This window comes from Rhipicephalus sanguineus, chromosome 4, assembly GCF_013339695.2.
Source record: "Rhipicephalus sanguineus isolate Rsan-2018 chromosome 4, BIME_Rsan_1.4, whole genome shotgun sequence".
Taxonomy (NCBI): Eukaryota; Metazoa; Arthropoda; class Arachnida; order Ixodida; family Ixodidae; genus Rhipicephalus; species Rhipicephalus sanguineus.
In genome coordinates, this window is record NC_051179.1 from 61,442,477 (window position 1) to 61,585,087 (window position 142,611).

Consider the following 142,611-nt stretch of genomic DNA (forward strand, 5'->3'; position numbering starts at 1 on the left):
GCTCCCTTACTGGCCTGGGATTCAGTTCCATGTGCCTCACATCCATTCTGCCTTTCCACAAGCAGTGCAAGGAAATCAACATAAACATGTCATACGGAACAGTGTCCTCACTTAATGTTGGCAGAAAACGAATACCGAGCGGTGTGATCGGCAGGTCCTTCTTTAGAGTCCTTTGTAAAATATCCCAATGAAAAACTGCGTCCCAGCATTCTATGAATGCATGTTCGACTGTCTCAGGCTTATTGCATAATGAACAGTTCACAGACCATGGTATGGAAATACCTCTTTCCTCAAGCCAAGTCTCTACAGGTAATGTGTTCGTGTGCAGCTCGAAAAAGAAGGACTTAACCGATGCACGCACAGGCGTTCGCTTCACTCTTTTAGGCACATTCCTCTCTGGTCCTATGGAATACATGGATCGATACAACGGCATGGGTAGCATAACGTCTCGTAAATCCTTGTACAGACGCTTCCGCGGAATATTACTCAGGTATTCCATAGAAAACCGCACCATCAAGAATTGAACAGCCCCGACAATTTCTTTTAGGAACCCTCGCACTCTGCCATCAACACACCGTCGCGACGACACAATGAATTCTGGTAGTTCATCGCAGAGCCTTACTTGAAGCACTGTCAACAGAAATGGGTCCTTTTGGTCCCGTAAGTAAACAAATCTTGACACAATCTGCCGTATAAACAAATGTGCTAAACCTAGCCCACCATTTTTGACAGACCGAAACAAGATAGTGCGGCTTGTTTGCTCCCAACTCGATGCCCACACAAAAACAGCGAGCACTCTGTGTAATTTCTGTATGTTAGCTCTTGACATACACAAAGCATGAAGCACGTAAAATATTTTTGCAACGACAAACAAATTGCAGACCATCGCGCGGCCAAACATGGAAAGATTACGACCTCCCCAATTCAGTGTGTTCTCGCGGACCCTTCCAGTTTCTGCATTCCAGTAATCCGCGGCATTTCGATAGTGTTCAAGTGGAACTTCTAGGTATTTTGCTGGCGTGACGGTCCACTGTACATTTACAAACCTACTGGGGGGGTCTTTCCATCTTCCGATCCAGAAACCCGAAGATTTATCAAAGTTGACAGCACTTCCTGTCCTCTTACGATATAAAAGCGCCTCGTCGACCGCGGTTTTCACACTTTATCGCGACAAAACAGCGCGATGTCGTCGGCGTATATGCAAGTATTTTCACTTCTGCGGACTGAAGTGTAAAACCAGTTACCCTGCTATTGCTGTTTATCTTTCTACAAAGTGGTTCCAAGTATATGGCGAATAAAAGGGGGAGGGGGGTATAAACAACATCCCTGTCTCACAGATGACCGCACGTTAAAGGCTCTCGTGACCTCCTTGTTTATTATGAGGTGAGCAGTGCATTCCTCATAACACATCTTTACAGCATCTGTGATTAGGTGCCCTACATTTACGTGTTCTAGTATGCAAAAAAAGAATCTCGTGAGCAACCCGGTCGAAAGCCTTTTGCAAGTCCAGCTGCAACATGGCTCCACATTCGCCCAGTTCTTCAAAGCATTCTAATATGCTTCAGGCAGTATGGATGTTGGTGTATATTGACCTCCCTTTGATGCCGCATGTTTGATGCGGTCCTACAATACTTGTTACCATCCCCTGCAGTCTCCTTCCAAGCACCCTGGTGAATATATTGTAATCGACGTTCATCAGTGATATCGGACGGTAAGCGTCGACATTTAACAATTTGTCTGGATCCTCTGTTTTCGGTACAAAAACCACGTGGGATGTCCGAAAAGACGGAGGAACCTGCTTCTGCGTGTAGGCCTCACTTTCAACAGCGCCTGGCTGATGTCGCTTTTGAAGACTTTACAAAACTTGCCCCGAGTCCGTCAGGGCCCGGTGACTTGCCTCGAGCTAAACATTCAATTGCTGCTTCTACTTCACCAATGGTTAAAGGCCACTCCAGGCGCTCTTGCACGCTGTCTTCTAATCGAGGCATGTTTAGTAGAAATTCTGTTTTAAACTCTTCCTTAACGTGTTCTACCGTACCGAATATTTCTCCATAATGCTCAAGGAATGCCTGCTCTATTAGTTGAGGTTCTTTCGTAATTTCGTTCGCGTACCTAATCATCCTGGTTTCATTCCGCCTCGCATACGCCTTTTCGTCTGATAGAGCACGTTTAGACGGCGTTTCGTCCAGCCACACCCTTTCGGCTCGTGCGGTTATGACTGCGCCTTTGAACTTATCTTCATCGATGAGCTCCAGCTGACTCTTCAGTTCTTTTATTTCTTTGGTTTTACTTCCTGGGCTTTCCATCTCGACTGAGTACAAAAAATTCAGCTCGCGGTGTATTTCTTTTTTTTCCCTTTTGTTATACGTAGCTAAACTGGCTTCCTCTATTGCTCTGATCTTACCTTCTGTTTGAAAATTTCCCACATTTCCAGCACGTTGCCTTCGTCAGTGCCAGTCAATTTATGCAGCTTTTCTTTCATATACTCACAGAATGATTCATTCTGCAGTATCTCATCGTTAAATTTCCACGTCTTCCAGTTGAATTTCGACTTGGGTTGCCTTTTACCTTTACTGAACATTACGAGACTATCATCGCTGAACGACACATATTTCACACCATAATCGCCACACTTTTGTACAAGGTCTAATGATACATATGCTCTGTCAAGCCTAGCGTGCCCCTGAAAGTGCGTGAAGGCAGCCACGTCATCACTCGAAAGAAGGTGACCAACGTCTTCGAGATTAGCTTCTTGCACAAGGGTACTTGTGCAAGAAGCTAATCCGTCACGCCACGCGTGACGGATTGATAGGTTCGTCTATTGCACGGGCATGCGCAGATTTTTCTTTTTTTTCGCCGTTGTGCGCCTTTGCAGTTGTCAGTCGGCGTCTGTGGTGTCTTGACTTCTTGTTCGTGTCCGTGTTTGCACGCCCTGTCTTTTAGAATTATGCTGGTATTCATGTTATGTCTGTTGATCTCTACGATATCTGTAGGTATCGAATTACTTCAATCTGGCCATGCACATTTCACTACATACAATCTCGCGCCATATCTGATCTTGTATATATTAAATTCGATCTGAATCGATGATCTTAATTCGGACCAGAATGTTTTTTTACATGAGTATATACCTCCGTGGCCATGTTAAGCACGTAAGAACAAGGAAGGTACTTACCATCGTGCTTACACTGTTGGTTGACATTAGTCAAGACGATGGAAAGTCGAAGTACGTAGAAAACTGCAGGCCATGTAGCGATTCACCAAGGACAGTATAAACATTTTTTATTGACTTTTCAAGCAATGTACGCACAGTCATTTCAGCTAATGGTCATGGAAATTTAATATCGGCTAATATAATCTACGCAATAATTATACATCGTTGGTGATTATGATTCGTGGGTTACAGTGGCGCGAGGGCCAGATGTGGCCAAAGAGCACACTGTCTGGTGTTAGCAGTGACCGATGGTTACAATGAGAGGATGTAAAGAGGCCTAAAATCACGCGAATAGTTACACGTCTTTAAATTGCTCAACTTAACCATTGAGTCCTTGAGACAATGGACAAAGAGCCACAGCGGAGAAACAGTCTGAGGTACAAACATAAAAGTTACACAGGACAAAGATCCATATGGCCCACTTCGACAAAGCAGCATGCTGATACGATGCCCGACTGTTTGTGGAGACTGATAGCAACAATTTCTGTAAGGATGCATGGTCCAACGACCTTCGATGTTTTAGTGCGCGTGTTTACCTTGCACAAACAGCGGAAGCAATACACAGATTGAGAAGCACGGCACTTGAAAGTGGATGCTTGCATTCATCGAAACAAAATGATTCAGACTGGACAAATTACGAGCATGGTGGGCTAGCCACCACGAACCAGCTTTATTGCGAGTCTCAAAACATAGAAGCCTTTGCATAGGCCAGAGTGTTTGTTGGTGAGGGTAAACACCCAGCCCTTTCCCACTCATTCACGCTGTGCACTTTTGCAGCGGCGGGTTGAAGTTCTAAATTTGTGATGAGCGACATGCAAAGGAACAGAGGCCATGTATGAAACTCTCGCGTCCTACAAGAGAGTATACATGAAAGACATATGTCAGATTAACAGGCAACACCAAACGAGCGCTTCAAACTTTCCCATACCAGCATCATTATACAACAGATCCACTCAATGTGTGAAGCAATCAATCCAAGATCAGACCATCCGTCAAAGCCAAGTAAAGTGCACTAAGAGACTTTAAAGGGGCCCTGCAACACTTTTCGAGCATGCTCAAAAAGCGCTGCCGATCGGTAGTCGAGGCTCTCGAGAACACGCGAGCCAAATATTATAGCGATGCGCACGGCCTGGAATTTACAATAAATTCTCAAAGTCAGCTGAAAATCGCTCCCTCTTCTCTCGACAAATGATGTATTAGTCCGCAAAATATGACGCGATTGTCGACAGTTCCACCATTGGCTGATGTTATAATCACGATAACACCCTCATTATTACTTTCGTTGTTAATTTTGAGTTCAATAAGTAGATAATATGTACGTTTATATTATGTTATCGCGTTAAAAACACCGAACAAACATTAATATTAGCACTTCCGGTCTCGCCGACAGCTCGTCTGCTCGTAGTTGCGTGGTTCCGTTTTCTTCGCCATGCGCAGTGCCGAAAACGTGAATATTTCTGTGCTTTTGACCATCGCCGGTTGCCGTTGAGAGTGGCAGCCGTTCGAGTGTTGCCTCGTCAGCTGAGAACTGCATCGTCGGCACGTTCTCACGACCGACCGAGGCACGGGCGCAGCGTGTCTCCGATAACAATGCTGGCGTCCGGTAATGGCGGCGCTTCGGGGTCGTCTGCCAGTGCCGTCTTACGAGGCGGTGTATCGGAGTATGGGCCGAAACCGATCTCAGCTGTCATTCGTTCCAAACGAGCGCGCACGTTTGCTTCCATGGTTGGCAGAGTGATGAAAACACTACGGCGTTCGAGGTGCACACCCAACATTACCAAACCGACGCGCAGTTTTCAAGCACGCGCGATACACAGCGCGATCGACTCCGCTCGACGAGAACGACGCAAGCCGACCGGAAGTGGCGGCACAGACCACGTGGTTGCGCCGAGACGCCAGAGAGAAAAAATGAAAAAAATGCCGCCGGCGCTGACGTCGCCTCCTCGCACCTCCGCCCTCCCTCTCTCCCCTCACGCCGCGCGCAGCTTTCCGCGCGCTCGCTGCGTTGAGTTGAGAGAGAAAGCTGCGGAACGTGATCTCTATAATTTGGTAACACCACTTAGACTTGACGGATTCGAAAAATTTTTGCGGCATATGACTCGTGAAGAGTCATACGTCAATAATGAGACTATTCCAATATAATTAAGAAAGGTGTTGCAGGGCCCCTTTAAGGGAGGATGTCAAAGTGGCGATCACTCCGGAAACCAAACCGCCGTGATGGCGAACAAAAAAATGTGGGAGTTTCACAACCAGAGCCATCATGACCTGTCACTTAAAACATTTTGACGGACGCAGTCAGCAATGTGAGAGGACCGAGAACTTGTACGAAACCCTTGTTTGTGACAAGGAAAGTGTTTTACAACAATTTCGTTGAAATGACGAAACAACCGCACTGCAGCACACCCTGAAGCCAAAGCCAAAGAGGTGCTTCGAATGCTAAAAACACGATGACTTTGCACGAAATATAGGTGCAATGGTCGAAATAACCACCACGAAATCAAACCTCGGGACAAAGCCAAACGGGCTTCTACCGATGCGACGCGACGAATTCTGTGCAAATAAGTTCAATGAATCAAAGGCCGGAGTTCTAACCTCGGGACAAAGCCAAGCGGGCTTCTACCAATTAGAAACGACAAATACTGTGCAAATAAGTTCAATGAATGAAATTCCCGAGTTCTAACCTCAGGACAAAGCCAAGAGGGCTTCTACCGATGCAACACGACGAGTTCTGTGCAAATAAGTTCAATGAATCAAAGGCCCGAGTTCTAACCTCGAGACAAAGCCAAGCGGGCTTCTACCGATGCAACAGGACGAGTTCTGTGCAAATAAGTCCAATGATTCAAAGGCCCGAGTTCTAACCTCGGGGCAAAGCCAAACGGGCTTCTACCGATGCAACACGACGAGTTCTGTGCAAATAAGTTCAATGAATCAAAGGCCCGAGTTCTAACCTCGAGACAAAGCCAAGCGGGCTTCTACCGATGCAACACGACGAGTTCTGTGCAAATAAGTTCAATGAATCAAAGGCCCGAGTTCTAATCTCGAGAAAAAGCCAAGCGGGCTTCTACCGATGCAAGACGACGAGTTCTGTGCAAATAAGTTCAATGAATGAAATGCCCGAGTTCTAACCTCAGGACGAAGCCAAGCGGCCGCTTCTACCGATGCAACACGACGAATTCTGTGTAAATAAGTTCAATGAATCAAAGGCGCGAGTTCTAACCTCCAAACAAAGCCAAGCGGGCTTCTACCGATGCAACATGACGAGGTCTGTGCAAATAATTCCAGTGATTCAAAGGCCCGAGTTCCAACCTCGGGGCAAAGCCAAACGGGCTTCTACCGATGCAACACGACGAATCCTGTGTAAATAAGTTCAATGAATCAAAGGCGCGAGTTCTAACCTCGACACAAAGCCAAGCGGGCTTCTACCAATGCAACACGACGAGTTCTGTGTAAATAAGTTCAATGAATCAAAGGCCCGAGTTCTAACCTCGGGGCAAAACCAAACTAGCTTCTACAGATGCAACACGAGCAATTCTGTGTAAGTTCAATCAATCAAAGGCGCGAGTTCTAACCTCGAGACAAAGCCAAGCGGGCTTCTACCGATGCAACACGATGAGTTCTGTGCAAATAAGTTCAATGAATCAAAGGCCCGAGTTCTAATCTCGAGACAAAGCCAAGCGGGCTTCTACCGATGCAATATGATGAGTTCTGTGCAAATAAGTCCAATGATTCAAAGGCCCGAGTTCTAACCTCGGGGCAAAGCCAAACGGGATTCTACCGAAGCAAGACGACGAGTTCTGTGCAGATAAGTTCAATGAATGAAATGCCCGAGTTCTAACCTCAGGACGAAGCCAAGCGGCCGCTTCTACCGATGCAACACGACGAATTCTGTGTAAATAAGTTCAATGAATCAAAGGCCCGAGTTCTAACCTCGAGACAAAGCCAAGCGGGCTTCTACCGATGCAACACGACGAATTCTGTGTAAATAACTTCAATGAATCAAAGGCGCGAGTTCTAATCTCGAGACAAAGCCAAGCGGGCTTCTACCGATGCAATATGATGAGTTCTGTGCAAATAAGTCCAATGATTCAAAGGCCCGAGTTCTAACCTCGGGGCAAAGCAAAACGGGCTTCTACTGATGCAAGACGACGAGTTCTGTGCAAATAAGTTCAATGAATGAAATGACCGAGTTCTAACCTCAGGACGAAGCCAAGCGGCCGCTTCTACCGATGCAACACGACCAATTCTGTGTAAATAAGTTCAATGAATCAAAGGCGCGAGTTCTAACCTCGAGACAAAGCCAAGCGGGCTTCTACCGATGCAACATGACGAGGTCTGTGCAAATAAGTCCAATGATTCAAAGGCCCGAGTTCTAACCTCGGGGCAAAGCCAAACTGGCTTCTACCGATGCAACACGAGGGGTTCTTTGCAAATAAGTTCAATGAATCAAAGGCGCGAGTTCTAACCTCGAGACAAAGCCAAGCGGGCTTCTACCGATGCAACATGATGAGTTCTGTGCAAATAAGTCCAGTGATTCAAAGGCCCAAGTTCAAACTTCTGGGCAAATCCAAACGGGCTTCTACCGATGCAACACGACGGGTTCTGTGAGATAAGTTCAATGAATCAAAGGTCCGAGTTCTAACCTCAGGACAAGGCCAAGCGGGCTTCTACCGATGCAACACGACGAGTTCTGTGTAAATAAGTTCAATGAATCAAAGGCCCGAGTTCTAACCTCGGGGCAAAACCAAACTGGCTTCTACAGATGCAACACGAGGAATTCTGTGTAAGTTCAATGAATCAAAGGCGCGAGTTCTAACCTCGAGACAAAGCCAAGCGGGCTTCTACCGATTAGACACGACGAATACCCTGGAAATAAGTTCAATGAATCAATGGTCCGAGTTCTAACCTCGGGGCCAAGCTAAACGGGCTTCTACCGATGCAACACGGTGAATTCTGTGCAAATAAGTTCAATGAATGAAATGTCCGAGTTCTAACCTCGGGACGAAGCCAAACGGGCTTCTACCGATGCAACACGACGAGTTCTGTGCAAGTTCAATGAATCAAAGGTCCGAGTTCTAACTTCGAGGCAAAACCAAAGGGCTTCTACAGATGCAACACGAGGAATTCTGTGTAAATAAGTTCAATGAATCAAAGGCGCGAGTTCTAAGCTCGAGACAAAGCCAAGCGGGCTTCTATCGATGCAACATGATGAGTTCTGTGCAAATAAGTCCAATGATTCAAAGGCCCGAGTTCTAACCTCGGGGCAAAGCCAAACGGGCTTCTACCGATGCAACACGACGAGTTCTTTGCAAATAAGTTCAATGAATCAAAGGCGCGAGTTCTAACCTCGAGACAAAGCCTAGCGGGCTTCTACCGATGCAACATGATGAGTTCTGTGCAAATCAGTCCAATGATTCAAAGGCCCGAGTTCCAACCTCGGGCAAAGCCAAACGATGTTCAACCGATGCAACACGACGGGTTCTGTGCAATTAAGTTCAATGAATCAAAGGCCCGAGTTCTAACCTCAGGACAAGGCCAAGCGGGCTTCTACCGATGCAACACGACGAGTTCTGTGTAATTAAGTTCAATGAATCAAATGCCCGAGTTCTAACCTCGGGGCAAAGCCAAACGGGCTTCTACCGACGCAACACGACGAGTTCTGGGCAAATAAGTTCAATGAATCAAAGGCCCGAGTTCTAGCCTCGTGACAAAGCCAAACGGGCTTCTACCGATTCGACACGAGGAATTCTGTGTAAATATAATCAATGAATCAAAGGCCCGAGTTCTAACCTCGGGACAAAGCCAAACGGGCTTCTACCGATGCGACGAGACGAATTCTGTGCAAATAAGTTCAATGAATCAAAGGCCGGTGTTCTGACCTCGGGACAAAGCCAAGCGTGCTTCTACCGATTAGACACGACGAATAATGTGCAAATAAGTTAAATGAATCAAAGGTCGTAGTTATAACATCGGGACAAAGCCAAGCCGGCATTTACCGATTCCACACGACGATTTCTGTGTCAAATATGTGCGATAAATGAAGGGCCCGAGTTCTAACCTCGGGAGAAAGCCAAACGGGCTTCTGCCGATGCGACGCGACGAATTCTGTGCAAATAAGTTCAATGAATCAAAGGTCCGAGTTCTAACCTCGGGGCAAAGCCAAACGGGCTTCTACCGATGCAACACGACGAATTCTGTGGAAATAAGTTCAATGAATGAAATGCCCGAGTTCTAACCTCGGGACGAAGCCAAACGGACTTCTACCGATGCAACACGACGGGTTCTGTGCAAATAAGCTCAATGAATAAAAGGCCCGAGTTCTAGCCTCGTGCAAAGCCATACGGGCTTCTACCGATTCGACACGACGAATTCGGTGCAGGTAAGTTCAATGAATCAAAGGTCCGAGTTCTAACATCGGGACAAAGCCAAGCGGGCTGCTACAGATATAAATAATCATTTTGAACAAGTCAATTCAATGAATGAAAACGCCCCGTGATCAACCATATGGAGGACTGAAGCCAAACATGTGAAGGGCGAGGAAGAAGTAGATGGGAAGACAGGGAGGCTAGCCAAATGCTTGCACTGTTTGCAAAGTGGATGTCCATGAACGATAGCGAACGATCACTTCGGCGCCGTATACACAATCAGTATGGCCGGAAGCAAAATCTATCAACGGGTTATGGTCGTTACCAGCGACAATGACAAGTGTGAAAACCACAATGTGCACCGAACCCTGTTGAAACAACGTTCTATTCACGTTCTATTCACAGTTCTATTCACGACCCACGAAGACTATCAGAGATGATGTGAGCAAATGAAAATGCACATGAACAGGCACCATCTATGCCTTGCTGCAAAAGCGCACAATGTAAATGTCCTTACCCTCACCGCCAAACATTCACAGATGAGCTCATATGTGAGAAATCAGTTTTTTGGGTTCGTATTGCTGTAACTGCTAGATGCCCCAGCCGTTGGCTTAGCGAAGCGCAGCTCTCAAGATAGAGTGGGTTGCTACACTGAGCTGTTGACATTAGTGCAACACGGGATCTGGTAGGTGGTTGAGCGACGGCGACTGCAGTCTACGGAGAATACCCACACGCAGCAAAGGCAGTGCGGGACACCAACGAAGTCTTAGAAACGTAGGAAGACTTGTCTGGTCCAGAGTCCCCGGTAGAACGGTCAGGCCGGACACAGTCGCTCTTGAGGAAATGCCACGGATGTTTCGGATGCCAGTGAGCGGGCTGGACCAATCTTCTATAGTGCGCCACACGCCAGTACACGCTGGGAGCCTGAAACGACAGGCGAGATGCGTGTTAGTGTAATTCGAGGAATTCGAAAACACAGCCGTACTATGATTCCTGCGCACAGATGAAAAAAAGTCTTAGCAGGGAATGCGGCTGTAGCCAGCGTTTCTGCAAAAGGATTTGTCTTCGTCAAAGCAGCAAATAAACGAGGTCTCCTTGTAGAAACGTTGGCTCCGCCGATATTACCTGTTAGTTTGCCAGTTCCGCTTATAATAAGCGGATTTAGGCTTTTTCACCGAGTCGTTTCGGATTTTACCGTATCTGGTCACGTTATTTTGCACAGCGGAGCCGTTTAAGCGTGGCAAAACTCCGTTGTCCTCCCGAATTAACTGGTTGAGCGAGGTACAGCCACGTTAAGAGAAGACTGGGAACTCAGCCTGGCTATGCCAAGGCACCCAAAGCGGACAGATGAGCACAGTAGTGTAGCAAGGGGGTGGGAAAATGAAGTGAGGATGAGTAAATGAGAAGGTGAAGGGGAAGGAAATGAGAAGGGGAGAGGTTGAAGGATAACACATTCATGTAGAGTATAGTATAGCGAGGGATCAGAAAAGGAAGTGAGGCTGAAGAGCAGGGAAAAGAGAAGGGGTATGCCACTAACTCCGCAGCTTCCTCAGTCTTAGCAACACTAGCGTAGAGCTTCCTCATTTTTTCGGGGTGGGGGGGTGGGGTGGAGGGCTTATTTGCGCTTTTCTTGCAAATAGTTATTTTAGTGCTTTTGTGACCCCTACCCAAAATTTTTAAATTTGGCATTGATACGCATGCACACATACATACAAAACATGCATGAACTTACACAAAAGGTGGTTTAATGAAGCTTTAAAAAGTAATTTGAGTGTTGCAGGTCATTTCTCACGGCTGTACATAAAATTAATTCATGTAATCAGATAGTGCAGCACAGATTCAATTCCGCTAACAAAAAAGGCAAGTAATAAACGATATACGTAATAAAGTTAGCCGGAATGACCAAATAGCAGGACTGTGTAATGCAGAATTATGTGGAAACAGTTCGCAAAAAAAATTGAACACATTTCTGTGCACAAACACGTTTAACGTTTGGACCGTGTTTATGACGGAACGACCTAGTTGAGAGTAAGGGTATAGCCCTCCGCACGAATGCCTAATATTGAAAAATAAATGGAATGGAAGAATTTTGCCCTGGCAGCCTCGCAAAACTCCAAGCAGCGTTCCATATTTGCCAATTAGAGCACAGGTGAAGGAATCTAGGTGCGTACAATAAATATGTACAAACGGAGCTGATAGTCTTCGCGCTTGAATTTCATCGACATCGGCTGCTGGGTGCGGACTCCAAGGCGAGGAGGAGAGCAAAGTTGCGAGCCTCGCGTGTCAGGGTGGAGGACGATACAAATAATGAAGTCTTTTCCTACCGTCTGCAAAGGTAGTGACCATGTCCCGTCTCCCTGGATGTCGCCGTCAGCAAAGCAATGCAAATGTGGCCATAAGTTCGGACATACGACGAGTGGTGCCCCGAGGACCTCAGGAACGTAGGCATTGTAACCAGTCTGCTGGAGCCAGCTTCATGTCTTTGTCACGGGTAGCGATGGACTCTGGGAAGCTGTACCGAGAAGTGACGGAATTGTTAAGCACATGTAAACACAGGCACAGTAAGAGTTCTGTGAACGTGACACCTACCAACGGAATTCCTCGAGTAGCAGCAATGTGCAGTCTCCCTCCATGACGCCATCAGCGAAGCAGTGAGAAGGTGGCAGTAAGTTCGGTCATGTGACGTGTGTTGCCCAGGAGACCTCAAGGACGTATACATTGGAACCAATCTGCAGAAGCCAGCTCCATCTCCTTGTCACGGGTATCAAAGGAAGACAGGCGCGGTGAGGCTGCAATGAAAGGCGGCGGAATTTTTAAGCACATGTAAACAACGCTGAAGAAAGTTGTGTGAATGTGAAACCTACCAACAGAATTCCACGAGTAGAAGCAATGTGCAGTCTCCCTCGATGACGCCATCAGCGAAGCAGTGCGAAGGTGGCAGCAAGTTCGGTCATGTGGCGTGCGTTGCCCAGGAGACCAAGAATGTATACATTGGAACCAATCTGCAGGAGCCAGCTCCATCTCCTTGTCACGGGTAGCAGTGGAAGACAGACGCGGAAAAGCTGAAAAGACACACGACGGAATCGTTAAGCACATGTAAACACAGCTGCAGTAAGTTTTGCGTACGTGATATTTACCATATGGCGCTTATTGAAGTCCCTCCTACTGACAGGAGTATCGGCGGTTGAATGTGGAAGTGCTGCCGACACGGCGACAGGACGGGTGGTGTTCAACGCCATCTCCACCGTGGGCTCGGGCTAGACAATCTTCGATGCACAGCTCGTTCAGGAGCGGGACATCCGCCGGCCCTGATATACACGAATAGGTGCAAAAGCTGCTTCTTAAAAAAATGGAAATGAAAAATACGCGCTTACACACGATGTCCAGAATAAAGTGCGGTGCTCCATGGACTCCTCCTGGAAGGTCGGCGGGACTTGAAGAAAAGGCTGAAAGTAAACCTCAAAACTGCATGGTAAGCATAGCACCGTGAATAAGCGGGACCGTGAATAAGCAGGATCATGAGAAACACAGCGACCAGGAAAAGCAGCAATAACTGGAATGAAACCGCGCTGTAAGGTGAACAGCATGTTCTACAGTACGGTTAATAAAAAGCTGGCGAGGCGGTTCCGAATGCCGTTTGCTTCCGCGAAACCACATTTCGCTCGAGCGCACTATCGCGCGCGGGCTACTCGACACGAAATAGCGGTCGCTTCACAAAAGACGTTCGGAACGGGTTCAATGTCCTCGGCGAAATCGAAAGAGAACACCTGTCATATCCTGCCTATCGTGTTCGCTAAGGCTGAAGCTGTATGCGGCACGCCCCCACCCGTACCCCGTCCTCTTCGTTTTCGTCAAGGAGAAGACCCGATATGGCTGCAACAGCCGGCCACCAAAACTGGGGGCTCTGATTAGACACTAAAACTAACTGCAACTTCGCCAGTCTGGAATACCTCTGTCATCTCATTTGCAATGTTGGGATGATACTCGCCGCAACGATGGATTCACGTGCTGGTGCTCAGATGACTGCCGTGGACACACGTCGATGTATGGCAGCCCAAAGGTATGTACAAGGCATCTGAAACGTTCAACAAACTCTCTTTAGAAATACGAACGTTGGAATAACTGGTATATATACTCACCGTGACGAGGTTCGCACGCGTGCGCGGGCCGTGTTCCAAGAACTCGACCAAAGCGAGCGGCGCGTTCAACCAAGTGTGCGAGGTTCGCACCACAGTAATGGGCAAACAGACTGCCCGCACACGCACATGAAGTGCAACAAGGTTGACGGCCACTCACATTGGCTGCAGCAGGAAGCGCTGACCTGCAGCCCGAAGAAGTTCAGCAGCACTAATAAAGCTATCGAGCTAACGAGGAAATGCCGCATGTCGTTTGCTTCCTCGAAGCCACATTTCGCTTAACAGAAAACCACACCTCACTTCAACTCTTATCGCGCGCGAAGGACCTAATCACGAAATAGTGGTCGAGGTCGCAACGTCATTCGGAACGGGCAACTGTCCCTGACGAAACCGAGAGAGGACGGCTATCAAGCTACCCTGCCTAGTGTCAGCTACCCTGCCTAACTGTGAGCTATGCCTGAAGCTATATGCATCGCCACACCAGCGACGCCAGGGGCGTAGGTAGAAATTTTTTTGGGGGGAGGGGGCACCTCCATGATCTGAAGTGCGGGCTGGACAGGCAAATGTGGTCGAGTGACCTTTTCTGCTTTGTGCCATGGCAAAAGAAAAAAAAAATCTTAGGGGGGTGGGGCATGGGTCCCCGGTCTGTCACCCCCTGGCTACGCCACTGAGCGACGCGCTCCGTCCGCTCAAATTCCGTCACGGCGAATACCCGATACGTGGCCGCAGCTCGCCCAGAAAAGATTCGGGCTTAATTTTATGACGCGACTAACCTCACGTAACTTTTTGCGAGCGTAACCAAGACGCTTGGCGCGTACCAATTCGAGAAACTCAACTGACACACTATCTAAGCTGCGTACCACCCTCGCGAGCTCGGGGACTCCCTATCTTGTTGACCGATGACAACGCACTCCGTGAAGAGGGGTGGTTCCACTGGTCCTCGGAGGAATGTCCACCATGAATCAAAGTTCTCTGTCGAGGCGACGCCGACGGTTGGTGAACGCGCACAACAAAAAATGAGTCCACGGCAGGCATGACTTGCGACTTCTCCGGCTTCCCCGGAGGGAGCCATAAGCCTTAGGCCTACTATGGTAACGTCGTGCATTTGCCGAGGTTTGGAGTATTCGCCGAGCGTCACATGTATTCCAGAAGCTCGCTTGAAGGGCGATAATTGTCGTGCGGGAGGAACTTGACAGTCGAAATAAATGTCCGTGGCAAGTTGACAGTCACTATTGCACATGTTGAGCAGCGAGCAGTCTCTGGTAGCAACCGAAACGCACCGGCGGTGTCAGAAGGCTTGTCAGGCACGAAGTTTTTCGAAACGTTCCTCACATTTTCAATGTTCGGAGGTTGAAGGCAGTTCTTTCTGAGTCCGTGTAGAAGACGCACGGTAACACGAGCGCGAATTCGTCGAGCGCAGCCTGTCAGTGCGTGAGTACGACAGCAGTGCGACGCAGAGCTCAGCAGACAGACAAAGCAACCACCACGGTCGAAGGAAGAAAGCAAAATGGGGGGTCCAAAACCACGGAAAGACGCTCCCGGACGACGAAGATCAAGATCACGTGATGCTTGGCCGACGACGGTCGGCGGTCGACGTGCCTGCGCATTGGTCAATCTTGTGTTTACGTCACTGTCGCAATGCGCCACGACGCCGTTGTTATCACAGCGATCAACGCGACTGGCAAAGTAGAAAAGAAAACCTAAAGAAAAAAAAGTCGCGTCATCGTGGTCCAGCCGAACATGGAATGTTCTAGAAGCTGCTCCCGTGTTCCTTGACAGCAACTGCGTAGTTAGCGCTGTCGCCATCGTTTTATCGATGTAATACGCAATAAATCCGCGAAAGCGCTACATTAACGCGTTTAAAAAATGCAATGTGGACGTTACCTTTATTTTCGGTACTTGCGTGCAAAAAGTCTGCTTCTGGTACCCGATAAAAAGAATATATTATGGAATGTATTGCTGCAGTGCAGGCTTCGGATTCGAAATGGCGCTCCGACGACGAGCTTTGCCACACGTTCCGAATTATAAGCTATTTTACGTGTTCACAATCCGCTTATGAGGCACACGGAAAGTGGCTGCACCCGGAAAAATTTCGTGAGCGTAAATCTAAGTGTACTAGCGTACTCAAAGAGAAGTGCAGCGCTAGTAACCAAGACCGAGACGAAGGCAGGAGGGCACATACGAGGCGCTCACTAACAAACAAGTTTTATTGTGTTTTCACGTGAATAGTTACTCGGGAACAGTCAGTAAAAAAAAAAAGTAGGCACTTTTCTACGCTCGTAGACTCGGGTTCAACTCCCGGCAAAGGCGGCTGCATTTCGATAGGGGCCAAATGCAAGAACGCCCGTGTATTTTGGTTTACGTGCTCGCTAAAGAACGTTGGGCGGCCAGCATTAAACCATAGTATACCCAGTACGTCGTGCTTCAAAAACACACCGGGGTTTTCATCCGCAAAAGCTCAGAATGACATCGAAAAAAAAATAGGGATTCGCGATATCATAGTAATTGTTCTGTCGCATGCTGTACAAGATTTCATTTGGTGTAGCTAATGTGACGGCACTCTGATACAATTATATCCTTTTTGGTACGGAAATCCTGCGAAGATCTCCTGCTGGCGTTGTTCTAGGTATTTGCCTAACGCTGTGCAGTCAAGCAAGGGTTCGCAGTTACGCTTCTTGCAGTGTTCAGTTCTTCCAGTTTAGTAATTTACCGAGACCAATTCAACACGCTAGTGAAATACACCAGGATTTTAGTTTAATTCCTTCATACATTGAGCACGTTAGGGGGGTTACACGTATGCGAACATGTAGTTGTAAATAATCCATTATGAAAACTTGACCACGCAAACAAACGAGACACAGAAGGAGCAGGACAAAAACTTGTGTGCTGCTCCTTATGCGTCTCGTTTTTCCTCGCTGCCAAGTTTTCATAATGAATCTATACCAACTAGCCCCGGCTATCTACCATTCTGCAATAATAACAATATCTGGAGTTTTATGTGCCAAAACCACGATACGATTGTGAGGCACGTCGAAGTGCACGGCTTCGGGAATTTCGACCATCTGGTGTTTCTTTAACCTGCACTGACACCACACAGTACACGGGCCTCTGGCATTTCGCCTCCATCGAAATGCGGCCACCGCGGCTGGCATTCGATCCCGCGACATTCGGGTCAGCGGTCAAGTACTTGCTAATTCATCGAAATTACGAGGAAGCGCCCGAAATGAGCGAAATGAAAGGGTTGTCAGTAGGCGGTCGTATTGTCTGTTACTTGCCTTTCGTCGACTCGCTTCTTCATTTTTCGAAAGCAAAGCTGTTTAAACCAGCCGTAAAAACTTTGGTGCGTACAAAAACTGTCATCATCATGAACAGGGTATGAGCCGCGTAAATTGGGCAAATCCCACCACTCACCGCTACGCACCACTGAATTAACCCAGTGATAAACACATTGGCCGCACGTTTCAGCTGCGCTGATAAGCATCTGTGCGGAGTGCTTCAGCGGTACGTACTACAACAAGAGAATAGGGAACGGGAAGAGCAACGGCGGCTGCGAGAAGACCCCGAAGCGATGGAAGCCCTACGCGAACGACGAGGTGCCCGTACATCTATGGGAGGTGCGAACGCTCGATTTCAGCGCGAGTTTCTGTCTCTGGAGTTTGGACATCCGTGCCGTGTCTGTGACTGTCCGTGGTTTAACTCGAACGTCTCTGCGCCGAGAAGCAACCAAGAAACAACCTAGCATCACCCAGCTGAAGCCTAGCAACGACCTAGAAGCAAACAAAGTAGACTTCAGAATCATTCGCTGTTTCGAGCATTGCGCGACTTATTGCAAGCTTCGCAATTTCTTTTTTCTTTCAAGGAGGCATAGATAAACCGAGTGCGTCGTCTTGTCTACGTTTAACGTGTAATTGCCCGCTGGCGCTGAGATGATTCGCAATTAAAGGATGTTTCTTCTCATTGTGAAGGAGTCAGCGGAAAGACATCGTTAACACATCTCACGAATATTTCACAGCCCGATCAGGACACGCACCGAGTGCCTACTGCAGCTCGGAGTACACAATACGTTGGAGGAGATTGCCGAAGCGCAGGAGCGAGCCCAGATCGCGCGCCTTTCGACCTCCCAGGCCGGTAGGCATATACTGCGAGAGCTCGGCCACTCCCCGGCCGAAGTGAAGGAGAAGATGAGGCAGCTGCCCCGCGAGATTCGCGACCTCATTACCGTGGCACCGATCCCGAGGAATGTCCATCCCGAGCACAACCGCGGTAGGCGACGGGCCAGAGCCGCTGCTATTCTCAAGCAGATCCGCAGCGAGGAACGCAGCGTCAGCTTCGTCGACGCGGCAGCCTACCGCGGGAGCCGCGCCTTTTCCGCGGTTGTCGTCGACTCCAAACAGCAAATCACCAACTGCGCATCGGTCCGCACCGACGACCCGGCAATTGCCGAGCAAGTGGCCATCGCCCTGGCTATCCTGGACGGCGAAAGGGATGTCATCTATAGCGACTCGAGGTCGGCTATCAGAGCTTTTGAGAGCGGCGTCGTCTCCGAGAAAGCCCTGCGCGTGCTCCGGAGTGGCCGCCGAGACGGTATAAAGGACCACGTACTTATATGGTTTCCCGCACACGTTGGACAGGTCAAGGGTGCTCCCCCCAACCTCAACGAGTCGGCCCACGAGACCGCGCGCGCGCTAACCGACCGCGCCGGTTCCGGGCAACGGCTTGGTAACAACGAGGTTGCGGAGAACAGGGACGCGCCTGCCACATACAACGAAATAACGAAACATTTTTACCTCGCGCGAAGAGTGTACCCACTCCCTCACCCCAAACTTAATAGGCCTCAGGCCCTTACGCTCAGACTACTGCAGACGGAGACGTACCCTAATCCGAGCTCCTTACACGCCATTTATCCCGAGGTATTCCCCAGTGACGCTTGCCCCGCATGCGGAGACGTAGCCACGCTAGCGCATATGCTCTGGGAGTGCAAGGCAACGCACACTAACCCCGATACTGCTTCGGCCAGGTGGGAGGCGGCCCTCCGCAGCTCCCTCCTGGCTGACCAGCTCTGGGCCGTCCAGCAGGCCCGCGGAGCGGCCGGCAGGCTTGGTCTGACGGTCCCGACGTGGGAGTCGCCCGCTGCGCGCTGACGCGCGCCTTGCAGGACCCAAATAAAGTTTTTTCAACCAACCAACCAACTAGAGACGTCAATTATCCGACATTCATTCTGTAATTCACCTGAATCTCAATCAACTCTCTTATGCGTATTTATAATGCCGCGTTCTAAACATTCAAATATGGACGCGTCTTATCACGGCTCCCGCTTGCGCCCTGGCGAATGAAAGCATATTTTTGTTTTGAATGTTTGTGTAGTGTGTAACGTAATAATAATAGTTGGGTAGTGGAGAGGTGCGGAAATTTTGACCACCTGGGATTCTTGAACGTGCACCTAAATCTAACTACACGGGTCTCTCGCATCTTGCTTGCATCGAAATGCGGCCACGGCGGCCGGGAATCGATCCCACGACCTTCAGGTTAATGTTGTAGCGGACGACCTCGTCAAACACAGCCTCTTGACATTGCGTCAGCAGCTGCACGTGGCCTCTGATACACGACGCACAGTTCAATTCCTTCAACAAACGCAACGCGCGGCGAGGTCCGCTTAAAGTACAATATGGCGGTCCTGAGCCCCGGGTGTTGGCTCCTTGACCGGGAAGCCGAGCTGCTTGCCGCACGCATCGATACGACCGGACATCTTTTTTTATTCGTGCGTATCGCTCGCACGCCGCCACGAGGCAGTTATCACCGAGATCAGCACGCTGGTTGCTGTCTAAAAACAGAAACACACGTGCAGCTTTGGAAGTCTGAGTGAAGATTATTTCGCGTACTTTGTGAACCATGGCGTTAGCGCGGTCGCCGTCGTTTTAGTTTTAACGGCATAGGACACGCCAACGGAACATCTCGCATTCGCGGTAGCAGCGAGTTATATATGGCCGCTGTTCAGGCCACGAGCCTGACTTGCAACTCGCGAGCGCGCGTCAGCACGTTCACAGTTAATTAGATGGCGATGTTCTACGTGTGAAAAGTGCGAACTCATTAGACAGTTTTAGAATAGGGTTGGTAGGTTTAGCTTTCGTTGGATACGACACGCTATTTTCGTAACTTAACGTGGGTACCCAGGAGGATAGCGTATTGCGCTTGCGCAGTGGCGACAAACGCTATAACGCAAAGCTTTGCGTGCCAAAATTCTCTATTATGAGGCACGCCGTAAGTGGATGCGTCCGAATTAATTTCGGCGATATATCAATCCAAGTACACACTAGCGTTTTTGCATATCGCGTCCATCGAACACTTGGCGGTGGCGATCTTGCTCCAGGGTGCCTTATCGACAAGGGTCTGCCGTCCATTAACCATGCATTTAGACTGCTTTTCTCTCTCCGCTGCTTGCACTTTTCGCTTATGTCTGCACGTCAAAACGCCAGTGAACTGTGGCTCACGTCAGGTCTATAGACCTTGTTCAAGCACACGAGTGCCACCAACGGGCGCGCAAGCGCTCATGGGAAACGTGTGTACGCAGCACTCGCCGCACCGAGTGCGCGGGCCTCACGCTTTAGCTTTCCGCTTACGCCGTGCCAGCACCTGTCAGATCAAGTGAATGCGACAAGGTGTAACGTATTACTGCGTAAATCAGCCGTGAACTTCTTCTGTGTTTAACTACGACGGCCTCTCTACGATTCCCATCTGTGTTCCCGCGTGCCACTGTCGGACCACCTGAGCGGTTCCGAAGCGTCATTATTATTATTTATTTTTTTTTGGCGCCAGCATGCCCTACGGCATAAATTAAACAAAAAGATACAACTCGGTTTCTTAGACGAATTCCGCGAGCGGTCATTACAATTCGTTAATCGTGGATCCATACGAAATCAACGCCCACCGACACTGTTGGCGAGCACAAGGACAGACTGTAATATTTAAAGATTGCGCGAAATCGTGGATCCATACGAAATCAACGCCCACCGACACTGTTGGCGAGCACAAGGACAGACTGTAATATTTAAAGATTGCGCGAGACAGTATGCACTTACATTGGCTTAGCAAAGTCAGATACATTGATTAGACAGCGTGCGCGTCACTCGTACCGCAGGTAACAAAAGATACGCTTTTATCACCATTCGCTCACGCTTACGGCAAATGTTATATTTTACAAAGGCCGGTTGTGTTTCCGCGTGTTGCCTCACATGTGACCACACTGTGGATACGTATGGGGAACCCAAGCTCAAGTTCGGGCGCGGCGCTCGTGCGGCTGAGCTATTCGTTACTGGGGGCAGACACTGCTCGCGAAGGCGGGTTGTCACCGGCTTTTCCAGCGGCAGGGACACGTGCGCGCATTCGTCCCCGAGCACTAGTGCTAGTCAGCAATAGTTACATTGGGACGCACCACAGATGCAATCCGAGAGCTCTGCGCGTGCGCGGAAACGGGGGTGGTAATGTTGTGGCCGTGGATGCCCCCAGTTGCGATAAGAGCAGTGGCGTCGCTCGACGTTGCGTTGAAAGCCTATTCGCCGCGAGATCGGACTATAGGTGGCAACACCGTCGCCGCGTTTGTGTGGATAGGCCCTTGGATAGGCGGTCGGTGGCTCGTATACAAATGTACGCAGCGACGCTTCGCCGTATGCGGTTTGAGTCGATTGTTGGCGAGTAAAGCGCGTTGACTGCAGCCTAGTGGTAATGTATGTGCCCTCTATTGCCACATCAATTCACGCAACCATCCTAACGTACCTATTAATTGTGAGAGAAGTGCAATCTGCCAATCAATGGGGTACTGGCCTTCAGTCACATTCGTGTTTTGCCCCGTGCTCGATGTTTTAGGGGCGAAGCTCCTTATAGCATCACCTGGTCGGTCGTCGGTCCATGCGGCGTCTCCCCGCCGTCGCGTCTCCCGTATCATTCAATAGATGGCGCTGTCCCATAGAGATGCATGCAAACTGCAGTTGGGTGACGATATACTAGATGGTGCTGTCCCATAGAAATAGAAAAATAAAAATAAAAAAGAAATAAATAAATAAAAGAAAAACAAAAAAAGCAAAAAAAGAAAAATAAATAAAAATATAAAAAATAAAAATAAAAGAAAGAAGAAAAAAAGGAAAAGTAATCAAAGCGGCGTATCGCTTTGATTACTGCTGGGCGAAACCGCTGAACATTTCACGGTGTAACCATGATTGCTCAGGAGCTTCGCCCAAGCTCTTCATCATTTACCCGTGGATATGCTGTAATTTTTTTTCTTGATTTATTTGCACGTGTTTAAATTGTGTTTTGCCTATACCACAACATAAACTGTGTTGCGCGACTGAGCCATTGGAGTATTTACTTATTGCTCTAGCGGCTACAAAGAAAGAGAACCTGTATTTCTGCGTACTTAGATCAAGTAGAACTTTGTGCACTCTGCTTTTCTGTTTGCATGAATACGCGTATTGCTGTAGAAATGCGTGGCTTCAGGTCATTTTTACCGCTTACCATCCTTCTGCAGACGATAGTTCATGCTTTGCGGTATCACAAGGATTTCCAAATCGCCAACACATCACGAGATGGTGTCACTAAAATTCTGCATTCACACCTCGACCTTTAGTACTTTTTTTTCGTTTAGGATGACGACGAATGAACTATGTGACGTGCTTGAACGAGAAAGCGGTACCCACATTGAAAGGATTTTGGCGAATGAACGGTACGATGGTTAGACCTAGCGCCATACCGACACGGGCGTGTACTCACTTAGAGTGCATACAAGTCTCGTAAGGCGAGATGCTTATGTATATCGTGTAGGCATACGTACAAGCATTTGATACTGTGCTAGCACAACGGAATAAGCTGTGATTTGAGGACGCGCATGACGTACTACGCACACATGCGAACACGGTGTGGCTAGCAGACGACGCAAGGAGCCATCCACACCGCGGGGTTTCGTCCGGTCGCTGCTAGGTGCCGACTCTGCTCGATCTCGCCGCCAAAAGTCGTGCTCGGGACCAATACGAAATTACCTTTTTAAGGCCATAGCGACTAAGTGCAGTCGGCAAGCGCAAAAGTGTTCATAAATGCTCAAGCGAAAGACTGTCTCTGGCAATACGATGCGTCTCGCTGATATCAGTACATTACAAGTAATATTTGAATAAACATGGCTTAGGCTAGATGGCCGAAATCTACATCTTTAACCTACATCTGCGTCTTTTAGATGTAGGTTATCCTCGCGTTGCAGTGGCCATTGTCGCTGAACGTTTAAAGAAGTCGGGTTTGTTAAGTACGAGCATGGTTTTAGAAATTCGATAGGAAGAAACGTGTCGTATAAGTATTCCTTACATTCATTGCGTATCCCACAGGCTATGTAAGATTTGTGCCGCTTTGCAGAGAAAGAATGAGCGAGTAATAGGCAAGACGCGGACGGAAATTTGTGTCGTAAAACACACCAACAAATTCACTGATTTCCGTACATTTGTGGTGTATAAGGTTCCTTTTAGCTGCGGCCGCTTCCACGTACACAGACGGGCCGCTGTGTTAAGAGATTATTGGAACATAAGAGGCCGCTAACCGGAGGCTCACCTCCTAATCTTTCTTTACATTGCCGATAATGTAAGTGAATGTCGAAGTTCGATGAATGCGCAGTTTTGTACCGGCACAGGAATGAAGAAAACGCGTTCAATGATTGAGGCATGGCATATCGATAGCAGTGATAGCGCATGCGTGAGTTTATTTGGTGGGGAAGAAGAAACCAAATGCCTAAACAGTTATCTGTCATGTAGACCTCCACACGTGCCGGATTGGTAGGTTCGCCTATTGCACGGGCATACGCATATACGTTTTCGTTTCCATTCTTTTTTTCGCCGTTGTGCGCCTTTGCAGTTGTTAGTCAGCGTCTCTGGTGTCTCCACTTCTTCCCTGTGTCCGTGTTTGCACGCCCTGTCTTTTAGAATGAATTCGATGTTCCAGCTAATATTTAATACATCTTGATGATATCGACACGCGATAATACGCATGCTGCTTAACTGCTACATCCGATGCATATCTGCTCGGTTAACACCGACACTGCACTGTGTTAATACTTTCGCATTTCATGCGTTGAGATACGTGCAGATGCGTCCGGATGTGTGCAGTATTTACAGCGTAAGAAGAGTCAAGAAGCGGCGACGTGTTCTTTTCGTTTCGTGGTCCCACCGATATCGCGGCGCTAACGAGCAGCAGGCGAGCGAACAGCCGGCTCGCTCGGCGTACACACTTTTCCCATAGTGCTCCGCGCGCCCGCGGGGCGCTCTGGGATCGCTTGAAAAAGGTCTATTTTTTTCCTTTACCTTTTTTTTTATAAAATCAGAGCAAAACAGAGGAGGTAGCCTATACTTCTATTTCGGCAACTTGGTGTGATATACCGAAAACGTTAACCAGAGCGAATGAGGAAACTAAGAAAAACACGAACGTACAAGACAAGTATTGAATTGAAGGAGCGGAATGTTGAGGGCTCGTTTCTTTTCGTTTGACACAACCTTAATGAAAACCAGCAAAAAATGAAGCCAATTGGGAAGGTATAGGGGGCGTTAATTGTAATGTTCTAGCCGTATTCTAGTAATTGTGATATATATCCCAAGAAAGCAGACTGGACGAAAAGACAACTTACCGCCGGCAGGGAACGAACCTCCAACCTTCGAATAACGCCTCCGATGCTCAACCAGTTGAGTTACGGCGGTTTTTAGGGGCGTAGCTCCTCTTAGTCTAACCTTGTCACGTCTCCGTTGTCCGGCGTATCTCCCGGCAGCCGGCAGTAAACGGCAGTATCTGTCCGGTGGTGGTGGTGGTGTGCGGCGTGACCACCCTTACTGCGCATGCGCATACCCTCTCCACACACCTCCTCTCCACTCCCCTTACCATTCCACATGTCCTCTACCCCTCTCCCTCTCCACTCACCATCTCCCCTTCCCCTCTCCACTTCCCCTCCCCCTCCCCCTCTCCCATACCCCTCTCCACTTCCCCTCTCCCCTCTCCCATAACCAGTCTTAAAAAATTGGCCGCGTATCTGCGTGCTTCGCTGCAAATGTCGCCGAAAGACGATAGTCGTCTGCCTGCCGTACTACATGTGTCCTCCTCCTCTATGTTGAATCGCCGCATCTGGCTCATAGCGTCGCATTTGCAGCGCAGCCCGGAAAATACTAGCATTTTCCACGCAGCCTAAGAAACACTGCGGTCTTTAGAATTACGTATCGATGTATTTTCAAGTAAAGGAACACACAATCTAATACTTATATATTGATGTAGCGCCTCAGATATGCGTAACATTTGCTTTTTGATCGACTATGTTCCCAAGTATGAACGGCGGTACCAGTTCAAGATGGCTGGGCATTCCGCAAGTGGTTAAACTTTGGCCGGGTAGAAAAAGTAGCAGACATAGGTCATTAGTACAAAGAAAACTATAAACAAAAACCTGCTGTGCCAAAACAAATAACAGGAAGTAAGGCATTTCATTGAAACAACGCAATGAGGGCCATATTACACAGCCTGTTAGCGTGTCCGTAGATGCATTTCTGTTTATTTTCTTTCTGTCTTTCTTTCTATCTATCTTTCTTTCTTCTTCTTCTTCTTTTTTTTTTTTTGAATGCCGAAACAAGAAAGACACGGACGTATGAATGCATGTCAGCAGTAGCGCTTCCGGTCGCAACATGTGATCTGTTTAATCACAAGGGCATCTAGACAAAGTTCATGCGCTTTATGATGGTCTGAAGCAGAAAAAGAAACGAGCCAGCATGCACTCACAATTACGCTGATGACGACATTTTTATGCAAGAAGATGATTCACAAAGAGGCCGTCCTGACAACAGTATATAGGTAATTTTCACTATTGCTGGACTCAACCGCACAGGAAGCAGCAGAGCGCCGCTATCAGTGCCGATGTTGACGTCTACGACTTCGGTTTCCTGTTTGCTAATTGTAAAAGGGACACCTTGGAACGTAACGCATTCATCTATCTATCTATCTATCTATCTATCTATCTATCTATCTATCTATCTATCTATCTATCTATCTATCTATCTATCTATCTATCTATCTATCTATCTATCTATCTATCTATCTATCTATCTATCTATCTATCTTCAAGGTATCGCGAGGTGTGCAGTGACCATGCAATGCTTCTGCTAAATGCGTATGCACTACATACACCATACAAATACCCGTTAAGAGAAGGCGGAAACAATGCCCGGCTAGCTCAGTCGGTAGAGCATGAGACTCTTAATCTCAGGGTCGTGGGTTCGAGCCCCACGTTGGGCGTTCTTTTTTTTTTGCTAAAGTTTTTTTGTTATTGTGGAGAGGAGCACGCACAAAGTGTCCGGTGCCCTTTTCAAACCAGGATTGACACTTACCAGCCATTGACCTATTTTGAATGCGATAACCATCACACGAACGTCGTAGAAAGGAGTTCTGCTTCTTGGTTTGGTTGGCCTAGCATACTGTATTTTTGGACGCGTTGGAAAAACAAGGTCACACTGAGGCACGCAGAAAACCACAAACGTAAGCGCTCTGGCAACTGAACGGTATTGGAGCATTCTGCCTACATTTATATCGCCAACATGCATCATGTAGCATTTGCTATCGCACCATCGACCTAAAAGAAACTACAATTCCTTTTGCGACAGAGCAACCGCCGATGAGCTGACACAAGTGGTCCCTTTTTTGATTATAGCTTGTGCCTCTATAATCTCTCTCCTGCTTCTATCTTTATCGTGGCTGATTATGCGGCAAATCAAAGATACGGATAAGAAACCACAGTCATTGCAGTAAATAGATAGGTCCCTCTACCGTGCGACGTTTTGTCTGGCACGAAGCATTTATCGTTTTTTGGTGAACTATTCAGTTCTACGTTGTCAAAGCTGAGATAGGAAGGGAGCAGAGGTACTCCATCACTTCGAGCCATTTGTTTTCTTTTCTTTTCGTAATTGCTTCGTCTTGTGCCTCGCTCAATGATCTACATCACGGAGCTGGTTTTTTTTACGGCTCCAAGTCCGCTTCGGTTTTTGCTGTGCTGGCGACCGTCCAACCGGGCAGCCGTGATCGTATAGTGGTTAGTACCTTGCGTTGTGGCCGCAATAACCCAGGTTCGAATCCTGGTCACGGCAATTTTTTTTCTTTGTCATGTAGAATTTCTTGCAGACAGTATAGCGAGGTGTTCTTATTAAATTTTTTTCGTTTCGTGTGGGATCTGTCAGGGCTTGCCTCTACATCCCAATAAATTTATCTCATATTGGTCGCGGGAGGCCGGTCTCTCCGAACTGGACATAAGAAGCCAATTTCGAGCAAATTATTGGCTACTTTCCAATTACGTTTGACTAATATATGTTATGCCGGCTTCCCTTATGCTGCAACGAATTGGCCAAAACAAAAAAGAAAAAGAAGGCTAACAAAGACAAGTTAAAGGGGCCATGACACGGTCACACAACAATTTGCGGTTTTCATCGAAAAAAAAATGCACGCAGAGGGTCTATTGTTCCCAGTGTTGGCGGTAACGCGTTACAAGTAACGGCGTTACCGGTAACGCGTTACTTTTTTGAGTAACATAGTAACGTACTCGTTACTATTTCGGAACGGTAACGGGTAACGTACTTTCGTAACGATTTTTCGGTAACGTCAGGTGTCCCGTTACTGGTTACTTTGAATTCCAATTATCCTCGCAGTCTTACACAAAATTCAGTCGTCTTGTAGGAGCGCCTTTCTCAGACCTCGTCCAGACATTATTTTTTCGCTGCAGCAGACTGCTGTCGGCCCGCCTGCGTTGGCAAAGCGACCCCGCACGAGGTCCTTTATAGTGCGGGCGAAATTGCAATAGGGAGCAAATTGCCAAAGCTTAATAAATGGATAGTTTCGGCTACCTTGCTATCGAAGTTCGAGTTCCTCGTAACCGTCAAAAGCGAGCTGTCCAGACCTGCTCGGCTTGTGGACACCAAGACTCGGTGTGAGCTCCAGCGCAAAGGAGGATGACTTCTTCGGAAATGCCTTCTGAACGTAATCGACAACTGAAGATGAGCGACTGTCTCGGTACCTCTGATGCCGCATGGAATCGCCATGAGCGGGCTCAAGGAAAGTGCGTCCGTTGAGCTCCTATTTAGCGCAGGTGCGGACGTATTCGCTAATAAGCGAGTCAGGCTGTCCGATTAAATATTTGAAACACAGCTGTTGCTTATATTCAGCGGTTTGTAGTTACATTACCTGTCCCTGCCATAGTCTAGCACTCTTTATAAACTTCGTATTCAAAATTATTTTTGCGTCTTGCTATTTGCAACTGTGCCTACGTTTCTGGTTGCTGAGCTCCTGAGCAAGCGAGGCTGACCTTGAACACTTTCACGTATGCTATCGCAATATTTGTGGCAATTAGGCACGTCAAATTGTAAACAAAAAAAAACTTGTTTATGTGCGCAAGTAATTTTCCCCAGATTTATGCCATTTAAGCATTCCTTTGTTGCTGCCAAAATTTCCGCATTTATTTTGGTAGTAGAAGCACGCCGTCATAATTACTGCAAGTTTGTTCAGGGATGTTTTCATTGCAGAGAGCGTTGATAATGAAATCGGTCACTTTGTGTTTGATGACCCATTTTGAAAGATAGCTTTCCCATGTGCGACAGAGTTGGAAGCCATCACATGCAACTATACGGGCAATCTTACGCGACTATAGTACTGCGAAGATGCGGCAGATTTTTGCAAATTGCTCTCGTTTAATCGGTATTTCGGGTAAAATTTTTGTTTGGGCGCCAACTTTAATGTGACATACAAATATGAGGTTTATAATGTTGCTTTTGTAGGTTCTTGAAGCTAGGACGCCCTGATTAAGATTTATGACTATGGGGTAACGGCAGAAGTAACGTCCGTTACTTTTTTTCGGTAACGGTAACGCGTTCCTCTTTCTTTAGCGTAACGAGTAACGTATTTAGTTACTTTTTTTTGGTAACGCATACAACACTGATTGTGTATATATATATATATATATATATATATATATATATATATATATATATATATATATATATATATATATATATATATACAGGCAGAATAAATAGACCCTCTACTTGTATATTTCGCTGAATAAAGCCGCAAATTCTTGTGACCGTGTCAAGGATTAAGTGCATTTCTGCTACCGGCAGAAATGCACCGTTGATAACGCATACCTCCGCAAGCAGAGCAAAGGAAGAGAGAAAACAAAGCAGCAAAAAAAAATATTATGGCAGCGGTGGGATTCGAACCCCCGCCTCCGAAGAGACTGGTGCCTAAAACCAGCGCCTTAGACCGCTCGGCCACGCTACCGACAGGTGTCCTCGACGCTCACGTACGTCTGGTTAAGGAGAGTAAGTTAACTGTAACTCAGGCGCGCAAGCGGGCATTTCATGTGGTAAATTTTTGTATTTCGCGGGCATCTGGAGAAAAGCGCGAATATTTAATAGATAGAAAGCTAGAAACTGTCAATTCGGACGTTTTGCAAACAGATCTACAACTTTCTCATTGGAATTGTTTTTCCAGCTTCGTTGTTTAAAAAGTCAGTTAATTAAACATGCCTAATTAAGCGATTAACAAGAACACAAAAACATGGTTGATCCCTCCGTCATAGGAATCGGAATAACACGAAAGTAAAGCGTGCCCTTACAGAAGTAACTGAATGCTTACTGTACATTGGTATAAGAGAGTTTGCACAATGTATATTGATGTCTGGCAGCTAATGGCACCGTTTAACGTGTATGCACCCACTTTGATGATTGGTGGTACATCTCCATCCCGACGACTAACGTCCGTGTTAAATGATTAAACAAACCCTTGTGGTAGCTGTAGTAGTTAACGATGAAAGCATAATCAGAGAACGAGGTGGGATAGCCCGAAGAGCGTCGCATATTGGACGCAGAACTTGGTCGCCATCGCGCGGCATGTTAAAATGTGATTGAACACCGTGGCCGTACTAGAGGGAAACGCAAAGCGCGTCGTGCCGCCTCGGTACCCCGGCAGCGATCTTTCTCGGGGCGAGCGCGTGAGCGTGGAACGTGGTGTTACAGCCAGGTGAGGCAGGCGCGCGTGCAGAGCTATTTTTGGTTTGTATTACCGTGATGCTATGAGCGAGGCCGACGCTTTTACTACGCTTGGGCAAAGGTCGCCACCTCGCGGTATGTTAAGACATTGACAAATTTAAACTTCTATTGAAAACGCTCCGAACGGGACGGACGTGTAACGCGTTGCAGGTGCTAATCGCGGATGCCATAGAAATGACGAATTACTTTACCTTACCACTCCCAGAGGTCGACACCACCTAGCCGACCGGGAGAGTGGTAGATATAAAAGGCGCGTTTGTAAAGCCTCCAGAGTCTGTGATTGTGGCGCAGTGGATAGCGTGCCCGGCATCTGTTGTTGCGGACCGAGCGGTCGTGGGTTCGATGCCCGTTGACGGTACCTTTTTTTCTTTGCCATCTGATCGCGTATATTTTTTCGACGTCATTTCCGTGACGGAAATACGTCACTGAAGTCTTGGTGGACCCCGGCATAAAACACTTTCGTGTTAAAAATACTATGACTTACTCCGTGCAGTAGTCAACCACATGCATTTAGTCCCGTCGTCATAGAGTGCGTCGGCGTATTTTTAGTCTGGCTAGAGTTGGCTGGAGCACCCTGCAGATATTTGTTTGTAAAGCAGGCCATACAAACTGTCATACTATAAATTGCAATCATGCGAGATATACACTGAAACATTAGTAATTCAGTGGGGAGTAGTGGGATTTCAGTGGGAACCAGTGGGGAGTAGTGGGATTTACCCAACTTCTGTGGCACATACGCGTTTATGATGATGACAGTTTTTTGGTTCGTCGGACAAGGAACGATTTGCTAAACAGCTTCGCTGTTAAAACATGCAGAACGTAAACTGAAGGCTCGGAAAATAGATTTCCTTTTTCGTCTCTATCTTTCCCTGTGTGTGCGTGTGTGCGTGTGTGTGTGTGTGTGTGTGTGTGCGCGTGTGTGCGTGTGTGCGTGTGCGTGTGTGTGTGTGTGGGGGGGGGGGTGTCCTTAGGGCACGACCAAGTCGTACTCACTGAACTGATGTCCTGGCGCATTACAATACCACTCATAACGCTTTGCATTAACCAGTTTGTATCAGCCATTAACAAGGTAAGTACGGTATACTAAATCATGATCGCCATAAATAATATGCCCTTAAGGGACCTCAGTGAGGTATTACACTAAAGGAGGAGGGGGGACAACAAAAAATAAAAGCATATGTCATTAATTGAAAAAGAAACTAAGAAAAATATGTTGTACCAAAAACAAACAGGAAGTCTGATTGTAACAAGGCAATCAGGGCCATATTACACAGCCTGTTAGCGTGTCGGTAGACGCATTGCCGTATATTTTCTTTTGCAATACCAGAACAAAAATGATATGGACGTAAGGATGCATATCAGCCGTAGCGCTCCAGCGAAAAAGTGTTGTCTGATTAATCATAAGACCATGTAGATAAGGTTCATGTGCGTTATGATGGAGAAAGCAGAAAAACAAGTGAGCCAGTATGCCAGTGGAGTAGCCAGGGGGGCACACCGGGCTCGTGCCCCCCCCCCCTCCCCTAAGAAATTTTTTTTTTGCTATGGCATACAAAGCCCAAAATGACACTTGACCACATCTGCCTGCCCGGCCCCCACTTCAAATCGAGGAGGTGCCCCCCCCCCCCCCCCACCGAAGAAAAAACTAACAAAACAAACAACGGGAAGTAACATTGAAACAACGTCATCAGGGTCATATATACAAAGCCTGTTAGCATGTTGGTAGACGCATTGCGGTTTCTTTTTTTGCAATACCAGAACCAAAATATATGGACGCAAGGATGCATATCAGCAGTAGCACTCCAGCGAAAATTGTTTATCTGATTAATCATAAGAGCATGTAGATAAGGTTCATGTGCGTTATGGCGCAGAAAGCAGAAAAAGAAGTGACAAAGCATGCGCTCACCGTGATGATGATCACGACCTTGTTATGCCGGAAAATAATTTACAAATATGCCGTCGTGACAACAATAGGTAATTTTCGCTATTTCGTAACTCAGTGGCACAAGAAGCAGCATGGCGCCGCTATCTGTGCCGCTGGAGACACGTTATGACCTTGGTTTTCTGTTAATTGTAATCTGTAAAAGAGAAACCTAGGGATGTGCCATGCTAATATCTATCTATCTATCTATCTATCTATCTATCTATCTATCTATCTATCTATCTATCTATCTATCTATCTATCTATCTATCTATCTATCTATCTATCTATCTATCTATCTATCTATCTATCTATCTAATCTCAGGTAATCGCGAAGTGTGCAATGACCATGCGATGCGTCTGGCAAATGCGTATGCACTTTACAGACACCATAGATATAACAGTGAGGAGACGCCTGACGCACAGCCCGGCTAGCTCAGTCGGTAGAGCATGAGACTCTTAATCTCAGGGTCGTGGGTTCGAGCCCCACGTTGGGCGTATTTTTTTTACCTCCCCCCTTTTTTGAGAGGGGAGCCCCGACATGGTAACCGGTGCCCTTTTCTAACAAGAATTCAAAATTACGAGAAATTTACCGATTTTGAATGCGATAGCAATCACACGAACTTCATAGGAAGGAGTTCTGTTTCTTGGTGTAGTTGGACTAGCATAATGTATTTTTGGACGCGCTGCAAAAACAAGGACACACTGAGGCTCGCAGAAAACTACAAACGTAACCGATTTAGCAACTGAAGGGTATTGGGGCATTTTGCCTACATTTATATTGCCAACTTGCATCATGTGACGATTGCTATCGCACCATCGACCTAAAAGAAACCACCATTCCTTTTGCGACAAAGCAACCGACGATGAGCTGACACAAGTGGTCCCCTTTTTGATTATAGCTTGTGCCTCTATAATCTCTCTCCTGCTTCTATCTTTATCGTGGCTGATTATGCGGCAAATTAAAGATACGGATAAGCAACCACTGTTATTGCAGTACATCGATAGGTCCCCATACCGTGCAAAGATTTGTCTCGGACGAAGCATTTACCGTTTTTTAGTGAACCATTCAGTTCTAAGTTGTCAAAGCTGAGATAGGAAGGGAGCAGAAGTACTCCGTCGCTTCGAGCCCCCTTTTTTCTTTATAATTGCTTCGTCTTGTGCCTCGCTCAATGGTCTACATTATGGAGCCGGTTTTTTTACTGCTCCGAGTCCGCTTCGGTTTTTGCTGCGCTGGCGACCGTCCAACCGGGCAGCCGTGATCGTATAGTGGTTAGTACCTTGCGTTGTGGCCGCAATAACCCAGGTTCGAATCCTGGTCACGGCAATTTTTTTTTCTTGCAGAAAGTATAGCGAAGTGTTCTTATTAAATTTTTTCGTGGCGTGTGGAATCTCTAAGGTCTTGCCTCTACGTCTCCAATAAATTTATCACATCTAGGTCGTGGGATGTGCGACTCTCCGAACTGGACATAAGAAGCCAATTTCAAGTAAAGTAGTGGCTACATTCCAATTAAGTTCCACGAATATATATTATTTCCGCTTCCCTTGTGGTATAAAGGTATGACAAAAAAAAGAAAAAAATGAAAGAAAGCTAACAAAGACAAGTGAATGTTAAAGGTGCCATGACATGGTCACCTAACAATTTGCGGTTTTCAGCGAAAAATAGTAGAGCGTCTATAGTGCGCATATATATATATATATATATATATATATATATATATATATATATATATATATACTGACGTCACCTGCTGCATGGAGCGGAGCATTCGTCTTCTACCCAAGTTTCAATTTCAATGCCACGTTGAACAAAGCTGAAATACCTCGACCGCAAGCTCGGCTGATCACGGAACAAAATTGTCCGCCAGAATGCGGACCCTCGTACCGCAAGCAGCTTCTTACGTCACGGCTCGCGACTGTGTCAGTGTTGCCCGACTCTCAGCTGCTCGCATGTTTATAAAAATATTCGTTTATAAATTATTTACTTCACCAAATGCGCAAAAATCTCGCCATCTGGTTTGGAAACGCACAAGGATTAACCCGCATAACACAGATTATGCTCGAAATGTGGGTGTCAAGGCCCCTTTATTCTGGGGGCCAAACCTCAAGCGTAGGTGCCAGCTTCGTCCTGCATGTTTCTTAAAGGCGTTGTATATTTCTTAAGAATAATAATAATATCTGGGGTTTAACGTCCCAAAACCGCGATATGATTATGAGAGACGCCGTAGTGGTGGGCTCCGGAAATTTCGACCACCTGGGGTTCTTTAACGTGCACCTAAATCTAAGTAAACGGGCCTCAGACTATTTCTTAAGAACAAAAAGAGGTTAACAACCTGGCGCAAAAAGAGGTGTGTCGATCCCAAACCCCCTCTTCGCACTCGCAGGAACAGATTAGACTGACTTGTACGTTCCTACGTGGATTTTCACATAAACACAGTGAGAACAGAGGGAAATTTCTGCGTGTTAACTCCGGAACAGCGATGATCCTGCTGTTTACGTTCCAAATTTTGTGACTCAACTCATGGTACAGGTAGTCGATCTGGAAAAACATTCTATCTGCTCGTCCTATCGCGCAATTCACCAGTCTGTAATTTTTTGTTTTTTTTTAAGTGCGGTTCACTGCCCTTGCATGGGTGCTCAGAGATATTTCAACGCTGTGTGAACAAAATGGACGATAGCAAAAGTGTCAGGCATTCCAGGGCAGTCACCATGTCAGAATGCGGTGAATGGCGGCCGCCCTACTGACAGACCGCTGAAGCTGACAACGCAGAGATAGGTAAGCAGAGCAAGCGAGCAGGCACAGAGACAAAAACATATTGGCAGCGGTGGGATTCGAACCCACGCCCCCGAAGAGACTGGTGCCTAAAACCAGCGCCTTAGACCGCTCGGCCACGCTACCGGCAGAAATGTACCGTTGATAACGCATATCTTCGCAAGCACAGCAAATGAAGAGACAAAACATTGTAGCAGAAAAACTAACATTATGGCAGCGGTGGGATTCGAACCCACGCCTCTGAAGAGACCGGTGCCTAAAACCAGCGCCTTAGACCGCTCGGCCACGCTACCGGCAGAAAGGCACCGTTGATAACGCATATCTGCGCAGGCAGAGCAAATGAAGAGACAAAAAATACAAGCAAAAACAAATATTATGGCAGCGGTGGGATTCGTACTCACGCCCCCGAAGAGACTGGTGCCTTCAACGAACGCCTTAGACCACTCGGCTTTTTTTGTCTTCTTCATTGCCACTTTTGCGCACAACAGAAATATACAAGCACTTCATAACGAGGCTAAAAAGCACCTGCCTGGCTGCGACTGGTTTCAAGAAGGACTGGATCAAGATGGTGCGCCTTATGACATGCTTATGTCGCTTGTGCTTCAAGAATGGCTGTGCGTCACGTAGATAAAAATGCCCGATCTGCGCAGGAATATTTCAGAGAAAGGATTGTATACATAAGAGATATGTACAATTCTAGGGAAGAACGACACGAATGTGTGTCGTTATTAAACGAGTTGGCTGCGATGAAACGTTTATAAATAAAACGAGCCTTAGACCACTCGGCCGCGCTATTTTTTCCTTTATTTAAAACTTTTTCATAGTGGCCACGCTACCGACATGCGTCGTTAGTGATCACGTACGTCTTGTTATGGAGAAATGTTGACTGTTAAAGGAGCACTGAAAGAAATTTTAAATATTTTCGGATACTTGCTCTAAATAAGTACACTGGTGTACACTGGTGTAGAGAACCCTAAAATGAGCATTGTGGTGCCTGGAAATGCATCGATTATATTTTGATACCGCTACATTAAAAAAAACACTTTCGGTTTCAATATCGAGGGGGCAGCTTCTCAGCGACGTGTCATCGCAGTGTGACGTCACAGGGAGACTGCAACACGTGACGTACAGAGGGCAGATCTGTCATCTGCTCGTGGTGCACGTAAACAATGATGAGTGAATTGTCGTCCAGCAGCCCCGACAGTGATTTCTTTGATTTAGCCTGCATGCAGGACGCAGAGTTCGCGAACTCAGTGGAACTGTGTTGACTCGACGGGATAATGTCCATTGCGGTGGGGCTGGCTTGCAGATGCTCAGCGACGAAACCTTAAAATCAAAGTGAAATGTTTTGTACGCGTTGTCTGACTCCGGTACGTGGAGAGCGTTAACACTGCATACCAAGGAAACGAAAAATGTGTCAAAATGCATGTCAATACTCCTTTAAGCAAAAATTGCATGACAGCGGTTCATTTCTAACCCACACCTCCAAAGAAATATGTACCTAAAACCAGTGGCTTAGACCGCTCGGCCACGCTACCGTACTTCTCCTCTATTTCCTGATTTGGCCCAAATACACGTTAAAATTAATTCGTATCTCTGAACTCAACATCGCCACACAGTTATATGTACATTCCAGAAATAGGACCGACAGCTTGGTTCATGTGGCTTGCTTAGGAAGTCTTTAGTGTCAACTTTTCAATCATGAGTAATCAGTCAAGCGACTTGCTAAGTATATAGGTACCCGTCATACACCACATGTAATCTACGAAATTCGCGTACATTCAGCAAAATATATCTTGACAGGTTAGGCATCATCATGTCTCTTGGTGATATTCATTCTTGTCTTCCAAACGCTATACATGGTTATCATATTCATTATCATATTACGTGGCGTGTCACTTGTTTCTTCGGAAGAGAGGCGAATTCTGAAGCGGAAAGGCTCTCGTAAGCGTGTCTCTCAGGATGCGCCACAAGATAACTTAAATCGATTTAGGACAATGTGTTCACTTGTTTCATACCTCTTATAATTCATACGTTATTCAAGCCTAAGGAAAACAAATACCTCTGTCTACAAGTTGCCACTGTGCAACAAGAAAAATGTTTTACTTGTTGCTATAATACTCATTATGTTTACGACATCTAATGGACTTCTTTCCTAGTTCTAATACAATTTCATTGAGTAGGCACAGGGTATACCTGGTGTGGCGCGTAAAAGATTGAAGGATTTAAAAAAAAAATTGTTAACCCTAACTGAATCAAACCGATGACATGTGGTTTGCCGCCACGCGGCGCTCGTTAATGTATTTTTATATTGCACCAAATTATTTGATTAACTGAGATCAAGTATGCTAAATTTATGATTTTCACTCTAAGGCGAAGTACGTTTCCTTACGTTGTAGAGGGCATTGCCATACAACCGATCCAATTTTTTCTTTGTGCCAGCGTACATGTGCCGCTGTCATTTCCGTCGTTTAAAAAAAGCCCGCGAAATATGAAACACAACCGCGTGACCTCGCTCATGCGCTACCATGTTGCAGCGCTCTCAACCGTGCTTCGAGCGAAAGAACTGTGCAAGGTAGTAACCACTATACGAGCATTCCTTCCCGGACGGCATAGGAAAGTGGCCACCTTTATCAAAGCTATCAATGGGAGATCAAATCAGGCGCCGCAGTGCAAGGGACACACGGTGTACGTGAGTGGAAAATGAAGGAAACAGTGGTGGTTCGAACCAGCTGCAGATTCCACGCGCATGTGTGAGAACTATAACCTGGAACCCGTCACCTGTCAAAGCGGCTTCGTGTGATGCATCATGCAGAATGCGGAACTAGACGTGCCTTTTTCGTTCATTCACTATCGACGACGATCTTAGAGACGGCAGTAAGCATCGTCACCGAGTCATTTCGAGGGCATGTTCTTATCTTCGGCATCAGAGTTGCCTGTCGGGAAGAAGGATAAAAACGAGCAAATCCGGTTACGTAGCACCGCAGCTTGACTTACAGAGAATTGTCAAGAAACAGACAGCCCCCGCCCACTCCGCCGCTATGATCAATGAAATAATTTGGATGAACGAGTATCACCGGTACTTTGGCTATAATGAGCTCATTAGATATGAAGTAGACCTAAGTTTAATGTGGAGGTCTAAGATATGTAACGTTGCTTTATCGATATCTAAGAGTCAAGTCTCTACGTGGCATCAAGTGTTGCGCATGAATGTCTGGAAGGAACGCTGAGGGCATGTGAAATGGCAAAACCCGACTTGCCAGCCAACCCAAGATCACTACTATCGAGCTATCCCGGCACGCTCCTGTTTCGCTTCTCTCTCGCTCTCTGTCTTGCGCGCCGTTCACGGTGGTCCTGCTGTTCCGCCCGTCGGAGGCGTTGTTCCGAGGTCCGCTCCAGTATTTTTCTCGTTGGCACTCGTCCAGCCGGGCAGCCGTGATCGTATAGTGGTTAGTACCTTGCGTTGTGGCCGCAATAACCCAGGTTCGAATCCTGGTCACGGCACATTTTTTTTCCGCTTACTTATATACTTTCCCGAAATAGCACCTTGAACCACGCGAAGCAGCACTGACAAATAACCGGTTTATTCTCGGCTGCACTTCTCACACAGGTGGGTGAAATCTTCGTTCGAATCGTCACATTCAATATATTTTACTCTCGGGTAATCCAGTCCCCCCCCCCTCCCCGACTTCGGTGGCGTTGTTTCGAGATCCACCCCAGATTGTTTTCACTGTGGCACCCGTCCAGCCGGGCAGCCGTGATCGTATAGTGGTTAGTACCTTGCGTTGTGGCCGCAATAACCCAGGTTCGAATCCTGGTCACGGCATGTTTTTTTTTTTTTTTACTTTCGCTTACTTATATTCGCCCAAAACACACTCTGCGTCACGCGAGGCAGCACAACCGGTTCTTGTTTGAAGTTCCCAAACGGGTGTTTGCAACCTGCTACTCATTCAAACCACCACCACTTACTTTTTTTTTTATTCTACGGTGTGTGCCTTCCGTGCCGCACCTCACGCGAGCTCCCATTGAAAGCATCCATGACAGTGATTACGGAATCAGTCACTTTCGTCCCAGCGGACAGGCGTGATCGTATAGTGGTTAGTACCTTGCGTTGTGGCCGCAATAACCCAGGTTCGAATCCTGGTCACGGCATATTGTATTTGTTTTCAATTTGGGGTAGTAACTTTGTTCACCGAGCTCGTGTACTGGAAGAATCTTTTCTATGGATGCAAGGGTGCATAGACAGTTTGAAAAAAGTTATGGCAGTTTCGCAATAGTGGTGCCAAGCTTGAGGGAAAGGGCGGAGCTTGATGGCCTTCCTTGCTTCCCTTCACTTTCTTTCTTTCTTTCTTTTTTTCTTTCTCGATCTTTCGGTGTTTATTGCTTTTTCTTCGCTCTCTTTCTCTCTCTCTTTTCTTTGTTTCTCTATATTTCTCTCTTTCTTTCTCTTTCGATCTTGCCCTTTGTTTCTTCTATCTCTTTTTGGTGTGTGTTTCTTTCTCTTTCGCTCTCTTTCTATGCCTTTATCTGTCATTCTATCGTTTTATTCCCTTTATGTCTCTCTATTTTTCTCTTTCTTTCTACCGTTTCCTCTCTTTCTCTCTCCCTCTATTTCTATCTCTCTCTGTCTCTCTTTCACTTGCTTCACGTGCTCCACTTCGCCGAGCGGAGTTTTCACTTAACGCTCGCACCTGCTGTACTCAGTAGTGGGGCTTGCCCAGTTCCTGTGGCGCATACCCACCTGCGGTTTACACCAAAGCTTTTACGGCCGGCTTAGACATCTCCGCTGTTGATATATTGCTCCGTTATATTACCTGATGGCATAACAAAAATTTCGCGGGAAAAAAAAGGATTGACAAGGCCAGATGTAAGTACAGAAAAGCAACGTGCCTTTAATTACATGCACGTATCGTAAGTGTGCGTACAATCGACCGTCGACGAAAGTGTCCGAATTGAAAGCCGGAAACCTCAGTAACATTCATGTAACTTGCTAAAGGGTAGCGCATGTACCTCCATTACACTGGTTACTCGCATTGATGGTTTCTCGGAACTAGAGAGGGGGTGCTTGTCGTACACGAAGTTTGTCGTGTTGCAGAAACCTGTCGTCGATCACCTCTCTATATCTAGTTTCGTAACTATTGAAACGCAAGTTCTAGCATTTCGACCCCCTTGTTTCTGCAGTTTAAAGATGGCACGTCACACAAATTTGCCCTGTTTCAATAACTTCTATTCGACGGGCATAAAACATTGATCACATAAATGTGCATGTGGTTGCAGTTAGTTTTGCTTCAGCAACCTGGCTACTTTTGCAACTCTATATATTGTTAACAAGGGCAGTACGGTATCATAAATCATCATCGTCACAACTGATATGTCCTTAAGGGACTCCAGCGTGGTATTACACTTAAGGGGGAGGGGCGACAATCAAAAATAAATACATAGGTCATTAATACAAAAAAAAGTAACAAAAATATGTTTGACCCAGACAAATAACTGGAAGTAACATTGAAACAACGCAATCAGGGCCATATATACACAGCCTACTAGCATGTCGGTAGACGCATTGCGGTTGTCTGATTAATCATTAATCAGCGAAAACTGGTTGTCTGATTAATCATAAGAGCATGTAGAAAAGGCTCATGTGCGTTATGACCCAGAAAGCAGAAAAATAAGTGAGCCAGCATGCGCTCACCATTATGATGATCACTACATTTTTGTGCCGGAAGATAATTTACAAAGTGGCCGTCGTGACAACACTAGGTGATTTTCGCAATTTCGTAACTCAACGACACAGGAAGCAGCATGGCGCCGCTATCTGTGCCGCTGGAGACACGTTATGACCTTGGTTTTCTGTTGATTGTAATTTGTAAAAGAAAAACCTAGGCGCGTGCCGCTCTAATATCTATCTATCTATCTATCTATCTATCTATCTATCTATCTATCTATCTATCTATCTATCTATCTATCTATCTATCTATCTATCTATCTATCTATCTATCTATCTATCTATCTATCTATCTATCTATCTATCTATCTATCTATCTATCTATCTATCTATCTATCTATCTATCTATCTATCTATCTATCTATCCATCTATCTATCTATCTATCTCAGGTTATCGCGAAGTGTTCAATGACCCCGCACTGCGTCTCGCAACTGACACAATTTCTTTTTTTTCCACGCGTAAGCTACAGAAACTAAAAGTATCAAAGTAAGACTGAAGTCCGAGTCGCCCGGCTAGCTCAGTCGGTAGAGCATGAGACTCTTAATCTCAGGGTCGTGGGTTCGAGCCCCACGTTGGGCGTTTTTTTTTTCTTCTTTTTTTTTGTTATGGAGAGGAGGCCCTTTTCTAGCCACAATTCTAGATTACTAGAAATTGGCCTATATTGAATGATGTAGCCGTGTATGTAGTAATCACACAGAGTCATGTTCGCGCCGTCAGCTCTGCTGCCATCGTTCTGTTCTTGTATCTGCGGCGCGCGTTTAGAAAAGTTTCCAGGGATGCAAGAGACGCGCAGTGCGTTCGTTTGGTTTCGAGAACGACGACGCCCAACTAGCGTGGCCTGCGCGATCGGTCGTAACCTCGATCGCTGTCCTTTCTCATGACGGAGCATTTAACTTTTTTTTACTAAACTATTTGGTTGCACAGTACATAGCGTTGTCAAAGCTCAGTTCACGAAGGAAGAGACCATAGACACTCCGTCACGTAAAGACTTCTTCGTTTTTTTTTTTGTTTTTTTTTTTTGCTTCGTAATTATTTGTCTTGCTCCTCGTTCGCAATGATCTGTTTTAGCAAGCCGGGTTTTCTTTTGTAGCGTTGCCTACACTGGCTGAACCAGAGCGATTTCGCGTGCGCGTACGAGAGCCGTGCTACGCATGCGCGAGGAGCAGTGATGTCACAAAGCTGGCGCACCAGAACGCTGGAACACGCTAACGCTATGAGCCCGTGGCTGCGGGCGGGCTGATCGCGTCCCTGTCGCGCGTGCAGCGTCGACTGACCGAGTGCGTCCTCTGCGGCCACTGCATCAACGCCAAAACTGCGCCACGGGCGATAGCGTCCCTCTCAGTCGGGCAAGGTCTGTGACGTGTTGACTGGGCACGACACAATGCCGTCTCTATGGCCCCAACGCCGGTGCTGCGCCGGGCGCTAGGGCCATAGAGACGGCAGTGTGTTACTACATTGACCACCGAGCCGTCTTTGTGGCAATAGAGAAATGGCGTTGAGCAAAAAATAAATATGCATGTGTAACATAATACATACCGTGTGTGTGTCATTGGAGCAGCAGTAAGCATGACAATCAAGTTATTATTCTCTCTTTCTTATTCTTATTCTTAATCTTATTCTTAATCTTATTCTTCTCTTTCTTACTTTTATGTCTCCCCTTACCCCTTCCCCAGTGCAGGGTAGCAAACCAGATATGTTTTATGGTTAACCTCCCTGCCTTTCCGCATTACATTTCTCTCTCTCTTTAGACCACTCGGCCACGCTACCGACAGAGCGTTGAAATTGATAACGCATAGTTCCGCAAGCAGATCAAATGAACAGACAAAAATAAAAGCGAAATATTCTGACCATGGGTGTGGTGTATGAGGCCCCCCCTGTCCTGTGGTCGAACTTACATCGGCCGTACGGGGAGGTGCCTCAACACGCGACTAAGAGAACATTCAAGTAATCCGAAATACAAGCAGGGAAGCAATTTGGCCCTACACTGTGGAAAAGGCGGATGTTCACCGGACTTTCCTTCGTGCAAGGTGCTTAAACGAGGGGCAAAGAGAAGAGGTACAAGGAGGTCGCTGTACTAACAACTGAAATTTTATTTCTATGCGCGCGGCTCAATAAATTACTAAACACGCATATAGTCACCAACATATCTAGCAGTCATTGGCACCGGTTGTCATTTTCAAGAACTGATTTTTTTTTACATGCTAGAGAGATCTTTTATTGTCAGAACCACTGACGCTGCACTCACGCACGTGCTAGCTTCCTTCTTCATCTCTATGGCTTCTTTTATTTCCTGGTTGAGTTTCTTGGCTTCTTTTGCTATAACGGAGGCTTGCTCGAGGTATGCCTGGCATGCGCAGTACCTGCAGTGAGCTGCTAGGTGTCCACAAGGCGCTGTTGTCTTCAGTGAGGCAGCGTATTCCCTTGTTCATACATTAAGGCATCGACCAGTTTTTCCAATACAAACCTGGCCGCATGATAAAGGAATGCGATGCAGGACAGCTCGTTGGCACGGCACGTATTTCGTACGGTGCCTCCGTAAGAAATACGCGGTGCGTCATAATTATACCGTAGTTTTGGCGCGTAAAACCCTTGAACATAATTCTATGTAATTTGAACTATAGGAGGTAGGTCGCATCGTTTTTCAAAATTTCATAATCTTTTGCTTCTCATATACATGTGCTACGACACGAGCGGCCGAGTAGCACACAAACGACGTACGGCTTTAATCAATATCCAGCGACTCAATTTATTTTGACGAAAATTGAGTTCAGCCACAAGCTGGCTAACATAATTGACGCCGAATTGTCGTGCCCTGTACTATTTTACCGAGCATTGGAGACAAATGGCTTCATGTAAAACACAAAGCTATTTCAACTACGGCTCTTGAAGACAGTACAATTAATAACAGTACACTGGCTCTCGGAGACAATACACTGGACCTATCGGTAAGCGACGGAGTTTCGTCTGTTGAATGAAATCTTGAATATGCATAATGAACTCCCCTTTAATTTGATTGTCGGAAATTGACTGTAGCGTATGTAGTGCTGTTGCTAACATCAGTCTTCTTGTACCAGCGGAGGTCGTAAGATGCATTAATGCGGCATTGACATCTTTTTTAGATCGGATCGAGATGGTTTGATGACGAAAGCGTTCGTGTCGCGTCGAATGTTGAACTACGACCGTCTAAGGTGAACCCACGCAAGAAAAGAAAAAAACACACCCTCGCCTGTAATGCAAATTAGAAGTGCCAATGTTTTCGACATTTCCTTAGTCGACAATATTCGGCCTGGCCTTTAATCGACAATATTCGGAACTGGTCAGCCGTTTCACAAACAAAGCGGCTCTCCTGTCCGGAAAGGAGTGGTCTCGCTGCCGAGCGCAGGGCCAACGATGAACAAGCTGCATGCATTCATCGGTGCACTGTGCTCAGCGTGCTTCCTGTACCAGTGTTACAGCGTGCTGGGAGTTTATCTCGAGTTCAATTTCAGCGTCACCATGGACGAGAGACAACGGAGCGATTACATCGTTTTCCCCGCGGTCACAGTGTGTGTCGATGGCTGGTGAGATGATCGCCCTTTCTACGGTACTTACGACACATAACAGTGGAAAACGTATGCACTAGCAACAAGACGGCTAAATCTGGCAAATGACGTCGATGCCTCGCTGTTGTGCTTGCATCGAACTTTTTTCTTCTTGTGTATGCGTATGCGTGAAAGCCTAATTAACCAAACGCGGGACCTAACCCAACCTAGCCGAAACAGCACCTCTGAGGGCATTTTTGAACATGCCGTCGCAAGGTCCTAAAAACCGCAAAGCCAGATTTACTGTTGTGACTTGCTGCTGGCGTATACCAATAAACTAATCATACACGTGAGTTAGATTATGCAAGCCGTACTTTAGCAAGTACCGCAACTCTCAATCAGAAACCAAGCTTTACGAGGTTTATCCGTGTGAGCAGAAAGGCACTGTGAAACGATGCCACCGAAAGAAAATGAAAAGACTGGAGGGGGCGCCGCTCATTTGTGAGCAGTTATCACGGATAAGTTCCAATTCGCACGGTTCGCGATCCTTGCGATTTTTCAGTAAGTAAAGTGTATACAGAGAAAATGACAGTACTAGTACCACTACTCGTTCCTTTCTGCAAAAACACCTTGACTGTAAACCAGATCGCTTTAAATTGCGCTTGCCAAACCCAAATGTCCTATCCTGGAGCGCCAGGTAATGAAATGCTATCGCATTAGGACAGACCCCAACCGACGGCGTAGTCTCGAATTAAAAACCAGAACGTATAAGCTTGCGTATATCTGACAGAAGTTTAATTACTGTCGTCTTTTTTTATTGAATTATGGCTTTTTTGACATATGTCCAGAGCACGTTATGGCGAGCACGCCTTTTTTCTGCGTAATGTTTAGCTGGCACAGTGGTCAGAGAGTTAATGATTCTTGCCTAACTTGTTTCTCATTCACAGGCTTAGCACGGAAAGGTTGTGCGAATACAGACCTAACAAGTGTCAAAAGCATGACATGGTGAGCAATTTGTGGTATCTTGATGAGTGTTAGTTTGGGAGGCGAAAATTCATTAACGAAAACAATTTCTTGCATGTATATTTTTATCTTGTCATTTATGCAATTATTTCAATAAAGTGTGTCTCCCGACACACTGTGTGCAGCGGATTTTAGAGACAGATAACTCATAGCGTATGTATCGGGATTTCTGCTGTGCAACGTGACTTCAGCACTACGGTAAAATATTTGTGCAGACATATGGACTCATATGCATGCCGCTTATATACGATTGCTAATTGTTTATTGGTCAACGGAAAATTACTCACTCTACAAGTTTTTCATAGAGACGAGCGTCACACGAATATAGGCATGGTTGTGGCATCTAGGACACGTCCAAATCTTTTGCTTTCACGCAGTGCTATGCTCTACTCTGTAGGAGAGCTGGCCAACCTTCCTCACAGCGGTAACTGTCATGCTCCTCAAGCAATGGATTGCGTTGTTTGGCAAACGTGTCCGAGAGGTGGGCACTGGGTATTTTATGCACCAGCCCTGGCACATAGCCGTTGCAGGAGGGCGTTAGTCGGTGTCTGATATCCTGATTACGTAGTCTCCTGTAAAAATTACTAGAAAAGTCAATGTTGCTACATAGGTTCAGTGATAGCGGAAATGAGAGAGAGAGACATTTATTTTGAAAGAAAAGTGAACACTTTCGTCCTGAGTCAAAGTTTCGACCTGCTATAACTAAGGGGAAATCTTATTGGCGTAAAAGGACAGAGTAGGTGTGAAGCCTGAGTATGAGGGTGATGGACGAAGGGGAGGAATTTCGTGCGCAGTGTTCTACATGGGCTCCTCAGGCCAGCCTTCTTGCCTTTCCTGAGGACAAAATCCGTCTCTCAAAAGCAACAGGTCTGAACGCACAGTGTTCTTCTGTTTCTCGCCTCTGGAATATTTCTCCGCGAACATCCGTTGTTCATAGTTATGAATTATCTGTTTGTGTTACACCCCGTGTACGCAGATGTACGCCCCGGGCTTGTACATAGTCCAGTCGATGCCCGCCCTACGGAATGCCACAGCGTTTCCAGTCCAGGATCTCGTCTCTTGCGTAATGACGGCTGGCAACGCGCGGTGCCCCGATTACAACTGCAGCACCAGGTACGACCTGTACGTTAGCTTTGCGAAAACTTGTGCCGAGGGACGCGACAAGGTAATAGTTAATTGTGCTTCACTGGTAAATTAAATTTCAGTAATATCAGCGACTTCACCGTCCTATACCACGGTGGTGCAGTAATGGCAATCCCGAAAAGACACAGAAGTGGAAGTCATGGGTGTCGACATGAACTTGATAAGGCCCCTCTCTATTATAGAACCTCATGACGAGATGAATTTTGAATATGCATTTTAGGGATAAGTTATAAGTTCACCTACAAACAAGGATTACGCTTAAAAGAACTGATGACATGATGCAGTGAGTTCTAGCAATATATTTTGAATGATGACACAGCGAATAATAAAAACTGTCGGGCTTTTACGTCCCAAAACCACGGTGTAATTAGGAGAGATATCGTATTGGAGGGCTCCGGAAATTTCGACCACCTGGGCCTCCATAACGTGCACCTAAGACTAAACACACAGGAGCATTTTGCCTCCATCGAAATGCGGCCGCAGCGGCTGGGATTCGATCCCATGACCTTCGGGTCAGCAGTCGAGCACCATAGCCACCAGGTCACCGCGGTCGGCTCTTGAACGAAAAAGAAAGGGAGGGGGATAGGTAGAAACACACACAACCACACAAACGCGGGAGTGTCATGGTCGTTCAACAAGGTTAAAACAAGCTTTAAAGATAAAACGATAAGCCCTGTGATCAGCGCGTGCACAGTGCTTCGTCGCTTTCTGTTGATAGAGGTACTGTTCTCGTGCACAGAACACTCGATTTGGTTGACGCTCAGGATGCGCAGTATCCTTTACGTAACCGACTATTTGATTAGGTCCTAACTCTGTCACCCGCTGATATATCCCGCCTGTCCTCGAGACGAAGAACAGAGCAATGTTTTGAAAGCAGAGCTTGTGGACTCGAATTGTTTTCACCAATGGGGCACCTAACTGCGCCGGTAAAAAGATAAGTACTGCAATACTTCCTTGAAGCATAAAAGCCGCCTTAAACTAAGTGTTAAGGTAATTAGCATTAGTAATTACTTCTCGTTAAGCAGATATGTGATTCATAATTCTGATTTCATGCAGCTTAGAGCGGCGTATGCGCTATATCATCTCTGCACAAAGACGGAGATGCATCGTTTAGCATATGAAATTAGGAAACTGTTCCGTTTTTTTTTATGCACCATGCTACGTTTTAACTGCCGAAGGATAGATGTAATAATTACACGTTTCGCATCGCAGCCTTTTTCAAAATATTTTTCTTGTCCTCACATGAATATCGCAGGATTGAGAACACGTACTACAGGATGCCATCGCAGCTGTGTTTCACATTCGACGTGAATGCAATACCACGAGAGGAACACCCTTTCCGGGAGTGTCCTAATCAGTGGGACTGGGGTGAGTGCTCTTCACTGTACATTGGCTGCCAGCCCCGCCAATCTGCATAGCCACCTACCATTATTCGAAGTCCGCTCCTTCATTGGCTCCGTGCTCACCCGATATCGCAGTGTGCCGAGAACCAGTATTATTGAGCTCTTGCCTCTGAGATCAGCCAGAGCGCGTATATACCTCATATCTCGCTGTTCATGCGCAAACATTCAATCCGAAAGCCGTGGTGGACTTCCTTTACTCCGCTTCATTGACTCCGCATAGTGCATGCAATTTCTGTGGCGTGGTGCAGGGAAAGCTGTGAGTCGCGTTAGCAAACCGGTAATCGAGAAGAGGTTCCTCGTTCCCCACCTTTCATAGCACTTCCCGTGACGTCGCCTAAATAAATGTGTCACAAAAGAATTAATTGCATACAGCGAACGACCTCTGCACAGCATGCAGCCTGCTGTCGTTACTGAGCTGTTGATACAGGTGTTAGCCTACACTGCACTGCGCGATTTAGACACGTATGAAGTTGCGATGCTGGAGCAGTAAAGCGCTGTAACGAGGGGTGAAGCGCGGCAAGCTGTCAAGCCATGTTTGTCGCTGCGAGTCCTGGTTGCGTGACGTAGTTCTTGTCAGCATTTTGCACTAAGAAATTTTGCTCGCTTGTTACAAAAGCACAGGGATGACTAATACTAAGCAACCTGCCGCAGTAACGCCCGGATATTAACATCAGCTACTGATGGGTAATTGCGTACCTCTTATATAACAAGCATTTCTCCCGCATGTACATTTCTTTGCATCATTCGCCAGGTTCCGATTCTGATAATTCAATTAGTTCTTTTCTTGAAACCTTGGTTTTTTGTGCAACGAACGTAAGAAGATTTTGCCAATCCGTGTCGTCTATACGCCTGTGCAACGCCCATGGCTTATTCTATCAGTTCAGCAGGCACGTAGCCAGGATTTTTTTTCGGGGGGGGGGGGGGGGGCCCAAGGCCTAATTGTTCGAAAGAAAGTATTTCCATGGCAAAAATAAAACAAAAGTTGCACGGGAATATAGAAGGCCGGACGAATTTCGGGGGGGGGGGGGGAGGGGGCATGGGCCCCCCCTTGCCTACGTGCCTGCAGTTCAGCACTCTATTTTTCAAACACTTTCTGCGCAGAGCTGGAGCTTCGCTACAAATTCTCCCAGCGTGACACGATGCTGTTGCTGCCAAAGTGGGTGTACCCGCTTTTTGTGCATCAAACCGGACTCAGCCCTCCCGACCAGCTGTCCGCAGTACAGCTGCTCCCGGGAAAAGTCATCCAAGTCAGCGTTAAACAGGCGAGAAAAATGTACACCTTCACTGAGTTCTAGGCTATCTGTAGGACTTAAATGCGTTTTCGGTACTTTGCTGGTATTAAGCAATCTGCGGTCGCAGTCTTCATTTATAACGTTCGGGGAAATCAATTTCACAGCGGAAGACGACTAATTGCGAGCGGCGGCCTTGTCCTGTGTCTTTTTTTTTCGTTCTCCCGTCGTTCGCGCTGTTTCACCAAAAAGGAGAACGGAGTTTCGTATTGCATAACAGAAGTTGCTGTATGTACAGTGTCAATTTTTATGAAAGGGAACACGGGAGCGCATGGCCTGCGCGCTCCGGCGGCTGCCGTAAGCTCCGTCAACCGACAGCTAACGAAAGCTTGCCCGCTTTTGGCGTCATCTATTGGCTAACAAAATAACGAATCATGGCCGGTTGAGAAGCGCCTTTAGATAACGCTGCCTCTCGGCTAGCGTTAAGGGCGCGCTGTGCTGGCGCGCCACGCTCGATTTGTTAACAGGCAGACGACGCGCTGCCTGCATCGCCCGTTACGCGAGCCGAGATGCAGCATTATCTAAAAGCGCTTCGCAACCGGCCATGACTTGTTATTTTGTTTGCCAATAGATGACGCCAAAACGGGCGAGATTTCGATAGCTTTCGGTTGACGGAGCTGAAGGCAGCCGTCGCAGAGCGCAGGCCACGCGTTCGCGTGTTCCCTTTCATAAAAATTGACACTGTACATATAAGCTGATAGGCGTCTTAAATACTTCGAACTACACGCAGTTGCGCACGTTTCGGCTTCCGGCGCCCTACAAGAGCATGTGCACGGACTACAAGGCGATGGGTCATTTTCCAGAATTCAAAGGCATGCTGAACTACGACGTAAGTACACTCAATTGCAGGGCATGTTCCTTTCATCTAAATGCTTGGCAAGAAAAGAAACATAGCAATCGTGGGGATTTAAGGTAAAGCAATGTCTAAAAGAAGTCCTATTGACTGCAGGAACGACAGTGGTGTTCTTGCGGCTTGTGCTAACTTGACGTGCGTGACGTGCTGTCATGCACGAGAAAAAAAGGACGGAGCTTTATTACCTGTTTTGCTATGGGTGATGCGAAGTTTCAAACAAATTAACATGACAAAGCATGTTTTTTTCTTCACAACAACTCACGCGGTAACGATGAAAATTGTATAGGCCACGCCTCTTCTTCTCAGAGGTGTGAACAAAAGCACAAGAAACTGCTGAAGAAATATCAAACCACAGCACTGACAGTGTAGCTCTATGTATATATGTATGTATATGGCATACTGATACGGTATATGACATACTGGTATTTACTACCAACATTATTAACGACTATCTGTCAAACGGTAAGTGCAGCTTAAACCGATATTAAATTTGAGCTTATATAAGGTCTCCCTATACGACGTCGTCTAGCTTCAGCAGCGCATATGCGTGGTTTCTGCAGAATTCATGGGGGATATGGGGGAAGAAGACGCTGTAAAGGATATAAATAAAGAAATTGCGAGCAGTAGCATCAGCATCAGGCCAATCTGCAACATTAAGAGGACATGGCTATGTTGTGCCGTATAGCTTCAAGTAAGCAAATGTTTCTTCTTCGTCTTTCTATTTATTCTTCGTGCTGCCAGCTTTGCATGCAGAAGTGTGCTATGGAGCTGGAGGTGATCCACTGCGGCTGCATCCAGGTGACGTACGAGTTCACGGCAAGTTACCCAGCACCAACTTGCGATTTTACAGCGTCGGGTAAGCTTCCTATTGAAAGGAGGTGCCGGGAACATATGATGCAATTGGCGAGTGCACTGGCAGATAGGCTCCATGTATTTTCCCAATATAATTTGACAGCAACATGGGCAGTAGGTTAATCACCACTTTTATGCTAGGGAAATTGCTAACTTGTCACTAAAAAGCAAGATCTCCGGACCAAATTCTTGAAAAATAAGATCGAGCCTGTTTGGCCAGTAACTAAGAAAAGACAGTAAAGAAACCCCAATCGCTGCACTGACTCTAGCAAAGTGTGCAAATGGGTGATCTGGAAAATCGTTAACCTTGCGTCTAATGAAATATTTAACGGGGAGTAGATAAGAGCGTTAATTTCTCACTTCAGGTATACACAATGCTTTGCTGTCGTACATTTGTATGAACCTAGGTGAGAAGTACATAACGGGAGAAGACACGCTCAATTATTCTTCCTTTTTAAACCTTATTCCGTGTGATTCAAGTGGTCAAAGGAATGCTCATCATGCGCAAAACCTTACCGCTGCGTTTATTGCCCGAGCCGTTATGTCCGATCGAATGAAAGGCTCTTGGCACCGCCTCTGCTAAATCGGTAATAGAGGTCATTTTTCGTGTTCACGATTCCCAATGCCATTCTGTACCTGAATTCAGTGCGGCGGGTTATGATGAAATCATAAGCGACGATTAGTTTTATAAATACCTTTCAGGCGACTGCTTCTCTGCGCTTACTGCTAATGGGACGTACGCGAAGTGCAAGCGCGCCTGTGGACTACCCTGCGAGTAAGTGGCGTCATTTGCACCATCTAATACGTACCATAAATTATGTCCTCTAGGGCACGAATACAGGTACCTCGCCGCTTTGTCCTTCAAACTGCGATGATTAACAACCTTTTTGCTGAGTTGCCTTTCTATGTAGGGCAAATAACGGACGCTCATGTAGCTCAGAACAAACACACACGGAGCGCTAACTTCTAACAACTACTATTTTATTTCCGGAAAGGGCGCCACTTTTATACCCGCAATTCTTCACAGGCACGTGTCTACTGATAAACATAGTGCAAGGGAATATGACGATATACAAAACCTAACAATTACACAAGCAAAATCTGCAGTATTATATTCTGGCACATGCCCAGAAACCCTAGGATTTCATTAAGCTAAAAACTATATTTAACGCATGAACAAGAATTTCAGTTCTTCCTCATTATTGATTCTTTCTTATTTCTTAATAAAATTATTACGAATTTAAGTAGTGAAGCTTTGCATATTAGCCAATTGTACGTATTTATGTGCGACGTATACAGCCTTCGAAATTTTAAGTATAGTGTGCCTACAAGCGGACGAATTCGCATTGACAGGCGCCCATAAAAAGATTTTGAAGATAATGAAGCATGTTCAGTGTTAAAAGGCGGAACAGCCAAGAATGGTTAGTAAACATGGAATAGGCGATGTTTATCCGTTACCTAAGGCTCTTTGAGTGTCAAGTTGTCTTTGAGTGTCAAGTTTAGGCATTTGTCCGTAGTTGAGCGCTCTGCTTAGTAATTATTACCGCATTTCTTACGCCGGGCTTTCTCGTTGTTTTCGATTTCCAGACAGATCCATTATGACGTCCGCATAACCGGGATATCGAATGAACAGGTCAGTGCATGATGATGCATCAAATCCGACACTTTTCTTCACTATCTAGGCGTCAGTTGACATCTGTACTGCGGAAAGAACAAAAGATAGCACTCACTCCTTCCACATGTAGCATTACATACAAGTGGAATTATCTCGGTATTTGTTACTTGATTCTGTATAATAATTTCCTAACAAGCGTTAGGCAATGCACTATCGAAAATAACGATAAGGTGGCCTTTAGGACAACACTTACCTCATAATGGAATCATTCCAAATAAAGAACTCGTTTTCTCAAGATTGGCAATCGTTTCGTTCATTTAAAACTGCGAGTGCGGAAGTAAACGGGTGGGCGCAAACCATATACCACTGTTGCGCAAATATTGCGCACCCTGTTTCATGAGAAGTATGATAGGTGTCAAGACGCTTAGGATGAGAGAGAGCTGAGCTAATTCGTAAGGACTCATCATAACAGGAGTCAAGGCGTACACAGAAGGACGCAAGAGAAGATGTCAATACAGTACAAACACAGTGTCCGTGTTTGCACCTTGCCTTCTTTTATGATATGTTTATCATGCTTTATGATGTGTCCTTTATGATGTTTCTATGATGTATTTGTGTTTAGATATGCCGATGATCACGTGTCCTTAACGAATAAAACACAGTCTGCGCGAAATTTCTGATGTAATATTTGGTAGTTTAAGAAAACTAATCTGAATTTTACATCTCGCGTTCAACACGACCAGAGAAAAAAAATTAACGCCTCTGCCTAGTTTGTGGATTTTTTTTTTCTAAGGACTTGTACAGATGTTTTACTTTCAGGGTTGATTCACGTTTGGGACTCTACTCCGTGAACTTGGTACGAAGACTTATGGTGCATTTATTGGTTCTTTTTCACTCTTATTTGCAGGGTCCAGCAAAGGCTGCACGGTGTGTTACTGGGGTTCGAGACCTCCGGCACAAGCGCTCCCGTATCAATTGTGCTGATTAAGCAATGGCTCTGTCAGTTGCAATCCGCTATCGGCTGCTGCATCGCACCATAAAGGCTCTAGTATGGTTGAGAACGCGATGCGCGATGTCGACACATATATAGCCAAATCATGCGCTGCTTCATAAAACTTGTTCCTGGGCTCGTCAGTACGTGATTACTGGAAAGAAAAACGGGTAGCAACTACCACAGAACATAAAGAGGACAGCGCTTCTTCTGACGCCCTTCTCCATCTCGTCTTCCTTCTGTGGCCTTTGCGCGTCTTCTTTGTTCCAGGAAGCACGTGCCGCTAACGTGAGCATTACAGTGCCAATCCAACTTGCGATTATCTTTGCAAGATCTCAGCACAGCATCCATACGCTTACAACAAACGTGGCATTAAAATACAGCTTGCTTACCTGAGACTGCCTGTCCCAAGACGGCTGTCCCGTTCTACATAAGATATGCACATCTACTGATGCATGCAGTTGTATGACGTCCTCACTGGCTGTAATGATACAAACATTTGTAGCTTTGAATTTGGAGCAGCTTATGAAGACGTACTTCCCGTCGTCATTATTATAACTTTCTCGTTAACCACATTGTTCTTCAATGCAGGGAGCGATTCACATTGAAGCTGCGCTACCGCTCAGACACCGAGGAGTTGGTGCTGTACCAGCCCACGCTGACAGTTGAGTAACCTTGTGCTCCACATAAAAACGTCTGAAAGAGACCACGCCGAATGACGCAAGCAGCGTAGAAAAAAGATTTGTAATCAGTACTCATTTGAAGATACTCTAAAGAGCTACGTTAAACTAAGGATATATCGGCATAATAACACTTTCTTTCAATGTTATTTCTTTTCACGCATCATTAGGGGTTCTAGCAGTGCTCCACTCCTCCTTGTCAGTTAATTTGGTCGGCCATGAACGAGTGAATATAAGAGTAACCATCATCATGATTATTCGCTTATTTTATGTTCACTGCTGGGCGAAGGCCTCTCCATATGATCTTCAGTACGTCTCGCATTGCGCAAGAGTAGAATTGGTATAAATGAATGCTTATAACGACCTCACCGACTAGGAAGTAATATTACATCAGAAATATCGACAGAAGCATGAGGGGAGTGGAGCATGAAAAAAAAAGCGCGAGGACAAAAGACTAGTGAATAAAAAAGATGCCATGTGCAATCGCCACGTTTTGTGCGCTTGTTTTGTAAGCAGACGGAACAATAGGCTACAGGACAGGCAACAGTGTCACTGTTGAGGCACTGGTCCACAATGGCTAGCGCGTCACTAAAGAAAAAATTCGGCAGATCTCACGTACCATGGGAGTCGATATTATGCGAAGCATGCGGCGGGTAGGTGACTGTGGCGTATGTTTTTTACATAATGACACGTTATAAAATGACGCTAAAGATATGTATAAATTTTATACGCACACACATATATATGTTGAAGAGCCTCATATGTGTTATATAACCAGTTGTTTACGGTTGGGTAACGCTGCCAATGGCAACGTGGGTATTACCAACACCAGAAGCGGTAAGCTGATATGTAGTGCTTATACGTGTCCCGAAAACGCACGCATGTTTCACAAACCCGTGTGCATGTGTTAAAGAAGTTCTTCACAGTTCTTGAACAAGGGCATCATCACCGTGATCAGTGAGCACCAGCAGCTGGTCATGAATTGTTACAGGATCCGGTCGTGATCGTGGTGACGAGGGATCCATGTGTAGAGAAGTATGTGGTACAGTAGAGCTGTTGGAATTCGTGGATGCCTCGGTCATTGTGTCGACAAATTGTCTGTCGACAAAGTCGGCGACGTGTCGGAACCAGAAGTCACCCTTCGCGTTGGTGAGGTATAGGCCGTCGAGGCTGGTAGGCCTGGATTGTGGTACGTAGACCAACTTCAGTGAATGGTGTTTGTCGTATTCGTAGACTATACCTCGGCGTATGTGGCCTACGTAGCCTAGTCTACCAAGCGGCTGTCAATCAATCTGGCATCGTCCTCGGTCAGCATGAGGCCATCGCACAGCCTCGTGAGAAATGAAGATCGTAAGAAATGCTGCGTCGTTCTGGCGGTCTAAGTGCACTTTATGGTGCGATGATGTGAATATCATACGTAACTTTCGTTGATGTATTCCTCCGGGTTCGAGCAATGCTTCAATATAACTTGCTGAATAATAGAAATACAAACATATAGTTTATTAGACTGCTATAAAAGCGGAGCCAACACTGCAACTACAGACGTTAATCTGATATTACGCCTGTATCGTAGGAGTACACATCGTAGGAGTATCATGCAGTGTTTATTGCTTTCTTGTAAAATTAGATAGCCAGCACCACAGCCACAATTGACGTTGCACCGATATTACGCCTGCGTAGGCTGTTTTTCCAAACTACTGTACAGACCTGGCGTGGCTCAGCGGTAGAATACCTGATTGCCACGCTGAATGCTTGGGTTCGATTCCTGTTGGGATTCTAATTTTCATTCTTTCCATTCGTTGAGTCAACGCTGCCGATGTTGGTTTTCCTTAACGCCCTAGCATTTAAGTTACCAATGTCTGTTCTCACCCTTCCTGGGTAGATATAAATTGTCAATCACCTGTGGCGCATACCCGTACACCGCGGTCCGTGGTAAACGGGTATGTGCCACACGTGTTTAGTGGAAAGGGTTTGACGACGTACGCGGCAGGATTTTAACGTTATTCATGTCATGACCCGGCAATCATATTCGTCAAATACTCTTACCCTCCCATGCAAATTTTGGTCTACACCAAGTTAAGGAGGCGATCATGAGAGCACCCAGACGTAGGCGGCTAGATAGATAGATAGATAGATAGATACGTAGATAGAAACGCCCAAAGTGCCAGAGGTTCGCTAAGAAATGCTTCGCATTTAAAACTATATTTGTCCCGTTCCTGATTGGACCTTACTGAACAGATTGTGTTTTAATGCGCATAGCTTTTACTCAGTCTATCATTCAGCAAGGTCCGCCCTTTCTTTGTGTAATATACCCGCCTTCTGAACTACAAATTGTCAAGGTTTACGACTCCGTAAGAATGTACGCTGCAAAGAAGGAGAAGCATATCTAGGATATATTCGCAATTGGCAAAGTGTCTTTTCTTGTCCGCTTTTTGCAGAGGATAGAGTTGATGGCCTACGCCGCTGGCTACTTGGGCATATGGCTGGGTGTGTCCGTTATGACGTTTCTCTTGGACCTGCAGGGCTGGATCAAAACTCACAAGTGCGTATTGGATTCCTGACATCGCCGTGAATGATTTGCATTTGCTCTCTGAGGCAGTGTTACTGAGCTTACCTATTTATACGATTATCATTTAGAGAGCTTTAGCAGTGGCGCTGCCTACTTAAATACAAACACGAAAAATGTCAAAACTACTCCAATTTGTTGCTACATCTGAAGATTTACCTTCCTTTAACAGCGTGCCTAATACAAGCCCGCAAACTGAGGCTACTTCATGCTTAGGAAGTGACTAGTGCGACGGCGCATTGCACGTTTATGTAATTACGCGTAACAGAGCTTACGCAAGTAACGCGTGTCACTCAGTTGTATCTCAACGGACATCTTTATATACTGGACAACATCAACATAATAAAAACAACAATATCCACATGCGTTTTGTAGGAAAGGCGTTCTGGCTCGTTATTTTCTGTTCGTGTATCAATTTACGCTCATAAGACACATTTTAAAAATACTCTCCACACTTTTCGGTCTGAATAATATTAATCAAGCTGTAGCGTCTAGTTCGGCTGAAATCTTTAGTGGGACGGTGGAGGAGAGAAATCCTTACACAATTGCCGCGAACGTCTTTGCTATGCTTATGCTCATCGTAGCTCCTTCCTTAGAATTTTTCCTTAATGCTGAACATTGAATATAACCTCTTTCATTTGCTTTTTTTTCTTCTTCTTCTAATCGCAGGCTCAAGAAGAAAGAGCGTTGGATTGATCCAGTAATCACTATCCGCCGAGCACTGTAGTTTAAGCAGTTGTGACATGTCGCAGCGCATTGGAACCACCATGGGAACGACAATATATTAACGCGAGAATTTGAACTGGTCAAGTAGGCACGGGCACGCTTTACGCTGATGTTGCGTCGCTTGTAGCAAATAATTTGATTGTTTACGCCTTCACGAAAATTACGGATTCTTACTACCGTAATTTCCGTGAAGGCGTAAACGATAAAAACGAGGATATAAATGATCGTATACTATCGTATCGCCTTCTGTATCGTGGATTTAGATAAGAGTCAGGGCTCGCAGCGATCTTGCAGTGATCATCTTCAAGATAACAACAATATTTAACACGGATAAGGAAGACAGCGGTGATGAGTATTTTGAATTCGAAAAATATTTTGGTAATGTCAGTTTGCCAAGCGGTGGTGCCAGTTTCTCGCCACCGCGGTGAGCAATAACAACAACAGCAGCACCACCACTAACGAGGACAACAAATCCACGATGGAAAAACGAATAGAAAAAGTGACAATGGTCGCGAGCCAGCAGCGTTTCACCGAAGTCGCCCCTGTTTGAGTGACCGTCATTCTTACTCCATTTTTTTTTGCATCTTGAGGAAAGTGAACTGACCTCGTATGTCTATGATTTGATTCGTGACGTTGGAAAATATTTTTTTGCGGTAATCACTCGTGTCTGACGTTTCATGAATGTAGAAGTGCCTGTCGTTGACTGTTAAGGACTTGCCCATGCCTGACCGTCGATAGCAAGAGGCGCTAAGTAACGATTATTGGTGTTTCTAAATTTGAAACATCTTTTTTTCGAAGAAGCGACCATTTGTCACACGGTCGCTTCTCCATCGATTCAGACTCAGCCACCGCGCATGTAAAAGTACTCGCCGGGGACAAGACCTAATCGTCCGCAGTCTGCCGTGTACAACATTTGGAAACAGTTGCAGTTGCCATGACCGCTCACTGGGCCAGCAAAAGCACTTTGTTTGAACTTCAGTGACTTTAAGCATCTTCGTCAAATTTAAAAGATTATTTCTTCACTAGCCAGAGAAAAAACGTATTAAAAGGGATCACAGCCTTGCTTTGGAGGATCTAAGAATGCGCGATACGAGCGATTTATTGGTTTGATTTAGTTGACTTCCATTCCAATGACCGTCGCAACGATTAGATGCTATTCCAGATGCAATGTTGGGCACGTCGCCTATACTGGTAATGCCATGCGTAAAAAAATTCGGCAGATCCCACGTACCGCGAGAATCGATGTTATGCGAAGCATGCGCGGGATGGTGACTGTATTTAATTTTTCACATTGAGCGAAACGTTACGGAATGACGCTAGAGAAAGGTGGAAGTGGCATATGCACACTCATATGTTGTAGAGTCGCATACGTATTTTATAACCAGTTGTTTACATGCAGTTGCGTAACGATGCCAACAGAAACATGGGTGTTACCAACACCAGACGCGGTAAGCTGATATTGCCACGCGTGGCACTTGCAGTGGTGCTTATATTGATGTAGTGCTTGAAATCCGATTGAAGGTCGACGAAGACCCCGAGAGACGAAGCGGACGGTCTTGGCGAAGGAGCTTGGCCTCTATCTATCGTGTGCAAAGCGCTTCTTAAGTCACTTTCGCCGCAGTACTTTTTTGTCATACAGAAAAGCGTAATAAGATTAAGAAGGGGCTACTAGCGGTCACGGGGCACAATACATCTGGTTCATTTAATTACACACGCGCGCATGCACCGTATATTTCCGAGTACAAGTATGATCGTTGATGTCTAAAATCTTTACTGGCAATCATTCAGAGCTGTTCATGACGTCGCTGCGGCCCTGAGAAACACTAAATCAAAACGTATGCCGACTTTCTTTTGTCGCATACTAATTTTCCATGTTTTCTGGTGATACGAATTTCGGATGATATGAATATTTTTGGCAACCCCGTCAGATTCGTATCACCGAGGATTTACTGTAGTTAGTCGGATCCGTTCGTGATCGCGGCTCCAAAGGGTCTAAGTGCAGTGAAGTGCGAGGTATAGTGCAGCTGATGGAAATCATGGATGCCTCTTACGATGAAATCATCTATGATGTCTCCTGTCTTGGATGTGGTAGCGAGGATGTGGTAGCGATGCCCTGTCCAAATCCAAGCCGTCTTTCACGCAGTGTAAGGACCAGGCGTTTTTGGGTCATGATAAATCAATGTTGAAGTCACCGGTAATGATGAGAGGCATGGTTCTCTGGGCAGAATTATTATTGGAAGCATCGATCCCAGTTTTTGCATAATCCACGTGGTCCACGTTGGGGACCACGTGGATGAGTGGATGGTAGTTGAGCGTCTTCCAGGCGTGTTCTGTCTTCAGCTTCCTCGCTTTCCTTGCGTCTGTCGCGGTGGTGTAGCGGTTACGGTGCGCGGCTGCTGACCCGAAAGTCGCGGGTTCGATCCCGGCCGTGGCAGTCGAATTTCAATGGAGACAAAATGCTAGATGCCCGTGTACTGTGAGATCTCGGTACACGTTAAAGAATACCAGATGGTCAAAATTTCCGCAGCCCTTCGCATCAGCGTCTCTCATAATCATATCGTAGTTTTGGGACATAAACCGCAACAGTTATTATTATCACTTTCCTTGCGTATCAATGTGCGCGTCTTCGTGGTTACTGTGTTGGTTGGGACTCTGCATCACCTGTGGCACATACCCGCATAACATGAACTCTGGTATGGGGGTATGTGCCACACGTGACTGAGAGAAAGGGTTTCATAACGTACGCGACATGTATTTTGCGTTATTCATGTCATGATCAGTGAATCGTGTTCGTCATACACTGATCCCCGGCTGTGCCAATTTTGGTATATTACAAGTTATGGAGACGACCAGGAGAGCGCCCAGACGTAGGCGGCTAGATAGATAGATAGATAGATAGATAAATAGATAGATAGATACGTAGATAGAAACGGCCAAAGTGCCTGGGGTTCGCTAAGAAATGCTTCGCATTTAAAAGTGATATACATAGAAAAAGAAACTAGATGACCTAGAACGGGTCCTCAGCCATTATCGTCGTTGTGTGCGCGCTCCATATAATGCTGGTCCTCAAGCAACGGATAGGTTACGTTTTATTCATTTCAAAACAGTTTTATGCGGACTTTGACTTAGCTGTATACCGATTGCTGTGTCTACTGCTTTAATTCATCGCACGTGTAATTTTCTGTGCTCTCAAACCAATTAGCGTGCACGCTGAGCATTATTTAACGGATACGAATCACAGGATCGGTCCATCTTGGCTTCTTTCTCAGTCTGCAAAAGAAAAAAAAAACAAGATTAGGTAAAACGTAGTAGTACCTAGCATAGTCATACCTTGCTGAAAATATAATCATTGGTCTATAATGAGCTCACGCGTGATATAAGTATGCCTCGAGAATATGTGAGGCCACTCATTTCCAATAGGCGTTATTATCAAGACTAACTGGGCGCTCACATTAAAACGTTTTTTTCTTAAGAGTTAATACATTGAAGCCAGCGTATCTTCGGCGGCGTTTTGGCTATGACTGACTGCTTCTCCTTCTTTAATTTTCCCACTCGTAGATCGGCAAGATGTAACGATTCCGTTTGCTTGATTCTATTTTTTTTTTCTGTTCGGAGAGTAAAACCCCACAAATTATTATTATATTAAATCATATATTCTGTTCATCCACAGATCGCGTAAGCTTGGTCCTTACGCGTAAGCCGATGACCAAAAACCGAAAAGAAAGAAGTACTGAAATAGAGTAATTACACTTCCTAGAAGTTCATTAATATAGAGGCTAAGGGATTTGAAAATCAAGTGACGCCCTCGGAGAAATGTTATTCTTAAAGGCATGTAAAGTGGGCTGTTTCATTCCAACACGACGTCTTGTATAGAATAGAGCGACTTGAAACTTAGACGTTTTTGTTACCACAAATATTCAGCGCTAGAGGTAAATCCCGCTATGTTTATAATCACACATTGAACAAATTAATATGAGTGACTTTCTTACCTCAACTTTTGTCCTCCTGTTGTAAACATGGCATTGACGATTTTCTCTATTTCTCTCCTGTAAGAAAAGTAAAAGGAAGACCGAAACGAGATTTTTTTTGTTTGCCTTCTATTCCTTAAATAGTCGACAAGTGTTCAACAGTGCAATCAATGTATTATATTATCGCCGTATTAGAAAGCCTCATCGACTCTCGATGTTGGTGAATCCTTCATCAGGTGCGGATGGTTAGTTCGCCTAAATTTTACTGGAGACTGTCCGAGTTGCATTGAGTCGTTCGCACTTAAATACTGCTACTAACATGGATTAACCATATGTAGTGAGAAAGAGACAGATGTGGTTGTAGCATGTATACATACTTGTGTAAGTACGCTCTGCCGTGGAGATTCAAGAGGAATCCCAGGGCAGACATTCCAAGCCAAATGCCCAGGTACCCACCCGCGTACGCAAGCAGCTCGATCCGCTACGTGATGTTATCAGAGAAGAAAAAAGAAATATGAAGGTAATTTTAAGCACACTGTAGTTCCTTAAAGAGGATCTTAATTTTCAGAGGGACTTCAGAGCCCGTGATAACCTATGAATCACAAATAAACGCCACCTATAGTCATTGACAACGTAAAGACTTCAATCACGTTGCATGACAGGACTAAAAAGAAACTAGGGGCCGCGACATGGCTAATACGAAAGGTAGGACATGAGGGCTCATAATATGGCCCTTCTTAGGACCGTCGATATGGCCTTCGACTCAATCTTAAATGCATAGATAGAGAGAAAATTTACTGACCCGTATATAGGCGCACGTACACCAGTGATACAGATACTTTAGTGCAGACAAATACAATGTCTACGTGCCTTACACCCCCGGCAGCGCACTCACCAGCTCATCTTATGTCTTGAATAGCTGCTGGGAAACCACCAATATTGTATTTTTTTTCTCTCTTCCATTCAAAGGTCCCGTTAGAACATTGGTCAAATGTCCGGCGATGCTATAATATCGTCCAATACTTTAACGTTTTCTAAAATCTTCGATGAGTAAACGCTACTCTCTACTGTGTAGACATACTTTGATGCGGCAGTACGCGCAGACGAATCAACGTAGCCAAATTTTGTTAATGCAAGTGAAATACAAATTTTCAGTCGAGATAAAGCGCTGAAATGAGGCAGAAATGAATTGTGCCGGTTGATATACAGCAGCCACTTTAATCTGCCCGGCAGATTTATTTGCCAAAGGCTGATTCGGAGCGTGTTTCATTTTTTTATTTGTCGTTTCTAGACACACTCGCACCACGGTCCACTTTCTTTTTCTGCGCTGTCGAGATTGTGCTCAGCCGATCACGTCGCGTCACTCCTAAGCGGCAGGCTTTAATCGCTTTATTTGAGTATGTGGACATCGGCGTGTGTTTTGCTGGAGTTAGCCAATCACCGTGGTCCCTCAGCATTGTCAAGACGTCTATTGTGAAACAAATGCAGAATTTGGTGGCCTCTTGTACAGGATGGAGTTCATTGTCTGTAGCAGCGATCCATCAAGAATGACATGCGCCAATGAATAATCTCAATCAACTTCACAACCTGTCATCCTGAACGATACGTTGTGTTTGCTGGCCTGAAGGTCGCAGAATCAAGTCCCGGCCACGGCGGCCGCATTTAGATGGAGGCGTAATGCTGGAGGCCTGTGTACTTAGATTTAAGTGCACGTTAAAAAACACCAGATGGTCAAAATTTAATATATATATATATATATATATATATATATATATATATATATATATATAATTGATACGTTTTGTTCAACGCTCAGCAGTTTATAATGAAGTGAATTTAGACTAACTTCGAGGTGACAACGTAGAATGGTGGCTTGTGAAAGCACATCAGTATCAGATTTTCTGGGCAGCCTTTGTTTCCTCAGCCGGTCTTAGATATTGACCCAGATATAAAGCAACAGTGGTGGCCGGTTGAAGGAAATAAAGGCAATGATCCGAGACAACATACATATGGCACATGTCATTGCTATAGGCGCTACGTCAGACATATTTGTTATAAAAGTATGCCCTTCTTTCGTTTTATATTTTGTGTTACCCTATTTTACTCTGCTTGGTAAAAAAAGCTATAACAACATTGCCATAAACATCTTGAACGAAAACATTTCACTTAACTGTTAACGTGGGCTGGTACAGCACGAGCTCTTCGATGTCTGAACGGAAGCGAAGCTTTAGAGTGAACTTCTCCCTGCAATCAATGATTGAGTAAGTGCGCAACAGTACAAGCGGTGCGAAGCATATACATCCCTTCAAGTCGTGCTCGTGTAAACGCGAAAGGAAGCCATCGCATTTACCACATCACCTCACGCCAGTGTACCACACAGTTGCTTACATAGAACGCATTAAAAGAGGTGTGGAACAAGATTGAATTACGTTTTCACGGATTAGCTAAACTTTACGCGTGGCTTTAGATTCGGAAGTTTTTAGTTAAAGAGCACTAATAAGAACAAAAAGATTGCCAATTCGACATTTTCTTTCACATTTAGAACTTTTCTGTTCAAATGTAGCTTTCCGTCCCGTGAATAGACGTAATTCAACACTATCCTGACAAGTGCCGATAAGCAACTTCATGTATTAATAATAGAAGTGATGAAAAACGCTTGTCTAGGTAGGTTTGTGCACTGGTATACACGGTCGCTTTAAAATATTTGAAATACTCGGTATATTGAAATCCCACCCAGAAAGCCCGTTCTCCCAAAAGTACCCTCCTCCACGTTCAAGTAGTACCATTGTTATGGTAGTAGAGTACCATGACAAATTCTTTACGAGAACTAGCACGTTGTAACAAACCATACGGCAATCTTGCCTGCATGAATTGCGCCGCATATGTTGCCTTCTTGATTATATCCGGTTTCGTGTTTTCGCTCTGTAATGTGTTCGCCATGATACAAAGCAGATTAACCCACCTAAAAGCGATATGGGGTCATGTTGTTGTCGCGGAATTGTTGCTGTTTTCTAATGCGCAATATTCGGCTAATTAAAAAGGTTGCCTTTTAATCCCCATTGATGCCCACTGTAAACGCCAACCTACACCATTCCCTTTGTTCCAGTGCACGTAGGACGAACTTGAAGGGGCATCAGTGTTCGATTCATGTAACCTATAGACTATCGTTCAAACGTACGACACAAATACACTTTACATTAGTTCACAGCTAAAGGCATGCATGTATTTGCGTAATATAACCAGTGCAATGAACGTCACTTCTCGCTTTCCGCCCGCCTTGCTTCCATCTTACCGAAAAAGAGAAGGTGAAAGAAAAAAAAGATAAAGAAGAAAAGCAGAACTTCTTCGGTTTGATATACGTACATTCTTTCCAGTGCGGAGCCCTGGAAGTAAACAAGCATGAAGAAAAGGTCAAACGTCTTATCGTATGCATGATTACTTAAAGGGTGTTTGTTTGTATGTTTGTCTCTTTGTTTGTTTACAGGGAGCGATTTAGTCACGAAAAAAAAAGAAATTAGCGCAGTTTGCACTAAGTGCGCAAATCTTGGTCATAGCAGAGCTGGAGGGCATGTTTCAGCATCTCTTGTTAGCCATCTGTACAGAATGCTTGGGCGGTCATTGAGCGCTTGGTGGTTCATGATTATGATAATTTTCTATCAACTACGCACGGCAAACCTCGGGCATAAGCGCTCTGCTGTAAAACTCGGGAGTACACGCTCATAAATGCTCTTCGCTGCGTTTCATGACGCATGCAATTTGGCAAGATTCCCCGTAATTCTAATATGCACTGAGGGTAGATCACTGATGGCATGCGGAAGTAAGAATAATACCGAGAAATGCAAACATCAGGATAGCGCATGAGATTACGATAAAGTGGGCACTACACACATAAAACATTCCAGTCCGAATTCCAGTTGTCTTTTTGCCATTTTTCGAGGCGACACTAAAATGTAAATAATGAAGATACGTTGTTTCACTTTGTAATTTCCCAAAGCATCGTTTTCCTTCACCGCGACACATTTTATATGCTTCCCCCAATTACTCGCTGTATTGCGGTGAAAGCATATCGCATTTTGTTTGTGCATGCTTCACTGCTAGCATTCGCGTCATTGAGACACGAACTGAATTGTAATAAGAAAGTAAGATAGGCAAGACAGCGCTATGTGTGTAACGTTATGTATATCACTGAATACCTCAAATCACTACAACACCATTTCTATCCGCTACTCCTTTGGATGCACGCTTTGGAGGACGCAGAGGTAGACTGTTGCGACGGAAAGCGTGCTTGCCGTCGTACCAGCACAGCTCTGCGTCCTCCAAGGAGTACTGCAGACAAGTTAATATTTAAAGACGGCTATTCTAGTTAGTATTACACGTACGGCACCTTTCTAGTTTGTCGTATATGCAAAATGCATCAAAGAAAAAAGGAATGATTGCGCACGCGCCAAAACAAAAAACGTTTTGTATTTCTTATATCTCACAAACATAGGAACCGCGTTTGATGCAGCAGGAATTGTATAGATTTCATGTGGCTCAGACTAGTAAGTTACACTATGTTTTAAATTAGTGGGCTACTTTTTAAGAAGCACTACAATAAGAGTGTTCAAATAACATCTGTCTCTCACGAACTTAACTCACTCCAAAGGGAAAAATGCAAACCTGTTCATCGGAAATTGCAGATATGCGGACATCGTAGAGAATTTGTCTGAAAGGCAACAACACAAATGCAATTAGCTTTAAAAGAATATTTTGCTTTCATTTTCTTTGGACATGTGCGCATAAGCCAATATGGGGACGCTGTAATGTGACTAGGGAGGATTCGTTAACTGCGTGAGGCTTGTCGAAAACCTTCCCAGGGAATGTATTTAGAAGGTGCTTATGTACTTCCCGTGACTGTCATCATTTTCCAGTCAAACATTCCAATATACGTAGCGTGTAACTTGTTAAGGTAAGTGTGCTGTGCATCACGAAAGCGCACTACACAAATTGCATAGAGAACAATTACGTCTCAGTACAATGGGCAAAAATGTTAGACTCACTCGCAGGGTAGGCCGCAGATGCGATCACACTTATCGTAGGTGTTGTTCTCCGTGAGCGCATTCTTGCACTGTTCTGCAAGGGAAAAGAAATTGAGCTCTGTATATTTTGATGTGCCCTCGTAGAACAACTTGCTGTGTGGGCTATGACGTCATATAGCCTGTTGTGACTGCACTGTGCACCGTATACATCAAAGTGTAGCGCATGTGTCACAACCAAACACTGTTATAATGCCTAATTGTCATTACAGGCTCATTATACGATCGAGAAGCGTAGGAAAAGCGTGTGTAACATCCAAGTTCAAAGAGATGAAAAATCCTTGTCACATGGGGTGTTACTGCAGCCAGCGTTTCAAAAAGTGGTCTTGTCTTCTTCAGGGCAGCAGCTATACAGGCGCAAGACCACTTCTTGAAACGTTGGCGCCAGTAAAACCCCGTGTTCAAGGATATTTTATATCTTCAAGCCGCTATCTTCTCCTGAACGTTGTTTTGAAGTTCAAAGAGATATTCAAATTTATTTCACGAAGAACCGTTGAGATCAATTACTGTTGGGAAGTTTCCCATTCTTCAACGTATACGTCTTGAAATGCTGACACACGTACTTAAGTATCATTGCTACTGATCAAAACTGGTACACCCCTTCGTATTTAAAGAAACATGCCCCGTCAAAGAGAAAAGAAAGAGAAAAAAAAACGGCTTCGGAAATTACATTTCAGGTAATTTAGTTATTGAATATTCGGCGTGGACGTTAACGTTTGATGAAATATTCAACATGCAGATTCTCTGCCCAACTTATATGTCGTCAGTCACGTTCTTCCCATTTTTAAGGACACATTTGTATGGGTGTTACATCCTCGACAGGGCGACAGTAGTGGCCTGGCATATTAACTAAGCGCCAGCGGTTCATCGCTGCACTGTGCACGGACGGAATATTAAACAAAATTATGATTCATGTTCCTCATAACACGCACACGTGCGCATCCGCGCACGCGCCAGATTGCGAAGGACAGTGAAATGCAAGGTGATGGAAGCCAAGTGTTGTCGCAACTGAGTATTAACTATTAAAATCGCGATGTGCATTTTGCTGTAGCTGTTTGATGGATGATCGCTATGGAGTCCATTACTGCACGTGTCCCGAATAACATCGCGCAAGACTACATGGCTAAGATAGATGGAGACTGAACGGACCAAAGGTATGTCTGTGGGATCCATAGAGCTTCCTAATATTACCTAGAGGGAACTCTGGCGCTGTGATCGTTCAGCCACCATGGCAATGATCGGGGTAGTACACGGATTTGCCTAATCTTCGTGCTTACGGCTTCGAACGCACTTGTGGCTTTGTTTATTGCTATGTATTGTTTTTCTTTCGGATAAAAGAATGGATCGTTGTGAACTTCGTGACCAGATTTTAGTTGGTGAGCCCAAAAACGTTAAAATGGTGAAGTGGAACTGCTGACTTTTGCTGAACTTCGTTTTGCGACAAAACGGATGCAGGCGACGCGGAGCCAAACGGAGCCGAAAGGACGAAGTTTAGACAAATCCGTGTACTACCCATCATTCCCATGCTGACTGAAGCGCCATGCGTTGCAGCTCCCATAGACTCTAGCGCCAGAGTTCCCTCTAGTAAGTATTGTATAAACTCTTTGACCCTAAGCAGCATGCGTTGCAGCTCCCATAGACGCTAGTGCGAGAGGTCCCTCTAGTGTATCTATAAGAAACTGTATGGTGGGATCCACGCCATAAGGGGGAAAAAATGGAGGCGACCCTAATCCACGACTAAGGTGTCTGGTGGTGGCACTCGCACTTGGGCGTTCGTGAGCCCTGGTGTATTCCTTGAGTTAACCTGGTGTTTCGTAGCGCTGCCGAAACGGATCTCGGAGGCCACATACAAAGAGGAGCGTGGTTGAGATCTGCTCCTCCAGGCGCCGCAGCGATCCCAGCTGTTCTCAAGAAGACTGTCTGCTCTCGCAATGAAGTCTTTAAATTAATTTTCATTAATTATCCTGACCCTACATAGGTTCTTGTCCTAAATAAAGTTATGCTTCAATATCATAGCTATCCAATATGAATTTTAACTTGAACTATAACCATTTATTTCTTGCCAGATGTATATTTTAAAACGACTTTTCTGGATATCCGGAAAACTGGAAGTAAGTGCTCGGCCGGAAGTGCTTGGAAGAGAGACAAGAGCGTCGCTCGTTGCTCGCGTTACTAAAGAAGAAAAATGTTGCAGTGGCTTAGCTCGGCTATGCTAGGATAACGTAGCGTTAGCAAAGGTTCAGCTGATTATTCTTAGCTTTCCTGATTGTCTAAGATTAGCTTGATTGTCATGCTTACTGCTGCTTCAATGACACACACATGGTATAAGTATTATGTGGCACATGTATATTTATTCTGCCAGGCAACTACTTCGGGATCCGATGAGTTAAGCTTCTCCGCTCATCTGCGCCGTTGAGCAGCATTTCCGCTCTCCTTCTCCATGGCTATACCACACTGGCAAACGCCAGTCAGAGGCACTATCAAGCGGCTCCAGCGCAGTGTCAGACGGCGACTGCACAGCGAAGGCGAATAGCTGAGCACGCGCCGGCACCAGTACGTCTGCCAGGGCTACGACGTCACTCCTCTGGAAAGCGCAGACCGGCGGCGGCGAGTCGCGCGTGGCGGCGGCGGAGTGCGCGAGAGGTTCCGGCTCTGCTGCGCCAGCTGTGTGACATCACTGATCATCGCGCATGCGCAGCACGGCTCTTGAGGAGACACGCGAAACTGGCTCGGCCAGGCCAGTGTAGCTAACGCTACAAAAATGGAAAGAGGATGGTTGGGAGGCTCACCTGTCTTGCTGAAGTTGCACGTCGGGAACGGGTAACTGGCGGTGAACTCGTACACAGCCTGAACGCAGCCGCAGTGCATCACCTCCAGCTCCATGGCGCACTTCTGCACACAGAGCTGGGATAACCAGAAGAAATTGTAAGGGCGTAGCCTTCCTATACAGATCATCACTGTCAACGTTAGCCCAGATAAGATTAACAAATACGACTGCCATACGATGTACAAATATGGTATCTACGGTGTGTAGCTTCTTCTTTATTCTTATTTTTTTATATCTTTCTTCCCGCATCCTTCTAGGGCCTTTCTTCCCAAAACCTAGAAGCCAGCGTATATTCTATCTATCCCACACCCGCGATAGATATGATATACACTGGCTGATCATTCTGCTTCGAATAAATATATTTCTGTCTCTCTCAGCCATTTTTATGAGCATAAACAGGTTTATGTGCTAGATCTGGCTGAATGGAAAACGCTAGTGAAACACCAATTTACTTCGTTGATAATGTGAGAAATGTCGGATGGGAACGCTGTCACGGCGTCCTAGAAGAACAACAATAAAAGTTTATTTGCGGAATACTTCGTTGCCTTAAAACAAGGCAACGTCATGTGGTCGGGCCCCTATTCCAAGGCACCGAAAGGATGGCGAGGGCCAGTGGCGTCCTAGATAAACCTATTATTAGCCCCGCATTATCAAGCATGCGTTATCCAGCGTATTTATTTGTTTCTTGTTGTGGTTGCTGTTGTCGTTGTTGTTATTGTTGCTCGAAAAAGAAGATGTAATTGACAACTTCAAAAGTTCAATGAAACTTCTGTTGGGCCTAGTTGTTACATATCTTTTAATGTGAAAACATCAGCGCAAACCAGGACCTTCAAAACCTTCAGAAGTTCGCTTCCAGATTCGAACAGCACAATCTTGGCTGGTTTAATAATAATATAATAATATGTGGGGTTTTACGTCCCAAAACCACGATATGATTATGAGAGACGCCGTAGTGCAGGGCTCCGGAAATTTCGACCATCTGGTGTTCTTTAACGTGCACCTAAATCTAAGTACACGGGCCTCTACCATTTTGCCTCCATCGAAATGCGACCGCCGCGGCCGGGATCGAACCCGCGACCTTCGGGTCAGCAGCCGAGCACCGTAACCGCTATACCACCGCGGCGGACCATCTTGGCTGGTTTAACAAAAAAATAATAATAATAAAACTAAAAATAAAACAACTCTTGAGAGACCGGTTATAAATAGAAGTATGCAGAAAAAAAAAAGGTTCCAGCCCAAGGAGAGTGTGGTTCCCCATTCTTCCTACACGACGACAAAACCAAAAAAAAAGAATTATGACTCCGTTGGAAGGGCATAAATGAACATAAAAAATTTGCCACACATATTCTCGCGCTAGTATATTAAATCGTGAGAGCGTTTCGGATGTTTACCCAATTGTTCACCCAAGTTCTCTTATGAAAGCGCGTACACGTTTGAAACTACCAGCACCATGTGGTGAAGCACACTCACGTCGTAGTTGAGCATTCCCTGGAATTCCGGGAAAGACCCCTGCGACTTGTAATCGGTGCACATGCTTTTGTAAGGCGCGGGAAGCCTGAAGGTGCGGAGCTGCGCCAAGAAGTTGGAATTTTTTAAAACATATTTTCGCCTCTGTACGCTTGTATATTCCCCATTTGTAACTTATTATTATGTAGAATAAAATAATTGTGAACTCTGAACACCGGAAAGTAATGAGATGATTACTGGTTGTAGAGATGGAAGAGTTTCTTCTCAAACGCAATTACATACATAAACTAGGGGCAACACTGCTAGATGTTCTGCAGAGATTCGAGCGGTGAGGCCTTCATTAAAAGAATTGTTAATGGTCACTTCGATGACACTGCGGCTACCTAACTAAACAGTCTTCCGAAGTATTCGTGCGTTAGCTTCGGTACGTAAGCTTCAGTCAGGTATAGTAGGTAATAGTGTGCCTTACTTAAGCCAAATAATGCAGTATTTCGTATCCGTGAAATAGCCTGAGTTTCAGATCTAGAGGACCGAAATCTAGGGATCGCTACTGAACAGGCTTACGGAAGACGGCACAAAGAGCAGAAAATAACACAGAAAAAATACGCACGAGTTTGACTTTTTTTTTTTTCGTTTATGCGCAAATCTGCTAGGGAACGCCGTTTTCATCCCACTAACCTCATCACACTAACCCAGGCCCTTTCCTTGATTTATCCGACCCTGTAACACCAGCACGAAATTCCGCTCACCTGTTGGACGGTGACTTGAATTGTCTTTCCCGGAAGAAGCTGCACAGCAGAAAGCTGGTCGGGAGGGCAGAGCCCGGTCTGGTGCACGAAAAGCGGGTAGAACCAGCGAGGCAGTAGGAGCATCGTGTCGCGTTTCGAAAACTTGTAATGCATCTCCAGCTCTACGGAGTCAACGAACAGTCAGGGTGTTTTTCACCTGCTACTGTACAAAGCGGCCGAATAAAATGGACATGCTTGGTACTTTGTTTAAAAAGAAGGCGAAAGAAAAAATCTTGAAGAGAAAAAGATGTGCTGATCACTTCAGAGAGATAGATACAGACAAAGGTATATGTTATATGGGCTAAGTTGTCAGCATCCGAATTTAACGAGTTTGTAGGGCCTAAAAGCAAACGTTACGGTTATGTGCTTTATTTCGACTCCGAATGACGTCACATTTAGCAACGGCCAGAAGCCGGTATTCGGGTTGTCTGTTGTAAAAGGGTATTTGAAGGCAAGGATTATATGCATACGTGTTTCTCGAACTGATGAACGCATACAGAAGTATAATTAACCATAAAGCTTTGTCCAGAATCATGATATGCTGTACATATGCAGAACATTGGTAATTTAGATGCATGGATGTATTTAGATGTATAAGATGCATGGACACCCGCCGCACATGAAAAGTTACTTTTGGAGAAATCCTTTTTTTACTCTGTGTTAAGAAATTTCCGAAAGTGTTATCGGAAATATCCCTGGTATATATGCATACTTGCGATCTTTGTCGCTAGCATGGTCGACTCACCCCACTCCCACTGGTTCGGGCAGTCTCTGAAAGGGTGCTCGTGCCGTGGTATGGCGTTCACATCGAACGTGTAGCACTGCTGCGAAGGGACCCGGTAGTAGGTGCTGCTTATTCTAATGGAAGACAGTTTTAGAAATTGTAAGCCCATGTCAGCGAAACAAGTTTATTGCGATAATAAATATGTGAGCTACTGAACGCCGGGCAGATAAAGGCGCGCCATGAAAACTGAATATTTCCACGGACCCCCCTTTCAACGTCCGTAACAGTAGTGACGAAGCTGCGTTACCGCCATTATAACATATATCACAATTATGTGTGTTAGCGAAAGCGCATGCGTACAATGCGCCTTTTCCGTGAAACAGGGAACAATCGGTGGCAAATTTGTTTGCAGTCTCTTTTTCGTTAGGTCATAACAAAAAGGGGGGGCACTTTCGTTTTTTTTTGTGTATGCTTTATGTATATTACATGGTATCATGAGTTCACTCTATACATATAGCGGGAAAGCAGTGAGAAAATTAACCCTACAGCTTTTAGTGTTGTTATGAAAATGATCGCTAACATCGACGCTCTAAATGCCCGGACAGTGTCGCAGTGCCAACGTTAAGTCGTTTCGCTGCTGTCACAAAACGAAACCTTATGTATGTATGTACAGGCTGTTTGACACTTGGGGGAACACTCGGAGCACGTTGCAAAGTGCTCCGAGCTTTCCCCTAAGTGTGAAACAGCCTGTACCTGGCTGCAATTACCAGCTTAGAGCTTCACCCCCATAGTGTCGAGTGCAACGCGTCACGTAGTTTGCATCCGTAGCAAATATGCTAGTCGATCACCCTGCCAATGTAAACGAGAACGCTTCTGCTCTGTTCAATTATGCAGATGACGCCTTTTTAGCTTAATATATTTACGCAACTAACAAGAGGTCCCGCTGCAGTTGAGAACTACGGAACCTCTCTCTGTATGACTTCCCCAGCATTTACAAGTGTTAAGTGGAAATGATAAAATTGAACTTCAACTTGAACCTGTCGGTGCAGTTGAAAGCGGGACAACGTTGACTCCCTGAACTGATGACGCAGGTGAACAACTCCTGGACAAGGAAGGACGCGTTCTTGCGCAGCTCTGGATTCGCCTGGGGCACGTACAAGCCAGGAGCGTATATCTGGGGTCAAAATTTGGAGATACAGCAAAAAAAAAAAAAGAATATGGTTTTACTAACATGTTTCACAAGGGCTTGCCGAAAAAGTGACGTCGCACATAGTTAAGTAATGTAGACATACAAGGGAAACAAGCAAACAGAACGAAAGCCACATATGACAGATGTACAACACAAAATTCCTCCATCCATACGCGCAATACGCACAGGCCACGAAGACGTCATGAGTGTCCTGGACAACGCCCGAACTTTGTGTATAAGCAGGTTGCTAAGGTGGTGTACATAACAGTAATGTACCTATACAAATTATTTGACAGGCATGGCTCTGGTTAACTCACCATGTCATGCTTATTGCACTTGTCCGGCGTGTACTTGCAGAGCTTCTCGGCGCTCAGCCTATGTAAGAAGAAAAGGCAAAAACACGACAGGGCTTATTAAAATCAAATATTGCACGCCAGAAGGCTTGCTGACGCAGTTGCCTTTCGCAAAGATTATTTGGCAGGCAGCGCTTCTCTCAGTCGTTCCTTTCGGCCGTTTGCCCGCTTTCGTGCTGTGCATTTCGCCGTGCAATGCCAACTTGCTTGGTCATGTACATCATGCTTTCCTATATCTTTATATTGGATAAGCTCTGACATGCGTATGTGCTTATTCCAGGCGCAGAGAAACAGAGAGCCGTATGGACGTTGCGATTTCTGAGGACTTCGCTCACGTCCTAGCGGGGCCGACTGCCTGCTTCATGTATATAGGCACCACACAGTGCAAAAGTATTAGCGATACTCACCAACCATCCACGCATACAGTGACACCGGGAAAGATGATATGGTCACTTCTCTGACGCTCGTCCATGGTGACGCTAAAGTTGAACTCGAGATAGTAGGTGAGCAGGGTGTAGAACTGATAGAAGTACGAAAGGAAGCAGACAGCCCCCACCAGTATGTGCAGATGATTCATTCTTAAATGTGGGGAGCCACTGGAAGCTGTTGAGCCGACTCTGTGTATACACGGAAATTTTGACTCTAAGACCATAGCTGTCAGTTCGAATCAAACGTTATCGATTCACACAGGTCGCAGTGCATGCTGGTTTTATTTTGTTTCTTGGATTAAGCTGAAAATACCCGTCTTCTCTGCTTATTGACGATGCTTTCAAGTAGTCGAGAAAACGCGAGCACACATGTAGCCCTTTTTGATCCAAAGGGAGAATCTTTAAAAAAAAAAACTTTTTCTTCTACAAGAAACCAGGATCCCTGTCATCCATCTTCTCGTGATTGAGTGTACCGCAGCGGCCATTGCTATTTTCTTGTTTTTAGATACACGTTGTCAGGTGAACAAAAGCTTATCGACGTCAGAACTTGCAGCAAACGGACTCTTTCATCGCCCTAATGACCGTCCTTCAAATGAAATATTACAGGCGCTTCAGAACCATGTCTTATATCCTTACAAGCGACAGCGATGTGGGGCCCTTGTGCAGAAAACATGAAAGTTAACTTCAAGGTATTGTGCGAGCACGCAGTTGGGACGTGTCTTTTACCGACAAGCAACTCGGCGAAGACGAAATTAATAGACCAGCAGAGTAAGAGGGCCAGAAGGCACGAACTCTCCATACTTCAAGCTTGACATGTCTGCAGTTCGGCACGCAACGTTCCAAACCTAGCAAAAAATCAAGGAAAGCCTCATCGTCAGGTCAACGCTTTGGTCTATACGACCTTGCACCATAGGTTAGTTTACGTTTTTGTTGAAGTTTTCAGAGTCGATACGAATTCGTAAAGCCCGTGCCCCCCACCTCCCCCAATACAAAAGAAAGCTGTTCGTTTTATCTGCTGTCGTTGCGACAGAAACTTTTCACCTTCTTCTAATCTCTCTAATATCAACTTAGCCACTCTGGCAACACGTCGCCACAACTAAAGCTCCTGCGCGCCTTATTTAACTCCTCCCTCTGTATCCGCTTAAATAAATACTTTAAGTTTGCTCAACCTTCCTGTACTCGTACCTCACACAATATCAATCCTTTGCAACTTAAATCTAGAAATAATTCGTACAAATATAGTTATTTTCCCTTAACAATTGACATGTGATGTTTTCGCCGATCCTGCCCGTAGCCCATGATGGGCTGCAATATGTAGAAATAAATAAAAACAAAATAGATACAGTAACGCCGCTTCCGAATGTCCTGGTGCAATAATGTTTTGTGTCCATGAGGAAATGTCAGATGTCGCCATGGAGAACTAAAAATCCATAACACACTGAAACGAGCATGCACGCTACGTCAGTAGAGGACTCAAGATAGGTGCCCGTTTACGCCATGAGCCTGAAAAAGCAATAATGCGTTAATTAGTAGCGATATCACTTTCTAATGTCAATATGAAGACAAAAAAAGGCAAATCGAGGCTTCTTGTTTGGAGACGCGATTTCTGGTTGTACGACTGTACGATACATCGCTCGTCAGTGTCTACAGGCTTCACTTATTGCCGCTGCGACGCGTATTTTTCACCCAGTCCCCACGTATCCCTTACAAAAGTCTTCGTAATTATTCTAATGTCTTTTGTTGATTTTTTTGTTTTCAGCAGACTTTTTGTTGATATGCAGCTGAATAGCATGCGCGATTTTCGTAAGGGATCTTCAGAGTCCGACTTGTCATTCTCTCGTCGCATCGTCAGGTCGAATATACGAAGTTTATCTGCAGTCCGATTAACCCTCCAGGAGATCCTTTACTTAGCAGCTGTATCACAACCGCTACACTTGCATCCACCAGACAATAGCATGCGTAAAACACGCCTCCTCTTAATAGCTGCAGAGACGCGTTTAAATGCACGTCCGTGCTCACACCATGTAACTATGGAAAGGTTTAAGCGCTGTCACGTTCGATCTTCATCACTTACCAATTCCTCTTGCATGTTGCTAACCGCCGATATTCATTGCCTCTTGTTTTGTTTGATTATCTCTGTTAATTCTATTTGCCACTCCTGGAATAGCCTTTCGATGCAGCAGTGCTATAAATAAATAAATAAATAAATAAATAAATAAATAAATAAATAAATAAATAAATAAATAAATAAATAAATTGAGTAAATATTCATTAATCCAAGAAAAACATGCGGGTATTTTATGCATTTTTGTATTCAAGTGTAGTAATGGTAGAATGAAGCGAAATGAAAGTACGCGAGATAAAAAAAATGCTATAGATGGATCTCAGACCCACATGCAGATATTGTGGGTTCGTCTCCCACTTTTCTCCCGTTTATTTTATAGTTGCAACACTTCCACTGAACGCTATGAATAACGCACCTATATACATTCCGATTCATATACTATATATGGTGAATTCACGTATAGTTGAGTCAAACGAAAGCGAGCGCCTCAGTCCATTCTCTCTTCTTCTCGACGCTTTCCATTCAATACTTGAGCTATTGTTCTTTTTGTGGAGTCCAGAATCATTTTCTGATTTCTTGTAATAATGTTCCTTGCAAAAATTTATTCGAGAAGCAGTATACCGCCGGTTTACATTAGTATAAATATGTCAAATTTAGTTTCTTCAGGGGCTTCGTCCCTTGGATACGGCGACAGGGAGGGTTGCCGATGACTTTCAGGAGTTTCCTAAAAGGTCAAAGAAATTTAGGATAAAGATTCAATGTTTTCTCCTTATCTCTCTTTCGTCCAAGTTTCTTTATTTTTTGTTGCAAATTCTTTGGTTCATTATTTATATCCGCACTCTCACATTGATTTACGATATTCCTAACGGTTTCGAGTTTCTTTTTTATTTCTTCCTTTTGTTTTAATTGATAAAAATAACATATTTTAAGGATTTCCTAAAACTAGCCGGTGTGTCCACAAGTTGAAGGTTCTACTCTACTCTACCTTATTGTCCACTGGCGGTTTGTGCCGTTTTCATAGCCCATCGTAGTCACCATCAACAGCTTGAAAGCACGAGACGAACCAGAAGAAGAAGGTTGTCCCACGCGCTGAGTTGCGTTGGGTGTCTCCGCTGAGGCCTGCAAACTGTCTTCTACCCTCTGCGTGCTGAACCACTGCGGGCTAGCCACCCTCACAGCAGCAATGCCTGCGCGCATCTCGGAAAGCAACAGGCTTGGCGAGAGGGTTTGGTCGCTGGTCGGGCAAGTTCTGCGATGCGCAGCGCCGCCGGTCTGCTTCAGCCCGATCTTGCTTCTTCATGGCTCGGTGAGTTCAACATTGCCGTTCCACGACTACGGCCTACACAGTCGACATAACCAGAAGCTGATTACAGTTTTCATCAACATCAAGAGTGTGTACTGTCGTCATCGCGATTGGAGGCAAGGCCTAAAGGGGTCGTGAACCACTTTTCCAAGTCATTGAATGACCTCGGTATCGGAGTTTATTGCCTCACGAATCAATTGCCGCAAAAATTTCTCGAATCCGTCAAGAGCGAGTGGAGTTACAAGTGTTTGTCGCGCGCCCTAACTGCTTTCTTTCGTCTCTCGTCCTGACGAGCGCGCCAGAAACTAATGGCAGTAAGGGATGTCACAAGGGGAAAGAAGTTACGTCAGCGCGCTTCATGACCTTGAGCGCGCGTGATGAAGATGAAGCACGATCGCTCCCTCCGACTGTTATTTTCGTGCGCGAGTGTGGCTCACTGTGTAATGTTAGAAGACTATGAGCGCTGCGCCGGCACGTGGTGGCACACCATGAGAAGAAGTACATCTAATCCAAACGCCGCTCTCGGTTTTTGTCGGCTATTGGCCAATAGTATGCTGTCTGTTGCTTGACGTCAAACAGCAGGCACCGGAAGCTCTGAAGCGTGTGAGCACAGGTCACTGTATGAAAAGGGGGCGCCTGAGAAAATGGCAAGTTCGCGTTGCGCTTGTAAGCTCTCCTGGCCACGCACGAGTGCAGTATTTGGCTGAGATGTTCATAGCGGTGTCTGCTATTCGCAGGATGTGTCTTCTCACCAAGCACGAGAGGTGCTTCATGACCACTTTACCGTGACCCCTCGCTTGATAGGCCGCCTGTGTAGGTTCCTTTGCCGAATCAGTTTCAAGTGCTGGCGTGGCTGTAGGTTAAAATACATGACCGCTATGCAGAATGCCTGGTTTCCATTCCGGCTTGAACCCTGATATTTATTATATGCATCAGTAGGGATTTTGTGCTCGCGGACAACGCCACCGATACCGTCGCCTGAACTGCGTTTTCTGCGACGCAGGTCTTCAACACTATCACGTTAATGTGGATGGCCATATGCGCGTATGTATTGTGCTCGTACTAGAGCAATTTAGAAGCCACGCCTCCCCAAACTGCCTATACTGTGCTCGAAAGTTAAACTGACTCCCCGCGGGACACACTGCGCTAACTGCTGCTTACACAGTAACCTCTAAAACATTATTCGCACACTCTAAGAAAAAAATACATGTGTTACTCTTCTCGTTGAGCCCTGACTTGTCACGTATATGACTCTCTTTAATGAGATGCGCTAACTCTCTTTTAGGTCCTATGACTCCGACGAGAGTATAATGATCTCCAGAGAGAGTTCACCTGTCTTTTTAAGGACAGTCATACACTTGGATAGCCAAGACACTAAAAAAAGTCAGTTTCGCCGCAACGGCGAAGCAATGAATGCGATAGCAACAAATTGGAATGTAGCGCGAAGAACGGAAAGCAGCTCGAAATTGCCAGCGCGTCGCTCGAGCCCAAAGGACGCACGAAAAGAACGCACACAGGACGAGCGCGAACTATCGTGCGTCACAGCTCGACACTTGAAGCGCACTGCTAAAACATGAAGCAGGACGCACGAGACGAACGCACAGGTACACACAGGACGAGCGCGAACTAAATGTCGCAGTTGTTACTTATTTCTGTTTGAACAGCGCGCTCCTTTCGCAAACGCGGCCGCTGCAGCGAGCGAAGTGACCTTCGCACGCTCTGTGACTTCAGCGCGGGCATCGAGGGGAAAGCACAAGACATACAACCCCCCGCCCGCTCCCCTTGAGATACAACCCCCCGCCCTTTCTTTCCTTGAGATAAGCGCACGAAGGCGACCACGCCCTGTAGGGCGCAGAGCATCGGCGTTCGCAGGAGCGGGAGGACGACCTTCAAAGCGCGCCCAACGCCCAGCGCGCACAGCGCGCCATCTCGCTCGTAATGAAGAAACGCTTATCAGCGCCTGCCGTCTCTGAGTCCGGCCAGCGGTAAAGGGTGTGTATATAACGCTCGCCGTTAGCTACGTGGAGGATCTGCGTTTCGTGGCGTAGTGGTTACCGCCACGCGCTGCGGAGTGAGAGGTCCCATGGTGCGATCCCACGCTTCGGAAGCATTTTTCTGAATTAGTTTTCTTTGGGGCTTTTTTATATATATATATATATATATATATATATATATATATATATATATATATATATATATATATATATATATATATATAATATATATATAATATATATAATATATATATAATATATATATATATACGGTGCATTACGGCGATGGGGACGGACAAAAAGCAGCCGACACTGTCCATATAAGTGCTATCGCAATAAAAGAATCAAATGACTGCTTTTGTTTTCTTAGAGCGCATATTACCTTTGTAGAAGTCCGGGAGCGCATACTGCCTACTGGTGGTGCTCAGCATGTGGTGGCTGCGGCTACTTCCGCTTCCGGTGGCGACGTGTGTGCTCTCGCCGCTGCTATTTTCTCTGACTGACGTTCGCACGGAGGACGACGTAGCCACGCAGAGATTCGGGGTGAGTGTCGGCGCACAGTTTAACAACAACTTGTTTTTACTCGACTGACAGCGAACCGCAGACTCGTCTGCTAATATGCTTCTTGAACTAAGCAGCAAAATTTTGCGCTTGTTCAACCAACTGCTTCATTAGTCGACCTTTTTGTGAAATCGCTACAATGCGATTGTCGTGGCATATAGAGATAAGCTTATTCGACTGTTTAAATAAAGCGATAATTGGCTTCCCTAGACCTTCTCCTACACCTAGTATAAATTGTTATGAATTCCTCAATTCGAATGAAATATTGCGGATACACAGGGGATGAAGTTGTCGCGCATCTTTTAACTTCGAGAACAAGCATGGCTACGACAGTTAATTCCATGAACGACAGTCTTTGTCTCGTATACTTTTATCCACTCTTGTCGCGCAAGTAACAATGAACTTTCGCAACGGGGCTAAACTCGGACTAAGTAAAGATAAGGCAACATAGGGTACTTTTTGTTTTTTTTTAACACGAAAGTGTTCTATGCCGGGGTCCACCAATACTTTAGTGACGTATTTCGGTCACGGATATGACGTTGATAAAACAGACGCTAACGAATGAGAAAGAAGAAACTGTAAGAAAAACTTGCTTCGCAGGGAATCGAACCTACGACCTCTTCGTCTGCAACGATAAGCGCCCGACGCTCAGCCGTCTAGGCTACCGAGGCAGATGCACGACACTGCACAAACGCGCTTTATATCTCTCACACATTCGCTTTCGCACGGTGCTCTCTGTTGGCGGCGCCAGGCGACGCGGTGCCGCCAGGGACTTTAGTGCCACCCGTCAGTGAGCGGTCAAGTAAAGTAATGCGGCACGACACTAGTGCCGATAGAAAACGCTTCGGCGACGCCGCAGTTATAGCATGGCCTCCAAGATTGCGCCGCAGCGTGCAATGGTTAAAGCGTCTCGATACCAGCGAAAAACACTGGCCGCGCTAGCATCGGGGAGGCACCCTAGACGCAGTTACGTTTTTCGCCTTTCGCTTCGTGTTAGCGCGTGACGGCTCGTTGTCGGAGTAGTGCAGCTTCCACGAGCACCAACGGTGTTTCGCGGCCGACTGCTTCGAGTGCGGTAGCACCGACTACTAAAACTGCTGCAGTAAGCGCTGCAGAAAGGCAGCGATGTCGACGTGCGCATGTCGTGCTTCGGTGGAGCGAGACAGAGGCCAGCGGGACATGGAACGCCTGCGCGCGTTCGCGGCTCAAGCTACGAACCTTCGTCCCCCGTGTTGCAGAAGCGCAGTGTGGTAGTGTATGCATGAGCACAGGCATAGGTTATCCTATTACTCGGGAGCGCACACCGTGCCGTTTCTCTCCTTAATTGACGACACTTTGAAGAAGTGCATATCGAGTACCAGTGTTTATTATGTGCTTGTTGAAGTCATCTTTACACGTGATTCACGATAAGCTGTGACCAGGTATATGTTAAGAACTTCAGCTACCACAACGGCTAAATCATGATCATGGGCGTTAGTCGTCCTGATTGAGATGTGCCACTAGGTGTCAATGTGAATGCATCCACGTCAAACGTTGCTATAGCTGCAAACGTCAACAGACATTGTACAAGCTCTAATGTATCACGGCACAATAAGCACTACTTCTGTGAATACACATTTCGCTTTCGTGCTATACCGATTGCTATGGCGGAGGGATCAGCGATTTTTTGTTGTTGTTACAGCTTTTATGCGTATGATCCATATTTCTGTTGTCCTCTCTTTATTTGTGAGCGTGTGGCACTTCGAAAGCTTAACATTTTAGGGGCGAAGCTCCTCTTAGTCTAACCTTGTCCGGCGTCCGGCGTAAGGCGTAACCGGCAGTATACTACGACCCATCACCGATCCTTTGCACACTGCCCACTACTTCGTCTTTGCAAACATCCCACTACGACCCATCACCGATCCATCACTTCACCGACCATAAAGCCGTTATAATGAAGGGGGAACGGAAGCCACATCTCTAGCTACCACTTACGATTAATAAAATTTCTTGTATAAATATATACAGTGTTTGTCGCGTCTTTGATGATGTACTGGGCTATCGCTTTGATTACTGCTGGGCGAAACCACTGAAGATTTCACGGTGTAACCATGATTGCTTCAGGAACTTCGCCCAAGCTCTTCATCATTCACCCGTGGATATGCTGTGAATTTTTTTATATTTCTTAAATATTATGTTGGCAAGAGCGGGGAAAACAAAAAAGTGACAAGCCAGCGTGGACCCTATAGCGTGCGCCCGCATTCCTTTATTTTTAGTATTTTTACCCAGCGTCAAATAAACAAGACGTTTTCTACTTCGACTCCGCTTCCTCTTTTTCAAAAATATTGATCCTTTCTTTATGCCGACGGGTTTTGACTGCCTTGCTTTCGTTTTTTGAAAATTGTTCTTTCTTTTCCCCCCTTCTACAAACGCGCGCAGATTGACTCGGTGCTGCTCATCGCGTGCTTCTCGCTGTTCGTGGCCGCCGACTCGACGACCTTGTCTCTGCGCACGGCCCTGTGGCTGCTGGGTGTATCCGGTGCCCGTTTGCGGCCCCTGGTGTTCGTCTTCATGACGACCTCCTTCCTCGGAGCCCTGGTCCTCCCGGACTTCCTGGTGGCCCTTGTGCTCAGCTCGGTGCTCGAGAAGGCCGTGTCCCACCTGCGATGCAAATTCGTCTCGCAGCAGTTCCGGTCATCGAGTCAGCCAAAGGCACGTACTGAATGCCTGGTAACCACGATGACCTGTACAGTACCCCAGTTGCAAATTATATTTTTTTTCTTTTAGTGCCTCCTTTGTACAATGTTCTACAGTACTATTTAGCACGTTCGCGGTTTATTGTAATTTATCCTGTGCTTTGTTATTTGCCTTTTGTTTATGAATCTTTGTCATTGTGCTCTCTGTTCTTTTTTTAACAGCGTAGCTGTTTGAGCTCGGAGAAGCCCCGTTAGTCCTGAACAAAAATTATCATCATTGTGAACTGGTACACGCTTTCTTCTTCCTGCTCTTCATCCTCTGCTTTGCTCCCAGCACAAGTGCGCCGATTTGTCCGGCGTGGGATGCAATAACTCTAATGGGCGAAGGAATGAGCACAGAGCGACAGTGAAAGAGATAGAAATAGAAATTCTTGGCGAGGAGGGATTCGAGCCGGCGTAACGACGGCCCGAAGGGGAGCGTCGTAACCACTCGGCCATCCAGGCACGCTAGCAGAACAAGCACTTATGGGAACCATGTTTTAAATTGCCATTTTTACTGCCATTTTTGTTTTATGTTTCCGTCGTTTATATAACTAAGTATAAATAGTTAACGATGTCTTATTTCCACTTTTACTGCCATTTTTTTATTATGCGTTTGCGTTTTATTTAAGCACGAGTAATTATTTAACGCTGTTTTGTTGCCATTTTTTTTTGTACTTATCAACATGTAATTTTCTGACAGGAGGTCCCCTTTCAGCCTTGTGCTATGATATCTCCTTCTGTATATTCTACCCCATTGTGTTTATATCTTTGGTACGAATAGAAAATTCTTGAATTGAATCGAATCGAATATGATTGCGTTCCTATGCTTGTGAGAACCAGAGTATGACTGAGAGAAAGAGAAAGAAAAAGAAAGACGTGGAAACAGAGAGAGTGAAAGAAACGGAGAGAGACAAAAAGAAAGAGAGGGAATGAACTGGACAGAGAAAGAAAGAGGAAGAGAGAGAAAGAAAGCACAGCATAGTCATGTATAGTATACTATATAGCAAGGGGGTGGGAAAGGAAAGTGAGGGTGAGGGAACGGAGGGGAGAATGCAAAGCATGGCATAGTCATGTATATTATAGTTTAGCAAGCAGGTGGGAAAGCGAAGTGCGGGGAAGGAGGAGTGATGTGAGGATGAGGAGGCGGGCAAGGCGGAGGGAAGAGGGTAAAGAATGGCATACTCTTGTGTAGTATAGCATAGCAAAGGCTGGGAAAGGGATATGAGGGCGAGGAGGAGAGAAAGGAGGAGGAAAGGAAAAACGTGTAATAATCTACGTTTTCCATTTACGTGACTTTATGTAACCCTGCAATTTTTGTTTTTGTTCCGTAACCACCCCCCCCCCCGACACACACACACACACGCACACTGTAATGTCTGAATGGGCGCTGTGGGTACAACGTCCTGAAACAAAAGCTTCCATATCTTGATATCAGTATGTATCTACCAGTCCGTTTCTGCAAGGCATTAGAGAACTCATAATTTTATTTTATTCATTTACAATACTGCCAGTCTCTACTGAGACCATAGCAGGTGGGCATTATATACAGAAACTCGCCTAATCTTAGGCGAGTTTACTGGTATCAATTCGAAGGTCTAGATTTCGAACTAACGAGTATTGTAACATAGCAGATATCAGTTAACCATTTTTGTCAGTGCAGACGTTTCGATGGTTACAGGCAAATGAGGCAACCCAACAGAGATGTTATTTAACAGTAGATAAAGTGCGGCTTAATTATTTTGTTGCAATTGCAGCTGCAAAGTCGTCGGCCAACTCTGTCACCAATTGAATGCGAACGCCTCTTGCAAGAGATGGACGACATCGTGCAACGGAAGATCCAATCATCCTCGCCACTTAGTGGGAGGTAAGTCCCACACGATGAACACCATCACAAATTATAAGTGAAAACAATCTCTAAGATTACGTTGTCTTACAACTTGTCAGTAATGGCGACGGCTTTGTTAGCTTTGCGGTCTCGTCGCTGTGTTGTCATTTACAAGTTACGGGGCAAGTGAGTTCAGTGAGTGAACAAGTAAATTCGCCACTGCCGCTGATATGCGAATTCCGAAGGGGAAGAAGACTTGTGCATTGCGTTTTCACTCTTTGCTCCTAAAGAGGAAGTGGGGAGGGCGCCCTTCCCCCTGGCGCCGCCTCTGCAAAGCAAGAAACTGTTCTTCTCTAAAGATATGAGGAACATAGAAGAAATCACTGGGAACATTGCCTCTTAGGCAACTTCTCATACACTCAAGTTTCCACAGCGACTATCAGTTCCAATTCGAACAAGCCCTACTGTTCGGTGATTGTCTGATCGTTAAGGGGGCACTGCAACACTTTTCCAAGTAATCGTCGAATGGCTTCATTAAAAGATCTTATTCCCTTAAGAATCGACTGCCGCAAAAATTTTTAGTATCCCTCTTGTTTAGATACCTATTTCATAGGATACCGTCATAACACGAAATTGACACAGGTGCACAGCTTTTTTTTTGGACGTTAAAAAATACAAGAGCGTAAACTTGCGCATTGTGCAGCCAGCGCCTCCTCTGGTGCAGCATATCATTGAAATTTTGCATTTCTTTCTTCGTTGTTTAATTTTTAACGCTCCACCCAAGGATGGCGTGTGCGTGTCAAACGTACTACATTTCTTTGTTTATTTCTTTCGTTCTATCGCATCGCACAAAGCTCCCTCCTAACTTTTTCCCTTCCTCCATGCCGGGGATTGGACCTTCATCCACGTGCTTAGCAGCGCAATGTTTCAGTTGCTACAGGCCGCAACGGCGGTCACGCGTTCATATCCAGGCAACAACGAAATGCGGCAACGTGAAATGACAATGGACCACGATAAAAGATCAGATCGCCGTATTAGAAACGGCTGATTGCCGGCAAGCCCACAATCTAGAAAGCATCAATGGTTGGAAAACGACGCATGCAGATACGCAGGTTACCGGGACACCTTTAGGAGCCGCATTTCTGCACACTCGCCGGCACTACATTTTTCGCGTGTACGACGCCGTCACTGAAATATGAGAGTTATGAAAGCTTCGCTTCAGAATGCTGGAGTGAAATCTCCCGCGTCGCCTTACCGGCTAATGTGAAGCCAGCGCTTGCCCATCCTTTAACTCGGAAACACGCTCTTTTCGGGTGGCGACCGCTCAGAGACAAGGTTTTCTCCCTCCATTAAGGTAAATAGGTAAATTCTAAAATAAGATATCATTGTTCTCGACGAAAGTAACACTCGAGTTAAGTATTGATCACTTGATCTCCAATACAATTTGCCAAGACTGAAGATTCTTGAAGAAACCAGCAACACTAAAACAAGCGTTTATGAGTGTCCGTCCAGAAAATGGTCGCTTTTATTATATGCGCGCTAACGTTTTATCCTGCACCTACAAAGATGGCGGCCGCGGTCGCAATCTTAGGGTGGGTACGGCTTCACTCTTGAGTAGTGGTGTGCGAATAGCGAAATTTCATCTCAGTCGAATTCGAATCGAATAGTGCCAGATAGTCGCCATATTAATCGAATATTTAATCCAATATCGAACACGAGAGATTTTATTGAAAAATGAAAGAAAGAACAATGAATTGAAATCTGCTCATGTCCTCGCGCACATAACGCGTTGAGTGACTGCTACCGAAAGACTACAAATCGTACTACAACGGTAAAAAACACAACACGTCAGTGTTGTGTTTCATCGTCATGAGGGCTCTGGGCCCAAAAATATTCGGGCGCCCGTTCACATCAGTGTTTTAACTGCGCGCCGGAACGATGGGAGCTTCTGAACGAGTGTTGCAGTGCGTCGGTGGTTGACATGTGAAGCCAATCAACGAGGGTTTCGCGGGCCAAAGGCGGTCGCATTTTACGGCACTCGCCGCATACGCGACCGAACTACGCAAGAAGTCCGTGCCTCAGTTTCGGAATCGAAGTTTTGAAGGGCTTGACAGTTTTTTCATGTTTGTCTTGTTCTTCTTCAGTTGTTTTTTGCCCGTGGAAATGACATTGCGAAGACATTGTGAAACATTGACATTGTGAAACAATGACATTGTGACATTGAACATTGACATTGTGACATTGAAACTGTGACATTGTGACATTGAAAAATGACATTGTGAAACATTGCGAAGTATCAGGTAAAAGTCATAAGCAGCAGTCAAAATGCACCGGGAGTGCGCTTACAAAAATAAAATAGAATAATAATCAGACACAGTAAGTTAACGAAGCCCACCAAGGTTCCTCGCAAAATTATGAAGGGTTTGTAGAGTGGTATCCGTTACATGGCTCAAGACGTCCGTCCTCATGAAAGCAATTTTGATGTATGTGGTTCTTTGTCCATCGGGTCATTTTGTGGGACTGCATACTGCTCTCCCACAGTTGAGCACAAATCCTATTTTAAATCTTTCACACTTTTTTGCAAACACAAGTAATAGTCGAATTGCCTTAGCAGTGGCTTCAATAAAAGAGGTTATTGCCTCACAAATCTACTGCCGCAAAATTTTTTTACAATCCGTAAAGTTCGAGCAGAGACACGGGGATTTGTCGCACGCTTCAAGTGCTTTCTCTCCCCTTTCGTACAAGCGAGCGCGCTAAAAGCTACGCAGTGAGGGGGATGACAAGGAGGAAAGAAGATGCGCCCCTTCGTCAGCGCGCGTCGTGATCTCGAGCACTTTCTTCAATTTTTTCTTTGAGCGCGCGGGCACATGGGGACATCATTTTTTTCAACATGGTCAGAAAACGCTGCCGATTGGTAGTCGAAGCTCCCAAGAACGCGTGAGCCAACCATTACATGCAGCGCAGCACGCAGCCTGGAATTTGCAATTACTTCTCAAAGTTAGAGGTCGCTCGCTCTTCTCTCGACAAATGGTGGCATAAACCCAGATGACCACGCCATGAACCCCAAGTCCGAGGCCATTAGTTGACTTGACAATAGTGAGCTGCATAGTCACCGCGGCCGCCGTGGAATGCCGCGACGTGCCCGCGTGCTCGCTTGCAATTACACTGAAATTAGGCCGCGCGTACGACGAAAAAAAAAAAAAACGGAAGAAAAGTGCTCAAGGTCATGAAGCGCGCTGACGAACGGACGTAGCTTCTTGACCCCTTGTCTGCTTAAAGCGTGCTACAAATCCCTGTAACTCCGCTCGTACTTGACGGATTCTAAAATTTTTTCCCGCAGTCGATTCGTGAAACAATAAACTCTTTGAATGAAGCCATTCGATGACTATACTTGTAAAAGTGTTTCAGGGAGCCTTTAAAAAAGAGTAGTTTTAAGGACGCCTTAGCGTTTTCCTTTAATTGCGACTTTCTGCTGTTCTCGCTTGCAGGCGCAGCCCCGGAAAGTCTGCAGCCACGGCCAAGCGCAGTCAAAGCAACCGCGTCGCCCTGCGCAAGATCGCGTCCGTCATGAACGACATCTACGGCAGAATTTCGTGCGGCGCTGCCTGGACAGCGCGGAAGGGACAAGTCAGCACATCCGATTCTCAGTCGCCCAACGCGACGCCCCCGCAAAACAGCGACAAACAGCCGACGTCGGTGCATCCGGAAGCGGGCAGGTCGGCGTCTTTTCCCTTCCCGGTGTCTACGACGTCAGCGGGTCATAACGAGGAGCAGCAGCAGCAGCCGACCGGCGGTTGGCGTCGACAAGGCAGTCTCGGCGCCCAGAGCTCCCTGACTTCATCGCCGTCTCCTGCGAACAAGGCGCGAAGAAAATCCTGTCCAACGTCTGTGCATCCGTCGGTCCTAATCGCCGAAAGGCTGTCGGACCCTTCGTACCGCACGATGGAACGAGCCAGTTCGAGCGAGGTGCTGCAGCGCAGGAGATACCTAGCCGAAGGCGTGGACATGAGACGTGACTCTGTCAGGTAGGCATTGAACGCGAATCGTTTATTTGGCTAGCGAACACAGGTATTCTTTTCTTTTGCTTAAAGTCATTCAAGGTAGAGTTCAGGGGAAAGTGGAAGCTGGAAGCGATGAAATATGCTTGGAACAAGGGGATTCGCTGGAGCCTATGTTTTGTCAGGTGGCCTTGTCTTCTTCAAGGCAGGCCACTTCAAGATACTTCAAGGCAACTTCAGACCACTACAAGAGAAGACCACTTGTCGAAACGTTGGCTCTAGCGACACCCCGTGTTCTAGGAATTTTTCACAGCTTCAAGTTCATTTGAGCTCCTTCAATGGTATTCAAAGTTATTGGTCATCGTAGTATTGGTCTATTCATCGTGATTTCTGCGCTAGAAAGTGCTTTTGAAACGCAATGTTGACCCGCCATGGTAGCTTAGCGACTAATGTTTCGCGCTGCTAAGCTCAAGTGCGCGGGTTCGATTCCCGGTGTTGGCGACCGCATTTCGATGGGAGCGAAATGTAGAAACACGTGTGTACTTTTGATAAAAAACACGTGTGCACTTTTGAGTAAAACACGTGTGTACTTTTGATTAAAAACACCTGTGTACTTTTGTTCAAAAACACGTTAAATAAAACCAGGTGGTCGAAATGAATACGGATTCCGACACAGTCCATTCGTTTGTTCATCTTATGACATCGACCCTCTCTCTGCAATTCCCAAGGAGTCCGTTAGTGGCGAGTTCAGGCCGAGTCCGGCGCGGAGGCAGCTTCGCGGATCGGCGCTCCAGCGTCGTCTTTCTCGGCGACTTGGGATCCGAGGACCGTGGGTCCGGAAGCGTCACCGCCGAGAACCTGCAGGCGCGCGGCCGACGCAGGAGTCGGCGACTTTCCGCCGTGCAGCAGGTATCGCACTGAGAGCTCGAAAAATCCACGAAGGACGAATCGAGCCCAAACCAAGTAGCTCAAACCTTCACGCTAATAAGAATGTATGGCGCACATCTTATAACAATTGCGCACTTTCTCCTCGGCGAGTGCCCTCGTTTTAACCACCAGGGAGCAGACCCCCCCCCCCCCCCCCCCCCCCCCCCCCCCCCAGACGCCATAGGCCAGCTGGACAACCACCCACTCACAGGAAGCAAGACTCTTGAGCACTGACGTACGTGGACCTCAGCACGATTCACTAGAGAACTTTTAGTGTCAGGACGCCCCCCAAGCATGGGCATCGCCAGGGGGGTGCAAAAGGGTCACTTGCACCTCCCCCCTCTCCCCATCAAGCGACAGCAGCATTTGGCCTCCCACACTGCCTTCCCCATCCTTTCCGTTATGCAACACGAATTTGCACCCGTCAAGACAAAATCCTGCCAACGCCCGTGGCTTCAAACGACTTGTTTACCCAAGCTCTGGCGTTATTTTGTGTTCTCCGGGGGCTGGCTGGCGAATGGAGGAAAGCAGGAACAGCCGGTAAAATGCAATATATGGGCGAAAAAATAATCGCCCTATTTAGGTTCAACGTCACGGTTCCTGAACATTATTTGCTAACACTAATTTGTTATACATTTTTTTACGTAGCGCTTTCCATATGTGCAGAGGGTATTTAAAATGTGTCCTTCGCCTTTGATTTGTAAGAAGGCAAGCGAGTCAGATTTATTGTAATGTCAAGGCATAATGGGAACGAAATGGAATTATAATCGACGAGATGGCGACTACGATGACGTCAGTAAACGTACAGAAACTCATGTTACTCTTTCACGTGACTTCAGTTGAACTACGGTGACATGGCGGACTGTCGCATGCCACCGAAAGTCCTGGTGCCTTGGAACTACTCCCGCGAAGACCTGGAGCGCAGTTCATCTCGTCAGCGAAAATCATTACTGCTTTGTCCGATTCACTGCGCTTAAAATAAGCGCTTTACGAAATGCGGTGTCTTAACGCATCTCAATCTCTAGTCGGGAAGCTATCATAAGTTCATCCAAATGTTGAGCCGGAACAGAGAATATGAAACATCAAAAACGAAAAGTCGATGTACCAATATGAACTTGAGTAACGTTTGCCGGCAGGTTAGTTGGTGCTGCACAGTTTGTAGGTATAAGCAGCGCGAGCGTGACAATACACAAAAAAGAGACGGGACACAGTCTGCACTCCGTCCTGTGTCTTCTTCGTTTCTTGTTGCGTTTGTGCTGTTACACCTATGAACGATGCACCATGAACGATGAATTGCGAGTTATAAGACAAACTTTGAGCACTCGCAGCATGTAAAAAAAAACATGCGAAAAAAATTTATTCTCTCTTAGGCCCCAAGCACAAATCGTGTCTCCACTGTGCCTTATTATAGAAGCCATAGCTAGGATAATTGCCAAAATAAACGTGCAATGCCAGGAGATATCCTCTTTGATATCAGTACTTTAAGGATACTAGCACAATGTCGAATAAGAAAAACCGAATAACGTATCGATCAATGATTATTTCGTTTCAGGTACCTCAATGGATCACGAAAAGCTCGCAAATGAAAAGTAAGTTAAAGAAAATTCAGGATCCCTTCCACTGTAAGGACATGGGGGCAAGCTAAACTTGACGTGTGCGTGTCTGACCAACTTTTCTTTCTTTCTTTCTTTCTTTCTTTCTTTCGTTCTTTCTTTCCTTCCTTCTTTCTTTCTTTCCTTCTTTCTCCCTCTCTTTCTTTTCTTCTTTCTTTCTTTCTTTCTTTCCTACCTTATTTCTTTCATTTTTTCTTTCTTTCTTTCGTTCTTTCTTTATTTCCTTCCTTCTTTCTTTCTTTCCTTCTTTCTCCCTCTCTTTCTTTTCTTCTTTCTTTCTTTCTTCCTTTCTTCCTTAGTTTCTTTCTTTCTTTCGTTCTTTCTTTCCTTGCTTCTTTCTTTCTTTCTTTCCTTCTTTCTCCCTCTCTTTCTTTTCTTCTTTCTTTCTTTCTTTCTTTCTTTCCTACCTTATTTCTTTCATTTTTTCTTTCTTTCTTTCGTTCTTTCTTTCCTTCCTTCTTTCTTTCTTTCCTTCTTTCTCCCTCTCTTTCTTTTCTTCTTTCTTTCTTTCTTCCTTTCTTTCTTTCTTTCTTCCTTTCTTCCTTAGTTTCTTTCTTTCTTTCTTTCGTTCTTTCTTCCTACGACATTGCGCAATTCTCCCTCCTAAGTGTTTCCTTCCTCCATGCCGGGAATCTCACCTTCATCCACGTGCTTAGCAGCGCAACATTTCATTTTCTACAGGCAACAACGACGTTCATGCGTTCCTATTCAGGCAACAATGAAATGTGGCGACGTGAAATGACAAGTCACCTTGATAAAAGATCGTACTGCCGTATCTGAAGCGACTGATCGCGGACTAGCCCATGATTCAGAGAGAGCATGACTTATTGCATAACGGCGCATACAAATGTGCATGCGACAGGCGCGCCTTTGAGTTCCACATTTATGTGCACACGCCAGCGCCAGGTGTTTCACACACAATGCAACCAGCGCCACCGAAATATGTAACTTATAACAAGCTTCGGTTGAAAAAAATGGTTGACGATTCAGAGTACAATAAGGCAGCGGTGGACCATCCCAAACATGGGAATACAAAGCATTCAATCGTGTATAGAACAAATTATTAACGATTTAGGGTACTATACATACACGCCCTACTATGGGACAGCAGTAAGCGGTCCCGGGTGAAGTAATGATTCGGATACAAAATTTAACAATACGGAGGAATTAGACGGTACGATCAGCACTGGGCCAAGGAAGCGCTTTATGACTAACAGCACCACATACTTTATTGATGCCGAGCACTTCTACGCGTTTAAGATAGTCGAACTTACACATACAGATACACGTTTGCGTCGCTGGGTTTCGACAGAAAACTCTAAAGTACACACAAATTTTGTAAGAAGTTATGCCATTAGTGCTCAGCCAAAGTTAATATTTTAGTAAGAAACGTTAACGTTTTATTTTCTAGCATGCCTAACACTTACTTTAGCTGCGATAAACTACTTGGGCTTCGAAGAAAGTCACAGTTTCGCCGCAAGGGCGAAGCAATGAATGCGACAGCAAGAAACTAATGCTATACGAAGTGAGGCTCGCCAATGGATACTCTCAGTTTGAACAGCGCTCCTGTTGCAAAGGCGGCCGAAGCAGCGAAGGAAACTAGCGTGCTTCAAGTGTCGAGCTGTGACACTTGATAGTTCGCGCTCATCGTCTGTTTGTTCGTTTACCGGCGTCCCTTCAGCTCGAGTGACTTTCGTACGCTCCGTAACATGAGCGCGGACATCACGGTGAAAGGTTGAAACATCCCTCTTGCCCTCACCACGGGAAAACCGCGCGAGCAGACAGCGGAAGGGCAAGGTTCTCCCTGCGCAAACATAAGAAGCGAGCGAGCTCGCCGACGACTTTTAAATGCGCCCGTCGTGCTCCTAGCGCCATCTCGCTGGTAATGAAGAAACGCTTATAAGCGCCGGCCATCTCCGAGTCCGTCCAGCGGTAAAGGGTGTGTATATAACGCTCGCCGTTAGCTACGTGGAGGATCTGCGTTTCGTGGCGTAGCGGTTAGCGCCGCTCGCTGCGGAGCAAGAGGTCCCTGGTTCGATTCCGCGCTTCGGAAGCGTATTTTTCTTTGCGGCATTTTTATATATATACATACTTATACATATACGGTGCATGACGGCGACGGCGACGGCAAAATTCAGCCGAGACTGTCCATATAACTGCTATCGCAATAAGTTGTAACCGACTATAGTCGGGTACAACTTCGGAAGTGAGCCGCATTTCCTCCTCAAAGACGGACCAATACGAGCCTGCACCAATGGGCGCGTACTCTAGGCTGACGTCACGAAACACAAGGGCTGTGACTTTGCCATATGCAGAGTCAGAGGCCTTCTGGTACTGCATGACCAATGCATTACTGCATGACTAAGGTAGTCATGCAGTAATGCATGACTACATTAGTAAAGAAAAAACTCAAGCTTTTTTTGTGTTATACGTATTGTATTAACGGCTGCAGGTGTACTTATGAATAAATAGACAGCAAGAGGAGCATCGAACACAGGGGTGAGACGGCTGAAATCGATTTGGGAGCAGTTTTGGGAGCAGCAAAATTTCAATTTAGGAGCAGGAGAACCTTGTTTGGGAGCAGTTAGTGGCATTTATTATGTCGTTTTTGGAGCTTGAAAAAAACAAATTTGTAGCAACTTGGAGGAAGAAACGCACATTTTAATCGGCTTAGACATAACGTTCAAAGAGCCTTTGGAGAAAGCTTTATTTTAACAGATTATTGCCAGGTATGAACTACACTACATTTTTACAAACTACGCAATTTATATAACCCGGGTAACAACATATGAAATAGATGAAAAAAGTTTTTTAACTAGGTTCACTTTACATTTGAAAATAAAAAAAGAAAAAACACAGTTTTCAAATAATAAAAAAAAACTGATTGCACCAGAATTGTAGTCACATAGCAGTAGGTCTTTGAATGGTCAATGAATAATTCCGACTAGCACGCGATTGCGGCGACGCCTTCACGTGTAACATCAGGAAAGAACAAAAGCGGTATGGCGGCCACCGATGAACGCATGGGGGGGGGGGGGGGGGTCACATATACAGTCAACTGCCGATTTTTCGGACGCCCGATTTTCCGGACATGCTCGAAAATTCGGACACTATCGCGGCACCGTCACCAGCCCCATAGACGTCAATGTATAAGAACGTCCGAAATTTCGGACGCTGGAACTCTTCGGTGTCCGATTTTTCGGACTTTCTGCCCGAATTGTGGGTCCGAAAGGCATTAATTGGAGCCCTCAACTCTGCCGCGTCAATCATCTCTTAGGTTTGAACCAGCGCGTACGCGAGTCGATCTGTGTGCGGCAGTAGCAGAGTCCGAAAGTCAGCTTTGCCGCAATGCCGAAGCGTTATGGGTTGAAGCAGACCAGAAATTCAAAGGGGCCGCTATCGCGGCGCCGTGCGGCGATGTTACGGATAAGCAGCGGAAATGCACGGAGGCGTGATGGCGGCAGCTGGCAAACGCTCCGGTACGACTTAATCGCTGACAACCCTTACTATAAGCATCTTCAGTTAACTGCTCGGTACAACGTGGCCTAGCGCAGTTGCATGCGTACTGCACGCATTTAATAGGCGAGAGCCCAAATGCGCCGCGCCGCCATTCCTGCTGCCTCTTTGTGCGAGACCGCTAAGTGCGCCGCATAGACGCGTTGACTTCGCGGACGAAACCAGCTCGCCATTGCCGCGCCTGTGTGCGGTCAAGAACTAAGTGCGCATCACGAACCCTTTCATGATAAATGCGTGCGTACGATACAGCAACAGTAAAGTGACGGCGTCAGTGTAGTTGGCGATGTACTGCGCACAACTAGAAACGATCGGCTTGATATGGCAGCAAATGCTGCGTATCAGCGGCGATTCGGCGATGTGTGTGCGCATATGCGCACACGCATCGGGGAATCCCGGACGAGTCGTCCGCTCTTCCGCCACAGTCTTTGTGTTCCGCGTCATCGTTTAGAAACGCTTCATGCGAGATAGGCCTCCAACGCTCAAGTTTGCGCAGCGCCGTCCGCCGCCCCAGCGGAGAGAGGGGAAAACTCCGGTAGCTGGGACGGGTCGCTCTTGCTTGGTTTTCCCATCGCGCGCGCGGAGAACGTGCTCCCCGGGGCTTTTATCTCGCATTTTTCACGCTATGGGTGCCGTTCCTTCGTCGTACTCGAAAGCAGGCACGCAGTCCTGCTGCATTGTGAACTGTCACAAAAGTTTAAAAATGTCGAAGAGCCGAAAACTTCCTGTCATGTTCTACCGTTTCCAATGCAAGCAGTGCGAGGAGCAGAGGCGTCAAGAGTGGATTATGGCAGTTCGCCGCGATGCTTTCGGCGTCTTGTCACCTTGAAGCAGTTTTTGTCGTACACAGTATTACGAACTATTAACGGGGAGAAACGCGATGATCGTGCTCAAAGGGAAGTGCGTTTGTGAACCGAAGTTACAACAAATAGACAGCCGCTGTACGTTTCGAGATTGCGCGCTGGCTTTCCGAGTCAACCATTTGTAATGTTACAGCAGCGGAGCATTTGGGCTTATTACACCACAGTTTAAATAACGTACCGTGAGTACTAAGTGTTTAATTCAGCTGATTGCGGTACATTTCCCGTCGCGGCTCCCTGTAAACAGAATTAAGCTGTATGTTTGCACTGAGCGTTTATATTGGCCTTGCATGCGACACGCCGTGATTCCTTAGAAGGCTGAAGTGTTGCGCTGCTAAAATCGTGGTCATGGGTTCGATTCACGCATACAGCAGCTGCATTTCGATGGGAGCGAAATGCACTAACACCGGCGTACTTAGATTTACGTACACGTTAAAGAAACCCAGGTGGCCGAAATTAATCTGAATTAATCCACCACGGCGTGCCTCGTATTAATGTCATGCGTCGGCACGTAATAAAAAGCCTTGCATGCCGCTTTGGAAACGAGCTGAAAAAAGAACCAAGGTGGCAATTAAATTTTCGATGGCTTCGCGAATTCAGATGCGCTTATTATTGGGCACAAATCTCGGCATAATCATAAACATGCGCGATCCCAGTGAGTATTGTATAGTATCAGGGGCGTAGCCAGAAATTTTTTCGGGGGGGGGGGGGGGTCCAACCATACTTTATGTATGTTTGTGCGTGCGTTTGTATGTGTGCGTGTACATATACGCAAGCAAAATTGAAAATTTTCGGGGAGGGTTTGAACCACACACCCCCCCCCCCCCCCCTTGGCTACGCCCCTGTATAGTATGATGCTGACCAAGCGAGCTGTCGAAACAACCAAAGCGACATTCGAATAAGCGAACACGGTTCGTGATCCGGCGTCGATATTATTCGAAATGAAACACGCCTCTGCAAGAAACATGCATCGTCGAAGTGGGCATGAAATATTTATTTTTTTGTTTGCGTATATCATTATGCTGTCAAAGGGAGCTCTAAAAAAATCCAAGGCGACATTAAACTTGCGATCCGACGTTGTTATCATTCGATGAAACCTCGGCAAAAGTGAAACTCCCACGAAACTGAACACTGCGCATTGCGATGCAGCCAGTGACTCAACAGGGCAGATGTAAATTTATGCTCTTCACACTGAGCTCATAATAAATTTAAAGCCGCACGACAAACTTGGCATCCAAGCAATTGAAAAGTTATCAATAGAAAACGCAAGCGAAAGCGTGCTGGATGGTTGCTGACAGCTTTGAGTAGACACGACTGCCGCAACGAATGTGCGTTTTACCGGTAACATAATTACAGAACTCGCGCAGTCACCTCCCAACTCATGTCAAAGAAATGTGCCCGTTCAGCATCTGCACGCACGTAGCGCTCGCACAAACAGCATCGCCCTTGACGACCTGCTCGGTCCCGAAAAGGTGGTCGATCAACCGTCCTCCTCTGGTAAGATTCCCACCGTTAAACCGTTTTTAGGGGCGAAGCTCCTTAAGGCGGCACCCGTTCGTCCCTCGTAGTCGTAGTCGTAGTAGTAGTGCGTAACAAGTCTTACGCTTTGACCTCCAAGGTGGTGCCGGTGGGAGATTTTTCCTGTGTGTTGTTGAACAATAAAAAATTCGCAGCGTGCGCGTTAACTAAAAGCCGAATTCTTCTGTCTCTCATTCCCCATTAGCAGCCATTGGCATGTTCCAGTAGGAAACGTTAGTAGAAGTAGAAGTGTAAGTGTTAGCTAAAAGCCGACTTCTTCTGTCTCTCATTCCCATTAGCAGCCATTGTTTACCTCCAAGGTAGTGCTTGGTGAGATTTCTCCTGTGCGTGATTAAACAATAAAAATTTTGTTCAAAACGCCGTTGATTGATGAAATAAACAGATGTTTTGTAAAAGCAAAACGAAAGAACGCCAGATGTTTCTAAAGCAAAGCGAAAAGACGCCAGCTGCTTAACGAAAGACGCCACATGTTTTCTAAAGCAATGGTTTTCTAAACAATGAAAATTCACAGCGTACATGTAAAATTAAAGTGAGCTGCAAGTCGTCATAACTCATCGAACCTTTAGTATAAACGCGCCCGATCTCACGTCGGTGATGATGTACTGGGCAGAATTCACGGAAGATTCACGGTTTACCGACGAACCTCCGCAGCTTCGCCCACTCATCATCATTCACTCCGTGGATATGCTGTGATTTTTCGGACTCCCTAGGGACCGCGAAATCGTCCGAAAAATCGGGCAGTAAAAAAAAAAAACAAATTCATGCTTTTTTATTCCGCTTAAGCGGTCAAATCGCCACAGCCACGTCCGAAATAGCTTTAATGCCTCCCAGTACAATTATCAGGCATTTTAGTGCGCGCCCAGGCTCTCGCAAATACATTCGGTACCTGCCGCGAACCCCGCTTAACTACGTACGTGCCAACCGCCACTTTTACATCTCGTGATGAGCGCCGCTGATAACAGCAAAGCGCGGAATAGATTACGGCTATAGGCCTCCCAAGCTCGGCCAGGGGGCGCTGCGTCGCACGCGTTTCGCCGCCTTTCTTGCGAAAACCGGTCGCTCCTGTCCCCACACCAGCCTTTTGACTGCGCTGTCTCCGCACGTTCAGGCGCCCTGCACGCGCTGTTCTCTGCTCGCCGTGCACGTGCAGCTTCACGTGTCGCTTGCTCTGAAGGTTTAGAAAGATCCCAGAGATGGAAAAAGTTCTTTGTGTGTACTTACGCGTATGCGAGAAAATCACAGCATATCCACGGAGTGAATGATGATGAGTGGGCGAAGCTGCGGAGGTTCGTCGGTAAACCGTGAATCTTCCGTGAATTCTGCCCAGTACATCATCACCGACGTGAGATCGGGCGCGTTTATACTAAAGGTTCGATGAGTTATGACGACTTGCAGCTCACTTTAATTTTACATGTACGCTGTGAATTTTCATTGTTTAGAAAACCATTGCTTTAGAAAACACCTTGCGTCTTTCGTTAAGCAGCTGGCGTCTTTTTCGTTTTGCTTTAGAAACATCTGGCGTTCTTTCGTTTTGTTTTTACAAAACATCTGGCGTCTTTCGTTGGTTTATTTCATCAATCAACGGCGTTTTGAACAAAATTTTTATTGTTTAATCACGCACAGGAGAAATCTCACCAGGCACTACCTTGGAGGTAAACAATGGCTGCTAATGGGAATGAGAGACAGAAGAAGTCGGCTTTTAGCTAACACTTACACTTCTACAGAGACAGAAGAATTCGGCTTTTAGTTAACGCGCACGCTGCGAATTTTTTATTGTTCAACAACGCACAGGAGAAATCTCCCACCGGCACCACCTTGGAGGTCAAAGGGTAAGACTTGTTACTCACTACTACGAGCACGACGAGGGACGAACGGGTGCCGCCTTAAGGAGCTTCGCCCCTAAAAAATCGGCAGTTGGCTGTATTTACAACCACTCAGAGGCTATTACCACAGCACTATGGAAGCCTCCATTACAAAGGCGCGTAGAAGGACACGCTTGGGCGCGTTAACATGTTCTGCGAACGTATTCCTCGCGCTGCTTCTAAAGTTACGTTTTCCCATGCTGAAACTGATGCAGGCTTGAAAATTCTTGCTTGCGGGGTCGTTTCGGCGCAGTTCGGCGCAATTTTTGCAATTTTTATGCTTTCGGAGCATCTTGGCGCAGGAAAACGGAATCGTATCAAAAAATGCGCAATATGCGCAGCTGTCTCACCCCTGCGAACCGAGAAGTACGTCAGCGAGCCTATTTCTTTAGTCGCCGTGGCAATCGGCGGTCGTGCTTCGGTCATCTGTTGCAGGAACTCACTTCGCTTCTTAATTTCGATCTGGTTTAATATGAAACGTAATAAAATAAAATCGTTCGCGATTAGTTTGCTTGGTCAACTTTTTAATAAACTATAGCTCTTGATCGAAATTGACTACATTAGTAAAGAAAAATGCTTTTTTTGTGTTATATGTATTGTATTAACGGCTGCAGGTGTACATATAATAGACAGCAAAAGGAGCATCGATCAGAGATTGTTAGTCAGAATGACCCACGGTGTAAGAAAAATACTTACACCGTGGAATGACCTAAACTTCCTCCAGTTTTTTGAAGGAAAGCACGTTATAACACAGATTTCGGTGGTGGCGTCGCACACGAAAAACGCGGGGCCGGCAAACGTACAGAAATGCGGCCCTCAAGGATACCCCGGCTGCAGGCGTATTTGTAATAATATAATAATAATATCTGGGGTTTAACGTCCCAAAACCACCATATGATTATGAGAGACGCCGTAGTAGAGGGCTCTGGAAATTTCGACCACCTGGGGTTCTTTAACGTGCACCTAAATCTAAGTACACGGGCCTCAAACATTTTCGCCTCCATCGAAAATGCAGCCGCCGCGGCCGGGATTCGATCCCGCGACCTTCGGGTCAGCAGTCGAGCGCCATAACCACTAGACCACCGTGGCGGGGCAATTTCATGAAAAACTAACAACACTTATTCCTGCCAAATAGCTTTGTATTTGTATGCACCGCTTTCCAATAAGTGATGCTCTCTAGATCGCGGGATTGTCGGCGATCGGCGTTTCTGATATGGCATTCTGATCTTTTATCGAGGTCGTTCGTCACTTCACGTCGCTACATTTCATTGTTTCCTGGATATGAACGCATGACGGACGTTGTTGCCTGTAGTATCTGAAGTGTTGCGCTGCTAAGCACGTGGACGAAGGACCGATTCCCGGCATGGAGGAAAGAAATAGTTAGGAAGGAGCGCTGCGCAATGCGAAGGAAAGAAAAAAATGACGAAAAAAAGAAAGAAAGAAAGAAAGAAAGAAAGAAAGAAAGAAAGAAAGAAAGAAAGAAAGAAAGAAAGAAAGAAAGAAAGAAAGAAAGAAAAAGAAAATTAGTAGGTCAGGCACGCACACTTCAAGCTTCTCTTGCTCCCATTATTCCGACAAGGCAAGGGTTCCCGATTTTTTTCGCCCTCCTCCATTCCTCAATGAGAAAGAGATTCATTCATTCATTCATTCATTCATTCATTCATTCATTCATTCATTCACATCCATAGCTTGTCTTCACATGCAATCTTGTTCATTCCTTTAAATGATACACTATGTTTTACAGGATGTGGTTCACGATCAGAAAGACCTTTATCATCGGAGTCGTCACGACATCTACGCTCGCGTCAGCCTGCGCTAAATCGACGAGGGCGCTCATTGCCGCAGGTGTTCCCAGGTGCGGACGGGTGCGGGCGGGTGATGGTGGGAGAGAGAATATAAGGAGCAGCATAGCTATCTACACGCAAAAAATTATTCCTGTCTTTATGCGGCTGGCGCAGGTACTCTTTCAAGGTGAGCGCACTGGTCGTGCTACCCATGGCACTAGGCACCACGCTTCTCTGCTGGACAGCGCTGTTCTTCGCGTACCTCAGCGAATAGTAAGTCTACATGCCGCTGAACGCCTTTTCGTTCATTAGCGCCAAGACCTCCTTGATTAGCGCTCATTGCAAGGGGCCAGCAAGCTTAGCTAATGATACGCCCAGTGTGACGATTGGCTAAAAAATTATGTTACCGACATTAGTAGCGTGAGAACTATTTTGTGGCCAAGATGTGCACGATGTTTTCTTTTTTTATTCTTGAGCTGAAACAATTACTGAAGTTACGAGGCCTACAGCGCAATTGTACTCCTTTTGCAAGGTTAATCGAATTACAAGGGAAATCGAAATATATGCCATCATTATAGTATACCATGCGATGATTAGTGCCATATCATAACCGAGTTTAGACCATAATTAGCGAAATATCGGTGCGAAATTTTGATGGTGTTTTTTTTTAAGTATTCGCCTTGCGGTACATATTGCAATTTACGAATCGAGGCCAATGATTTCACGAGGCGCCTCGATTTCGAATCTTGAAACCAGCGCCAAGCAGTAATATAGTAAGCTCCGTCCAATTTGCCGTAAAGAAGGCAAGATTAATCTATTTCAGAATAAGACTAGACTAGTCGCGGCGCATATCTCGTGGTGCTGCTGAGGGCGAGGATTCAAATTCCTGGCCACCGCGGCAAAAGAATTGAGCAGGGCCCTCCACTTTCAATGTACGAATCTGATGCGGCATATATCTGAGTTCTATTTGTAAAATATCCTTGTTTCGGTCTCATTTACAGCGATGAACTCGCACAGCGATCATCCGCCCTCGCTATCCGTGACGTAATGCAAGCGAAACTGGGCAGCATGGGCAAGATTGCGTAAGTATATTCCTTTAGAACTGACCTATCTCATTGGGCTGTAGTTTCGTTACAAATTATCCGGTTTTAATGCGGTTAGCGGCAAAAAAAAAATTCAGGAAGGATGAAAACTTAATGGCCTTTTCCGTTTTTTGATGTGCATCGCGGAAAGAAAAGCATAGATAAGAAATAACGAAAACTGCGACAATCCTCGACTCCATACAAAAGGGTCCGAATGCTGTTGCAGTCAGAGCAGCTTGACGTTTCGGGTAGTCATTTCGACATCTGCTGTATAGGTCAAGTGATTTATAACCTTTACAAACGTTTACGAGTCAGGTTTGGTATGTCGCATGAAAATCAGAGTTTTTGACAACGTGTTATAGGCGCAAGCCATCCCTTCTCGTATAGCATTCCGCGGTTTTCGTTACTTCTCATTTACTCTTTTTTTTTTCGACGTTGCACATCAGAAAACGGAACAGGTCATTAAATTTTAATCCTTCCTGAATGTTTTGAAATAATCACCCTGAAACAAGAACAGTGATCGTTCGAGCTGTAACTGAAAATGATCACATAATTAGACACCTAATAAGGATACTAAGATGCAACGGCGTAGCCAGAAATTTTTTCGGCAGGGAGGGGGCGGGTTCAACTACATTTTATGTGTGCTCTTGTGTGCTTTTGTATGTGTGTGTGTGTGGGCATATATACAGACGCAAAATTGAAAATGTTTGGGGGGAGGAAATCTTTGAAGCCCCCCCCCCCCCTTTCCGACCTGGCTACGCCAATGCTAAGTTCATCTATATTCTTAAAGTAAGGTAATTGAACGCCGGGAATGTTAGTCATATAGAGCGCGGTGAGTTCGCAGGAAAAAAAAAATTAACACCATGTGTTGCAACTAAAGTATGTTCAAATATAGTTCAAAACGCCATGGGCATCGACGTCTGTATCCAACTCGCTTCCATTATGTGATGGTTACGCGTCTTGTATATTCCAGTGCGCCACCTTGAAGTTTCCTAATCAACTAGCAATATGATGTGAATGTTGGTTTTGACAGAGTCTGTTTAGGTCTGTAGTTATTTTTGTGACAAAATAATATTGTACTATCGTCGGATACAACTTTAGAAGTCTGCGGCATTTCCTCCTCAAAGGCAGATGCACACAAGCCTTACCCAATGGGCGAGCACTCCAGACTGACGTCATGAACCAAACGGCCAGCCTTCGGAGAACATCGCCGAGTGCATGAGCGGAACTATTTCTTCTGCCGCGGAGGCGATCGGCTGCCGCTCTTCGGTAGTCTGGGCTCTGGACTGCTTAAGTTGTATCCGACCATAGGTGCCGAAAGCACCGTTGAGTAAGTATATAGTCGGTTAGAAGAACTGAAGATTAACGCAAGCTCCGCCCCACTACCGTTTCTATAGTCGGATACAACTTGACAAATCCGGAGAGGCCCCGCCCAGATGACCGAAGCGCGGCAGCCGATCGCCTCTGAGGCTAAATAGTCCCGCTCATGCACTACGCAACGTTCTCGGAGGGCGGAGTCACCGGCCGTCAAGCTCATGACGTCAGTCTGGAGTGCGCGGCCATTGGAGCAGGCTTGTATGCATCTGTCTTTGAGGAGAAAATACCGCGGACTTCTAGAGTTGTACCCGAAAATAGAACCAATAGAATTGGTTCTAAACACGCTTAGCTCAAAGCCATAAAATGCAGCACAGAAGCACTCGCTGACTGCTTCCCATTAAACCGATTCCCACAAGGCTTGAGATCTGCCGAATTTTTTTCAATGGAGAAACTCGCAAGCAGACACTGCCTGCGTCGGCGGCGTCAATCGCGGACGAGGGCGCGTTCTCGTTCCTTGCGAGCTGGTAGTTCAGCCGCTGGTTCAGCGTTCATCGCAGAAAGAGCGTTTCCATAGTCAACGAGCGCCGTTCGCGCTCTCTCGCCACAAGGCGAGCGCTGAGGAGGTGGCGCCCTCTCTTGCCCTCAAGCAATTGGAGCAGAGAGAGAGTGGTTCGTGAAAGAAGAAACTAAAAGGGGCGCTATTCGATGCACGCCGCGACAGCAGACAACGATGCACGATGCACGCCGACACCCTCAGGTGCTTCGCCCCTAAGACGTTGCCCAGTAGTGCGGCGCGCCTGTCATTCATATGTGCAAGAGAGTGGTGCTTTGCGGTTTCCGCTCTAACGATAACTATTTTTAGATGCGAAAACATCTTATGCTCGGGGCAATGCCCGTTCTACGGCGTCCGCACCCATACTGCGCATGAGCCAATTCTCTCCTCTCTCCTTGCGTGAGCGCGAGCAGGTGGGAGGAGGTGGCGTGAGCGCTGCCTTCGCTTCGTTTCTCCTCTCCCGTTTCTCTCTCTCCGCCACAGCTGTGCGCTAGTATATAAGGCGGCGCGCGCTCGCTCCCGTTGCACTCAGGCCTCGGAAAGTCTCAAGTTCCAGCCACCGCCGAAGGGGGGCGAAAAAATCGACCCCGTTTGCAGCTAAAAAACAAACCATAGTGGCTCCGTTCAAATCTGCCCTCGGCGACGCCAAAAAATCCGCCAGAGGCGCCGTAATAAAAGCATATTTAAGAGAAATACAGCTATCATTCCTGCATAAAAGTGCTTTTTCTTGTGTAACTGAAAGTAATGTTTGAATGATGAGCAAATTTGTTGTTTAGTGATTGAAAACATCTCTGCCTTGTCGCTCACCGCTGACGGCCGGCGCGCGGTAAAGAGCAAGCGGACCGTCGCTGTGACCAGTGACGAAGCGCAAAAAGTGCGCCGCTGCGTCTCGGGTGTCGCAGATAACGCGCAGAATATGCGCAGTTAGCGTCCGATGGTTGGCAGCTGGTTTGTTGATCCCCGTTTTCTTGCGAATTCTATCGTTAACGTTGTCTAAAATACGCATGAAAGTTTTTTTAATTCACCGATGTAATCATATTGCAATTATGGTGGGCAGTCGGTGTGCTACTGTATTGTGCCGCAGGAGCTGCGATACCAGCGAAGGCGTCAGTTTCCACAGGTTCCTCGACGATGGCAGGTACACGTACTTTCAAGCTCAGCGCTTTTCTTTCTGCTTTGTGACCTCGTTAACATATCACACTTCACTGTTCTCGCTTTTGAGTTGTAGCTAACACGTGTGGACAAAGCTGCTATTTCACTTGTACTTGCAAGGTCTGGTGGGCTCAAATGAACGAGTGAATTATGCGATGGCATGAGCACGACTTGGCCAGACTGTTGATGAAGCCTACTTTCCAGTGGCGATGTCACAATAAGAGAATGACCGGGATAGAAAATCGTTTCTCCCTTCTCTGTATTTCCGCACCTCTTTGAGGCCTTGCATATATCCCATTTATGGGTTGTTTCATCGGTATCACGTGTTAAAATGCTCATGTTTTCTGCCATTCTGTAAGCATCCACTATAATGTGATTTCATTGCGTGAACCTGCTTGGTATTCTCGGCCTGACCGCAATATGTTGTAATAACAACAAACCCGGGGGTCTTCAGGCGTACTCGTTGAAAGCAAGTACTGAAAAATTCTGAGCGCTAGATGACGGTGGAAACGGGCAACAAACGTCATCTAATTTGTTTTGTCTCTTTGAAGTACCGCGAAGGCTAGTCGTTTACGAGCTCACGATGTCTCAACAAGGACCTTTTACCGCTTGCTGACTGTCAATAAAGATTGTCGTTCCTTCTACTCACTCGTGAATTGTTCTTACTGGTGTCAGTTGCCAATGTATGCCTTTCGGTTCCATGTAACCTTCGTACGCAAAGGTACTGCGTTCCGAAGGGCGCTTTGGCGTGCTGCTGGGCGTATCGACGCGCTCAAAACAAGCGGGCGAAAGATAACGAGACCTCCGTAGCCCTACGCGAGTCCCGGCCTCTTATGGCATCTTCATGAAATCGCCCCGGTGCGCACCGGGGCGCCCCGGTGCACCGTTTCGTCCAATCATCGTAGCGCTTTGGTGCCCCGGTGCGCACCGGGGCGATTTGTCGAAAATGGCATTACGTCCACTTCTGTTTAAAAAGGATAGAATAAAAAACCAGCCGAGGCACCCGCGTATGCGCATACGCACCCGGTACGGAATAAAAAACGCAGCCATTTGCATTTTTCTACCTAAAAAACAATAAATTTTGTTTTCCGCTTCCTGTTTACGCAGCGCCATCTCTTGGGTGCCTTCGGTAGTTCCATGCGCTACCGCTGCTTATCTTTCGTACCGTTGTCAAGGCTACAGTTTCCCTTCTCTAAACTGGTTCTTTATTCTATGTTGCACTCTCCTTCGCAACGGCGCTATGGACGCTCGCGAAGCTAAACGTAAACGGCAATGCCGGCAAGCAAATCTCGAAGCTGCGAGGGTGCGAAAGCGCGCGTTCGCTGTGCTTCCGTCATTCTCTCTCTGTGCAACGGTGTGCGAAACGCCATGAACAACGTCGGCTCTAGGTGCAGCGGCAGCGCCACCGCCGCGGAGCAGAGGAAGGCTTGGGAAGCCGAACGTAAACGTCAGCTTCGGCAAGCGGTAATACAAACGCCTCGACAACCACAGTCTCATAAGTCACATAAGAGAAACGGAAACTCGATGCGCACCCCCCGCGGTGCTTTCGCATCTCACCGCGGTTGCCCGTAGGGGGAGATTATGCGTTATTTTTCGCTGCTAATGCAAATAATAGGCATACTATAAATTAAAGCTTCGTCGTTCCTTGTTAAATTGTTATGTTTGGCTGAGCAGCGAAGTCGGAATCTTTTCTGAAATTTGCCTCGAAGTTCAAGCTGTCGACCGAAACCTAGCGACACGAACATGCGCCTGTATGGGAAAGTATATGTTTTGCATCTCGCCATCATGTGTAAAGCATGTCGTTTCTGCGAGCTCGAAAGTCATGCCGGCTATGCCCTCCCTTAGTAGACTATGTACTACTCTCAATCGTTACCATTTTCTAAACACACAACTTAGTGCTGTCCACGGTGTAAGATATATACTCTATATATCTTACACCGTGGTGCTGTCCCATAGCAGGGTGCGTGTAGCGCCCTAAATCGTCAACATTTTCTAAGTGCGGAGCACATGAGGGGCCCGCGCTGTCGTACGCTGTCACCTCATGTCGTCGCTTAGCCGGCTCGGCGTTACGCAGGCAAAACCATGCAAGGGTCGGCAACCTGCGGACCGCGGGGCAGTGTTATGCGGTCTCTGGCAAGTAGTCAGAACCCCCTCCCCTTGTCCCTTCTTATCTGAAGGCCGACATGGCAGCTTCGACCTCAAGTGGGCTTTTTGCTTGTAACCTATGTTTGTAAATTGCAACCTTGTGACATTCGTGCTGAAAATAACATGAATTCTATTCCAGTTTTGTACATTATCGTAAGTTCACCTAATCGCTCCCCGATTTCCCGTCCGGCCCCCACAGTGACGACTTCATGCAACTTGGCTCTCCGCCTCAAAAGGTTGCCGACCCTGAATGTATAGCAAAGGGTCGGGTAAGGGAAGTGAGGGGGGAGGAGGATGTAAAGGAGGAGGGGAGGTAAAGCATAGCATAGCCATGTGTAGTATAGCATAGCAAGGGGGCGGAAAAGGAAAGTTAGACTGAGGAGGGGAGATATGAGGAGAGAAAAGAGGAGGGGAGAGGGCACCACTGAATTATACGTGACGGCTTCCTTTCCCGCCATAAGCCTGTTTCACATGCGCCCTTTACCCGAGGGTTTCCTTTCTCCGAGTGTGCTTGTTTTGGTGCGCTTGAGTTGCGGCGTTTCACCAGCCTTCAACTTCGGTGCTCGATTTTCATGCATCTAAACGCTTTGCTCTTTATCCTCCAGTGCTTATGTCCATCTGTCCTGGTCCTTGTTTTTAAACGGTGTGCAAATACCATTTGTCGTCAATTGTTACTATCTCATATCAGTGGGCTACCTCAGATTTATTTAAGAAATAAGAGAGCGAGTTATTTTGGTCGAGTTATTCCGTTTGAATAATACGCCGTATTCATGCAGTAGGAAACGCCTTTATTTATTTATTTATTTATTTATTTATTTATTTATTTATTTATTTATTTATTTATTTATTTATTTATTTCGGAATACGGGTCCAATTCATTTCTCTTTGTATATATACATTCTTAACCCATATATGCCCAGTGTCCTACATATAGGACGCTTCTTTGATGCACTCTAACATCGCTATTTCTTTAGCTTATGACTAGCGCCACCTACAGCACATCAAGCAGGCCTCATTCTCAACGTGTGCAAGCCTAGACATTGCTTGCTTTTCATCTTCTTGCTTTTCATGCTGCCATGTGCCGACCACTTTCTCCGGGCAAACGCTTGCTTTGTGTGAAAGACGTCATGGAGAGGAAGAAGTGCACGTGAATTGCCGACCGCTATCTCCGGGCAAACGCGTGTTTTGTATGAAAGAAATCATGGAGAGGAAGAAGTGCAATGTCGGTGTGCACGTGAAATGTTTCAAAGCTTACCAAACCCGCACATAGCAGGCCTAATGCCCAGTGTCCTATATGTATAGGATGACTTGAAAAACAGTGTTGCGTTTACCTGGCAGTAAATAAAGAACTTGTGCTTTCTTTTGAGGGTAGAAGTACACTTTTTGTGAAAAAAAATATTTGTTTGTCATTTTTTCTGAGTTTGGACATATATGGGTTCTAAGAGCGTGTGAAAGAACATCGGCTCAAATTCGCAAGAACTGTTTACGCTAGAATTGTCGTAAGAGAAAATTTCAGCCAATGCTGGCACTTGGCATATCGTTAACGAATGCAGCTGGCCAATCGCGCAGGACCACCTACGCGAATAAAATGTTTTGTGGATTCGGCCCCTCGTTTGCAGTTAACACTGAATGTAAAGACACTTACGTCTGTAATGTGTATCTTGCAGGTTACAGGAACGTTTCTGCTTTACCGTTTGCTTGGTTACCACGCTCACTTGCTCTGCCATACTATACACCAGGTATGTGACGCCCCGATATAGTTGTTATCGACAGCTACGCCTTTATCAAACTGTTTGCTACCACTTAATCTTTAGTCAGACCCAGTGCGGGGAGGCATGTTCACTTTAATCAAATACAAACTGAACGCCCATTTTAGACTTATTCGTCTAAATCCAACGTCATCTTCCCGTTGGTTACTGACATCAAAAGACGAAAGCTATAGGTTGCGTTGCCCAAACTGACAACGTCCAAACCGCAGCAGTTTGGTGTCGTCATATCAAATAATTCCCACATACTGTACATGCGTATGTGTATTTTGATCAGGAATTTGCTCGAACTTTCTTGGTTGAGCACTTGGTTCATTTTGACTGAAATACATTGCTGCAATGTCAACAAAGCAACTAGCTACGTGAGTGGTGGATTTCGTCATTTCATGACGTCACAAGCAGCTACGGTGTAACATGAAGTTTCCCTCGCCCAGCCCCCCTTCATATTTCACATACATTTGTTAACGACAGCATTCAATTGATTAAGCCGAGTGCATTGCGCTAGCCGACCCAACCATGTAGTAGACGAAACATCAAAATATACGCGCAGGGCTTTCTCCACGGGGCTGAGGCACGTACATCCTAGGCTGCGTATTAGTTTTACAAAATCGAAACGGTCATCCGCATGAAAATTCCATAGCACTGATTGGAAAACTTCCGTCTGCGGACAATGTTGAGATTTCTGTACTCTGTAAGGGTAGGCCACCACTTCATCTCAAACTATAGTGAACTTTACTGGCGTCTATTTAAAGGGTCCCTGAAACAGTTGTTTTTTTAGTTATAGAAGTAGTAAGGCTATAGAAAGTATACAACTAGAGTAAACGATTAGCACCACAATTTAAGCGAATGAAAATTAATTGAGTTCATTGAAATATTGTGAGCGGCTGGGATCGTTGCGGCACCTGGCGGAGCACATCTCAAACGCGCGCTTGTTTTTACGTGGCCTCTGAGATCCGCTTCGGTGGCGCAAGAAACACAAAATTAACCCAACCAGTTTACACGTGTGGCCAAGTGCCATTACCAGACAACTAAGTCAAAGATTAGGGTTGCCTCCAGAATATTTAACACGAAAGTGTTCTATGCCGGGGTCCACCAAGACTTCAGTGACGTATTTTCGTCACGGAAATTACGTAGAAAGAATTAACAGGATCAGACTGCGAATAAAAACTTAAAAGAAAAATGTTCCACCAACGGGAGTCGAACCCACGATCTCTTGGTCCGCGACAACAGATGCCGGGCATACTATCAACACCGCCACCATCACACATTCTGGAGGCCTTACAAACGAGCCTTTTTTTTTAGGGGCGAAGCTCCTTATAGCATCACCTGGTCGGTCGTCACTCCATGCGGTGCGCCCGCGCCTTCGCGTCTCCCGTATCATTCAATAGATGGCGCTGTCCCATAGAGATGCATGTAAACTGCAGTTGGGTGACGATATACTAGATGGCGCTGTCCCATAGAGATGTGTTCCTAAGCGCACTACTCCGGGCTTAGATGGGGTTCCCGTCAGCCTCATTAACGAACTCGGACATAAAACTAAAGAAGCACTGCTGAAAGCCGTGGAAAAGTGCTTACAGGAGAGGGAAATACCAGACAGTTGGCGAAAAAGTAGAATGAACTTAATCTATAAAGGCAAGGGAGAAAAGGATAACATTCGCTTGTATAGACCGCTAACCATTACATCGGTGCTATACAGGTTGGCGATGCAGGCAGTAAAATTAAAAATAGAAGCATGGGTAGAACAAAACGATATTTTGGGAGAACTTCAGAATGGATTTCGAATTGACAGGCGGTTAGACGATAATCTGTTTGTTCTTACCCAGTGTATAGAAATATCGAAAATAGAAAACAGGCCCTTATACGTAGCTTATCTAGATATTACCGGGGCGTATGACAACGTTAATCAGGAAATTTTGTGGGATATACTGAAAGAAGTGGGCATAGGTGACGACTGTATACAGCTTTTGAGGGAAATATACCGAGAAAATACAGTTTGTGTAGAATGGGAAGGAATAAGTAGTAAGGACAGCGTTGAAATTAGCAAGGGGCTGAGACAGGGATGTCCTTTGTCCCCGCTGTTATTCATGCTGTACATGGTGAGGATGGAAAAAGCGCTAGAAGGTAGCAACATTGGATTTAATTTGTCACACAAGCAGGTCGGCACGATGGTTGAGCAGAAGCTTCCAGGTCTATTTTATGCTGATGATATTGTCTTATTTGCGGACAGTCAAGATGATATACAGCGACTGGCAGATATATGCGGAAGGGAATGTGAGGCTCTAGGACTAGGATTTAGTGCAACAAAATGTGGATTGATGGTATTCAATGATCACGAGGACCATGCGGTCCTTATACAGGGCCAAAAAATACCGAGGGTAAGCGAGTACAAGTACCCCGGAGTATGAGTAAATGAGGGGGATAGATATATGGAGGTACAAGAGAAAGCATCGGTACCAAAGGGAAAGAGGAATGCTGCAATTATGAAGCACAGAGCTTTATGGGGATACTTTATTTTTATTTGGATACCCTAAGGGCCCGGTGGGCATTATATAGGGGGGGATTAATTGGAAGTGTAAGATAGTCACAATTCAGGCATACATTAATTGAAACGGTAACACTTTCAACACAATACGAAAATGAAAAGATGATAATTCAGGCATACAGGAAAAAAGAAGTAATATAAATACAATGCTAACCACATGATTAACAAATATCAGGCATACAGGAAAAAAAAATATTATTAATACAATGCAAACTACATGACTTACAAATATCAATGGTGTCGGGGTAATTATTTTCCATGTTTGCACAATTTCTGAGATGATCACAATGAATGAACCCATGCGGTATACGTACAATAAAAATGATTTATAAAAAAGTGGTATCGCGCTCGAGAAACGAGTGGAGCGCTAACTGGAAGGACTGGTGATCGTTGATGGTGGCAATGCTAGATGGAAGTGAATTCCATTGATCTATTGAGAGTGCGAGAGGTGAATTGCGGTATTTATCGGTGTGAGAAAAAATTGGTTTGACTTTATAGGCGTGGTCTAATCTAGAAAAGATGTGGTGCGCGGGATAAATGTGAGATCTCGAAAAGGGCGTGCCGCTATGGTAGAGGGTGTGAAAGAAGGATAACCGGGCAAGTGTTCGGCGCAAGGCAAGTGAATGCATATCAAGGGTGCTTTTTAGTTTTGTGACACTTTGAAAACGAGAATAAGATGATAAGATGAACCGGGCTGCTTTGTTTTGGACCGCTTCGAGCTGATCTGTCCAGGTGATGTGATGGGGATGCCAAATAATAGATGCGTATTCTAACGAGGGACGAATGAGTGAGTTGTAAGCTAATAACCTGGTGTCATGGTTCGCGAGATAAAGGCGTCGCTTCAAGAGACCGAGCTTTTTTAAGGCTTTAGAGGTTATGTATTCTATGTGGTCATTCCAGGTCAAGGTCGAGTTGAATATAACACCTAAGTATTTATATGTCAAAATTGAGTCAATTATGATGTTGTCAATTGTGTATGAATTGGTCTGAGAATTCGTTTTCATGCTAAACTTAAGGTGTTTTGTTTTATCTATGTTGATTTGCATCTGCCATAAGGAACACCAATCTGTTAGTTTACTGAGGGCAGACTGTAAGTGAACAATGTCGGTAGAAGTCCTTATTTCCTTGTATATTATGCAGTCGTCTGCAAACAGTCGTATTGAGGCATTTATGTCGGTTGATATGTCATTAATGTAGATTAGGAACAAAAGTGGTCCCAGCACTGACCCCTGTGGTACCCCTGATATGACGCGTTCGCCGTTCGAGATATGACTTTGTATTTTCACGAACTGCTTGCGGTTTGATAGGAACTGTTCGATCCATGTCGTTGTTTTGTGGTCAAGTTGGAGATTGCGTATTTTTAGGATTAAACGGTTGTGAGGGACGCGATCGAATGCCTTCGAAAAATCGACGAAGATTGCGTCGACATACAGAGACGAGTGCAGTGATTGATGAAGATCGGTTACTAATTCGAAGAGTTGAGATTGGCAGGACAGGTTTTTGCGAAAGCCATGCTGGTTTATGAGAAGAAGGTTGTTTTCGTTAAGATATATCATGGTATGTTTGTGTATTATATGTTCCAGTAACTTGCAGCTGATTGAGGTTAATGATATAGGCCTGTAGTTGCCTGGAAGCGAGCTGTCACCGGATTTAAATATAGGTATAATGAACGCTGACCTCCAGTCGTCTGGCACGCATCCGGTGTCGATGGATTGCTGAAATATTAGAGAAAGTAAGTAGGCTGAGTGATGCTTGGTAAGCTTCAAAAGTTTAGCGCTGATTCCGTCGGGACCTGGACTTGTTTTAAGCGGGAGGCGTTCTATTGCACACTGTACGCCGTGTGCTGTAACTATAATGGGTGCAAAAGGAAGTGTAATGTGAGGTTGAACGAGCGTAAGTGAACTATCCAGAGGTAGTTCGTCTGTAAATACCGCGGCAAAGTTATTGTTGAAAACATTGGCGCATTCAGCTACCGGTAATGCACTGCCATCGTCACCTTGAAGCGTTGGCACAGAGTGATTATTTTTTGGATTTACGACTTTCCAAAATACAATAGGTACGAGGTGCTTCGAGGGCTGTGGAAGGGTGTGATGGTCCCGGGGCTTACATTTGGGAACTCAGTAGTGTGCATGAAGTCAGAGGTACAATCAGGAATGGATGTAAATCAAAGGACGGTGGGCCGCCTCGTGTTGGGCGCTCACGGGAAGACGACAAATGAGGCTGTAAAGGGTGATACGGGATGGACAGGCTTTGAAGTGAGGGAAGCTCAGAGCAAAATGAGATTCGAAGAGAGGCTGAGGAAAATGAAGAACAATAGATGGGCAGAGAAGGTTTTCAGGTATTTGTATAGAAAAAGCGTTGACAGGCAGTGGAGAAAAAGAACTAGGAGGCTCATCAGTAAATATACGGCTAGCAGTGCGGGCGATATGGCAACAAGGAGCATTAAGCGGAAGGTCAGAGAGGCGGAGAGGACTTATTGGATGGCAGCGATGGAAAAGAAGCCGGCTCTGAGTAACTACCGAAAGGGAAAAAACGAAATAAGGAGGGAAAGGTTTTATGATAATTCAAGGGGAAGCGCTTTACTGTTTGAAGCAAGGTCGGGCTGCCTTAGAACGCGTAGTTATAAAGCGAGATTCAGTAACGAAGAAGAACAATGTACATGCTGCGGGGGAACTAAGGAAACGATGGAACATGTACTGATTGAATGTGGCAATATTCACCCAGGTATACGTGTGGGCACGAGTCTACATGAAGCCTTGGGTTTTAGGGACAACAATGGAAAGCTGCACACGTCCGCGATAGAAATAAGTAAGAGACGGTTAGAGTATTGGTGGCAGAAAAGTAGAGATAAAGAACAAAAATAAATAATGGGGGGAAAATAAGGTCATTCTTCCTTAAGAGGCAGAGAGATGGACCGTGAATTTATATTTTTTTGGTATAATAACATAGATTTAATCAATGTAGATAAGGTATTAGGCCAACATGAAACAAGGAAGCTTTTTTTTTTTCTTCGAGCCTGGTGGCAGACATGTCACCGCGTTTTAAAGGGGACGCTCATAGCATCCATCCATGTGCGATATGTGTGCCAAAAAAAGAAAAAAAAGAAAAAAAAAGCAGCGGCACTCCGCACGCTAGATGGCGTGCAAAATCAAAGCGGCGTATCGCTTTGATTACTGCTGGGCGAAACCACTGAACATTTCACGGTGTAACCATGATTGCTTCAGGTGCTTCGCCCAAGCTCTTCATCATTCACCCGTGGATATGCTGTAATTTTTCTTTTTGGTGTCAAACGACATTTTTCAATGTCGCGGTAGAGGATTGAGGTCGCTATCGCTCCGAATTATAGGCTTACCTGAATGTTGGTTATTCCGGTGACAAGCCGAGCCTCTCGTCGGCCGCGCGATTTCAGCAAAGCCGAGTTGGTGACCTGCGTGGCGCTGGCAGCGTTCGCGCTGGTGTTCGGCCTCCCTGGCATCAGCGGATTACCCATGCGCGACGTGGTCGCCCAGCTGCCCTGGAACATCATCCTCATCCACGGAGGCAGCCGCTGGCTGTCAGCGGCGCTCAGGGTGGGCCACGCTGCATGTCGAAGGCTATGTCGACTGCTATACCACACCGCAATGACTAACGTATCATTGTTAATGCACTGGTGCATTGCCAGCTGGAAAAACGGTGTTCCACACTCGCCGTCATGGCTGTGAGCAGTGCTGGCTTACACTGCCACGGTAGCATGCACAAAAATACCCGAGAGTGTGGACGGGAAAACGACCGCCGCCGTAGCTCAGTGAGTAGAGCAATAATCGGACGCATTATCCGAAGGTTGTAGGCTCGGTCTCTAGCGGCTGCAAAGTTGTTCTTGCATACACATAGATTCATTTTCAATTTGTTACTACACTACAGTTAAAGACTACAGATAATGACCCCTGTCCTCATTGTCTGTCGGTTTTATTAGGTTGTATCTAACAAAGAAACAAGCCCTTGGTCCATGGCCCTTCTCTCGTTCAAATGAACGCACGAATCATAAAGCAACATCTAACTGGCCACACCTGAGGAGATCTGTCGAGGTTTCGCTATACCCCGTGAGACCTTCCCCAACAATATGCAAATTAATATTTCCTTTTAGAGAGGACGAATGTGCTCAGCGTGATCAGAAAAAAAATGCTTTAACTTTTCTTCATTTGCAATGGCGCAGAACCGACACTTAGAAAATAAAAAATTGGGGGACCCTTAAGCTTCGCCTTTAAGAGTTGAACGCGATAGCGAAATCCGGCCCCTAGTGCGCACTTCAACCACTAAGTGCATACTTATTAATGTGTATTGTTACACTCACACACGCACGCACGCGCGCGAATTTTACAGGCTTTCGATCTAAAGCAAGAGTCGCAGGGCCTCCAAGATATACGCCGCGCGCCGGCCCTCTCGGATGCCATGAAAAGTCGAGACATATTTCTCACAATGCCTCACAGATGGCAGCACATTATCTAGCATTTGCTGCGTTGGCTTGATATGTTTTCCTCTAGATGGACATAGTTGTCCATTTTTAGAGCTGTTTGAAAGTTCGTGTGTGTATTTAGCGGCGATGGCTGCACTATCCCGGCGTTTTTCGACGTAGTTTGATGGCCTCGCGAATGCGCCTACCGTATGGGCTCGTTTTCGTCGTGACACCTGCCGAACAAAATGCGTTAAGGAGACTCCTTCTACTACATGGCATTTACGTAGTGTTTTTGTCCGAAGCAGCTGCAAGCAACATCGTGGCTTTGTGGTAAGACACCTGCTTGCCACGCGAACGGCCTGGGTTCGATCCTCATTGGGACCGAAGATTTTATCGTTTGTTTTATTTGCTACTTTCTCGATTTTTCGCTCACGGATGATTTTTCGCTCACAACCAACGGTGCCGACGCCGACAGCGGAATTTCTGCGACACGAGCTCTCTAACGCTACCGCGTTAAAAGTAGCAATAAGCATGGAGCAACTTGGAGTATTCACATTAAAAGGCTTGTAGTATACCTCCGCAAATCAAAACAATGCCGTCCCCGGCTATAGGAAGAGCCGGCGCAGCTTCTTGGCCGGGCTGTCGATAGATAAGCGTTGCCGATAGCCTTCCCACAGGCCAGTCGTCCTAGCTTATACTCTCACGTTGTCCACACATCCGTTCGATGCAGGACTCTGGGCTGGCAGTGTGGCTAGTGAGCAGTTACACGAACGAGCGATTTCGCGACATGACGGCCGCGTGGCAGCTGTCCGTGCTCTTAGCCGCCTCCTCGCTCGTCAACGAGGGTGGAGAGCAGCCCGACATGCTCACCGCACAGCTAGTACCAGTCGTCACGGACATGGTGAGCACAAGCTCTTGACGCCGGTACCATTCGTGGCCACTGCACCTCGACAAATACTCCACCGCCCTCTTTCGTACTGAGAAAAAAAATCACAGCATATCCACGGAGTGAATGATGATGAGTGGGCGAAGCTGCGGAGGTTCATCGGTAAACCGTGAATCTTCCGTGAATTCTGCCCAGTACATCATCACCGACGTGAGATCGGGCGCGTTTATACTAAAGGTTCGATGAGTTATGACGACTTGCAGCTCACTTTAATTTTACATGTACGCTGTGAATTTTCATTGTTTAGAAAACCATTGCTTTAGAAAACACCTTGCGTCTTTCGTTAAGCAGCTGGCGTCTTTTTCGTTTTGCTTTAGAAACATCTGGCGTTCTTTCGTTTTGTTTTTACAAAACATCTGGCGTCTTTCGTTGGTTTATTTCATCAATCAACGGCGTTTTGAACAAAATTTTTATTGTTTAATCACGCACAGGAGAAATCTCACCAGGCACTACCTTGGAGGTAAACAATGGCAGCTAATGGGAATGAGAGACAGAAGAAGTCGGCTTTTAGCTAACACTTACACTTCTACAGAGACAGAAGAATTCGGCTTTTAGTTAACGCGCACGCTGCGAATTTTTTATTGTTCAACAACGCACAGGAGAAATCTCCCACCGGCACCACCTTGGAGGTCAAAGGGTAAGACTTGTTACTCACTACTACGAGCACGACGAGGGACGAACGGGTGCCGCCTTAAGGAGCTTCGCCCCTAAAATTGCAGTAGAAACCATATAGACATAGAACCACCACCATCACTGCTTGCCACAGTCAATGCGAACACACTGTCTTTGATGAAGTACTAATCTGCACGCGCATTTATTTGAATGGCGACTGGACAAAACTCCGACAGCGTTGTGCACTGGTGGTGACAACGCGCTTGCTTGAACCAGGGCACGGTCCTAGATATATTAGATGCGAAGCATCTTATGGCGGAGTTCAAACTGGTGGTGGTGGTGGTGGTGGTGGTGTGCGGCGTGACCACCCTTACTGCGCATGCGCGAACGCTCTCAACACACCTCCTCTCCCACGTTCCCCTCTCCCACTCTCCCTCTATCCCCTACCCCTCTTCCCTCCCCCTATTCCCTCCGCTCTCTCACTTCTCTCCCCTTCCCCCTCTCCACTTCCCCTCTGAAACGCGGGCTCGACATGCCGAAACGCTGCTTCGCATCGCCTCATGGTCCCCTTTAGCGGAGATTGAGTGATTTATCTTACACCGTTGACCCGTGTCTTGCAATACTTTTCTTTGTGCTTGCGCGAAAGAAGTTCTTGACTTAAGCTATCAACGTTTCTTTAAAAAAAACGCGCCAAGAGTCTGAACGAGCGTGCTTGGGCACTGGACGTTTCTTAATGGTGTTGTCTTCCACGCCTGCGTCAAATCAAGCCGTTTTTGCGTGTACGGTGCATGTAATCGCTTACTGCGAATTTCTACGATATAGCGCTATAGGCTTGATTTTTTATTTATTTATTTATTTATTTTCAATACTGTCGACCCCAGTCATGGAGTCATTACAGAGGGCATATTGTACATTGTATTCATTCATAACGACCACACAATAACATTCCAAGTAACATACGGGTTCACTTACACTGTTGGTAAACAACAACGAAATATAAGGAACAATAAATTTTCTACACTGAAAAACAAGGCGACATTCGTACCAAAATTTGCTGTACACTGTTATAAAAATATATAGGTGTGTAGCGCATCTTTAATATCGGCACAACCATCACTATCTACAAGTGTGTCCGGCAAACCATTCCGCATTTTATTTGCGCTAGGAAAAAAGAAGAGACTGAAACGAGAGGCATCAATTTGAAACGCGCCAAATTTTTCGGTATGCATATCAGAGAGCAGGACAAATGGCGGTGACAGAATCAACAATATGCGCAGTTTTCTAGCAGCAAACTCAGGAAACTGCTGACTTGCGCATACGAAGCCAGGTATTTGAGCGATGGATTGAATGAATTAATTTTTTTTTATCCCTTCATTTTACCAGACGGAGGCGAAAAGTTAAGGCTGGCCAAGTACTGTCTGGCCTGCCACAGTGCACTGTGCAAAAAAAAAAAAAGAAAGAAAGAAAAGGAAAGAGGAAAATAACAAAGTATGCGAAGCATTGACACACTATTGTAGGTTACGCATGGTTTCTAACACTGCGTTGAATGCTGATAATGTGTCGGCATTAGTAGCGTTTGCCTTCAGTTTATTCCATTCGCGTATTGTTAGTGGGAAAAACGATTTTCCAAAAACGTCGCTCTTTGAGGAATATTCTTTCAGACTGTATTTGTGCTTATGACGGGTAGGGCGCGACTGTGAAAATGTGACGTACTTAGAGACATCTACCTTGTAGTGGCCATGTAACAACTGGTACAAGAACCTCAGGCGCGCCTCTTTTGCCCTAGTAGCTAGTTTATCAATGCCAGATGAAGCCAGAAGGTTAGAGGGAGAATCTGTACGTTTGAACTTGTTGTGTACGAACCGTATGGCTTTGCGTTGTACTGCCTCTAATTTACTAATACTACTTATTGAATAAGGAAACCAAACTACGTTGGCGTATTCTAATACTGGTCTTACGAACATGGTGTAAGCCAAGAGTTTTGCGGGCGCTGGTGCAGTTCTAAGTCTTCTTTTTAGGTAGAAAAGTTTACGAAGTGCGGCCGCAGTGACGTTAGCTATGTGTGTATCCCATCTCAGGTCAGATGTTAATGTAATGCCTAAGTACTTATGCTGCACAACATTAGTCAGTGGTGCACCATGAATGGTGTAAATGAATTGTGATGGATTCTGCTTACGTGTTACCATCATAGCTGCGGATTTTTTTACATTAATGGACATTTGCCACTTAGCGCACCAATCCGCTAGCTTAGTCAGACACTCATTGAGGTTAATGTGGTCTGTGAAGCTGGTTACTTCCTTATAAATAATGCAGTCGTCTGCAAACAGCTTGATATTACGGTCAATGTCTGACGCGAGGTCGTTTATGAAAATTAAAAATAATAGTGGTCCCAAGACGGAACCTTGAGGGACCCCAGAAGTTACGGGGACTATGTTTGATATGTGACCTTCATACAGCACGAACTGTGAGCGATTTGTAAGAAAGCTTTCTATCCAAGAGAACAATAACCCCTCTCCTATGGCACTTTTCAATTTTATTAGTAATTTGCTGTGACATACGCAATCGAAAGCTTTAGATAAGTCAAGTAAGATCATGTCTGTTTGGCCGCGATTATTTATGGTGAAAGCTAGATCATGAACTACCTCCGTTAGCTGCGTAACAGTGGACAGGCCACTACGAAACCCGTGTTGGTTAGCAGACAAAAATTTTATTTTCTCGAGAAAAATAGTTATGTGTTTCAGGATGATATGCTCTAGTAGCTTACATGAAATGCTAGTGAGAGATATCGGCCGGTAATTTGACACCAATGACTGTTCTCCTGATTTATGAATAGGTATTATTTTTGCAATCTTCCAGTCATCTGGAAGCTGGGATGTGGTAAGCGATTTTCGAAAGATTAGCCCAAGAAACTTGCTACACCATTCCGCGTACCTTTTAAGAAACTCGTTAGGAATATTGTCTGGACCACTCGATTTTTTAGGATCTAAGTTAAGAAGCAAGTTCAGTATTCCTTCATCTGTGACTTCGAGGTGATCGATGATTGGCGAATCGAGGGATAATACTGGAGGAATGATACCATTATCGGTCGTGAACACTGATTGGAAAAAATTGTTGTATTCGTTAGCCTTTTCCGTTCTTTCCTCTGGAGCCGTGTGCGACTGTGTATTATTGCTGCTGCGAAGGTATCTCCAAAATTTGTTTGGATTGCTTTTAATAAAGCTTGGAAGGGTAACACTAAAGTAATATTGTCTGGCACTTTTCGTTTTTTGCTTAAACGCTGATTTTGCGCATTGCAGCTTCTGCTGAATGGATGCTTTACACTTATGATTTTTCGCAGCCACACGCAACCTTTTTAATCTACGCTTTGCCTGGATAACCTCACGTGTTATCAAAGAATTATTCCTTGGCGCTTTCTTGTGTTTCTTTGGTATGAAGTTAGTGACGCAGTACATAACAGTAGATTTGAAACTTAGCCAAAGTCTGCTTTAGTTTTGGATGCAACTCAATGTGCAACTCAAGATGGCCACCCGCATAGCGTTCATAATTATGTTTTTGAAGTTTTCGTGATGATCAACTGACGTGAAGTGAATGTTTTTTTTTTCGAATCAATGGCTCCACTGGCGTAGACAAAGAGAGGGGGTGGGGTAACTTTCCCCCCAACAAAAGACCTCTGGCTGCGCCGCTTACTGACTATATACATTTTTACTATAAAGTGTTTTTCCTCTTCTTCGCAGGGCATCGAGATACAACATGATCCACTATTCTTCATCGTGCCTGTGGCCGCAACCTGTTACTTGCCCGTGATTACGCCTATCGCACATCTGGGGCTCGTCTTCGTCTACGAGCACACCACCGCCACTCTCGGCGAGATGGTACGCTGATATACCCCGCACGTATCGGCTAAATACGAACCGTTGGCTTGTCAATCTGAGTCGTTTGCGTATCGTTCGCTTGCGTAAATTTCGCCCTGTACGTTTTCTTTATTGCGATCTGTAGACTCACCACAAGTCTGTTTTAGAGCTGACGATGAGGCTAATATCACGTCTGATTTTTGTAATCGTACAGTAGTAATATTACAAATAAAAAAGTCACAGTTTCACCGCAAGGGCGAAGCAATGAATGCGATAACAACAAATTGTAGTGTTATACGAAGTGAGGCTGGCAGCTAACTGTTTTGTATCCGATCTCGCGTAACTACAAAACGCTGGTGTAAGAGAATACGGCCGCTCCAGGGAGAGATGCTCTCCACATAGTCACTTCGCGTCGAGAGCGCAGCACGTAGAAGGGCATACGAGCCGCCTGCTGTGATGGCTGTCGAGATAGCGCGCGCACCAGCGATCGCGACCGAGCCCTTGGATGCAAAGTTGCTCCTCGCGCGACAACTCCCCCCCCCCCCCCCAAGCGAATGCACCCCCCGAGCGATGGAGGGTGCATGTGTCTTTTCATGCTCGTTACAAATACAAAACATTTTTCGCAGCACGCATCTGATACCCGGCAGTCTAAACGTTCTGTGAAATAGGAACGCGACAGGGTCAGCAAACGTGAACTGCTCAATACATCCTTTCTTTTTACTAACATCAGAAGCATTATCAACAAACGCGCTTTATTGGATTCAGCAGTTGATACATGCGAACCGGATATAATCGCATTGACAGAAACATGGCTTCAACCGGCAATCGGAGACCATGAATTATTTGCCAACTCACGCGATTTTTCTATTTACCGCTGTGACCGCGTTAATCGTTCGGGGGGGGGGGCGTGCTTTTGGCAATATAATAAAAAGTTGCCTTCCGATTGCATTCAAACTGCATCCAGTTTGGAGATTGTATGGGCAGTCGTAACACTAACCTATCAAAAGATAATTTTTGGTGTTTGTTATCGGCCCCCAAGCTTTACTACAACGTTTCTGTATGATTTGCATGATGCAATTAATAGTGTTTTGTCCCGTTACACCACACTGCCAATTTTCCTACTTGGTGATTTCAATATGCCTAATCTCTTATGAAAAAATATACCCGTCACAGTGTACCCAAACTCATCTATGGCGCAAGACTTCTTAGAGCTGTGCAGTACATTTTCTGTCACACAGTTGATTAAAGAACCAACAAGTATAACACCATCTGTTTCAAATACACTTGATCTTATATTGACTACGCGACCCGATCTTGTTTCTGAAGTAACGTGCCTGCCAGGAATAAATGATCATAGCCTACTCTCGTTTAAAGTGTGCCTTGACCAACCTAAAATGGTTAAAACGATCAAGACATTAAGAAATTACAACTAGGCCGACTTTCTTGCCATCAACAATGAACTTGCTGTATTTCTTGATGATTACTTAAGTCAGGGCCGTACCCAGGAATTTTTTTCGGGGGGGGGGTTTGCGTGTAGAACGGCTGCCATTTTTTAAGATTTATACTGGCTTATTTTCGTGAATAAAACAAGTACATCGCTTACTTGTAGTAATTCGATGGTACTTTTCAATTATTTGTACCCAAATAAAGAAATTGGTATGTCAAATTCTGGTTAAAGCAAGAAATAAGTTTGGACAATAGCACCACCAAAGCCGGGGACACCGCGACCAACGGCTCCTGATGAAGTAACACAATGTAACCGCGGTACAAAAACGGTATGTATGTGTTACAAGCTGCCACTCTAGCGTCGCCAGCGCGAAGTCGGCGACGGGAATGGCAGCAGGTTAGGTCGTTCCGTACGTAAGCAGAGACAGTGAAGAGATCAGAGACGTGTGAGGGGAGGCGAACCAGAATGTGTAGGTGCCATGCCACTCACCTTCCTTGGGCATTGCCCAGTGGTAAAGGCGTCACTTTGCCCAGCGTTGGAGTTGCACTGCGGCCACCATCATTTCGCGGCGGCGCATGGGTGTCCTGCTTGTGTTCGTTCTCAGGTGATTCATATAAACCGGTGCATTCTCCTGAGTCGCTGCAGAAGTTCGGACGCGCTTGGCTTTCCACCAGTGCTGAGGAGGGCGAAGTTTTATCCTTCGAAGGAGGCGGTTCTTCTCCGTCCGCTTCATCGGTTCGAACTTTCTTGAAGTAAGACGCAAGACTCCTTTGCTTCGTTGTTGCAGAGTGTCTTTTCATTTTGCTGCCGCGATCCTGTGCACGCACACAGAAGTGGCCAGTGGCTCCAAAAAGACGTTTGCGACTGCTTCGACTGCCTGGCGTGAACGGCGGGCGATGTTTTCTTCCTCTCTTATCCACTTTACAGTGGCTAGAATGTAGAAGTGTGATGAACGCGCCGGCTCCCGCGTGGCGCATGTGTTTTCTGAACGCCGCTACAGCTGGTGTGCATGCAGGCCCATTATTGTACTCCAGCTGCAGCAAACTGGATTAACGCTACTTAAAGACCTTTTCACAGAAGACTCCATGGGCACTGCATACTCCCCTTAATATACGTGAACCCCCAAGAATGCACTGCCGAGACATTTGCACTCCCGTGGTACAGTCCAGAAAGGAGGTGTTGCTCCGTTCCTGTGAAAAAGTCACCTTTTCACAGACGGCTCCCTGGGCGCCTGCATAATTCTCTCTGGGCTGCGCTAATTAAATAGCCGTGACCCCCCAAAAATGCACTTTGTGGGCTGTGACGTCAGCCTCTGTACTCCTGCGCGCAGCCCAGCTTGGCGGCGTTTTTTCTCTCCTGTGAAAGTTGACCGCTGGTGCCGGATTGTGTGCCGGCTGTATCCTCGCTTTGTGCGCTTTGTAGGGAGGCGCATATACCTTCTGTGTACAGAAGAGGTAGATTTCCTTGCGTGTGGTTAAGGTTGTTCGAAGTTGCTCGGATATGCCAGTCTTTCAGTAGATGTCATTTTCGATGATTCGTTTCGGTGGCGAGGACTACAGTTTGAGAAAAGTTTACCCTGCAGCCTGCGTCCTCGGAATACGCCGCTGAGTTTTTCCGCTTAGGGGTTTTGTTCCCTGGCAAATTTGCGCACGTCGTGTTGGTGTTGCCGTTGCTGTCGAACTGTTTACCTTCACAGAAGGAGACGCGCTTTTCGTAGGAACCCAAAGCCGACACGTGCGGTCCGCACAGACGGATAACTTCTCCAGCGGCAATGCACAAGGAAAGCATCTGGAATCAATAAAGGAGCTGCTACGGGGTGAAAGACGAAGGAACGCGAGGGCGAAGTGCAAAGCTGTACAAATAGGGCAGGTGCGGGGGAGGGAGCGCTGAGGTGTTCTGGTAAAAGGGTAGGTTTGAAGAAAGGAAGAAGAGGGAAGCAATGCCAGGAAAGTTGCAGTGTAACTTTGGCAGCTGGTGGTCGCTATGAAGGTGTGTAAATATTTTCGTATCACCCGAAAAGTTAAAGCATCAAAAAAATTTCGGGGGGGGTCAGAACCCCCTCAACCCCCCCCTAGTTACGGGCCTGACTTAAGTGATTTCCACTATCGCAACGTTCAGTCGAACTGGAGTATCTTTCTTGCTAAGGTTGTGGAATTAACAGGTAAGTACATCCCTGCTTACGCGATCTCCTCCAACCTAAAAAAACCGTGGTATAATCATCAGCTAAAACGCTTGTCTAACAAAAAGAAACGTCTCTTCAAATCGGCTAAACTTAGTAATAGCAAGGCTCGTTGGTCAGCTTACAAACAGAGCGCTGATGAATACGTGCAGGACTTAAAAGTAGCCATAGATAGTTTTCTAGCCAATACCTTACCTACGATGTTGAAGACTAACCCTAAAAAATTTGGCGTGTGACCAATCCCCAAGACAACGATGTAATAGTACTTAACGATCTTAACGGTGACGCTGTACCGACCGACCAATGCTCCAACATACTTAATGATGTTTTCTCAAAAAAGTTTTCTTTACCCGCCACCGTCACTGCTCCCCATGTGCAACCATATGACCACGACGATATGTTTCCTGTCATTTTCAGTTACGATGGTGTCGCAAGCATTATTAAGTCACTAAAACCGTCCTCGGCACCGGGTAACGATCAAATAAATGTCAAGTTCCTCCAAAGTACTGTCTGTTATTCATCCATAATACTAACCAAAATTTTTCAACAGTCTCTCAACGACGGTGTTCTCCCATCTGAGTGGAAAGTCGGGAAGGTAGTTCCAATCCATAAATCAGGTAATAAGCACTCTCCTTTAAACTACAGACCCATTTCTCTCGTATACCATGCAAAATATTAGAACACATTTTGGCTTCTCACCTCGCAAACTTTTTAGAGTCGCACTCATTTTTCAATCATTCGCAGCATGGATTTCGCAAATCATACTCTTGCGAAACTCAATTAACAGTTTTCGTACATAAACTAAACACCATTCTTGACAACATCTCCTTAACCGACTGTATTTTCCTCGATTTTTCTAAAGCTTTTGACAAGGTGTGTCACAAACTGCTCATTTATAAATTACGACTACTTAAACTTGATTCCTGCCTTGTAACCTGGATTGAAAACTTCCTTACTAACCGCTCACAATTTGTCTCACCTAATGGAACTAATTCCGAAGAATGTGCGATACATTCTGGTGTACCACAGGGCTCCGTCCTTGGTCCGCTTCTTTTTCTAATCTATATTAGCGATTTGCCATCTTGCGTCTCCTCATATGTTCATCTGTTTGCCGATGATTGTGTAATTTTTCGTGAAATAACTGGACCTAACGACGTCGCCCTTCTTCAATCTGACCTTACTGCTGTCCTTAACTGGTGTAACACATGGCTCATGGAATTAAACAGTAAAAAATGTAAATTCATGCGTGTGTCAAGGAAAATCACTACACACTAAACATTTTTACACCCTTAAGGGTGTAAATCAGTTTGTCGCCAGACGGACACCCTTAGGGTGTTATTGACTACACCCTTCAATTAGGGTGTTAATTTAACACCCTAAAGAAAGGGTGTTAGGCAAAAATTTTATGGGGTGTTAGGGTGTTAGCTCGTATTAACACCCTTTCGTGTGGGTGTTGGAAGGGTGTACACCATTCACTTCGCGTCATGTGTAATGGCCGAAACAGAAGCTTTAGGTGGTCACAAAGGGCGTCATGCATGTGTTCCTGCAGATGTCATTAATTCGGGGTGTACTACCGAAATTCCACAAACGCGTCTTCATATTGGTTTGGCAAAGGTCGTGTTCGCATAAGGAGGGCTTGGTTGGAAAGACACCCCGAATTAGTGAAATCTGCAGTGATCCATGCGTAAACCTCGTGTGTTCATCTGAAGCTTCAAATTCGGTCATCACCCACTTGTGCTGCATAGTAAGGATCATGAAATGAAATCAGAAGTAGTGCACACATATAAATATGTATATACAACATCATGTACGAGCATATGTACATACAAAGCAATGCTTCATATGGCTTCCACATCCAGTCATACTGGTCTGCAAAACATAACACTTGATTTTCAAAAAAATCTAAAATAATTATTGTATGCTGTGATACAGAAAGGTATGAAAATTGGGAAAGAACAGGTATGGGTAATGATCACACTTTTTTTTACGTAGAAGAAAATTTCCGTGTTATGTTCACTTTGACAACAAACATAAGCTGATCGAACCTGCCAATGAGGGTGCCTGAAACTTGAAAATGATTTGTTAAATTAAAATAATGAATTCCTTATTAAGATATCTTGAATAGTCAAAAAATCTAAAACGTTCTTACTGTGCTCGAAAACTAACAACAGACCTTTTATTATATCAACACTAAAAATATAATTCAAGCAAACAGATCCCGAAATTCGCCCGTTGTACTAAAAATTGCAAAACTGAAACGGGCGCTTTCATACAGCAAGCAGTTTCATTGTCCTTAACAGAAAATGTTCATGTTTGACCTCGAGGTAGGGGAAATCTGCAAAACCACAAGTAGATGCACTTGGAACCACTGGAACACCACTGTCTAGATGATGCAGCATATGGCACCTCTGAAATACCACTGTCAGTAGATGGAGCACAAGGGATTGCAAGAATGTCACCCTGCATTGAAAAATAATATGCATTGTGAGTGTGTACTGCATATGCACCTCGTACTACAGCGCAAACACAATCGTAAACACGTTCCCGCTATTTATTGTGTCATTGTGTGTTCGAGCACTAATACAACGTGAATACACACCTACTTCCCCAGACCCTTTTGCTACAGTATATTGTTCATTGTTGTCCTGTACACTGCAGAAAATTTAGTGCCAGTGTAATGGCATGCATGATTAGTTGCACAGGGAACAAACGGCAAAGGGAACAAAGCTGATGCTATGTGCGCTACTGGTCTCCCTGTGCATTAAAAAAAGAAGGCGCACACAGTGATGAACCTTTTCTACAGCTGCTTCTGTTCTACAAGATGGAAAAAATTGTTAATAAATGTGCACCTACTAGCTCTGTGATCAACCTGGGCAAAATATTGTGCTGTAATAACTGTCATATACGCAACAAATGAAACCAACAGACAATATCAAGCTCTGTCTAACAAAGAAACTAGCCCTCGAACAACAACTTTCCTTTAATAACAATCATAGTTGTGTACTTGATCGGTAGTACATAGGTGTGAGCATGTATTCAGAATTTCGAATACGAATCGAGTACTTCGATAATATAGATGGCTTGCACTGACGTCAATGAGACAGTCAGGTTGGAGCACCAACATAACGGGACTTGAACTCGGTGACGTCACGTTTGTGTTATCAGTACCTCGCATGCTGGTTCCTTCGTTATTCAAACACAGATGCCCAATGACGTTCCAGCGACGTCGTTATCACACTGAAGCAGGTTAATCGCCGCGTGATTATACTGCTTTGACGTCATCAAATCCGCCATGTTGGAGCCATGTTGTGAGTCTTTGACGTCACGTGCAAGCCATGTATATTAATTAGCATATTGGGCTAAAAAGTGTGAAATCACGCTTTTTGGAACATTCGGAAAATTCGAACAAATGAACACTTGAGTGCTACGCATTCATGTCTTTCAAGTAAGATATCACTAACACGTAATCGTTCTAAGCCTGCTAAGGTTAAAACGTAATTGCGACGAATCGCCCCTGTCGTAGTGGCTGGCCATATGCCTACCGGTTGGCGCATGCCGCTATCACGATATCTCGCGGAAAGATTAACCGCGTCCCTCAACTCGTGATATGGCCGACGCCACGCAAAAGGTATTTCGTCCTTTGGGAAAGCGAAAGGCCTATCAATAAGTCTGACTTCAGCGCGAATGCATGCGGCAACGCCGTTACAGATAAACACCGGAAAGCACGAAAAACGCGGTTACGGCCACCTATGAACTTGCCAGTACGGCACAGCCCTATAACCATAAGAAAGTGAAGCCATCTGCCACAGCGCTGTTGTATGCGTGCTGCGCGGCGTAAATAGGTGACGAGCAAAACGCGCCTGGCCGACATTGGCTGTCGTTCCTTGAGATGAACCGCGAAGTGCGCGTCCGTCGCGGAAACAAACAGCTAGCCCTCGCAAGGCCTTTCGCTTTCCCAAAGGACGAAAGACCTTTTGCGTGGCGTCGGCCATATCACGAGTTGAGGGACGCGGTTAATTTTTCCGCGACAAATCGTGACCGCGGCATGCGCCAACCGGTAGGCATATGGCCAGCTACTACGACAGGGGCGATTCGTCGCAATTCCGTTTTAACCTTAGCAGGCTTGGAACGATTACGTGTTAGTGATACCTTACGTAAACGCGGCACCTGCGCTCTGATAGGAGAGGAGCGGGTACGAAGAATATTCTACAAGAGGGGGTCGGCCAACTGAAGCCCGCGGGGCAGCATTATGTGGCCCCCCACACAACGTCAGGCCCTCTCCCCCCCTCCTCTTTTCACTACCTATATCTGAAGGCCGACATGGCAGTTCTGACCTCAAATGGGGTTTAGATAAGAACAAAAATTGCTTGCGGTTGGCATTACAACGATTGTTTGTAAATTGCAGCCTCAGGAGATGCGTGCTAAACACAAACGTGATTTCTATTCCAGTTTTGCACGTTATTGTTCGTTCCACGAATTCGTTTGCTTTGACTGCAAACCGTCCATAACGCTGAGTACATGGGTCGTCAAAATAAGTTACGCCGCGCGCGATAGAGGCCGAAAGGGGAGGATCAACCGGTTGGAAAACGTGAAACTGCACGTGTCAAAGATGTGTGTGTGTGGGGGGGGGGGGGGGGGGGGAGGGAAGCGACACCCGAAACAGCACAATGCAGAGAAAACACGAACAAGCAGCGGCAGCGAGTGTTTCGCTTCCTTAAGTTTTTTCGTATTTTTCTTGTTTTGTGTGCAGCTTAACGCGGGCGTACTGAGTTCCCAAGTAGCCAAACTGTCGACCCTGTTGCATATATAACCTAGGTAGGTGTCCCGCCGCACTGTACGAGCTCAGGCAGACATTCACTTACATCCGAGTATTACACACGCGCTTTGAGGTATAGTGACAAAATGGCTGTGCGCAGCGGTCCACAGCCAAATGTAACATGAAGCGCGTAACAGCCGCTGCCCGACACCGCGGACGGCGCACTTTCGACGCTGAAACGATTCGCTTCACGAAGGCAGAGAACAAGGCGCGGATTCGAAGCGCGGCCGGCGCGCCAGCAAACAACGAAAGGACGAAAGAGTTCAGAACAACGGGTGCTGCGCCTGCGCGAAATTCGTCGCAGGCGGCAGCGGCCGCCAAGCTTCCCTGTTCCATTCAGCAGTGAACCGCTCTGTACGTACATACAATGACATCTCAAACAAGACACAAACGCTAAGCACAACAACATAAAAGAGAAAGCAGGTACTCGCCTGGAACATTCGTGATGATAAGATCCCATACTGCCAACAATGGCGTCACAATGGCACGGCTGAATCTAGACGTATCCATTTTCGACAGCGTACAGCCACTTTCCCTACTTTCCCTGAGAAGACGCATGGCTAACGCACAACGTAGGGGCGACATCTTAGATCACACCACGCGCATATCAATCACAGCTGCACAACATATAAGTTAACACATCGCTGTACGCGAACAAAAACCAAACTATACCGCACGACGACGCACAACCACAGCCAAGCGAGAACGAAGCACAGCGCAGCCGGCGCGTTCCTCTGGCTTCCAGGCTAAGAGCACCCCACGTGATTCTGCGCGCTATCACGTGACTGCCGACTGTTTTCATCGCCAGGAGCGCTAGGAGACTTGGCTTCCGAGATGGAAGGTGCGCTATCTCGGAGGCGATGGCGTAGTTTGTAAGAATGGCAGACTGGGCGTGTCGGTTTAGCATATTTGAAGTGTAAGGCGCGGTAACGACGACGGACAGTACGCACACGCTTGTGACAGCGCGTGATGGGCATATAAACTGTGCTGTTTTCGAAGTAAACATTGTTGAAAGTGGCGCTCTGTGTGTGTACCTTACCATGGTACCTTACACTTCAAGTACGATGTCATAGCGTGCGTAGTTCTCGCTCCCTCCCGCAGTTGCCGTAGTCTTCGTCTTTTCTCACCCTTGAGCAGTGGGATGGGAGTTGGCAGTGCGTGCGCCGTGCCGTGCATCCAGCCATCATCGGGTTTATAGCATATGACTTGCACTTATTGTCATGCCGTAAGTTTTACGAGCATGCGCGGTCATGCATGCGCTGCGCTAAATCGGCGCAGCATGTGAGGCGACATGTATACATGCATGGAGTTCGCGTGTCCTAGGAACTCTCTCATGCAAAGGTGAGCGCAGGGAGGGGGAAGGGGGGCGGCCGCTTTCTCAAGTAAACTGTAAAGGGGCGCCAATTCTGCCCCATACATTTACTCTGTCGAACCTCTCGAGTCATCTTTAATGCGCAGGGTTATGGCTGCGCATGCTCTTCGACAATAATGTCAACGGAGGACCTTCGATGGTGAATACGAAGCGCAATTTACCTCCAACCTTTTTACCCCCGGTGGCCGTCGGGAGAAGCACGCCATCGCTTCATTTTCATTTTTGCGTCCATGGTTCATCCATGGTTGAGCTTGTTTTGTTCCTTTCGGACTCGACAAAGTGCAAAGGGGGGGGGGGTGCTGCAGTGAGACTTGCCCCTCCCCCCTGATGGAGAAATCTGAGCACGCCTATGTTCTCATTTTCCTCGTTCGGTAGCGAGGTGCTAACATTATTGTTACTCATGTGTGTCCCCTTAAGGTGACATTAATTTCCTTCCGAGTCTTTGCTTACCTTTTCCAAGTGCTTCTGTGCGGAAATCATTAACGTGGAGAAATTGTGCAGCAAGTTTTTGGCTTGGTATACGGAACCGATAATGATTTCCCTGCAGGTTTCCCTTGCATGGATGAGTGGTACGAATTCGGGTGTTGAAGTATTAGCTTCCGTAATGTTTACATAAGCTGCCTAATTAGTACCACAAGGCAAGTGTCATTGTATCCCATCTTGTTTAATGAACCTCAGTGAGGCCTCGGCTTACTCTAATGTTTGTGGACGAAAAATTCATACCACAGATACATTTTCCACTGCACGCACGTAAACAAGTGGGTCGTGAAACTTTATGCATCAGTGTGTAATGTATGCATAATTACGTATGTCAGAATTGCGTGCTCTATGTTGTATACATTCCACATGTACAATTGTACTATATTAGCCTATATCTTGGCCTGTTCAAAGTAATTCTTTTTTGTCTGTCTTATTGGCTAAGTGAACAATTAAAAGCGTTCATACCAAAACTTGTAAAGTGTTCATGCAGGCGGGAAGTTCTCTGTCCCACTTACAGCTTTATACCCAGAAAGGTTTTGTAATGATTTCAACTTCTGTTCTAAATTGCTTCTACATTTGTATATGCGCAATCGTATAAAAGTTCATGCGGTTGATATGTATACTGGAAAATATGAAACGGTAAGGCACAACTCGAGCCTGTGCAAAAAAAAAGTGTTTGCTGATTTTCTTGTACATTTTCTCGAGTCTTGTAGTATTTTGTGAAGCAATGATACTTCGTCATTTGTCTATGGTATGGTATGGTAAACTTGACTTAGGTCCTGCAGGGCGTGTCTCAACAGGCAGCGGGCCACTCCCACGTAGGGACCGTATGTTAAAATAAAATATCACGAGAATTAACATTGTGCCAATGGCTCCACCATTTGCTTGTTTCCGTAATGTCACTGACATCGTAACGTTATAAAAGGCAGTATACAACAGACGCATTGCGCAATGCACGCGATTTTAATATGCGTGCATGGATGCAGCTTACTGCTTCAATGTGCACCCTTCACTTCTTCCATTAACACCCTTATGAAAGACAATAACACCCTTTTTTCGCGCACACCCTTCTCTTAGGGTGTATATAAAGAAAAAAGGGTGTTGTGCAATGGAAAAAAGGGTGTTAATGTCATTAACACCCTTTTTACACCCTTAAGGGTGTAAAAATGTTTAGTGTGTAGTTTACCTGTTTACCACTTAGATAACACACAATTAGACAGTGTCACCTCATACAAGTACCTCGGGGTTCATATCAGTAACAACCTAACATGGCATACTCATATTAACTATGTTGCTTGTAACGCTAATCGCGTGCTCGGATATCGTCGTCGTAACTTCACAAAATCACCTTCTTCTGTCAAACTAATGCTGTATAAAACACTCGTTCGCACTAAACTCGAATATGCCGCATCACAATATATCACAATAACTTGGTGCATTCATTGGAAATGGTACAAAGTAACTCTGTTCGCTTTATAACTTCTAATTACAATCGAAACGCGAGTATCACACTAATGAAGTCTAACCTTAAATTACCTTCACTTGCTTCTCGTCGTACAATGCTCCGCTTAACCATTTTTCACAAACTTTACCATCATTCATACTTACGTGATTTGCTAATACTTTCGCCGCATTATGTTTCTCACCGTTTGAATCATGCTCATAAGGTTGGCATTCCATCGTCTAAAACTGAATCATTTCGACAATCATACCTACCGCGCACATCAAATGATTGGAATTGCCTTCCCGCATCGCTTGTAACAATTTCAGATCATGACACATTTGTGACTGTATTAGCCAATTCTTTTAATATCTTGTAGTAGTTTTCATCTGATATGCCATATTTATATTTCTATAAATAAGAACATCGCACTGTTACCTGTTGTATTGAATTGTAACTGCGATTATTGTGTATTGAGAAACATTCCTCTTATTTTTTATCAGAATGTATCCTTCTATTTTCTATTTTCCTATTTGTCATTTTGATATTTGCTATTTTTGTATTTTTTGCCTATCATAATCTGTTGTATAATCAGGAACATTGTATTGCCTCCTTGTACTTACAAACTTGTTCGTTATTATTTTTACCACTCCCCTCTGTAACGTCTGTTGACCCTGAGGGTAAAATAAATTTTAAAAAATAATAATAAAGACGGGCGGGGCGTTTTCTCTCTGCTTCGACGGCAGGCCTCCCGAGCGGGGTGATGTTATCGCATGCACCCTCCGAGCGACAGAAATGGGTCGGCTCGTTTGATATCTGCTTCGGCCGCGTTCGTCGCCCCCGCTCGCGCGCTTTTACCCGCGGTAGAACATACGATGCACGCGGGACCTTATCAATTTGGGCTTCATACGAGAAGGACATGACGGCGACGGCGACGGCAAAAACCCGTCGAGACTGTCCATATAATTGCTACCGCAATAAAACTTTAACATGTCATGAACTATCCCCCGTCTTGATTCTTTCGAATAGAACTGGTAATCCAATAGTGACAACTTGATGAGGGCTAGTTGGTTCATAATTGGTTGGTTCATAATTAATAATACAAATCTTAAAACTTGCGTACTGGACAGTTTTCGATACGTATTTATGCAGTTGAAATACCTGTTGACAGAACTAAAATAAGTCAATGAAAACGTGAAATAGACAGTTCATCTCTTCCTCTTCAGCCGCCCCAGTGGTCTAGTGGTTATGGTGTTTGAATGCTGACAAGGAGGTCGCGGGATCGAATCCCGGCCGCAGCGGCCGCATTTCGATGGAGACAAAATGCTAGAGGCCGTGTGCTGAGATTGAGGCGCACGTAAAGTACCCCAGGTGGTCGAAATTTCTGGAGCGGTCCACAACGGCGTCTCGCATAATCATATCGTGGTTTTGGGACGTAAAACCCCAGCAGTTATTATTATAGCTACTCCACCCTAAAGACACGTACGGACGACACGCACACTCACTGCAGTTTAGGAACATACAAAAAAACATAAAGGGGTCCAGTACGCTTTTCAGCGAAGCCATGTCCAAATCTTCCAAACACCGCGGAGCTTGCAGTGTTCCACAAAATATAGCATTACTAGTCTTACTAGCGTGGACATTGGGATGCACCCTGTCTTGCGTTGGTTGAACTACTGCGTCAAATTTCTCAAAACAGGAAACCCTGTCACTCAGACCATCTTTGGAATTATTTTAACGGGTCACTCCTACGACTTCCTAAATACCTTGTTTACTACTCAGTTGATGCATTCGCGGTGAAAATTTCTACATTTTTCAAGTTCGCAAGCAACCCTAGGGCACATAGCCTCATATCCTTCGCATATAATGAAGCAAAAATTTTCTTCGCAGCTGCTGCTGGGCCTTTTCCTGAAGGTTGTGACGACCACTGCATTCACTCTGTCTTCCTGCACCTACTTCTTGTTTCACACGACGTCTACGAATGCCACGTTGACTACGCTCATGACTGAATGACCCTGCGCACGCGTCGTTCGGCCAATCACGAGTGGCCGCAAAAGAAGTCGACGACCTCATCGCGCGTGTGCGTCAGTGACATGTTCACTTAGTAGATTAGTGCCCTCGTTTCGAACATCGCCGCGAAACTTGCAGTGATGAGTACGATTAAGCCTCCCTAGGAGATTGTTGACCAATATACATCTATGTTTGCGTTTCTTTTGTGCTATAAGTGTTTTCGAAATGCAGGGTGTTTTTTTAAATGAAAATTCTACGGCATTCACGCTCCAGTCTTTTTTGCGCGCGTACTCTACGTCGAGGTGGAAAGACTTCGACGCAACTAAAATGGCATTGGCAAGACTACTTAACAAAAGCTCGTTGATAAACTTGTGTGGTGCTTATTTGTTTCTTTTTTAATCTATAAACAGGAGCGAAAATCTATTTCGCCTGTCTGCAAGAAGCGCCGCAGTGGCTGCCCCTGAGTTTTATGCTTCACAGAGAAAGAAAAGGTTGATAATGCGATTTTATTGCGCATAGCTCCAAAGAAACAGATAAGCGCAAAACACCACACGCAAAGGTAAGGCGATCCGCTGGCGCAAGTTAGTTGACTTGCCGCTTTTTACGAAAAGATACAGCCGCGATGCGCCTTCATTCAAATTTCGTCACTTCCTTGTCACGGGTAGTTCCTGTTTGACGTAACAGAGAGGCCGCGTTTTCTTCGCTCCGGGCACGATTCGGGTACGATCAGTTTAGATTTCGCCCTTCAAGTTCCATTAAGAATATCTCGAATTACGTGCAACATTGCAGATTTCTAAAAAAAAAAATCCTAAACGACACCAGACTCCTCGGAGGTGTGGGCTCGAATCCCACCGCTGCCAGAACGTTTTTGGCTTCTGTACTTGTTTTAATCTCACTGACGAAACTGCGCCGTCAACACACCAGCGCCGTCGGTAGCGTGACCGAGTGGTCTAAGGCGCTGGTTTTAGGCACCAGTCTCCCCGGAGGCGTGGGTTCGAATCCCACCGCTGCCAGAACATTTTTGGCTTCTGTACTTGTTTTAATCTCACTGACGAAACTGCGCCGTCAACACACCAGCGCCGTCGGTAGCGTGGCCGAGTGGTCTAAGGCGCTGGTTTTAGGCACCAGTCTCCCCGGAGGCGTGGGTTCGAATCCCACCGCTGCCAGAACATTTTTGGCTTCTGTACTTGTTTTAATCTCACTGACGAAACTGCGCCGTCAACACACCAGCGCCGTCGGTAGCGTGGCCGAGCGGTCTAAGGCGCTGGTTTTAGGCACCAGTCTCCCCGGAGGCGTGGGTTCGAATCCCACCGCTGCCAGAAATTTTTGGCTTGTACTTGTTTTAATCTCACTGACGAAACTGCGTCGTCAACACGCTAGGTCCGTCGGTAGCGTGGCCGAGTGGTCTAAGGCGCTGGTTTTAGGCACCAGTCTCCCCGGAGGCGTGGGTTCGAATCCCACCGCTGCCAGAAATTTTTGGCTTGTACTTGTTGTTCTAATCTCACTGACGAAACTGCGTCGTCAACACGCTACATCCGTCGGTAGCGTGGCTGAGTGGTCTAAGGCGCTGGTTTTAGGCATCATTGACGTGAACAGCGCGTGTGATACACAAAGGACGAGGAACAGACGAGGACTAGCGCTGTCCTCGTCAGCGCTAGTCCTCGTCTGTTCCTCGTCCTTTGTGTATTACACGCGCTGTTCACGTCAATATGGAATACCAACTAGCCCGGTCACACACCTTGTTTAGGCATCAGTCTCCTCGGAGGCGTGGGTACGAATCCCACCGCTCAGAAATTTTTGGCTTGTACTTGTTGTTCTAATCTCACTGACGAAACTGCGTCGTTAACACGCTAGATCCGTCGGTAGCGTGGCCGAGTGGTCTAAGGCGCTGGTTTTAGGCACCAGTCTCCCCGGAGGCGTGGGTTCGAATCCCACCACTGCCAGAAATTTTTGGCTTCTGTACTTGTTTTAATCTCATTGACGAAACTGCGCCGTCAACACACCAGCGCCGTCGGTAGCGTGGCCTAGTGCGTCAAACTTCGGAGAGTATTCATTGGTTACTAGAATTATATAAAGCGGAAACGGAACCAGCCGAGTGGTTCTCAAGAATACAGCCGCTGGCGACATTGCCCGAATTTTAACTAGACGATACCAGCACCATGCTGGTTGAATACAAAGTCACCATGTTTACTTTGTACATCGGGTGGTTTTAATTCCTGTGTTGTTTGTTTTACGTGTTGTGTACCAAAGGCAGGTAATAAAGAAAAAAAGAAACATGAAGGGAGAGCAGAACGATGTAAGTTTGTTCGCAGTATAATTCGTTGTGCGAGTGTACTTTGAGCTTTCTCTTCTGTTTTCATGGCCAGTAATAATAATGTAGCACTTCGTATTGCCACGTTTAATGTTCGAAGGTTAACGGCCAGGCGGCGACAAGTGCAATTAAATCGCCTGTTGATTGAAAACGACATAGACATTCTTGCTGTCCAAGAAACAAATATTGAAAGTGAAGAGCGAACAGCGAAAATGATTGATATGTTTAAATCATGGTACAATGTTTGCGTATGTCATGCGGTGGGCAAGTCAGGGGGGTGTTTGTTAATGCTGCGTGATTCTGTCGGTATCGTTGAACAAAGTGTGTTAACAACCCAGGATGATCAATTTGTACTGTGGGATTTTTCTTTACAAGATCTGTGTTGGCGAATAACAGGTGTGTATGCTCCAAACATCGTAAAGGAAAGAAATGCATCTTTTTTTATTATGTGGCCAGCCTTTTGACACCTGACAGAAGTGTGGTTCTCCTACGAGATTTTAAATGTGTTTGCATGCCTGAAGACCGTGTACAGAATACGAGAGGTAGAGATACGAGTGCAATGAGGCTTCATGAAATCGTGTGCAATTTCGAGTTAGCCGATGTCGGAAACATCTTAAGTGGAAATGAAGTTTTTTACATTCACTTCCAAGGGGAAAGCCATGCTCGGCTAGACCGGATGTACATGTCAGCGAGCCTTGTGCCAATGCTCACGAACTACGCAGTGAAACATGTGAGCTGTAGCGACCACAACATAGTTGTGTGCACGGTCGAGAAAAAATACAGTGAGTCGAAGTTTAACTGGGAACTCTGGAAAATGAATGATAATATCTTAAAAGACGAATGCTTCGTGAGAGCTATAATGAAAAAAATCCAAACGGTAATAAAGGATGCCGTGTCAAACATAGCGGAGGCATGGGAGAATTTTAAAAACGAAGTTAAACTACTTGCGATCGAGAGGACGATGGCGATACGCCGCAAAGCAAAACAAATATAGAAAGAATTACAAAACATGCTAGGTTACTTTCAAAATGCTGAGTGCACTGTACCGGGATTATTTAGTGCAGAAATAAAAACGATCAAAAGCGAACTTGAAGCGATGGATGCGGAGCGTTATCAAGGCGCAGTGATAAGGGCACGAACGGAGCGATTATGGCAAGGGGAAGCACCAACAAAACGCGCGTTCAGTGAAGAGAAGGATTACGCATCAAGTAACCGTATTAAAGAAATCTGGTTCAACGACGCTTTGTCGGCAGACCAAAGTACAATAGAGACAGCCTTTGCTGAGCATTACCGGACATTGTTAGGCAGACAGGTCAAAGTGTCGGAAGAATTCGTAGATATGCCAAAGGTAGATGACGAAGTGAAAGAGGGACTCGAAAGGCCCATCTCAGTCACTGAAATTTTACACGCAATAGAAACCCTTGGTAGCGGAAAGTCGCCAGGACCTGATGGGCTGGGAGCGCTCTTCTACAAAGCGTTTAAGAGGGAAGTTGCTGAAATGCTTCACAGCGTTCTAGCAGAAGCATACGAACTTGAACAGCTACCACCGTCATTTAGAAGAAGTCACGTTCTGCTAATACCTAAAACAAATGACCCAATTAAGCTACAGTCAGTAAAGGGGTATACAGTCTGTTATTAACGCAATAGTTGGTCCTCACCAAACATGCGGAATAAAGAAGAGAACAATATTCACTAATATTCACGTCGAGAAGTATACTGGAGTGTTGCGACTCGAGCCTCGGGTGCGTTGCAACGTTGCAATGGTCCAGCTGGATTTGGAAAAAGCTTTCGACAGAGTTGCTCACAGCATTCTTATGGCCACGTTCGAATACATCTTTGGGGGGGGGGGGGGGGGGGGAATCATTCAGGACGGTGTTGCCATGGCTTATGAAAAATGATCTGCCCAAGTGATAATAAATAAACGACTGGGTGAAAATATGCCGGTGCTTTCAGGAGTGCGTCAAGGGTGCCCCTGTCGCCGTTGCTCTTTGCTATTTTTCTCGAGCCTTTCTGTTAAAGGATACGTGAAAACCAAAATATCCGTGGCTATCGTCAAATAAATCAAGAAGTAAAAATACTAGCATACGCATTCGACATTGCGCTGTTCTGTACAGACCAAGAGCATTCGGGAGGCAATTAAAGATGCCAGACAATTCTGTAGTAGCACTGGTAGTGCCATAAACTGGCAAAAAATTCGGCAGATCCCATGTACCGTGGGAGTCGATGTTATGCGTTGCATGCGGCGTGTAGGCGACTGTGGCGTAACTTATTTTACTGAGCGACACGTTACAAAATGACGCTAAAGATTTGTATAAATTTTATACGCACACATATATATGTTGAAGAGCCACATATGGGTTATATATCAAGTTGTTTACGGTTGGGTAACGCTGCCAATGGCAACGTGGGTATTACCAACACCAGAAGCGGTAAGCTGATATGTAGTGCTTATAGGTGTCCCGAGAACGCACGCACGTTTTACGAACCCATGTCCATGTGTGCAAGACGTTTTTGACAGTTCTTGAACAAGGGCATCATCACCGTGATCAGTGAGTACCAGCAGCTGGTCATGACTTGTTATTGGATCCGGTGGTGATCGCGGAGACCAGGGGTTGATGTCTAGTGAAGTATGAGGTATAGTACAGCTGTTGGAAATCGTGGATGCCTCGGTCACTTCGTCGACAAATTGTCTGTCGATAAAGCCGGCGACATGTCGGAACCTGAAGTCACCCTTCGCGTTGGTGAGGTATAGACCCTAGGCCGTCGAGGCTAGTAGGCCTGGTTAGTGCTACGTAGTACAACATCAGTGGATGGTGTTTGTCGTATTCGTAGACTACCTGGGCGTATGTGGCCTACGTAGTCTAGTCTACAAAGCGGCTGTCAATCAATCTGGCATCATCCTCGGTCAGCGTGAGGCCATCACACAGCCTCGTAAGAAATGAAGAGGGCACTGCATCGTTCTGGTGAACGAAGTGCACTTTACGATGCGGTGATGCGGATATCATATGTAACTTTCGTTAATGTATTCCTCCTGGGTCGAGCAATGCTTCATTATAGCTTGCTGAATCATAGGAATACAAACGTAATGTTTATTAGACTGCAATAAATGTGGAGCCAACATTGGAACCACACACGTTACTCTGATATGACGCCTGTATCGTAGGAGTACACATCGTAGGAGTATCATGTAGTGTTTATTGCTTTCTTGTAAAATTAGATAGCCAGCACCAGAACCACAATTGACGTTGCACCGATATTACGCCTGCGTAGGCTGTCTTTCCAAACCAGTTTATTGAACTGGCGTGGCTCAGTGGTAGAATACCTGATTGCCACGCAGAATGCTTGGGTTCGATTCCTGCTGGGATCCTAATATTCATTCTTTCCATTCGTTGAGTCAACGATGGCGACGTTGGTTTTCCTTAATGCTCTAGCATTTAAGTTACCAATGTATGTTCTCGCCGTTCTGGGTAGATATAAACTGTCAATCACCTGTGGCGCATACCCGTACACCGCGGCCCATGGTAAACGGGTATGTGCCACACGTGTCTAGTGGAAAGGTTTTGACGACGTACTCGACAGGATTTTAAAGTTATTCATATCATGACCCGGCAGTCATATTCGTCAAATCCTCTTGCCCTCCCATGCAAATTATGGTGTACACCAAGTTAAGGAGGCGATCATGAGAGCACCCAGACGTAGGCGGCTAGATAGATAGATAGATAGATACGCAGATAGAAACGCTCAAAGTGCCAGAGGTTCGCTAAGAAATGCTTCGCATTTAAAAGCTTATGCTTCTGGTATGGCCAATGGAGTAGTAGGCGGGCAGTTTTCGAAAGCAGAGCGTTCACCGACACCCCAACCAGTTACCTTGGCGTGCCTTTGCAACATTGCCAAGATGCGAATACGCAGTGGACAGAACAAGCTGAACGGGTTCAGGCGCAAACAACCATGTGGGGAGGCAGGAGCCTCTCAATATTTGCGAAATCGGCAGTGTGTAATGTGTTTCTTGTCGTCAAAGTGTTTTAAATGTTACACCTATTATGTATGTCCCGAATGAATGTGCAGAAGATGCACAGAATTTTTGCTGTTTTTGTGTGGGGATCTAAATGGGAGCGTACAAGTCGTTTGAATTTGTTTCATTCGGTGAACAAAAGGTGAACTTTGATTACAATACTTGTTTTTCAAGCAGATAGTGGCTAGATTCATGTTCCTGCGTGATGAAAGTAATGGTTTCTTGCGATGTGTCATCCAGACGCGACTGGATGACGCAATGCCAGATTTTCTAGTTACGTCAAGCGCAGCACCAAAAGTGTCAGTGAAAGGGTTTTGGTATGAGATAATAAGTGCTTATAGGTTCCTGAGAGCGCACTTTTCTTTGGAATATTTGGGCTCTGTCACAAAAAAGCGATTGTACTACAGAGATTTGGTGGATGTTATGGGTCCTGTTCCAAAATACCGGGCGATATATGTACTCGGGAATGAAAAGAATGTTTTAAAACGGGTTAGAAGAATGCCAGTGAGGGCTACCACAAAAACGTTTTTCTTCATGCCACATACGGGCACACTTCCTGTCAAACCGTGGCTAAAAGAGAAGGAAATATTTCTACCTTGGGGTGTAAACTGCTACATTTGCAAGAAACATGAAATCATTGAGCATATTTTCTTGGAATGCTGGGACTACGTCTTCCTTTGGGACATTCTACAAAGGACATTTAAAAAAGAATTCCCATTAGCATCATTCGGTATACGGTTTTTACCATTTGAAGAAACGGGAGGTGTGCCCTACGACATGGTGATGCTACTTTGTATGCACAGCGTGTGGAATACACGAATGGCTGTGCGAAATGAAGATGCAGATATAAGGCCTGCTAGTGAATACTTTAAAGACAATGTTCTGTTTATTCTAGAAGTGTACAAATCTCTTAGTGAACCACCAGAGTGGTAACCTGCATTTGAACACTTGGCTACCATGAAATACTATTAACTTAATTCATCAACAAGATACAATCGCGGATTGCACATTTTGAATTTAGGCTGAGGCCGATAGTGTCTGTGCTGTCTAATGCCAGTATCGCTATGAACAGGTTTCTAATTTAAAAAAAAAAAGTAGCGTGGCCGAGTGGTCTAAGGCGCTGCTTTTAGGCACAAGTCTCCTCGGAGGCGTGGGTTCGAATCCCACCGCTGCCAGAACATTTTTGGCTTCTGTACTTGTTTTAATCGCACTGACGAAACTGCGCCGTCAACACACCAGCGCCGTCGGTAGCGTGGCCGAGTGGTCTAAGGCGCTGGTTTTAGGCACCAGTCTCCACGGAGGCGTGGCTTCGAATCCCACCGCTGCCAGAACATTTTTGGCTTCTGTACTTGTTTTAATCTCACTGACGAAACTGCGCCGTCAACACACCAGCGCCGTCGGTAGCGTGGCCGAGTGGTCTAAGGCGCTGGTTTTAGGCACCAGTCTCCCCGGAGGCGTGGGTTCGAATCCCACCGCTGCCAGAACATTTTTGGCTTCTGTACTTGTTTTAATCTCACTGACGAAACTGCGCCGTCAACACACCAGCGCCGTCGGTAGCGTGGCCGAGTGGTCTAAGGCGCTGGTTTTAGGCACCAGTCTCTTCCGAGGCGTGGCTTCGAATCCCACCGCTGCCAGAAAATTTTTTCTTCTGTACTTTGTTTTAATCTCACTGACGAAACTGCGCCGTCAACACACCATCGCCGTCGGTAGCGTGGCCGAGTGGTCTAAGGCGCTGGTTTTAGGCACCAGTCTCCCCGGAGGCGTGGGTTCGAATCCCACCACTGCCAGAACATTTTTGTCTTCTGTACTTGCTTTAATTTCACTGACGAAACTGCGCCGCCAACACGCCAGCGCCGTCGGTAGCGTGGCCGAGTGGTCTAAGGCGCTGG

At 45.9% G+C, this 142,611-nt stretch overlaps 3 protein-coding genes, 1 long non-coding RNA gene and 20 other non-coding genes across 24 annotated transcripts in view; 19 read left to right on the forward strand and 5 right to left on the reverse strand.

Annotated features, from left to right (window-relative positions):
* Positions 1-11,868: 11,868 nt before the first annotated feature.
* On the reverse strand, positions 11,869-13,080 carry LOC119390076 (uncharacterized). The gene is made up of 4 exons (XR_005183219.2): positions 12,714-13,080; positions 12,441-12,638; positions 12,166-12,365; positions 11,869-12,088 (listed from the first exon to the last, which is right to left on the reverse strand). It is a non-coding gene; the product is annotated as an uncharacterized LOC119390076 (long non-coding RNA).
* Positions 13,081-25,930: 12,850 nt separating this feature from the next.
* On the forward strand, positions 25,931-26,003 carry Trnak-cuu (transfer RNA lysine (anticodon CUU)). Its single transcript has one exon. It is a non-coding gene; the product is annotated as a tRNA-Lys (tRNA).
* A 773-nt stretch (positions 26,004-26,776) lies between these two features.
* On the forward strand, positions 26,777-26,848 carry Trnah-gug (transfer RNA histidin (anticodon GUG)). The gene has a single exon. It is a non-coding gene; the product is annotated as a tRNA-His (tRNA).
* A 2,097-nt stretch (positions 26,849-28,945) lies between these two features.
* Positions 28,946-29,027, reverse strand: Trnal-uag (transfer RNA leucine (anticodon UAG)). Its single transcript has one exon. It is a non-coding gene; the product is annotated as a tRNA-Leu (tRNA).
* Positions 29,028-32,140: 3,113 nt separating this feature from the next.
* On the forward strand, positions 32,141-32,213 carry Trnak-cuu (transfer RNA lysine (anticodon CUU)). Its single transcript has one exon. It is a non-coding gene; the product is annotated as a tRNA-Lys (tRNA).
* A 757-nt stretch (positions 32,214-32,970) lies between these two features.
* Positions 32,971-33,042, forward strand: Trnah-gug (transfer RNA histidin (anticodon GUG)). The gene has a single exon. It is a non-coding gene; the product is annotated as a tRNA-His (tRNA).
* A 1,490-nt stretch (positions 33,043-34,532) lies between these two features.
* On the reverse strand, positions 34,533-34,614 carry Trnal-uag (transfer RNA leucine (anticodon UAG)). The gene has a single exon. It is a non-coding gene; the product is annotated as a tRNA-Leu (tRNA).
* Positions 34,615-34,699: 85 nt separating this feature from the next.
* Trnal-uag (transfer RNA leucine (anticodon UAG)) lies at positions 34,700-34,781 on the reverse strand. The gene has a single exon. It is a non-coding gene; the product is annotated as a tRNA-Leu (tRNA).
* Positions 34,782-37,920: 3,139 nt separating this feature from the next.
* Positions 37,921-37,992, forward strand: Trnah-gug (transfer RNA histidin (anticodon GUG)). Its single transcript has one exon. It is a non-coding gene; the product is annotated as a tRNA-His (tRNA).
* A 250-nt stretch (positions 37,993-38,242) lies between these two features.
* Trnah-gug (transfer RNA histidin (anticodon GUG)) lies at positions 38,243-38,314 on the forward strand. Its single transcript has one exon. It is a non-coding gene; the product is annotated as a tRNA-His (tRNA).
* Positions 38,315-40,720: 2,406 nt separating this feature from the next.
* On the forward strand, positions 40,721-40,793 carry Trnak-cuu (transfer RNA lysine (anticodon CUU)). The gene has a single exon. It is a non-coding gene; the product is annotated as a tRNA-Lys (tRNA).
* Positions 40,794-44,679: 3,886 nt separating this feature from the next.
* LOC125758230 (uncharacterized) lies at positions 44,680-48,599 on the forward strand. Its single transcript, XM_049415209.1, has 4 exons — positions 44,680-44,740; positions 45,735-45,871; positions 47,157-47,269; positions 48,406-48,599. The coding sequence occupies exons 1-4, from the start codon at positions 44,738-44,740 to the stop codon at positions 48,597-48,599; spliced, it is 447 nt and encodes a 148-aa protein (XP_049271166.1). The 5' UTR covers positions 44,680-44,737.
* Positions 48,600-49,312: 713 nt separating this feature from the next.
* LOC119388785 (uncharacterized) lies at positions 49,313-57,036 on the forward strand. The gene is made up of 8 exons (XM_037656197.2): positions 49,313-49,422; positions 50,188-50,302; positions 51,001-51,073; positions 51,886-51,931; positions 52,821-52,840; positions 53,496-53,568; positions 56,023-56,126; positions 56,820-57,036. The coding sequence occupies exons 1-8, from the start codon at positions 49,360-49,362 to the stop codon at positions 56,875-56,877; spliced, it is 552 nt and encodes a 183-aa protein (XP_037512125.2). The 5' UTR covers positions 49,313-49,359; the 3' UTR covers positions 56,878-57,036.
* Positions 57,037-65,038: 8,002 nt separating this feature from the next.
* On the reverse strand, positions 65,039-73,844 carry LOC119391239 (uncharacterized). The gene is made up of 10 exons (XM_049415210.1): positions 73,675-73,844; positions 73,232-73,289; positions 72,763-72,899; positions 71,747-71,859; positions 70,963-71,123; positions 70,217-70,315; positions 68,709-68,823; positions 65,884-65,956; positions 65,504-65,549; positions 65,039-65,170 (listed from the first exon to the last, which is right to left on the reverse strand). Exons 1-10 carry the CDS (start codon positions 73,842-73,844, stop codon positions 65,039-65,041), a joined length of 1,104 nt encoding a protein of 367 aa, XP_049271167.1.
* Positions 73,845-135,330: 61,486 nt separating this feature from the next.
* On the forward strand, positions 135,331-135,412 carry Trnal-uag (transfer RNA leucine (anticodon UAG)). Its single transcript has one exon. It is a non-coding gene; the product is annotated as a tRNA-Leu (tRNA).
* A 71-nt stretch (positions 135,413-135,483) lies between these two features.
* Trnal-uag (transfer RNA leucine (anticodon UAG)) lies at positions 135,484-135,565 on the forward strand. The gene has a single exon. It is a non-coding gene; the product is annotated as a tRNA-Leu (tRNA).
* A 71-nt stretch (positions 135,566-135,636) lies between these two features.
* Positions 135,637-135,718, forward strand: Trnal-uag (transfer RNA leucine (anticodon UAG)). Its single transcript has one exon. It is a non-coding gene; the product is annotated as a tRNA-Leu (tRNA).
* A 68-nt stretch (positions 135,719-135,786) lies between these two features.
* Trnal-uag (transfer RNA leucine (anticodon UAG)) lies at positions 135,787-135,868 on the forward strand. Its single transcript has one exon. It is a non-coding gene; the product is annotated as a tRNA-Leu (tRNA).
* A 392-nt stretch (positions 135,869-136,260) lies between these two features.
* Trnal-uag (transfer RNA leucine (anticodon UAG)) lies at positions 136,261-136,342 on the forward strand. Its single transcript has one exon. It is a non-coding gene; the product is annotated as a tRNA-Leu (tRNA).
* Positions 136,343-141,968: 5,626 nt separating this feature from the next.
* Positions 141,969-142,050, forward strand: Trnal-uag (transfer RNA leucine (anticodon UAG)). Its single transcript has one exon. It is a non-coding gene; the product is annotated as a tRNA-Leu (tRNA).
* A 71-nt stretch (positions 142,051-142,121) lies between these two features.
* Trnal-uag (transfer RNA leucine (anticodon UAG)) lies at positions 142,122-142,203 on the forward strand. The gene has a single exon. It is a non-coding gene; the product is annotated as a tRNA-Leu (tRNA).
* Positions 142,204-142,274: 71 nt separating this feature from the next.
* On the forward strand, positions 142,275-142,356 carry Trnal-uag (transfer RNA leucine (anticodon UAG)). Its single transcript has one exon. It is a non-coding gene; the product is annotated as a tRNA-Leu (tRNA).
* A 71-nt stretch (positions 142,357-142,427) lies between these two features.
* Trnal-uag (transfer RNA leucine (anticodon UAG)) lies at positions 142,428-142,509 on the forward strand. Its single transcript has one exon. It is a non-coding gene; the product is annotated as a tRNA-Leu (tRNA).
* A 71-nt stretch (positions 142,510-142,580) lies between these two features.
* The window catches only part of Trnal-uag (transfer RNA leucine (anticodon UAG)), an 82-nt gene continuing 51 nt past the window's right edge, over positions 142,581-142,611 (forward strand). Inside the window, exon 1 of the tRNA in view lies at positions 142,581-142,611. This exon is cut by the window's right edge and continues 51 nt beyond it. This is a non-coding gene — a tRNA (tRNA-Leu).

Excerpts from the sequence above, each read along its gene's own strand:
- LOC119391239 (XM_049415210.1), bottom strand. The coding sequence starts at position 73,844 with ATGAATCATCTGCACATACTGGTGGGGGCTGTCTGCTTCCTTTCGTAC. Across the intron at positions 71,860-72,762 it reads GCTTTCAACTGCACCGACAG|AATAAGCAGCACCTACTACC; the intron begins GTTCAAGTTGAA and ends GTCTTCCATTAG. Across the intron at positions 70,316-70,962 it reads TTCAAGTCACCGTCCAACAG|CTCCGCACCTTCAGGCTTCC; the intron begins GTGAGCGGAATT and ends TTCTTGGCGCAG.
- LOC125758230 (XM_049415209.1), top strand. Across the intron at positions 45,872-47,156 it reads GATTACAACTGCAGCACCAG|GATTGAGAACACGTACTACA; the intron begins GTACGACCTGTA and ends TGAATATCGCAG. Across the intron at positions 47,270-48,405 it reads TCCTAATCAGTGGGACTGGG|AGCTGGAGCTTCGCTACAAA; the intron begins GTGAGTGCTCTT and ends CTTTCTGCGCAG.
- LOC119388785 (XM_037656197.2), top strand. The coding sequence starts at position 49,360 with ATGTGCACGGACTACAAGGCGATGGGTCATTTTCCAGAATTCAAAGGC. Across the intron at positions 53,569-56,022 it reads TGTACCAGCCCACGCTGACA|AGGATAGAGTTGATGGCCTA; the intron begins GTTGAGTAACCT and ends CGCTTTTTGCAG. Across the intron at positions 56,127-56,819 it reads GGCTGGATCAAAACTCACAA|GCTCAAGAAGAAAGAGCGTT; the intron begins GTGCGTATTGGA and ends TTCTAATCGCAG.